This window comes from Pleuronectes platessa, chromosome 7, assembly GCF_947347685.1.
Source record: "Pleuronectes platessa chromosome 7, fPlePla1.1, whole genome shotgun sequence".
Taxonomy (NCBI): Eukaryota; Metazoa; Chordata; class Actinopteri; order Pleuronectiformes; family Pleuronectidae; genus Pleuronectes; species Pleuronectes platessa.
Genome location: NC_070632.1, coordinates 29,210,185 through 29,321,874, shown reverse-complemented (window position 1 = coordinate 29,321,874; position 111,690 = coordinate 29,210,185). Strand labels below are relative to the sequence as shown.

General features: G+C 42.3%; 1 protein-coding gene across 3 annotated transcripts; it reads right to left on the bottom strand.

Moving 5' to 3' along the window:
• Window positions 1-16,820: 16,820 nt before the first annotated feature.
• On the bottom strand, window positions 16,821-78,342 carry bcar1 (BCAR1 scaffold protein, Cas family member). Of its 3 annotated transcripts, XM_053426714.1 has the most exons (9): window positions 77,944-78,342; window positions 43,145-43,286; window positions 41,700-42,440; window positions 27,227-27,376; window positions 24,887-24,982; window positions 23,175-23,558; window positions 22,081-22,962; window positions 21,068-21,157; window positions 16,821-18,321 (listed from the first exon to the last, which is right to left on the bottom strand). In XM_053426714.1, the coding sequence occupies exons 2-9, from the start codon at window positions 43,265-43,267 to the stop codon at window positions 17,776-17,778; spliced, it is 3,012 nt and encodes a 1,003-aa protein (XP_053282689.1). In that variant the 5' UTR covers window positions 43,268-43,286; window positions 77,944-78,342; the 3' UTR covers window positions 16,821-17,775. The 3 variants fall into 3 exon arrangements, with proteins under 3 accessions (XP_053282689.1, XP_053282690.1, XP_053282691.1); XM_053426715.1 differs by lacking the exon at window positions 43,145-43,286 and having other exon boundaries at window positions 77,944-78,341; XM_053426716.1 differs by lacking the exons at window positions 41,700-42,440; window positions 43,145-43,286 and having other exon boundaries at window positions 77,944-78,341.
• Window positions 78,343-111,690: the final 33,348 nt, after the last annotated feature.

The window sequence follows — 111,690 nt, the reverse complement described above, 5'->3', positions numbered from 1 at the left end:
GCTGGAGAAATACTCAGGTGTTCAAAGAGGAGTTGGGGACTCCTAAGGACAATAAAACCTCAATAATAGTTAAATAGTTAGAGAAGAGGGACAAGTCAATCTGCCTTTGTGGAGATTATAAACTATTAGCAAATCAAGCAATGGAAACAGACACCTACCCCTTGCCACGTTTAGAAGAGCTGTTAGCAACCCTCAGTGGAAGTAGTCTTGACCTCCTGGATGACCTGCTCATTATGGGACGCTCGGAGGAGGAGCACCTTCAGAACCTACAGAACGTCCTGCAACGCCCCCAGGAAAATGGACTGCGAGTGAAACGCTCCAAGTGTGAGTTTGGTCAAACTCAAATAGAGTACCTGGGCCACGTATTGGATTAGCATGGGATACAATCTTCAAAGGACAAGGTCTGGGCCATTCAGCAGGCTCCTGCTCCTACCAATGTCAAGGAGCTCCAGGCTTTCTTGGGACTTATAAAATATTATGGAAGATTTTTACCACAACAGAGCATAGCATTGGTGCCAGTGTACAGACTGCTAAAGGGACAGGGAACATGTAAATGGACTGAGACTTAACAGTCCGCTTTTGATAAGTGTAAATAAATGTTGATTAGTGACCAGCTGTTAGCCTACTATGACCCAAGTCTACCGCTCACCTTAGCATGTGATGCCGCTTCATAGGGCATTGGTGCAGTCATCTAGCACACTATGCCTAATGGGGAGGATCGATGAGCTGCTTATGCTTCCTGAACTCCTTGGCAGAGAAAAAATATTCTCAAATAGAAAGGGAAGCCCTAAGACTGATATATGGTGTTATAGTGGTATGAAGTGTTTCACATGTCACGCATCACTTCTCAAGCTACCATTACTAGGCTGAAGAGTCTGTTCGCCTCTTATGGTCTACCAGAGCAAATTGTGACAGACAACTTCTTCCCGGTCTGCTACTCCATCTGGTTGTCTGTCCGATTCTAGGTCTAGCTCTTTTGCGTCCTCTTCGGGCTCAGAGGAGGGATCCTCGGAGAATAGCTGTTTCAATCATTCAAACGCGTCGACGTGATATATCGTGGCATGGTCAGGGAGGTTGGCACACAGTGAATGGGACACCGGCTTCTCTATATACCCCTCTAGATTACAATTGGAATCAGGTGTGTGTCTGACTGACCCCACATTGCAGCACCCCTTTAACAAGCACACAGACACTACCCCATATACAGCACTGACAGGTAAAAAGTGCGATCTAGCCATGATGCATAAATTCGGGTCAGTGTGCTATGCCTACTTAGCCTCGATGCCAGAGGAACTTAGCCCCGCCCACAACATTTGAGGTCGGGAAGTTCGGTCTGGCATTGCTCCGTTGGGGAGAAACTATGCCCGAACCGAAGCTGTTCGGACCAATCAAATTGTCAGAGCGGGCTTTATACGATGATGGATGATCAACAGAAATGTAATCAACCACGTTACCAAAGAGCGCTTGGGTAGAATTCGTTTTCAACAAACATGCCTGCCACTGAAGAGCTGAGATGTGTAGATGCTGCCATTGAGCCTGTTTTAGAAGACATCGACAGCGCATTCATTTTGAAAGAGGAACAGAGAAACGCGATCAAGGCATTTGTAGATGAATCAAATGTTGTAAACATAGTATCATAGGTGTCGATGTAAGTTCGCTAACTCAGACTTAGCACAACATAACGTTAGTCTCATTGTAGTGAAATAACTAACAGTTGAGTTCTGTTGACAACAACTATGCGTCCCTTAACATACGTCACATACTACGTTGCTCTGATTTTTTGTAGATTTATCCAATTGAGCGAAGAGGCAGGTAATGTGGGACATCGGGTAATGTGAGACACCCCCTGTATCTAGGCAACGGAACACATTTGTGGTCATTTGACCATTATGTTTTCAAGCCCCTCCCATTCCCCCCTTGCCATGAAGGAGAAGTTGGTTCTGGTGCTGTGGAAAGAATGTTTTTGCACAAAAATGTGTTTTTTGTATGTAAAAGTAGATTTTCTTGCTTTGAACTTAATCAACTGTTGTGTCAAAACAAATTGAATCGGGTAGAACTTATATCATACATGTTGGTGAACTTCCAACATATAAAACCATGTGATTGATGCTAGCTGAAGATTAGCCTGAATTACTAAGAGACGTTATTTTTTCTAAAACGGTGGCTGTGGGGTAAAGTGGGACAAATGCTGTGCGTCTCACTTTACCCCACCCTGAGGCACAAGTTAAGTTTAGGCTTAAACATATTCTAGTGTTATATTACATTATATATGTTTTATTTTTAATGTCATAAACATTGTAGAAAAGCCATCATGCCAAGAAACTATACACTAGTGTTGGGACATGGTTTTTGTGCAAACCACAGGCCTCCCTTCAGTCAAACTTGAAGCGAGCAAGCCGCATGTTCTGGAGTGAACTCAGTCTCCCAGAGTGCCACATGTTCCCTTTGTCTTAAGACAGTCAAGGAACTCAGTCTCCCAGAGGATGTAACAGGATGCTGCATGTCCTGGGATCTGGGCAATATCACACAAAGGTGTCAAGAACCTGGGGGGTCACTCCTATTGGTCACTCTGGTCCAAGACCTGTGAGGTCACCGGGGCCAATACAAGGAGAGGTCTGCCTAAAATCTCTCTCTCTCTACAATCCTTCGAAGGCCAGCAGGCTGTCCAGCCTCTCTTCTCCTACATCGCCAAGGGGGGGGCCTGGCTGATCCAGCTTCCTTCTCTATCCAACCCACAACCGGAGGTCAGAGGTGCAGCTCCCAGCTCACCCCTCTCAAGGAAATCTCCTCACCCTTCAAGCTCTACAAAACTCCTCGTAGCGACGCGATGTCCTGCAGGAAAACTTCAACCAGCATCTGAGCACACGGCTCGACAGAATCGCGAATGCAGAACTCTACGACCACAAAGCCAGGAGACGTCACAGAACTGCAAACTGAACAGCAACTTTCTTTTCCTCTTTACCTCGGACTGGTAACATAATCTGGGCTTAATCATTATACATGCTAAGCAAGACTGTTTACTCAATTCTGTGTGTTTACAAGTTTGATATATGCTGTGATGTTGTAGGTATAAGTTAAATGAAGGTTAATGGAGGTTAGGCTCACCACAGGCTTTGTCCCTGACTATCATTATCTGATTAACATACACACAGACACGCATAGCATCTCACCAAGTTAAACCTTCCCCCTCAGCCGTAAAGCAACGGCCATAAAGCAACCTTTTCAGTTTGATTGTTTAGTAATTTGGGTTTTTATACTTTATTATGTTCATAATAAATGTTCTTCTTTCACAAATGTTCTGTCATTAATATTGCATAAGTGAATCTTGCCAACTGTTACACTGTTAAGAACTCCATAAACCTTCATTGTTCATTATATAATCTTTAATGGTAAAATATTGAGATTTCTAATTGAACTAGATCTAAATGAGACTGATCTTAATCAATAAATTGGCTATCTTTTCCCTTCTATTAAGGGTGGTGCCCCGCGAGAACTTTAACCAATTAAAGTTATGATTTAATATTAATATTTTAAATATTAATGTTTTATATTTTATTTTGATAACCAAATTTATTGAGTGCATAAAGGCACGCCATTCTATGGTAACACTTTTTAAGCACTATTGCACAACACCAGGAAGACAACCTGGGGCCAAACACCCCTCGCAGAGATGGAGAGTGCAGCCGCTGAGGTCACGCAAGGAAAGAAGTCCTTAAGAAAAGCTGGAAGGGATAGAAATATTGACAAGACAACCCTCAAAAGATTCATAAAGAAAAAGAGAAAGGGAAAGTAAAATCCGTAGCCTGGGGTGCAGTAGCTTAGGTAAAGAGAATATTCATAGATTAGATGTAGGAGGAGCTTGCCAAACACTTGAAACAACTAGCTGACCAGTTCCATGGCCTTGCTCCAGTTAAGTGCCGTGAACTGGTATTTGAATACGCAGAGAAAAACAATATCCCGGTCCCTGCCTATTAGACAGAGAAACAATGTGCCAGTAAGCTAGGGTGTGCAAGAGATCAGATGAATCCTAATAATCATAAATGTGCTTAATTGACCAATCCCCGTGATTCTATTACTAGTCCGATATTAGTGGTTGTCAATCTAGCTGTCGGGATTTCAACTATTACAACATGTGTTGTTCTGTTAGTTTTAAAGTGGAAAAAGTAAGTGTATCACTTTACCCCGCAGCTGGAGTAAAGTGGGACACAAGACCACTTTTTTTAAAACAATCATATTTTCACTGCCCTTTGTCCTGACATTCTGATCATCTCCATTGCTAGAAAACATCCTGAACTAATGGGAAATGTGTACATTTTACTGATATATCATTTTAGCTCGACTAGAGGGGAGCAAATGTAAAAAATGTCCCACATTACCCCGCTCTCCCCTATCAGACTCATATTCTGACTAGAATTATGAGTATGACAACGTCAGGCTAATGCCTACCAGCAAGACAGAGGAAAACTAGATTCTAGGTGTGGGAGAGGACTCTTTGTAGGGCATGACAAAGGCAGTCCTGCCTATCTAGTTTACTACCCCAGTAAAGGAAAAGGGCAGTAGCACAGACTGGTAAAGTTTGTCACCAAGACAACCTGTGAAAACGAGACTCAGACACAGGAGCTAGGACTGGACCCCAAAGTAGATTGTGAGAAGAGATCATAGACTCCACAGCCTAGTGTACTGAGCACAGATGTACAGACTGACGGTCCACAGTCAGCACCAGAGGATGAGGGCGAGAAGCACCCTAGGGTGACTTAACATGCCTCAGACAGTGAGAGATATCCCACCAGAGAGCATAAACCCCCGGGTTATCTGAGAGATTATACTCTGGAAGATACTGAGGATGACAGTACACTCACTAGTGTAGATTAGTGCAACCGAGCAGTTTTTGGTGTACCTCTGACCTTTAAAGAGGCCATGACATTAACTGAGTCAGGAAAGTGGAAGAAAGCGATGGATGTGAAATCAGCCTATCTGCACGCCCCCATTGATCGAGATATCTACATGGAACAACCTGAAGGTTACGAAAAAGAGGAAGAGAAGCTAGTGTGTAAACTAGAGAAGTCAATTTACGGCCTGAAGCAGTCGGGGCGTAATTGGAATGAGATGCACCACACATGTCTAGTAGATGACAACTTCACTCAGAACCCAACAGACCAAATAAAAGAGTCTAAAGAGGCAGGGAAGGTAATAGTAATTATCAGGGTGGATGATCTTATCATCGCAGCCAGCAACAACGAGAGTCTAGAGAAAGTGAAAAACATGCTTTCTACCAGATTTAAGATGAAGGACCTTGGTAGGTTGAAGTATTTTCTCGACATGGACTTCAGCCAGTCTGACGGCTGTGTAAAAGTGTCACAAAAGAGGTATGTTGAAAAGATACTGGAAAGTTTTCGACATGCAGGAGTGTAGAATTAGAGAAATACCATGTTACCCAAAGTTAGACTACTCTGAATATGCGCCTAAAATGTCTGATGTGAAGAAGTACAGGTTGGCTGTCGGCAGTCTCATTTACTTGACAACCTGTACACGTCCTGACCTATGTTTCGTGGTGAGCAAGTTATCACAGCATTTTGCTGACCCTACAGATGAACATTGGGTTACTGTGAAGCATGTTTTGCATTATCTCAGGGGTACTGCAAACAAACAGCTCTGTTTCAGAAAGAGCAGAGAGTCTAGGGCAGGGGTGGGCAATTATTTTTTCCATGGGGTCACATGAGAAAACAGAAAATATTGTGAGGGGCCGAACTCAATTCTGCATAATATTAATTATATTTCTTTATAAAAGCAGTATATAGCATTGTTTTGACATGCTGGTAAGACTGGTAAGAGTACTGCATGTTATGATTAAGCAATGAAAAAGCGAGGTTGCCTTACAAAAAGTCATTTATTCAATAAAATTTCCCAAAACAATGGTAAACAAAAACAGTAATAGAAACATTTTCATCCCACTGCCAATGAATCAAAAAACATTATTTCGCCACCAGGGGTGTGACTTGGGCTTGAATTCAGCCCTGAAGGATTACCATTTCTGCAAAATAATCATCCAGAAACACCAAAACAAACTAAATGTGAACTTTTTACCATTTGTGACACATTAAATGTGTAATTTTCAGGCACATTCACCCCAAAACACATTTTGAGTTCCATATACTGTTGGAAAGAGGTTCATAGCTTTCTAAAGACACCACAATATTGTCTTTGTACTCCAAATAGCAAGCAAGATACAACATATTTTAACGATTGTCACTGAAAATGTTGAGAAAAAAGGCCTCCAAAGAAAGTGTCCCAGTTCAATGCTAGTTGGTACCTTTACATGCCAGCATTTCTAGTCTGATTTTTTTCAGTTCAGTGAGAGAAATCTAGTCTCTGTTGGGCTTTCACAAATGCATCAAAGTCAGGTTGAATGTCTGAGGTGGAGATGCGAAGCACTAGCCTGGATGCCAGACGAACTTAGCCCCGCCCACAACATTTTTGGTCTGGCAGTTCGGTCTGGAGTCGCTCCATTGGGAAAAAATTATGGCCCGACCGGGCCAATCAGATTGTCAGGGCGGGCTTTATACGATGATTGACAGATGATCAACGGTAACGTAATCAACCACGTCATCAAAGTGCCCTCGGGTTGAATTCGTTTTCAACAAACATGCCTGCCGCTGGCGAGCTGAGATGTGTAGATGCTGCCATTGAGTCTGTTTTAGAAGACATCGACAGCGCATTCATTTGGAAAGAGGAACACAGAACGTGGAGGCGACGCCAAAGCACAGCGCTAATCCCTATCGCCCCGGCGCTTAGCTGTTCACAACGGACGCTGAAGCGACGCTGAACCGCCGGGCAGCGCTAATAATATCACCCGTTGATCCAGTAGATCGCTGCACGGCTTTGTGCCGGTCACACCGGAGGCTGAAGCACCGCGCTGCGCAAAGGCTGTGTGACCGGCACAAAGTTTTAACATGGGAGTGGATGGGAGCCAGTTGTTATTTAAGGCTTGGCGCTGCGCTGAAGCGTCCGGTGTGAACCCGGCGTTAGTAAATAACTCACAATGCGTTGCTTAGCATACGTCACATACTACGTTGCTCTGATTGGTTGTAGGTCTATCCAATTGAGCGAAGAGGAATTTTACTTCCTGGTCAGTTGAAACACGCCCCATCATTTTTTCCCAATGGAGCGACTCCAGACCGAACTGCCCGACCAAAAATGTTGTGGGCGGGGCTAAGTTCGTCTGGCATCCAGGCTAGCGAAGCACAGCTGCCAGATGATCATCAGGGAGAAAGGATCTATACCTGGATTTTGCAAACTTCATCACTGAGAATGTTTGTTCACATATTTAGGTGGAGCCAAAGAGAACCAACATCTTCTGAGCATGTCTCCTTATGTTTGGAAAGTTCTCCTCCTTGAGCGAAGAGTACAAATCTAGCAGTGATCCTGATTTAAAATGCTCCGCCAGTACCGCATCAGACTGCAGTTCAATGAGTTCCAGCTGAACATCACTGGGTGCATTATCCACACTACAGGTAAAGGAAGAGGAAATCATATGCATTTCATCCTCGATCATTCTGAGATCTTCAAATCGCCTTGAAAACTCACCATGCAGTGCTCCTAGCATGGATGAGTACCTGCAAAGATGATCAGCTGATGGTGTGACTTCTTTCAGGGTTTGCATGTGAGTGAGATTGTTGCTCTCCAGTTGGCTTGAAAGAAACTGCATCTTTCTCATGAAAGCCTTCACCAGGCTGTGCATTTGATGAACAAATAGGCCCTTGCCTTGCAGTTTGGTGTTCAGTTCATTCATCAGTGCAGTCACATCAACAGCAAATGCAAAATCTGCCATCCAGTCCTCATCTGAGAGCTCTGGGATGCCCTTGCCTTTTTTTCCGTAGAACTCTTGAATCACTGCTTTCAGCTCCCATACTCTTTTTAGCATTTTGCCCAGGCTGAGCCATCTGACAGCTGTGTGGTAGCCTATGTCACCATGTTCAGTCTCATGCTCCTCCAAAAGTGAAACAAACTGTCTATAATTTAATGCGCATGCCCTACTGAAGTTAACTATTTTAGTGACAACATCAATAACATGGTTCATCTTTAGCACTGACTTGCACAACACATGCTGATGTATTATACAATGTAAAATACAATACAATTTCTGATCTGGGTCGATTTCAGTCATCTTGAACACGTTTCAAAAGTCCGACATTTTTCCCGGTCAGACTTGGACAGCCGTCCGTTGTGATACCTGCCAGTCTGTCCCATTTCAGACCCAGCGTGTTCATGCATGCATCTAACTCCGAGAATAAATCGCTCCCTGTTGTTGTCCCTTTCATTGGCCGCAGATCTGCCAGCTCCTCCGTAATCTCCGCGTGCTTCGTCTCGTAATGCCGTCTCAAGTTGAAATCCTTCAACACGGCGATCTGCTCTCCGCAAACTAAACACACGGCTTTACCTCCAACTTCAGTAAATAAATACTTAGCAGTCCAATTTTTGCATTCGGTGTCTACCTTTCTTTTTTTAGCGTGGGCAGACATTTTCGAGGGCTAGAGTCGTCTTGTGAGTTGTGACTGCTCGTAACTTGATTGGATTTACGTCCTGCTTCATTACCGGAATAAAACACTACAAAATAAAAGCACTGCAGCTTAAGTCCATGCATGAGGTAAAATTAGAAAAAAAAGTTTACTTTGTAATTTACAATCAACCTCGCGCGGGCCGGACACGGACAGCCAACGGGCCGGATGTGGCCCGGGGGCCGTACAATGCCCAGCCCTGGTCTAGGGCCTAGACTCTAGGCCTACAGGCATAAAGTGACGCAGACTGGGCTGCGGACGATAGTGACAGACGCAGTACCACAGGGTATTGTGTGAGTATGGGTAAAGACAGCTCCTTAGTCTCTTGGAAAGCCAAGAAGCAACCCACGATAGCACTATCCACATGCGAAGCCGAGTACATGGCTCTAGCTCTTACAATACAGGAGTGTATTCATTTGGAGCAACTACTGGAAGGTATAGATACCTATGTGTATGGGAAAACTGTTATTTATGAGGATAACGAGGGAACAATTGGCTTGTTAGGAGCCCTGTGTGTTAAGACAAAGATGTAAGCATGTGGACATCAAATATCACTTCATTAGGTCTACCATAAGGGAAGATAAGATGTAACTTGTTTACTCTCCCGCAGACGACATGGTGGCAGATGTTATGACAAAGCCCGCCTCCAGACTTCAGCTGAGGAAATTTGCAGGAGTCATGTTTGGTGTATAAAATGTTGACATTTGACTATGCTATGTTTTTGTTTAGCTTTATTGATTTGGTTATGTAAAATTTTTACAGTTTACACGTCATTCATAAGTGGGAGTATTGAGAGTGGATAAGTGTATGAATGCCTGTAACTGTATTTGTTCAGGAGGAGGCGTTGCTGCGCCAAATATGGCAGGGAGTCACGTGTGACTGATGACACCACTACCTTATACGGGGGATGTTACCACCCTTTTCTCTCTCTACCTGACTCCCACAGAGAGCAGCATGTTGTGCAAAGTTCTGCAGTAAACAATGCCACGAGATTGATGGCTGAAGAAACAAACGTCTGAACGTCTGTTCTAGGGGTGCAACGATTAATCGGCGTCGTCAACAAAAATCAATGACAAAAATAGTCGACGCCAAATTTATTCGTTGATGATTCATTGGTTATGTTATAGCGCTTGTTTTCCGTGCCTTGCAGCTGAACTAAACGTCCTTTTACAGGAGGTGCTGATGGAAGTAGCTGAGGAGTGAGCCATCTTGCTTCCTTCCTATCTCTGAAAGTCACGCATATGCAAAAGCGACATAACATGGACCAATGGCGAGGTCCGTTGCAACAGCATCGCGTACCAGGAAGTCAATAGCTCTGGAGAATTTCACCCTTAACATAGCCCTAAAAAAAAAATATGTGCAATATCTGTAGGGCGGACCTGCTCTCCATGGAAGCAGGGAACACACATTTGAGGAGGAGGCACGTTTGACATCGTAACGTAGATGATGCGGACTTGCCTCGGTAAGATAGCCTGTTAGCTAGTTTGCAATATAGACGTATAAACCTGCGCGCAGGATTCTAGAATCCATCACAAAAATACTGTTAAACTTTTTTTTTACAAGTTTAAAAGCGTAATGTTATCCTATTGCCTGACAAAGGTCTTTTTTAATTACCATTATGCAAGAACCATTATGAAGAAGACTGTAGTTTCGTTTGTTGATGTTTTTATTGCTGATTCTTTCCCTGTCCTTTTTGTTAACAGGAAAATTGCATACTTCACTTAAAATTTTTTTTTATTATTAGCACTTTGCCTGTCCTTGGTTTTAAATGGACAAAAACTAGATTTTTCTTTGCTTTTGTGTCAACAGTACCCTTATATGCAGGAAAGTTTATTATAATACATTTTTTTAATGAAGTATTGATCTTTATTGTCTTTATTTGCACATGCCTCGAACAACCTCAAGCTAAATTTAAAAGCTGCTGGCTAAATAAGAGCAACTGAGAATTTGTGTCATTCATAATCTGATTAGTCGATTAATCGTTTCAATAATCGATGACTCATCGACTATCAGAATAGTTGTTTGTTGCAGCCCTAGTCTGGCCCTTAGTTATTATTCTGACTGACTGCACCGTTGGTAATGCTTGACTTCGGCAAATCCTACTCGCTGGGTCTACTGAATCTTTACCTCTCCCACAGGTACTCCTTAGCAAAGCCCAGCAGATTGGTCCAGTCTTTGAAAACCGTCAGGGCTGGTGGTGCAATTGCACCTTGCAGAATCTGAGCACCGTCTTCCACAGGATAGTCATATAATAGACATGCCATGATGTGGATCACACTGATTATTCTCGGGTTCTATCAGCTTTCCAGATGCACTGCTTATGTAGCGCACTGTGTTAATTGATCGTTTAACTTTTAAAGTATTTATTTTTAATTAAGCAGTACGTGGAACTAACTTAAAACCATGTCTGAAAAAGTTACTCTGCTCATTGGGACATTTTAAACTATTTTCTTTTAAACAACATAGGCTGAAACTTCTGACAATTTGGAAGCAAAGCAACAAGGCCAGTTAAACTGTGATGGATAGTTTGGGTCATTATCTTATTATTTTCTAAATAAAGTAACTGACTGATGTGACGACCCTCATTCTACCTGCCTGTGTGCCTTGCTCAGTGCTGGTAGGTGGAGCTTCAGCCTCTTACCTGCCCACCTGGGTGGGCCGTCCCAGAGAGTATAAAGGACTGCTCTTCTGGGAGTGTCTCTCTCTCTCTCTCTCAGCAGGGCCTGCTGCACCAGCCTGATACGTGATCCTTTTGTCTCAGTAAAATAAATTCTATTTGATTTAAAGCTCTGTGTGTGTGGATCTCCCTTTTTGTTGCCAGCCTTGAGCCAGGTGGTAACAAATGGGGGCTCGACCGAGATTGGAACTGATTAGTATTGCTAAATGATAAATATAGCTTTTGTTAAAGGGAGTTTTGCCACACAAATGTTTGGTTGAATTGTATTTTCCTGAAACTGCTGGCAGAGGTAAGGGCTGTTAATTCATTTGGAACCCTTTTCCCTGTTAGGAATAAGCAATTGAAACTCTCATTGAAACTTTTTTTGTTTTAGTTTGTTATTTTTGTGCAGTATGTGGTTAGAGCAGCAGGGTTCATACACATTTTGACCAGTGGATTTCCATGACTTTTCCATGACTTTAAACCAAATTTCCATGACCGAACATTTTGTGAAATCTCGGTGTATTCGCGAAAAAGTGACAATGTAGTATTCAACTAACAATGAGAATTCCAAAGCATACAGTATACTTTAAATTACACAAACCCAAGTATGCCTGCTTATATTTTAGCGTATTTCTTTAAAAGCATATGAATTATTTAAAACTCAGCGTAAATGAACTAGGGATGGGCATTCAATTAAATGGTCTTAATCGATCGTTGGGAGAATTAACGATCGATTTTCGATTAATCATTAATATTTTCATATTAATATTCACTATTTATAGGCTATATTAAAATGCAGTGAAAATAGAAAAAACAAAGCGTGTTTCCTCATTGAGATCTTTATTCGAAGATGAACAACTCTTGTGGCAGTTAAACGGGATCTGTTCACTGGTAACACTTGAAAATATGCGCTGCTGTACTCTAAACTAAGCCCCGTTTGGAGCTAGCTGAAATTGACTGTTCTCGCCCTCTCAGTCAAGTTACTGTCACGCCCTAACTTCCGGAACCCCTGACACAGACCCGGGTCTGTCCGGGTTCCCCTCCAGGTGGACTGACGTTCCGTGTGCGGACATGAAGCTGAGCAGCGCAGGTTAGCTCCGGGCTGCTTTCTCCAAATGCTAACATCCTCGCTGTGCTGCGTTCAAGGCAACTCGGATATTCCGACGTCCTGCCACATAGCGAACATGCAATAGTTTTCATCCATGAAACTCATCGTCTATTAATTATGCCCATCCCTAAAATGAACAACATGAAAATATTAATATAACAAAATTCCATGACTTTTCCAAAACTTTTGGGAGATTATTTTTTCCATGACTTTTCCAGGCCTGGAAAAACACATTTTAAAATCCCATGACTTTTCCAGGTTTTCCATGACCGTACGAACCCTGGAGCAGTTGCTCGGGGGCACTTCCATGACTGTCTAGGTGACTTTAAGCGTGCTGATGGTTAACCGGGTTACTGGGTTTCGTGCTTAATTTATCCTGCCACTAAACTGCATGAAGACTAGGGATGAGTTACTTAGTTAAAACTGGTTAGGCAGTTAGTCAGAGGGGTGGGGTTCCTTGTTTAAAGCAGCCTGTCACCCTGTTAGTTAGTAATTAGGTTGTGGGAATTGTTTTTTTTGATAAGGGCCTCTAGGTTGCAGGTATACTGGGGAAATGGCTTCAATTGATGACTTTGTTAATTCTCCATGCGATGAGTTGCTTAACTCTTACAGAAAAGATCAGCTTGTGAAGGTGGCTGAACTCTACGGTGTTGAACTTCCAAAAAAGTTTAATAAAGATGAATTGTTGGCCACCTTAAAGCACCAATTGGTTGAGAAAGAAGTTTTGCCTGTCCCAGTGGGGAGTTTTAAAACACCTGTAGATGAGGATGGTGTTTTAGATGTAGACTCCACCAAGGTAACTGAGCCAGTAAAATTGCCCAAAATGGCTCCTGTTTTGACTGGACTTGGGTTTACATTTGAGCAGCAAAAAGAGCTTATGCAACAGGAACATCAAAATACTCTGGAGTTGCAAAAGTTAAAACAAGATGCCCATCTTCGGGAGGCTGAATTAGCCCATGTTCAGGCAAGACAACAATTAGAGTTAGAGCGATATAAGTTGGAGCTTATGAGTCAAGGAAAGCTTCAGACTAAGCCACAGAAGTTTGGAGAGTCAGAATTGTTTGTTCCTCCTATTCTGTCATTTGATGTTGCTGTTAACTGACGGTTAGTTCCTAAGTTTAATGAAAAGGACCCTGACATTTTCTTTGTGTTTGAGCGTTTAGCAGAGGCACGAAATTGGTCGGACGCGGCGCGAACCCTATTACTTCAATGTGTGCTCACTGGCATGTTTTATGGGGGATGAAACTTTACAAATTGTTCTGCCCTCTAGTGTAAGACTCTCTGTACTTCAGACTGCTCATGATGGCGTTGCATGTCATTTAGGGGTAAGAAAAACCTATGATCGAGTTAGGAGACATTTTTACTGGCCTCTTCTGAAAAGAGACATATCTGCTTACATAAAAACTTGCCATATATGTCAATTGATGGGAAAACCCAACCAGATAATTAAGCCTGCCCCTCTGTATCCCATACCAGTTGCTGAACAACCATTTGAGCATCTGATCATTGACTGTGTTGGTCCTTTGCCACGGTCCAAGGTTGGCAGTAACTTTTTGTTCACAGTGATGTGTCAGGCTACGCGCTATCCTGCGGCCTATCCCCTCAGAAACATTACCACCAAGTCTGTTTTGAAAGCTCTGACACAGTTTATGTCTATTTTTGGTATCCCAAAAAACTATTCAATCTGATCAGGGGTCTAACTTCACTTCAAAGCTGTTTGCAGAAGTGCTGAACCAGTTAAATGTCAAACATTCTCTGTCCAGCGCATACCATGCCCATAGCCAGGGAGCTCTAGAAAGGTTTCATCAAACGTTGAAGTCCCTCCTCCGTTCATATTGCTCTGAATTGGACCGTGATTGGGAGGAAGGATTACCTTGGCTGATGTTAGCTGCCAGGGAGGTATCCCAAGAGAGCTTGGGTTTTAGTCCCAATGACCTGGTCTTTGGTCACACAGTGCGAGGCCCTTTAGCCTCCCTGCACAGCGACTGGCAAGCCAAGGAGGCCCCCAAAAACTTAATAGATCACGTAAATGGTTTCAAACTCCGGCTGTATCAGGCAAATAAAATGGCGAGAGAAAACTTACAGGCAGTTCAAAATAAAATGAAGAGTCTTTATGATAGGCGTGCGGAACGACAGGAATTCAGTACGGGAGATCAAGTTCTGGCACTCCTGCCTTTAGTTGGCTCTCCTTTCCAGGCCAAGTTCTCTGGCCCTTATACAGTAACCTGAAAAGTATCGGACCTTAATTATTTAATCTCGACCCCTGACCGGAAGAAGTTGGTGCAGTTGTGTCACATTAATTTGTTAAAACCCTACTTTTCTCGCTCCCCTGTGATAGGTCCTGAGTTGTCGGTTTCATCTGTTGCTGCCGTGGTTGCAGTGGGTCCTTCAGCTCCACCTCTTGATCCAACAGGGGAATTGGAGGAAGAGTGTTATACACCAGATGATGGAATGTTGAAAGGGCGTCTTAAAAATTCAGAGTCACTTTCCAATTTTGATGTAATATTGAATAATTTACCTGAACCAAAGCAAACAGAGTTGGTGAATATTATTAAAGGTTATCCCTGCCTGTTCGCAGATACACCTTCTCGTACTCATCTTCTTGAGCATGATATTGACGTGGGAGAAGCCCAGCCAGTCAGACAACGCTTTTACCGTAGGTCTCCAGATAAAAGAGAGCATTTAGAAGGTGAGGTCAAATATATGCTGGAGAATAACATTGCTGGGCTATGTGCATCTAGTTGGTCTTCCCCATGCTTACTTGTAAAGAAGCCAGATGGTACGTTTAGACCATGTACGGATCTCCGAAAGGTGAATCAGGTGACCAAGCCAGACTCTTTTCCACTCCCACGTATGGAGGACTGTGTGGACCAGGTTGGCTCTGCTAAGTTTGTCAGTAAGTTTGACCTACTTAAAGGCTACTGGCAGGTTCCTTTAACTTCCAGAGCTAGGGAGATTGCCTCCTTCATTACATCCAGTGGTTTGTATTCATATACCGTCATGCCATTTGGGTTACGAAATGCCCCAGCCACCTTTCAGCGCCTAATGAACAAGGTGGTGTCAGGATTGGTTGGTTGCGCTGTGTATTTGGATGACGTGGTGATTTACAGTGACACCTGGGAGAATCATCTTCAGCGCATTCAGGCCCTGTTTGACCGTCTGACCTGGGCTCGTCTGACCATTAATCTGGCCAAATGTGAGTTTGCTAAGGCAACAGTAACATACCTGGGAAAAGTAGTTGGCCAAGGGCAGGTGCGCCCAGTAAGAGCAAAAGTATTGGCAGTTGATCAGTTTCCAGTTCCGGCAACAAAGAAAGAGCTCTCTCGTTTCTTGGGTATGATGGGGTACTATCGTGGGTTTTGTAGAGACTTTTCCACAGTGGTTGCCCCTCTCACTTCTCTGCTTAGCTTAGCCCAAAGGTTAAGTTTGAGTGGTCTCTCGCTTGTCAGGAAGCTTTCGAGTCTGCCAAGACGTTGTTGTGTTCTGCCCCTGTCCTTGCAGCCCCACAGTTGGACCAGCCATTCGTGCTGTATACTGATGCTAGTAAGGTGGGAGCTGGTGCTGTGCTGATGCAGACTAACGAAAGCGGTGTTGACTGCCCAGTGAGTTTCTTCTCTAAAAAGTTCAATTCACACCAGCTGAACTACTCTATTATTGAAAAAGAAGCACTGGCACTCATCTGGGCATTAAAACACTTTGAGGTTTATGTGGGGGGTGGAGTAAGACCTTTAGTGGTGTACACTGATCATAATCCCCTAACCTTTCTCCACTCGCTCCAAAACCCGAATCAAAGACTTATGCGTTGGTGTCTTTTCCTACAGCCGTATCATTTAAATATACAGCATGTAAAAGGGACTGAAAATGCGGTGGCCGATGCCATGTCCCGGGCTATGACTGCAAGTTAACATTAATATAGCTATTTGTGTTCAAATAAAATTTGAAGTATTATATGTTGCTTTAGTTTTTCAACAGGTATTTGTCGTAACATTTTTGGGGATCCAAAGGAGGACCCCCATCTTAAGGGAGGGGGTGTGACGACCCTCATTCTACCTGCCTGTGTGCCTTGCTCAGTGCTGGTAGGTGGAGCTTCAGCCTCTTACCTGCCCACTTGGGTCGGCCGTCCCAGAGAGTATAAAGGACTGCTCTTCTGGGAGTGTCTTTCTCTCTCTCTCTCAGCAGGGCCTGCTGCACCAGCCTGATACGTGAACCTTTTGTCTCAGTAAAATAAATTCTATTTGATTTAAAGCTCTGTGTGTGTGGATCTCCCTTTTTGTTGCCAGCCTTGAGCCAGGTGGTAACACTGACTAGATGGTTTGTTTGAAAAATTGCTGATTGTGTTTCTACTCCTCGAATTTTACATTCAAACATGAAACCCAATTTAGCTGCAGGTTTTCTGTGATCTTGAATCTATGTTTAATGTAAAACTTCTTCTGTAAATGGACCAAATATTTTTCACTGGTTTTCATTCCAGACAGAACATACATCAAAATAATCAGTGTCAGAGAAAAGAAGAAAACTGGTTTAATTTAATTTGTTCATCCTTAACCCTTTACACGCTTTTTCTCTGATACATGCCTCTTACAAAACAAACGACATATAGATTTACAAAAAAAGCATAGCACTGAGATAATCTTCAATAACTACAGTAATGGAACTGTACAATTATGTTGACATCTTTTGGCAGCAGGGTTGCCTGCACTGGTGGACTTAATGCGGACACCTTGGTCAAACTCTGAGGCAACATGTAGAGCTGTCAGATTTGCATCAGATGAACTTTAAAGATGGCTGTGTGCTCCAGTGTTTTCTTGAAAAGTGTGCCTTTGTCAGGGATGGAAGAGCATAAAGGTATTACAATATAGTTCCATAACATCTGGAAATAACATGTCAATAACCATAAAGATGCAAGGATCAAGAATCAGATCCATAATCAATGGTATAGTAATATTATTATATAATTATTATCGATAGTGTCAACTACATTTATGTATTCATCATATTGAAAAAAAGAGCCGAATATTTATATTTATACACTGGCAGTTCTGTATACTCCTATTGTTCTGGATTGCTGCCTAATTTTTTACCCTAATTACAATGATTATTTTACAACCATTAGCCCAGCCTACTGATGATAATTTTTTTTATTTTATTTTGTCTAGAATAAAATGCTTGCTGTAATGAAAGAGGAATGGTTAAAGTGTAAAACGAGATAGGGAGGGAGCAGAGGATGGATATGAGGTCAGCCTCCCAGTCCCAGACAGGGTCTCAGGGTTTCCCTTACTTCATGTAAGAAACAGAAGGAATGGAAATCCTCTTCCGGTCGAGGGTCTCCAACCTCACACTGAAAGGGTGTACACAGTGTCGTCCACGCCTTGTTACAGGGAACATTTATTACCCCATGTACCTGGGACATCTCATTTTGTGTTATTGTTTTTTTTCTTCTCCCCTGTCAAGCCCTACATAAGCAGCAGCTGTCCCAGCACCATCCTGAACTGCTGTGTATACCCAGCCAGCTCTCTCACCCTCTCAGTCATGTCTCTGGCTGCTCCAGGGGAAGGATACTCAAGTGCCGCTGTCTTCGTACTGATCACAATGTCTTTGAGTTTCTCGCAGAGGACGTTGCTACTCTCGGCCACTCTTGACCTAACCTCAGGAGAATTGGCCTGGCGTGACAGTGTGTCACCGATGAACACCAACTTGTGTGCACTAAGGATGACAAACTTGCTGTGTGCCACAAAAATCTTTGGCGGCTGGTTTGAGTTGACAGCGGTGAAGAAGGCGTCAATGGCATTGGTCACCGTTGTTACATTCTGCTCACACTGCTCCTGGTAGAACAGGAGGAGTTGGTGGTCGCCGTGGCAGAGCTTGGAGGAAGAGAGGCCTCCAGGGCCATTCTGGGCTAGCTGGTCGGCCAGAGGGTGGTGGGGGGGCGGGACCCAACCCGTCATGTCATTGTTGATAGGTCGGCTGACTTCCTGCTCTAACAGTTCAAACTGTTTAATCTGGAGAAAGAGGAGGGGACAGTGAATAATAAAGAGTAATATTATTAGATCAATTAGGATTAGCCAGTTGTTCAATTGTTTGACAAAAATCTACAATTTTGATTATATGCAATGTCTAAATATTGAAGATAATTCTTGATTTTCTGATTCTGCTTCTCAAATGCCAAGACTAGATGCCTATCTCTGCTCTGTATGTTTCTGAACTGAATCCATGAGTCTGGGAACTTTTGATGTGCATCCGCAACTAAATTGGACATTTTATAGTGTTATTTGATTAATCAAAAACAATGAGCCTCATTCACGAACCGCTATTAAGAAGAAAATTATTCTTAAAACCTACTTACGCAGTTTCACCGAGATTTTGACACTCACCAATGTTTTCTTATCTGGAACAGAATCTCTACATAATCAAGAATAAAAACTTGACTTGCACATGCTTGTGCAAAAATACTCTTCAACTATAAAGGTGCATGGTGGGATTTAAATTACCATATAATTAAATTTTTTATAATGTATAGCTTTTATGTGGCTTAATGTTTAGAATACATATTCAAGACTAAAACACATCATGCATTTTATTAATGTCTTTTTTGTCTAAAGATTTTAATCACATGGACATGTTGAGCACTAAATTACAAAAAAAGTCTCCCTTTAGCTGTGACACACTGGCGTTTACATGTTAAATGTGTCGCATGTTTAGAGCCTAAGAGAAAACTAACCAACCAAGACATGAGCCCATAAGGAATTCTGTTTTTTGTCCGAACCTGACCCAATCTTGATGCTCTGAGTTGGTTTTTCCCTGTCCCTTATACAGATAAATGCTTGTATTCCCAAATTACAGACATGAGAAGTGTATAAAAAATAAGCCCAGCCAGTTACTGACCTGAACCCAAACCGAATATCATTGACATTTTTTGTCAGAAACCCTGCCCTGTACCAGGTTCGGGTGGGTGCTCAACTGAGTGTTACCTTGCAGCACTGTGTTTCAAGTGATACGCTGTTCCAGCTCAGATAACTCTGTCAGTTTCTGTCATTTCTGTTTGCGTACATGGCCCTGTGGTCTCATGCCCTTTTAAGATAATATAATTTTGTTTTTTACAGTTCGAGAGTCAAGAGTCTCTCTTTGATATTTTTTCTGCAGTAGAGTGACTAGTTCTGGTCACTCTCAAACATCTCTTTGGAAACCTACAGCGGTTAACCATACTCTGTTTCCACACCTGCTGCCCGCAATGTAGCTTTTGTGGACAACTATAATCTCTTTTGGAAACATTTAGCATTCTACTGTCTTTAACCCTCCTTCACCCTGACTACCCGCTGCATGTCGAAACCCACCAACCTCTCTCCACTTGCACACAGATCTTACTCTCCCTTGTGGTTAAGACAGTTTCCACAATAACAGTATCCAGAGTGCCCAGACAAAAAGTCACTTTTGAAATGTCCACAAAACCACCTACTTATAATATACCTGTCTTCTGAAATAGCGTGTCTAAATATCTTTAACTAATAAATTGCATTAAATTGAACTCCAACTAGTAACTCAGAGACCTTATATTGAGCAGTTAAAATGTCACAATCAGTAAATTATCAAATTCTCCAGAAACAAACACATTTACATTATCATGATATCAGAAACCTTGCTTAATGATGAGGACTTTGGCTTGTTGACAGAAACCTCACTATGCAGTTTCTCATCTTCTTTATATGATCTGGTAGAGGGCCTCCCTCAGTTGTTTGTGTTCTTTACTTGGGTGACTTTTTATCCTTTGTAACTTTGGATTGACATTATTAGAGGGTATCTTAAAACACTGTGCATTTTGATCTACAGATTTAAATCTGTCAGGCTTTCTTGATCAGCTCTCTGAACCCCTTTCTATTGTAATGCCTGACTATTGATTATTGATTGCTTGTCATTTAAACAGTTTTAGTTGCTCATGATTATGTTTATTATTTTTTATAAACCCCTATTCGGTGAACTGTTATAGTTATTGTTGAGTCTTTGGAAGTTTCTTTCATATTCACACAGGATCTCTGGAGCTAAGTCAGAATGATTATCAGGTTCTTGGTCTCCTCTGTTTCTGAGGTGCATCGCTCTTTATTGCTCAGTTTGGCAGCCAACTATAGGAAGAATCCTGATTGTTACAGACTTCCTCCTTTGTTTCTTACCTTCCCCCGATCTGTGCTTTGACACAGTACTGTCTCTGAGCCCAGCAGGCAGCTCATTACATGTCAAGACGTTAGTCAAGACGTTAGACCTTAGTGTTTGTTTTGATTTGCAGCTTTGAGACAGATGTCTTTCTACATCATATGCATTAAGTATGCGAACTTACCACAGATAAACTCCATCTATAGTGTATAAACACCCTAAAGATGATCAAGAGAAATAGGAGACAACTGACCGAAACCTTATAAAATATCTGAATACCACTGTCGATGTGATATTAACATTTTTAACATTTAAGAAATGTAAATTCTTAAATGCTGTTTCCCCCTGTACATATGGTTCTAGCTTCATTATTTCCCTTAAATGTTAAACAACCAATTCACTTTCAAATAAATAGTACAAACTATGCATGTCACGACCGGTAGTTTTTTTTGTCTTTTTCAGGTATAGTTTTGGCCTCATAACAATTTTATAACAATTTCATAACATTATATTCACCTGTTATTTTATCGTGGACTTTGTTTGTTTCTGAGTGGCCAAGTAACAATTAAAGCAGCTTCTATGTTTACTCGCTCACACACATACCTGTGGCTGTTCCAGTTGTGTCTTGTTCTGGCGAATGATGTTGCCTTTCTCCAGCAGCTGTCTTTGGTTTTTCTCAAACTCTTCCTTTCCCTAACACATCAACACACACAAACACAGCAGTTACACCACTTGTGCTGCTTAATTTGAAACAAATCTTCGTTGATCAATAGGTGTGTCATGACTATATTGCCTCTGTCTCCCTCAAATGGTGTTAAGTGGAACTGCAACATCAGTCACTGGTACTATCTCCACACGAAGCACATGCATAGACATAGACTTGAAAAAACGTTGATACTCTTCACAGGCACATGTACTGATTCATCATGATAGGTGTGTTAGGGAGAGTGAGTTTGTCCCTCACACTTTGTAAAAAGCATGACTATATGAGTATATCTTTGTTATTCAGGCAGACGAAGATGTTACAACATGTTAAATTTGTCAACAAAACTAAAACTTAAGTTACTTTCATAATGAAAAGCGGGTGCTTGGGCCACACTGCCTGTGCTATTACAGTGCATCAGGCGCGTGAGCCACACTGCTCTTCTATAGAATTATACAGCAACAATTATCATTCATCATACTTTTAATGTCCATCTGTCAAATATGTCACAAACTTATATAGTTTGCAATACTTTCTGCACCTGTTTCAAAGCACTCTTGCCTTGCTGTTTTCCCAATACGTTTAACTAAGCTTTTAAATCGAAACTACAATTACAGCACTGCGGCTCTATGCCTATGTTAACCAGTTCAGGTTCCGCATATATAGTAAAACTAATAGGACCACCAAATTCTAATCAAGTCATCCATGAGTCCAAGCGAATTTAGCTGTATAAGAATTTCTTTACCTTTGACCTTTGACCAAAAATGAAATCAGTTAATCCTTGAGTCAGAGTGAATGTTTGTACCAAACTTGAAAACATTCCCTAAAGGCATTCCTGAAATATCACGTTCATGACTCATTCACTGTGTCAGTCATTTTCCTCATATGTTGCTGTGTGTGTGAATGTGTGTACCTGTAGATGCACATAGTCGTAATCCTCCATCCAGCCTTCTTCTGTGGTCTCATATGGTCTGTTCACACCTTCCTCTTCCTCTCCATTTGTAAACTTTGGTGGTGAGGGGAGGGGTCTTGACTGTATGTTCATCTTCTCTCCTCCCTGATAGCTCCCATTACCTGATCCTGTCGTTTGACTACCGATCTCCCCTGGGACTGGAGGAAGTGGCAGCTGCTGCTGCTGCCGGTTGGTCCGTTTGAAGAGAAGAGAAGCATTACCGTGGAGAAAGGAGGCAAGCTGCTTGGCATCATCTGGGATACCCCGTGCTGTCATGATTATTCGATCTAAATCATCTCCTCCCGGTGGCGGTGCTATGAGTGCCATGTGTGACCAGGAAATAGCGTCTAAGCTCTGACTGTGTTGAACCAAACTCTGGAAGACCTCCTCCATCTTCCCCACCTGACGGCCCAGTTTAGACTGCAGAGAGCGGTCTGTGGCCTGGGAGGCATTTGCCACAGCCCCCCTGGCAAATTCAAGGAAGTCTCGGACAGTGGCACGCACCCGGTCTGCGGCCTGATGAATGGCTGAAAGGTTCCCTTCCAGGAGAGCAGGGCTTCTCCAGTTACCTGTGATGAATGACATCATCAGGGAAACACTGGACTCAACGGCTTGCTGCAGGCGAGAGAGACGCTCCATGGCCTGCTCCAGGTCCAAGATGAGGGGTTTCCCTGAAATGCAGCCAGGAGCAGGAGGTGAGGAGGAAGATGAGGTGTCATGGAAAGAGACGATGTCTATGGATGAAGCAGAGTGATTGCTCCGTGTACTTCCAGTACTCGAGGCAGACAGCCGCTTGAAGGACATGTTAAGCTCCTCACTGGTAGACTGGGCTTCACGCACAACCTGGAAAACAGATAACCAGGCAGGATGCACAGAAGATTAGCGAGCAGTTTCTCCCAATTTCCTGCCTTTGCGCTAAGGTAGCAGTGTATATTTAATCAACAAAAGCCAGGATGTAAAATAAGAGACTGTTGTAAACTCAAAAACAGGTGAACAGTAACTTTTTTGCTAACATCTCTCCTGAAATGTGGGCCTGTCCCTTTATCTCTCCCTACCTGTGGTGGGACATCGTAGACATAGTGATCTCCCCTCTCTCCTCCTCTTTCCTCTCTTTCCCTGGGGAAGTCGTAGACATCCTGGATGGGGTGACTTCTAGTCCGCAGGCTGGCTGGGATGTTATAGATCTCCTGTGGGGCCTGGCTCACCCCGCTCCTTTCCCTGTGATAATGCTTTTCAGTCAGAATGGGGGGAGGGACATCATACACGTCCTCTGGAATGGGTGGCTCATGGTCATTCAGGTTTTTGTGCAGGTACTGGCTAGGAGGGGCGGGGACTTGGGGTTTGAGTTTGGCAAAGTGGGGAGGAATATCGTAGGTTTCCTCTCTGAATGGCTGGGCATCAGGGACATCTTTACTGACAGATGGGGGGAAGTCATAGACCTAAAGAAAAAATGGGACAGAAACATTCTGAATTACATTAAGTTTTTGATTTACTTTACAGCAAAGTCACTCACTTGTTTTTTAGGATGAATGGTTTTAGTTGCTAGAACTTCGCAGACAGATCAACCAGGATCTCATCATGTTTGGAATAAATTCAGGCTATTGATCACTGACAACTGTGTATTTGCTTGTATTTAAATCTGATCAGTTGTAATCACAATATTTGAATAATTCTGTTACACAGTTTGTAATCATATAATGAAATATGGTACGCATGAGTTGATTTGAAAACATTATTTTCACTATCTATATTTATACATATATATAAAATTGTATTACATCAGAAGCCAATAATGCTGCTGATAATATGCTTCTAGTAATATGCTGCCAAATGAGGCCGTAGATCACCCTAGTTTGCTGAGTCATCAACACAACTGTATTTTATAAAGGGAACATTTTGGCATCTTATAAAACTGAACACCTGTGATTTGTTATTATGGGCTAGAAATAAAATTTGATTTGATTTGATTTTCTAGTAACAGCATCATCATAATTACTTCAAAAAAGGCACCAGAAAAATGCATAAATTAATACTACAACTACTACTTAACCTACAACTGCTAATACCATTACTACTAATAATAAGAATAATGATTTATATGTTGCCTCTCAAGGACCACACGGCTGCTTTAAAGAGCTAACAGAGAATATATTTGAACATTGTGCTTTATTGTCTCACTTGCTTATATTGATGTGGAATGAATTTTGATTGTGATATCTGAAAGGTTTTTACTGATGCAACTGACCTGAATAAAATGTAAATGTACATACAAACTAATGCCTGCAAACATATATTTTGTGTTGAGAGTTGATACGCAAATGTTGGCATGCTAATCAAGGTGGTGACAATAAACCTACTAATCTCACCACGGAACTGCTGTAAACTGATCCAACCTGATTTTTGTGAAGGTATTCTTAGATAATTTGTTCATGTTTGAAGAGCAGCACCTTGCATTTGCTGTATGAGACTAGTCTGACTACACTGAGTTGTAAGGTTGCGTTTTAAACAATGATCTTTCATGATATGTTTTTTTTCTAGTATAACTTGTATCTTATATGCATCTTCAAGAATAAAAATCTGTATTTTGATACTGTTCTATTTTATAGCGATAAATGCAGGACTTTTTCATTCTATCTCTGATTCTGACATGTTGCAGTTTTCCAGTATATACTCTACAGGATACCACATCAGAAAGGTAACAATATTGCCATACTCCATAAGTGTGACATACATACATTCAGAAAAACTTTTCAGTGCAAAGACTCACTGTCTGTTGTGTGTTCTTTTCTGTACTTGCTAGGGTGTCATATATTTCTTGACCACCAGAGGTCCCCTTAACCACCATGGGAGGAGTGTCATACACCTAACAAAAAGGACAAGACAGACATTAATAACATGCTGTTATGCACAAATCATAGCAACAGGCAGCAATTCCATAAAGCCCTGGATTTAAGTGTTCAGCATTACACCTGACCACAGTTTAGATAACAGACAAGATGAGAGAGATAAATTACTCAGTGTAGCTGCCTGTGCCAGATGTGGTCATTATTTCAAACATCATCAGACATCATCACCCAGCTGATGACCTCCGATTTGGCCATTTGGAACTGAAGTGATAGAGGATTAGGGTTACACAAGCGTAATGAGAAATTAAAAACTCTAGGGTTTTTGTACAGGTACTAATGGAATGAGTGTATGGTGTGGAACAATCCTACCAATATTAACCCTTACATTCCCTCGCCGTATGGTCTGGGTAAATTTTGACCCAGGCCAAGAATTCCCTTATAATTAGTCTCTATACCAATTTTTTACTACAAAATCCATTAAGAATGTATAAATAGCCTATCTGAATGGAATATTAATCCTTAATTAAGGTTTCAGAGAGCAGGAAGAGTTGGTTTTTTAGGTCTCAAGGCATCTACTATTACGCATTATCATGTGCTGATTTCCAGTGTGAGGAGTAACTGATAGATTTGTTTTTCGAAATAAATGTCTTCCTTTCTGCCGGCTCCTCTCTCTCAGTGCCATCTTCATCAGAGGGGCTGCAATCAGAGTTTTCCTCCATGTTGACTTCCTGCTCCGACACATCCTCCTCCAAATCACTATCAGCTTCCTCAACTTTGAAGATTAGATCAAGGGCCTCTTACACAGTTTGTCTATAGCACCACAATGTCAGTCACTGAAATGGCAGCTCACTTATCTTTATAATTGTATGACCCCACAACCCCTCTTTTGGTCTATGTATTGATCTCAGTTAGCTCAGAATATGTGGATTCTAATTTGTTTATTTTTAGATTATTTTGTTAGATTGCTTATGCTTGCAGATCTCGTGTCTGTGTCAAGGCACCTCTGTATAACATAGGGTTGCCAACTCTCTGAAAAATAAATAAGGGACACCTCATTGGTAGGGCTGGCCGACCCGATTGCCTTCACCCTTCCTGGCGTGGTGAATTTTTTTAGCCCCTTTTTTTTGTCAGTGAAACGATTTTTGCATCCTTTTCTGCTTTTCTCAGAGGAGTACGAGTCGTATTGCTGCTCGAAGCTGTACCGTCCCGTAAAGCAGTGTCGGTGTCTGTGTCACTGTCACCCATGCTGTTTTGTTGTACTATGTACTTACTTATCTTCCACTATCTTCTCCGCGAGCAACAGTACCTCCTCGACCAATGGGATGAGCGTATTCTGTATTAGGTACTCGTGTGTGAATATGCTGTCAGCTCACTGATCCCAGAGCAGGACATTGCCTGGGAACAAGTTTACCGTAAATGTTCATATAAAGCGCCCTGTTATTAATTTTCAATTGGCCTTTTACTGACCATTTTATAAATCTCCCAGTAATACGGGACAAAGTGCATCCCTTTTCATCTCAATACGGGACGGGTACTTTTGTTTCTAAATACGGGACGATTCCGTTTTTCAAGGGATGGTTGGCAACCGTAGTATAACATCTGTTCCTCATGCGCAACATATATAATCACTCCTATGCTGTTCCATTCTTTCACAGTTTCGAGATTCCCCCATGAACCTTCAAAGACCAGCAGGTGCATGTCTCTCTGGAAACCTGGGCAAATATGGTGGCAACACAAACAGTTTTCGTGACAGTGTCAAGGTCCCCCTTCAACTCTGTTACCACTCTTCCACTCTTGTTGAAGGATGACCGCTCTGGCCCTTGACATGACCCATGAAAGAGCCCATTGTTTTTTGGAGCAGATACAGATAAAAAAGTAGATAGAGGAATTTTGTACATGACAGGATAGAGCGTTAACCTTGGCAGAAGAATACACTCTGAGTGGCCCTCCAGTTACTAATGTTGCAATGCCACAAACCATGTAAATCTATGCAATGTATGTTAATATAAGTTGGCTATGGTGGGGAGTGATGTTTTTAATGTTTTACACTCCTAATATTGGGTTTAAAAGATCAGAATTAGAAAAACATGCTTGTTTTCACAACAAAGTCCACATTAATCTAGTATTACTGTGTAAGCCAATCAAACTAAATCATACTTTTGTAATGTCATAGAATAGATATGTGATAACCCAAACACAGCCGTATCTATTCTGTGGTTGGATGGACACTCTCTCCTTGTCACACATACATACACACTGACCTGTGTCTTGGACTGCTGGCGGGTGGGTGGCACATCATATATGTCCTGCTGTATGGAAGGCAAATGTCTGGGTGGGATGTCATAGTCGTCCTGGTCTGGTTTCACAGTGTCATATACATACACCTGTCCAACCCGAGTAGGAACTACCACCTTGACACAGGAACACAATCAAGAGTCAAATCAAGAGTCACACAAGATATAGACTGATCAGAAACAACATAAACACATTAAGTTTGTATTTATGTTGTGTTTCATCATGCATTTTTGACTAAGTCAAGTCGAGAGTTCATGGAAAATGACTTAAATAACTAAATTAACTGTTTGGTGATATAACTGACAGTTCAGAATGTAGTACAGTATATACAACCATCAGTCACAACATTAAGACCAGTAAAGTCTTAAATATTTTGGCTGATCAGTTTTCAGTCACACTACAAACATCAGTCTAATGAAAAGGTAATAAAGATAAAGGTCCTGATCTATTAAGATACCAAATAAAGACTGCTAAATTGCAGGTGCATTATAACAGATTGCACGTTTGGTTGGCAGGTGATCTTCTAAAAATAATTGTGCAAATGATAACAGCTGCAAAGATGGTAAAGTCAGTAGTATTTAAATGACTGTTTTGCGTGTGTAACTGGTTTCCGCCATGGAGCGTTAAGGAGAACAGAGTGACTGTAAGCGCAAAGTGAAATTTAATGCCATGGAATTGGAGTTGTTAGTGGAAGAGGCCATCAGTGCCCTGGCAAGAGGGATCGAAGATGGGGTACAGGCAGCGGTGAGGTCTCTCAATACCTAGTGGTCCGACAACGGAGCAGCTAATGAATGGAGAGGGAAGAGTGCACCTCGAAGAGATGAATGCATGGGGACAAGAGCAACTTGTGAAAAAGAAAAACCCTAGTTAAAATTTTTAAAGTTGACAAAAAAGGGAAATAGGAAGACATAATGAATGTCAATGTTAATTTTTCTTAAGGCTTGAGGTAATTTTTCTGTTCTTTAGTGGCTGTGAATGTTCAGTTTTGTTTGGCTGCAGCCATCTGTGCCCAACACTGCACCTACCTTTCAAACGTATCAAATATAGACGCCGTCACAATCCCTGCATTTTTCAAGGTTTGTAAATCAGAAAGTGTGTAAATTAAAGTATTTGCATCTACCCCTTGCTATATTTTGCACATTTGGGTAGAAATGCCAGATTTAGCATATTCATTAATGCAAACGTACTAAATCAACAACGTATTTTAGATGGGGATATCAAGTTTGCACACGTTTTTACACACACAAACATTAGTTGATCAGGCCCAAAGTGGTTGGTATTGGTTTTGTATTTATATAGCGCTTTTCTAGTCTTGATGACCACTCAAAGCGCTCTACAGTACACTTCAACATTCACCCATTCACACACACATTCATACAGTGCATCTATTCCCAGCACTTTGTTATTCTATGGGGGGCCATTCAGGGTTCAGCATATTGCCCAAGAACACTTCGGCATGCAGATGGGTCAGACTGGGGATCGAACTGCCGACCTTCAGGTTGGAGGACGACCACTCTACCCCTCAGCCACAGCCGCCCCTAGTGCCTTGCTTATATCATAAAGTGCCTTCATCTAAAACAGTCAATGGGCCTTTGAAGGTCGTAATACACCACAAACACTCCCTTTATCAGACTGAAGTTTTCCGTGTTCGTCTCGTCTGTCTGCGTCGGATTACAAGTACAGTCAACAGGCTCTGTTAGACATTTGCAAGAGCAAGATTAACAACGGGTTGGATACTACAACAGAGAAAACCATCAAGGAGCTCGGATTACTCCGCCAGCCCGTGATTACACCGGACCCGACTGCGACCACAGCCCCGACAAAGAGACGTCAGAAGCGGTGTGCGAGGAAGCAGAAGAGGGGCAAGCGCGGAGGTATCCGAGCTAGGCTAGCGGCTAGCCCAACTCGCCTAGCCATACCATCCATCATGGTGTGGCACCCCTCCTGTCTCGTTAGCCATGGCTAACGTACGATCCTTGGACAATAAAATGGATCATATACGACTGCTGATGTCAGCAAATCGGACAGTGAGTAACTGCTGTGTGCTTGTTTTCACTGAAATATGGCTTAATGACAACATCCCCGACTCCGCTGTACATCTTGAGCAGCTAACGTCCTATCGAGTGGACAGAGCCCTCGTCAACGGAGGTAAACAACGCGGCGGAGGAGTTTGTGTTTACACACGTGATGCGTGGTGCCAGGACGCTGAGGTAGTATTCAGACACTGTTCACCACTGGCGGAGTTTATGATCTTAAAGTGCTGTCCTTTCTATCTGCCGAGGGAATTCACTGCGGTTTTAATAATCGCGGTATATATCCCTCCAACCTCCAGCTGCAGTGACAGGGATGCGGCACTTTGTGAACTTTATCAGGCTATCAGCGAATAACAGACAGCACACCCAGATGGATTTACTATCGTCGCTGGAGATTTTAATCATGCTGATCTTAAAAACTTCACCAAAACTTCATCAGCATGTCAATTTCCCAACAAGGGAGAAAAACACCTTGGACCTGGTTTATACCGCACAAAGGAGCATACAAGGCCTCCCCCCCTCCACCACATCGGACTTTCCGACCACATCACTGTTATGCTAATGCCAGCATATATGCCCAGAGGGGAAGTGGAAAGACCGGTCCGGAAAGAGATTACAGTGTGGCCGGATGGATCAAGGTGTGCTCTTCAGGACTGTCTTGCGACAACAGACTGGGATATGTTCAAGCAAGCAGCTACATACAACAACCACATAGACAATGAGGAGCTTACAGACACTGTTTTCTCTTACATCCGTAAATGCACAGATGAAGTGACCCACACAAATACCATCACCACTCGGGCTAGCAAGAAGCCATGGCTGATAGGAGCTGTCCATCAGCTGCTGAGGGCCAGAGACAAAGCCTTCAGAGACGGGGATAGAATTGGCCTGATAACAGCGAGAGCCAGCCTGTCCTGTGGCATCAGAAGAGCAAAACAGGACTACTCCAAAAAAATAATCAGCCACTTCAAGGACAGCAAAGACACGCGCAGCCTGTGGCAGGGCATCCAGACCATCACGGATTACAAACCTGCATCATAGACCTGCGACGACAACATCTCTCTGCTTAACGACCTCAACAGCTTCTTTGCACGGTTCGAAGCAACAAACAACACAAACCCACAGAAAACTCCACCCCCTCTGTTGTGCCTGTGCACTTTATATGTTTCACTGTGGGAGAGTGGGAAACGTCGTATCGATTCCTTGTATGTTTTGAACATGTTAAGAAATTGACAATAAAGCTACTTTATCCTTTATCCTGAAGTAAAATGTATAAATAAATAGAAAAATAAATAAAAATTATCTTCATCTTTGAACGATAATTAATTTATTCTCCACAGTAGATGAATAGAGTGCAAAGGTTGTCCAGGCTCATGAAAACACAGACACACATAGAGGCAATAATAGCAAAGCAGAGATCCTTTCATAGTTGTCGTGGGAACAAGGCTGCCCCATTGTGTGCCTGTTTAAACTCTGTATTATATGGTTGTAATGTGGAGTCAACTGGCAAGCCTATGAAACCACTACAGCTGTGCCTTACAACATATACAGTGGGTACGGAAAGTATTCAGACCCCTTTAAATGTTTCACTCTTTGTTTTAAATTGCAGCCATTTGCTAAAATCAAACAACTTAATTTTATTTCTCATTAATGTACACTCAGCACCCCATCTTGACAGAAAAAAACTGAAATGTAGAAATTTTTGCAAATTTATTAAAAAAGAAAAACTGAAATATCACATGGTCATAAGTATTCAGACCCTTTGCTGTGACACTGATATTTAACTCAAATGCTGTCAATTTCTTCTGATCCTCCTTGAGATGGTTCTACTCCTTCATTGGAGTCCAGCTGTGTTTAATTAAACTGATTGGACTTGATTAGGAAAGGCACACACCTGTCTATATAAGGCCTTAAAGCTCACAGTGCATGTCAGAGCAAATGAGAATCATCGGGTCGAAGGAACTGCCCAGGGAGCTCAGAGACAGAATTGTGGCAAGGCACAGATCTGGCCAAGGTTACAAAACAGTTTCTGCAGCACTCAAGGTTCCTAAGAGCACATTGGCCTCCATAATCCTTAAATGGAAGAAGTTTGGGATGACCAGAACTCTTCTAGACCTGGCCATCCAGCCAAACTGAGCAATCGTGGGAGAAGAGCCTTGGTGAGAGAGGTAAAGAAGAACCCAAAGATCACTGTGGCTGAGCTCCAGACATGCAGTAGGGAGATGGGAGAAAGTTCCACAAAGTCAACTATCACTGCAGCCCTCCACCAGTCGGGCTTTATGGCCCGACGGAAGCCTCTCCTCAGTGCAAGACATATGAAAGCCTGCATAGAGTTTGCCAAAAAACACATGAAGGACTCCCAGACTATGAGACATAAGATTCTCTGGTCTGATGAGACCAAGATTGAACTTTTTGGCGGTATGTTTGAGAAAACCAGGCACTGCTCATCACCTGCCCAATACAATCCCAACAGTGAAACATGGTGGTGGCAGCATCATGCTATGGGGGTGTTTTTCAGCTGCAGGGACAGGACGACTGGTTGCAATTGAAGGAAAGATGAATGCGGCCAAGTGCAGAGATATCCTGGAAGAAGACCTCTTCCAGAGTACTCTGGACCTCAGACTAGGCCGAAGGTTCACCTTCCAACAAGACAATGACCCTAAGCACTGTACCAACCTTCACAGTCAGGCGTCATACTCCCTGAATTTAAAGGAGAGCGCCTGCCCTCACTACCTGAGGAGGAGGAAGGCATATGCCTACAAACAGCCGGGCATTTTGGGAAAGTATAGGAGGAAGATGAAAAAAAGAGCAGGAAGAGGAAATTTGCTTTTCATGATACATTTTAGATTAATTGACTTAAGTAGAATTATTGTGCTTCAACCAGTTGTTGGGCCAGAGCCCAGCGGGGTGCCACCAGACACTGGAGCCGAGAGGAACAAAGGGTTGTTAAACTTTGGGCGGGAAAACATCCTCCTGCAGGCTCAAGAATCTCCCCCTGGTGGTGGAAAAATGTTCTGGGAATGCCTTGGAACCCCCGCTGATTTCCAAGCCCAGCCCACTCAGGTCCAGCTCTGACACTCAATTGGCTTAAAGCCAGCATCATCCTATGACCAACTCCTCAAGGAGGAGGACCTCTCAGGTAATTTAAAAGCCCATGAACCCCAAACATCGCTGCCATTTTTACCCTGCTCTGAAGACAACACCAGGCCCCTTTGGGGCCTCCCAGCTGATTTAGTTGCTAAAGGGGGCAACCAGAGTTATTTTCTTTCATTGTCTTTTATCTCAGTCGACGTTTTTATTTTCAAAAGGACTTTTGCTCTTTTAACTTGAAAAGACCAAACAGGAAATTGCACGCGGAACAATCTCAGACTGTTTCACTTTCCCCACGGACTTCTAACGATCTACAAACGGCTTCCACAGCCGTCCCCTGCAGAAGCGCGAGATTCATTCCGCTGAGGAGCACGAGCTCCACATCCCTGAAGAAGAAGGACGAAGTTCATCCCGTCGAGGCAGCACGAGAAAATCCGCTGTTTGTCCGGTCCAGCGGCCGAAGACCGCTTGAGAGACCACGTGATTCACTAGCCCTACGCGCACGCACACCGCGAGGATGGTACAGTAAGAGGCTTTATTGTCTGGGCAGATGTTAATCTAATACGTAGCGTATTGTTTTAATACTTGAATGTATTTTGTTTTGTATGAGACCGCCGAGTCTCTAGTGTTTTGCGGCGATTCGCCGGTTTCCGGTTACGGCCTTGTGCCACAGTTGTTAAGCGCCGTGAGCAGCGTCTCCAACTCATTGTGACCGTTTGAACAACTTTAAAGAGACTTTACCGGTCAAACCTCAGCACACAACGCCACTTGGGTGCTGAGTGGTAAAGTAAATGTAACTTGTCTCTGACGGTGCTTTTAAGAGCTTTGCTCTCTCCTTGTATGCTCTCTCTCTCTCTCTCTCTCCTTCTAAACCGACCTATACACACATCCGATCTGTATTTAGAATACAGTTCATGTAACATAGTTAAATCTATATTCAGAGAGGCTGGACACATCTGGAAGCCATGCGGCCCAACGCCAAGGCAGAGACAAAGAATTCTCTTTGTCTGAAAATCCCTTGGTGTAATTCATGTGACGACCACCAGTGTGAGCTCCGGCCACATGGTGTCATTAACATAGACTCCATTTTGAATAACGCAAGTTAAACCACCATTTTGAATCTATTATTGCCACGCGTCCTCTCTCCCTCTCCTCCCATTCTGGCTCTAAATTCATAACGGCTCCGCCATCTTGTTTTGTAGTCAATCCGCCATTTTGAGAGTTTTTAGGCCTTGATTCCACGAATCATGATCGGCCGCCATCTTAGATGTGACGTCACCACGTGACTGCGTCATCGCCACGCCCCCTTTCTCTTTCTCTCTCTCTCTCGCTCTCTCTCACACACACACACACCCACACAGACACAGAGACACATTGATAGACACAGACAGATACACACACACAGATACACATAGATGAATACATGTGTTTTTCTAAATTGTGATAAGCGGCTGCTGTTGTTATCTTTGAAATATGGGAGTTTGTTATAATGATGAATCATTAAATAACACTAACTTTATTTCACATGCATACACATAGACACACACACACAGAGAGACACTTTGACACAGACACACACACACACACCGAGACAGACCTACATAGGTAGACCGCCGGTTTTACATGTATTTTCTGAATTGTGATAAGTGCTGCTGCTGTGTTTATCTTTGAAATATCGGAGCTTGTTAAAATGATGAATCATTGAATAACATTATAACTTTATTTCCCCTTTTTAATAAATGCTTTTGTAATTAAAGTATCTGTAGTCTGTGATTATTTGTGCATATGTATGTGATTGCAGCTGGATTATGATTGCCTGTGCTCGAACTTAGAAGCCTTCACTGTTAATTAAATAATTATTAATATTAAATATTGAGATTATTGATTTGACATTTATCATTATGAGACTGATATTTATAGATTGACTCGTTGGTCCCTGTAACCAGGGTGGTGCCCCGCAACAATAAGCAATGATTACAGATTTGTATTATTCTTAATTGATAATTTTATTGTTTTCATTAATTATTTTAACTATTATTAATGGATAACCGTATCATTTCTAATTAAATGTGTTACATTTCTTAATTAATAGCTTTATCATTTTTGATTATTTTTAAGAAATAATTGTTATTTTAATAATCATATTTCATGATTATTAATAATTAGCCAACGTCAATTCTACTCCTACTATTGCACAACACAGTATTTGAGCTCCAAACCTTGGACAATGAAGTCAAGTCGTAATTTTGATGATCTTGATGAGCTACCTGCCAGGTGACCCAACTTCTGTCACGATGTCAACTAACAATATGACTTAAGGCAGTCTGCAGGGCAGCTGACTATTGCTACTGTAAATTATAATAATAGTAATCTAGATACAATTTTGATAATTTCTGTACTTCATCTAGAGAGTATAGAGATGCCTGTAATTTATTTTCACCAAGGTTGATTTATCCATGAGTGAGAAACTGGTGTTAAACGATGATGCATTTCCATGGACGCAATAGGTGACATGCGGATAGAGTTAAAAACATAAAAATAAAATGCTGTTATTGAGATAAATTTCTGAAATGGTTCACATTACATACACCGAATTGTCCCATTGATTTTCGTGAACATTGGGAATTTATTTAGTTTGAATTTACAGTACTGTGTACAGTCAGTACACCTACTATTAATTTGATATTATTTTTTTAAGTTTCAAATTCAGTCCGGTTGTTGTAGTGCCACCAACAAGACTATTGGCCCCACAAAGTCAGTTGATGACTGTTATTACGGTAAGCGTGCGGTAAGCTCATATCCTGTTTTCTTGCCGCTGGTGGTGGTCGCTCTCTGAACTAGCTCCTCTGCTAAACACAGCTGTTTCTCTGTATTACTACAGCTAAAATCACTGGTCTGTAGTTAAACTACCACACACTCCAACCCCTACTGTCTGGTGCTTAGTGATTCTGTGTTCTGTTTGAGCTCACCCTCGTAGCTATATAGCAGCGATGTCTTCTCTCTCTCCCTCTTGCTCAACTGCTCTCTCTTGCTCCGAGTGTCTAATGTTTACTTACTCCTCTGCCTCCCTTAACAGTAGAGGTACTTGTAATACATGTAGTGTGTTGGTAGCAACGGAGGCGAGGCTTAGTGACTTAGAAGCTCAGCTCCGCAGCTTAGAACCTCCATTAGCTGTAGTTAGCCAGCCCCCGCTAGCCACCGCGGAGCCACCTAGCTTAGCACGTAGCTTAGCCTTAACTAGCAGTCCCTCGACTTGAACCGTGCAGCAGGGCGGCTGGGTGACGGTCCGGAGGGGGCATAGTGCTAGTCTTAAAAAGCCCACGATTAAAGAGCCACCAGCTCACGTTTCAAATAGATTATCTCAACTCAGCGACGCACCCGCTGAGAAACCAACTCTGATTATTGGCGACTCGGTTCTGAGAAACGTCAGGTTAGCGACACCAGCGACCATAGTCAGCTGTATCCCAGGGGCCAGAGCCGGCGACATCAAATCTAAACTGAAGTTTCTGGCTAAAACTAAACATAAATACAGTAAAAGCGTAATTCACGTCGGCAGCAACGACTCCCGGCTTCGTCGGAGGTCACTAAAGTTAATGTTGAGTCGTGTGTGCTTTCGCAAAAACGATGTCGGACACAGTCATTTTCTCTGGCCCTCTCCCTAATACAACAGGTGATGACATGTTTAGCCGCATGTTGTATTTTAACCGCTGGCTGTCGAGGTGGTGTCCTGTAAATGGTGTGGGCTTTGTAGATAATTGTCATACTTTTTGGAGAAAACCTGGTCTTGTTAGGAGAGATGCCATTCATCCCTCTTTGGATCGGGATGGATCAGCTCTCTTATCTAGGACTATTACTCAGTCTATTACATGACAACCCAGAGTTGGGACCAGGAAGAAGAGCTGCAGTGCTAAACACTTCTCTGCACTACCTCGTGATCTGTCCACCGTCCGATTAAATTATTGAAATTTAACAATAACAGAGCGAGAACTCCACACAAAAATTGAATACAATTAAAACAACCTTTGAAACAACACAGGAGACTAAGACTTTAAATGTGGTCTTTTAAACATTAGATCACTGTCAACTAAGGCTATTTTAGTTAATGAACTAGTCTCCGATTACAACATAGATGTATTGTCCCTGACTGAGACGTGGCTGCATCCTGATGAATATGTCAGTCAGACGTGCTCCGGGGGCTTATACCGAATTTTTAACGGTATTCCCTGAGTTTTTATCAAACCTAGTCCTAAAGAGCAATACAATTATTATTGTTGGTGTATTTAATATTCATGTTTACAATAGTAAAGATAGCCTTAGCGTAGCATTTATTTCAATACTAGACTCAATTGGTTTCAGTCAGTGTGTACACCAACCTACTCATTGTTGCAACCACACACTTGACCTTGTATTATCGTACAGTGTCGGAATTGAACATTTAACAGTACTTCCGCGCAATCCAGTTCTATGGCTTTGTATTTATATAGCGCTTTTCTAGTCTTGATGACCACTCCAGTACAGTACACTTCAACATTCACCAATTCACACACACATTCATACAGTGCATCTATTCGCAGCACTTAGTTATTCTATGGGGGGGCATTCGGGGTTCAGCATCTTGCCCAAGGACACTTCGGCATGCAGATGGGTCAGACTGGGGATCGAACTGCCGACCTTCAGGTTGGAGGACGACCACTCTACCCCTCAGCCACAGCCGCCCACGACCATCAGACCATCATTTAATAACCTTTGATTTTCCAATAACTGAATATATGCCACTAATAACAAACTCATTTTCTAGATGTCTACCTGATACTGCTGTAGCTAAATTTAAGGAAATAATTCCATTTAAACCCGTATTATCCATCAATATAAACAACAAATTCTTTAAAAACCAGAGCTCCATTGAGATCGATCATCTCGTCGATAGCTCTGCAGACTCATTACGATTAACATTAGACTCAATAGCGCCTCTAAAAAAGAAAAATGTCAAACATAGTAAATTAGCTCCGTGGTATAATTCCCAGAAAAAATGAGTTAAAACAATTATCACGAAAACTAGAAAGGAAGTGGCGCTCCAGCAACCTTGTTGAAAATCTCATAGACGAAGAATAGTGTTAAAGAATATAAAAAGGCTCTCCACAAAGCAAGAGCTGCCTACTATTCAAAACTAATAGAAGAAAACAAAAGCAACCCCAGGTTTCTCTTCAGCACTGTAGCCATGCTGACATAGAGTCACACCTCCACCGAACACAGTATTCCTCCATCCCTAAATAGCAATATCTTTATGACCTCTTTCAATGATAAAATTCTAACTATTAGAAATAAAGTCAACCATCTCCTGCCCTCACTTGTCACTAATACCCTACCAACAACAGAAATCTCAGAAACGGCTGAGAATCCTACCCATCATTTAGACAGTTTCTCTCTGATCACCCGTGATCAGTTTACTAAAATAATCTCAGGTTCTAAACCAATAACCTGTATCTAAGATCCGATTCCGACAAAGTTACTTAAAGAAATTCTGCCCCTAAATGATAGTTCATTCCTTAATACAATCAATATGTCATTATCATCAGGTTATGTACCACAGTCTTTTAAAATAGCTGTAATCAAACCCCTTCTCAAAAAACCCACCCTAGACCCAGAGTTTTAGCCAATTACAGACCAATATCTATCTCCCCTTCATGTCTAAAATCTTAGAAAAAGTTGTAGCCAATCAGCTGTGTGAATTTCTCCAGGAAAATAATATATATGAAGACTTTCAGTCTGGGTTCAGAGCCAATCACAGCACAGAGACAGCCTTAGAAAAAGTCAGTAATGACCTTCTAATAGCTTCAGATCTGGGACTTGTGTCTGTCCTCGTTCTGTTAGATCTCAGTGCAGCATTCGACACAATTGACCATCAAATTTTATTACAAAGACTTAAACAGATAATTAACATTAATGGAACCGCCCTTAACTGGTTGAAATCTTATTTTTCTGATTGCTCCCAATTTGTGCAAATTAATGATGAGTCATCTGTGCGCACCAAAGTTCACCATGGTGTTCCACAGTGCTCTGTGCTCGGCCCAATTTTATTCTCATTATATATGCTTCCACTAGGAAAAATTATCAGGACACACTCGGTAAATTTCCAATGCTATGCGGATGACACCCAGTTTTACTTATTAAAACCTGAACAAATTAATCAATGAACTAAACTTCGAGCATATCTCATGGACATAACAACCTGGATGACTTGCAATTTTCTCTTATTAAACTCAGATAAAACAGAGGTTATAATACTTGGCCCTAAACACCTTAGAGATACATTATCTCATGATATAGCTGCGCTAGACGACATTGCCCTTGCTTCCAATGAAACAGTCAGGAACTTGGGAGTCATCTTTGATCCTGATTTGTCCTTTAATTCACACCTCACAAATTTCTAGGACAGCCTTTTTCCACACATAATATTTCATGTCCTTTCACAAAAAGATGCAGAAAAACGAGTCCACGCCTTTGTTACATCGAGACTGGACTATTGTAATTCATTACTAACAGGCTCCAGCGGTAAGTCATTAAAGACTCTACACTAGGGGTGGGCAAACTTTTTGACCTGCGGGCCACAATGGGTTCTACAATTTGACAAAGGGGCCGACCCAGGACCAGATGGATGGAGTATTTTTGTGAACTTATATAAATGACATGAAAAAATCATTACATGAAAGGATTTGACCTTTAACAAGTAGCAAAGCAATTATTTGCAAGGCAATTCAACAAAAACTCCGGTTCGGAGAAAGGCTTTCCTTGGTAGTTGACTCTTGAATCTCAGTTTGTCGGTGAAAAAAATGTTGCTGAGTCTGTAAATTATCCGCCAACCTCTGAGCCGTAGCCGCCCGTTCTTGCGTTGACTGCTTGCTAGCGTAGTTAGCATGCTTTGTAGCAAAGTGATGGCTGATGTTGTACTCCTTGAAAACTGCGACAGTTTCTCGGCATATCAGGCATACAGCCTTCGAATTAATTTCAGTGACAAAGTCTTTTGTTGTCCACTCTGTGTTAAACACTCGGCACTCATTGTCCACTTTTCGTTTCCTTGATCCGCTCATTGTAGAGAAGGGCTCACAGGGCAAAGCGAAAAAGTGAAGGGAGATCCTGTGCCCTTTCGAGCCCTATACACAACACTCACTCAAATTTAATTTAGCTGACGCTTTTATCCAGAGCGACTTACAATAAGTGCATTCAACCCCGAGGGTACAAACCCATAACCACAAGTAGCAAGAAAGTACAATTTCTTCAAAAATAAAGCAAAACTACAAAGTGCTATAAGTAAGTTTTTTTTTATATATATTTTTATATTTGTACCCCCAAGTTCGGCCTGTATCCAGGCAAAAAACCCTGATGACGCTAAGACGCAGAGGAAATTTATGACACACGGAGCTTATCTTTCCAGCTTCTCCTTCCTCTTCTCCATCCCTATCACATTGAAGTGAATATCTCATCAGTACATTTTATTGACTTGACCCCTTCCCTGAGTCCCTTTGCTTTATCGCCCGCAGATCCGGGCCCGCTGTGACTGCACCATGGATTATGATTTGTGGATGTGGATTGCTGGATCAGATGTTGCAATGGTCGATCCAGTACAGGGGATTCTATATCGTGTGGGCTGATCGTAGTGGTAATGGCGGATCCTGTGTCGCGTTGGCATCATATAAAGGTGGTGGACCACGACCGAGGTAGCGGCTGATGATGGATCCTATCCGATCTGGATGGCGGATCATGATCTTGCTGGCTGCTGTTCATAGACTATGATTGCAGCAGGACTGCTTGACATATAGTATTGAAGTTATCCTTCAAGATGTTTACCCTCATCAATGCTGCTAAAAACTTTAATCTTGATGATGTTTTCCTACACCTTACATCTATTGCACTTCTGTCCATCCTGGGAGAGGGATCGCTCATATGTGGCTCTCTTTGAGGTTTCTACATTCTTCCCCTGGTAACTAAGGTTTGTTAGTTTACTTTTGTTGAAGGTTAAGGACAGGCAGGGCCGGCCCTGGCAATGCTGGTGCCCACAGACACACAAACATACACAAATGCAAATTGCTACCTTCACTCCAGAGGTTAACAAAAAAATATTTTTAAATTAAATACTGGATGTAGAATTTAAAAAAACAACATAAATATTTAATAAAAAATATCACAAAGAGTCTGGCTGTTCACACAGGAAGCGCATTTCTCCGTGCCAGTCTACACAAGCCTATAGCCACCCCAACAGACTATGTGCTTGGTGTTTCTGTCTGTTTAGACACAACTGACAATTGTGTGGATTAAGTACACAATTAAAGATGGGGACATTTCATCATGTGGGGGCAAAAATCTGGGAAATTGAAAGTATGGTATGCTTATTTTATTGTTTATATAAAATATAACATATCACTTATATCGTTTAAAATTTATTTTCAGTGTGCTTTCTGACCCGATAGATAGAACGTACCCCGACACCATAGCTGTCGATCGCGAGCCATCCACAGGGCTTCACGGCGCTACCCAGAATCAGTGGCATACCATACACTATACTTTAGCTTTATCTCATACCTAACCTTTCTATATAAAAGCATATCTCCCTTAGCTTATTCAAACATCACACATACATGAATGCACTTTGTTTATAAACCTTAGAAATTAGCTGCCCCAGGTTCTGGAGGGAAAATAGAGTGGCATTGTTTTGTTTGGAGGATGCAAATGCTTACACAAACAGAACATACATCCGATAGAGCAATCAAATTATACCTACTGTTATAAAATATTACAACCCTCGTCATTGCAGCGCGACTCATGACTGCTCGGTTCTGCTAGAGGGCCGGGGCTGTGCATTGGGTGCCCATTGCTTTGCTGAACTTTTCATACCTTTTCATTGCTTCTTAATAAATACTTGTTGAACCAAAACGAGAACGGCTCTTCTCATATTTGGGATAAAAGAACACGCGACATCAGCAAATTGTTGCAAACACCGTGGTGTGCAGTGTGAAGACAAGATCTGCTCTGAGATTCTCTTACAAGGGAATCATTTTGTTTGTTTTATTTTGGAATAACCCCTTATGTTCAGTTCTTCCTGCCTACCAATGATAACATAAATTTCGGAGTGGCTGGTGAATATGGTAAATGGTCAGTATTTATAGTATTTTTCTTGAGGATCACTCAAAGCCCTTTAAAGTACAGTTTTGAAATTCACCCATTGACACACACATTCATACAGTGCATCTATAGGCAGCATTTTTCTCCATTTCACTTAATTTTGTTTCTTGCCTTTTTCCTATGTCTACCTATGACTTACCTTCCCTGATGGCTTGTTGCTGCTCTCCCAGTTCCTTTTTTCAAGGGATGATGGCACCTGGTACAAATCCTGCCCTGCTTCTGTACTGCCAGTCAGGGCTGCTCCCTGGCCGGGCCCTGGGCCAAGAGAAGGGGGCACCTGGTAGATGTCCTTTGCAGGCAGCTGGTACTTTCTCTGCGCTAAAGCTGGTGCCTTACTGGGGGGTCCTGGCATGGCCAGTGGCCTGGGTCCGCTTGGGCCAGAGGGGACCTGATAAAGACCATGGGTACTTGTGGAAGGTTTTGGGCTGTGAGAGGGGGGCATCATATAGACAGAGTCAAGGTTGGGCTGTGAAGGACTGGGGGTGCAGTAGGTTGGGTGAATGGACGTGTACTGAGTTGAGGGAAGGGGCTTGATGGCAAACCCGGAGGATGTAGCAATAGCCGCAGAAGAAAGAGCAAGGGTTTGTTGGGTGTAAGCACTCTGAGGTGGGAGGGGTCGCTGCACAACGGAGATGGAACAGGCGGCTGGATCTGGTGTAGAAGGCATGGACTGTTGCTGCTGCTTACTGTCATACATGCCGACCAGTATCTTGAGACGGTTGCCGGGGACGATGCCTTGGCGACCGTGGAGGGAGCAGAGCCACCAGCCATCCAGCCCCTGTGTGTCACGCTCTAACACAGTCATAATGTCTCCCTTCCGGAAGGACAGCTCATCCGGTGATTCGGCCACATTGTCATACAACGCCTTTGCCAACACATTCTGTAGATAGAGTAAAGATGGAAATATAAATATATTTACATACATTCTATTTAATCCAATGTACTGTTATCACAATCACAAAGAAACTAGAAGAGATCATATTACTCCTGTCATAGCTCTGCATTGGCTGCCAGTAAAATTCAGAAAGGAAATAAAAATCGAATTTAAACACATTCCCTGATTTTGAGAAGACAAACATACAAATGTGCTTTGTGAGGTTGCACTAACCTTGACCTTTGACCTTGTACCACCTTATTCTATTCAGGTCGACCTTGAGTCTAATAGAATGTTTCTGCCATATGTAATGAAATTCACTTTTGGCCTTTTGGCAAGCAATGTGGCTTTGACTTTATGTTCTATGCCCTACAAAATGCAATCAGTTCACCTTTGAGTCCAAGTGATGTTTGTACCAAATTTGAAGACATTTCCTTAAGCTGATCTTAAAACGTCATGTTGAAGTAAAATAATAATTTGCGAGGCCACCGGAACCTTGACCTTTTGCAGGCCGTCATACTGTTAAGTTTCAAACTTTGTTATTTACAAAACTGCTTCATATAGCTAGGTACTGATGCGACATATATTTGGAAAGCTAAGATTCTTGTGATTCGATCGATGCAAACCATTTCACCACAGCAGGTACAATCAACGCCACAGCCAGACCAGCAACAAAAACAAAACAAACAAACAAAATGGTGGTCACTCACCCAAGAAGCCTCATCGTATCCAGATATGGATAACATTCCAACAAAAAAGGTCTTATTATATTGCCAAAGGTCTGGACCAGGGGCATCCAAACTACGGCCCGCGGGCAACATGCGGCCCGCCATCCATTTTAAATTGGCCCGCCTAAAATAAAAAAAAATAATGATTCTTGTTGTTCTGGGTTTGTACCCTTGGGTACCCTTGAATGCACTGATTGTAAATCGCTTTGGATAAAAGCGTCAGCTAAATTAATTGTAATGTAATGGACTATGGCCCACTGTATTGTACTTCTCAGTTTAGACACTAGGTGGCGCCCAACTCACCCCTGACCTGCCAGCTGTCCCTCAGAACGCCGCCACGCCCCCCACCCTGAGCGACGCGATTGAGGCGCACTGTCAACAGTCCACTCCAGGGCAGGGGGGCGTGGACGTGAGTGGCTCAGACCTTAGAATTTGTTTCTGTATGTGGCCCTCGGGATAAAAAGTTGGGACACCCCTGGTCTAGACGTTCCATCCAGTAACATACTCAGTCCAAAACACATTATTACATCAAAGAATACCCACAGACTGCTGTTGCTTCATCTCAGAGAAGCTGGCAGCTATGTGTAACCTTTATTGTATTTTCCCTCGTAACTCCCGTTTGCATGTAAACAAAGCCGATCTTGATCACTTGACCCAATAGGAGCTGGCATGGGTTGTCCACAGCCTACAATAGCCAACGAGAGACCTCGTTGAAGGACAGTGCTTGCCCCTCTTCTGTCGTGTAAAGACTGAGCCAACTGCAACCGATTGTTCTGATCACTAGCGTTTTTCGTTTAGCCAATGAAATTTCCAACATGCACATGGGGTAAAGTTAAAGCCACAGCGGGGAAATCACTGCATAAAGACGAACAGCTGTGCGTAAAAGGCAAAAAGTGTTTTGGTTGATTTTGTGTATGGCCATCTGTTTCACAGTGTGTGTATCTTTAGGAGTTACTTCTGATCTGAAGTCTGATCTGGGGAGGTGTGTGTGAGTGCCCTTTTTCTTTCACTGTGAAAGTGTGTGACCATGGTTACCAAGGGTCCTTTGGAGTCTCCAAATGGAAACCGCCTCGTCATACCCTTAGAAAATGTGTAAAAATAGACTGTGTAAAATATTAATTTACTTTTTATAGTTATCAAATTTGAACTTGGGCTGTGGTTCCATTGTGTTTTCCAGCTCATCAGTCCCACACCAAAACCATGCATGTACTCCAAATGGTTCAATAACAGCTTTCAATTTACTTTGGGTATGCCTCAGATAGGCATTTTAGGCGAATTTCAACCGACTGTTGAGAGGTTAATATTGGGCTACCAAAGTTAATCCTTCAGTCCAAGTTAATTTCTGTGACAAATTCGAAAGGACATTTCAATTATCTCTTCAAGAAGTATTTCCTGATTAATATTATTCAAAAGGTTTTCAGAATATGTCTTTCCTAACAGAATTGACAGACTTATCAAAAGATGACAAAGAGAGAGATGGTGGCTCTGATTTCTATAACTTGTGATATTGATTAGTCTTTCCTCTGCTATTGTTATGTTAAATCTTGTGAACGTACTTCACTTCAATTTTGTCTCATATCTTTGTGTTCCGGCCGAACATAATGGGAAGACCGTTAAAGAAAGCATAATCTATTAATCGACAATATATTGATCAATAGTTATTGGAACATTGTTGTGTTTCAATATTTTTTACAAAGTTGAAATTATATTTGTGCTTATTATTAAAATTGCACAAATGTAAACGTCTCAATTAGATAAATTGCAGACCAAGAGGCATTCACAATTATATTGTGATGTAAGCAAGCAAGTGCAATGCCTTTAGTCACCTGCTTTATAAGGCAGGAGTATGCTTGTTGCTACTGATTCCTCAAAGTGCTTCACACTACAGCTTTGCCATCCCCCAATTCAGCCCTTTCTCTCTCACACATCACTGCATGTCTGAAAAAAGCTTTAGTAATGGAGTCCCACAAGGTTCTCTAGTTGGCACAATACTTCTGACTTTATATATGCTTTATGCAACATTATAAAAAAGCAGTAGGATTGCACAACATGCGATGTGCGATAACGTTGTTTAATATTGCGATGATGATATGATTTGCGATAAATAAACATTGGTAACTGCGATAAATAAACATTGGCTACCGACGACGACTGCCACACACAAAGAAGGCGTCTCTAAGGTCATCTTCGACAAAAAAAAAATTACTCCACTAGTGTTCTGGCGGTGAATTGCTTTGCAACACGCGCAACCCTTGGAGAACCATAAATTAAATTAAAAAAAATGTGTACAGTTTTTAGTGGCTCTGCCTGTAATCTACTGCTCCTCTGTGTCTCTATCATTCGTGCTGTACGCTGCATAGACTGCATCAAACTAACCGTAACGTACCATACTTTTACTAAGTTTATAGTCTTTTTTTTTACCCAGACTGAGTTTACATATGTGTCTGATCGTGTGTGGGTGAGAAACCAAAGAAGAGCGAGAGAGATAGAGAGAGACAGAGGGGAAAAGACTGAGCGAGCAGCTGATGAATGAGCTGCTCTGAATAAAGATTTAATTCATTAATAAAAGTATCGATCCTTATATGAAGATCAGTATTGATATAAACAGTAGAGAGTCTATCGCACACATTGATATCGTGATGAAGCTAGATTTTCAATATATTATGCAGCCCTATAAAGTACTGTGTACGGGTTGGAGAGAGTTTGATACGGCATCAATTTTTTTTAAGGAGGATACATTATTATTATTGAGAGACGTCTAAGGTAAGGATTGACATCACGTGTGGGGGGGAGGGGGGGACGGGTCGACCCATTGATAAAGGAAATATTGAATAATATCAATGATTGTCAGGTCTGAGAGACATCTGTGTTTGCTGGTAAGTGAGAGATGGCAAATCAATATAAAAATGGGAACAATTTAAAGCAAACCTTTGACTGACAAGTCTGATCTTATGGGATGTGCAAAAGCGATGTGTGAGAATCATGGTGATGACTCCTGTAAACAGGTTCCGTCGTGGCTGGAGAACTTTTGATTTCCTGAGTGAATTTCCAAATCCTCCAAAATTGAATGGTAGATATATCCACACTATTAGGGCATCAGGCACCACAATACCAGAATCATATACCACATCTGCTGTAGATCCCCATCTACAGCAGATGGGGATCTAAAAAATAAAATAAAACTTGTTAGCATGAGACCTAATGTATGCTTTAGGCTTGATTTTCCATTGTACAGAGGAATGCATGAAAGTCACAAGATCAGATATCCCAGGTCAATATGTACAACTAGAACATGGTAAGCCACTGTACATATACCAATGGGACCTGTTATCCTCAGAGCCCAAGTCCTTAACCTCAGATCTGCTTGAAATAGTGCACACACATATGACGTCACAGCAAATGTTCATGCAAGCATCTGATATTAAATGCACAGCCACAATTAGTGAAGGAGTTTAAAAAAAACAACAAAAAAACGAATGCAACTTACCAATGCCCATTTCCGAGCACTTCAGAGAAGAACTGGGCAGCTAGCACAAACTGCTAAATTTAAATAAAAGGGTTAAGGAAATTTTTCTCAGTTAATCCTTGACTCATCAGAGTTACAAGAAGTGCCATAAAAGCTGTGGACTAAAGATAAGAATGATGTAGGATTAGTTAAAGGGACTGAACCTCTCCATGTGAAGCCTAGAAGCCCATAGCTCCCATGTCGAGCACAATATCAAGAGGCAGTAGAAGGGATAACACCAGTATTTAAAAACCTTTGAAAAACTGGAGTCTTCGTTCATCAGTACTCACCAGTAAGAACGGCTATTTTTCTGACATACTTTCACAAGTTCCACCAGAAAGCATGTGGTTCTCAGTTGTTGATTTGGGTAGTCCAGACTCTCAGTATTGGTTTCCTTTCCCATCCCAGGGCAAATAATATAAATTCACATGTATGTCCCAAGGTTTTGTATAATGCCATGCAATCTTGAGGACTTGCAGTTACCAGCTGAAAGCACCATATGTTGATGATTTAAAGAATTTACCAACAAACAGGCCTGTAAAGTTGACACAGTAGCAATGCTAAAATATCGCAGCCCATGTGAACAGCACAATTGTGTAACGGGGGCGGAAAGGAGGCGCCCGTTTTTTGTTGGGGCTGCGCGCCGCCTCCGTGTCCAGTGTAAACCCAGCGTTAGTGCCACATTCTGTTTCTTCTATTCTCCTAGAGCAAAAACAGCTCATTTGACTCCAGCACGCTGGCTGAGATAAAATAATAATATTTTATTTCTGCCTAATATCCAAGTCCAACACTGTACAGCACTAAATCCGGCTACTTTACTCTTCACGATCTATTAACAGCCATTTTACTCCCTACAGTAATATTTGTCTGTAATATTTTCCTGTTTTCTTGCTGCTGGCGGTGGTCGCTCTCTGTATTAGCTCCTCCGCTAAACACAGCAGTTTCTCTGTAGCACTACGGCTAAAATCACCGGTCTGTAGTTAAACACCCACACATAACGACCCATACTCTATCTTGCGTAGTGATTCTGTGTTCTGTTTGAGCTCACCCTCGTAGCTCTATAGCAGCGATGTCTTCTCTCTCTCCCTGTTGCTCCACTGCTCTCTCTTGCTCCGAGTGTCTTATGTTTACTTACTCCTCTGCCTCCCTTAACAGTAGAGGTACTTGTAATAAATGTAGTATGTTGGTAGCGATGGAGGCGAGGCTTAGCAACTTAGAAGCTCTGCTCCGCAGCTTAGAAACTCCGTTAGCTGTAGTTAGCCGGCTACCGCTAGCCGCGGAGCCACCTAGCTTAGCACGTAGCATAGTCATAACTAGCAGCCCCCTGACTAGTCCCATGCAGCAGGGACCCCAGGGCAGCTGGGTGACGGTCCGGAGGGGGCATAGTGCCACCAGCTCACGTTTCAAATAGATTCTCTACACTCAGCGAGGCACCCGCTGATAAACAAACTCTGATTATTGGCGACTCGGTTCTGAGAAACGTCAGGTTAGCGACACCAGCGACCATAGTCAGCTGTATCCCAGGGGCCAGAGCCGGCGACATCACATCTAAACTAAAGCTGCTGGCTAAAACTAAACGTAGATAAAATAAAATCGTAATTCACAACGGCAGCAATGACTCCCGGCTTCGCATGTCAGAGGTCACTAAAGTGAATGTAGAGTCGTTGTGTGCTTTCGCAAAAATGTCACACAAAGGTAGTTTTCTCTGGCCCGCTCCCTAATACAACAGGTGATGACAAGTTTAACCGCATGTTGTCTTTTAACCGCTGGCTGTCTAGTTGGTGTCCTGTAAGCGGCGTGGGCTTTGTAGATAATTGGCTAACTTTTTTGAGAAAACCTGGTCTTGTTATGAGAGACGGCGTTCATCCCACTTGGGATGGAGCAGCTCTCTTATCTAGGAATATTACTTATTAATATAAGTCTATAACATGACAACCCATAGTTGGGACCAGGAAGCAGAGCTACAGTGCTAAACACTTCTCTGCGCTCCCTCTGGATCAGTCACAAAATCCCATAGAGATAGTGTCTGTCCACCATCCGATTAAATTATTGAAATTAAACAATAACAGAGCGAGAACTCCACACAATAATCTAATACAAATTTAAACAACCTCTGAAACAACACAGGGAACTAAAACTTTTAAATGTGGTCTTTTAAACATTAGATCACTGTCATCAAAAGCTATTTTAGTTAATGAAATAGTCTCCGATTACAACATAGATTTATTGTCCCTCACTGAGACGTGGCTGCATCCTGATGAATATGTCAGTCTAAATGAATCTACTCCCCCCAGTCATATAAATTCACAGGTTCCCAGAGAATTTGGACGAGGAGGTGGAGTTGCTGCTATTTTTAACTCCAGTCTATCAATTAATCCTAAGCCTAAAGTCAGCTACAAATCATTTGAATGTCTGGTTCTTAGTCTTCCACGCCAATCCAGGAAACACCAAAAGCCAATCATATTTGCTGTAGTTTACCGAGCTCCCAGGGCTTATACTGATTTTTTAACGGAATTCCCTGAGTTTTTATCAAACTTAGTCCTAAAGACCGATCAAATTATTATTGTTGGTGACTTTAATATACATGTTGACAATAAGAAAGATTGCCGTAGCGTAGCATTTAGTTCAATACTAGACTCAATTGGTTTCAGTCAGTGTGTACACCAACCTACTCATTGTTGTAACCACACACTTGACCTTATATTATCCTACGGTGTCGGAATTGAACATTTAACAGTACTTCCTGGCAATCCAGCTCTATCAGACCATAATTTAATAACATTCGTTTTTTCAATAACTGAATATATGCCACTAATAAAAAACTAATTTTCGAGATGTCTACCTGATAGTGCTGTAGCTAAATTTCAGGAAATAATTTCAATTACATTTAAACCCGTATTATCCGTAGATATGAAGAACAAATTCTTTAAAAACCCGAGCTCCATTGAGATCGACCACCTTGTCGATAGCTCTGCAGACTCATTACGATTAACATTAGATTCAATAGTTAGTATAGTTAAAACAATTATCAAGGAAACTAGAAAGGAAGTGGCGCTCCAGCAACCATGTTGAAAATCTCAGACTGGAAGAATAGTGTTAAGGAATATAAATAGGCTCTCCACAAAGCAAGAGCTGCCTACTATTCAAAACTAATAGAAGAGAATAGAAACAACCCCAGGTTTCTCTTCAGCACTGTAGCCAGGCTGACAGAGAGTCACACCTCCACCGAACCCAGTATTCCTCGATCCCTAAATAGCAATATCTTTATGACCTCTTTCAATGATAAAACTATTAGAAATAAAATCAACCATCTCCTGCCCTCAATTGGCACTAATACCCTCCCAACAACAGAGATCTCAGAAACGGCTGAGAATCCTACCCATTACTTAGACAGCTTCTCTCTGATCACCCGTGATCAGTTTACCAAAATAATCTCAGGTTCTAAACCAACAACCTGTATCTTAGATCCCATTCCTACAAAATTACTTAAAGAAATTCTGCCCCTAATTGATAGTTCGTTACTTAATACAATCAATCTGTCATTATCATCAGGTTATGTACCACAGTCTTTTAAAATAGTAGTAATCAAACCCCTTCTCAAAAAACCCACTCTAGAGCCAGAGGTTTTAGCCAATTACAGACCAATATCTAATCTCCGTTTCATGTCTAAAATCTTAGAAAAAGTGGTAGCCAATCAGCTGTGTGAGTTTCTCCAGGAAAATAATATATATGAAAACTTTCAGTCGGGGTTAAGAGCCAATCACAGTACAGAGACAGCCTTGGCAAAAGTCACTAATGACATTTTAATAGCCTCAGATCAGGGACTTGTGTCTGTCCTCGTTCTGTTAGATCTCAGTGCAGCATTCGACACAATTGACCATCAAATTCTATTACAAAGACTCAAACAGTTAATTGACATTAATGGAACCGCCCTAAACTGGTTTAAATCATACTTTTCTGATCGCTCCCAATTCGTGCAAATTAATGATGAGTCATCTGGGCGCACCAAAGTTAACCATGGTGTTCCCCAGGGCTCTGTGCTCGGCCCAATTTTATTCTCATTATATATGCTTCCACTAGGACACATTATCAGGACACACTCTGTAAATTTCCACTGCTATGCGGATGACACCCAGTTATACTTATCAATAAAACCTGAACAAAGTAATCAATTAACTAAACTTTGAGCATGTCTCAAGGACATAAAAACCTGGTGGCGGACCCTGTGTCGCGTTGGCATCGGGTACGGGCATTGGACCAGGACCGCGGCAGCGGCTCTTGGTGGGTGGCGGTGGACGGTGACTGAGGACCGGAGTGGCGTTCTGGTCTTGATGGTGGATCATGGTCCTGCTGGTTGCTGACCATGGACTGTGATTGCAGCGGGACTGCTTGGCATGTCATGTTGGGGTTGTCCTTCGGGATGTTTACCCTCATCAAATGCTGCTAGAGACTTTAATCTTTAATCTTGATGATGTTTTCCTAAACGGGGCATCTATTGCACTTCTGTCCGTCCTGGGAGAGGGATCCCTCACATGTGGCTCTCTCTGAGGTTTCTACGTATTTTTACCCTGTTAAAAGGGTTTTTAGTAGTTTTTCCTTACTCTTGCTGAGGGTTAAGGACAGAGGATGTCACACCCTGTTAAAGCCCTATGAGACGAATTGTAATTTGTGAATATGGGCTATACAAATAAAATTTGATTGATTGATTGATTGATTAATGACTACAGACCAGTCGCCCTGACCTCTGTAGTAATGAAGACCTTTGAGCGCCTCATGCTGACCCACCTCAAGGCCACAACAAACCACCTCCTCGACCCACTGCAGTTTGCCTACAGAGCCAACAGATCCGTAGACGACGCAGTCAACATGGGACTCCACTTCATCCTCCAGCACCTCGACTCCCCCGGCACCTACGCCAGGATCCTGTTTGTGGACTTCAGCTCTGCATTCAACAACATCTCCCCAGCTCTTCTCCGGGACAAGCTGACACAGCTGAGCGTGCCTGAGCCCACCTGCAGGTGGATCACTAACTTCCTGACCGACAGGAAGCAGCGTGTGAGGCTGGGCAAGCTTGTCTCTGAGACCTGGACCATCAGCACTGGAGCCCCACAAGGTTGCGTGCTCTCCCCTCTACTCTTCTCTCTCTACACCAACAACTGCGTCTCCAGCCATCCCTCTGTCAAACTCCTGAAGTTTGCTGACGACACAACCCTTATTGGATTAATCTCCAATGGGGACGAGGCCGCCTACAGAGAGGAAGTTAACAGCCTGGCTTCCTGGTGCAGCCAGAACCACCTGGAGCTGAACACTTTGAAAACTGTAGAGATGGTAGCAGACTTCAGGAGGAGCCCAGTCCAAACAGCCCCCCTCCCCATGTGCGACTCCCCAGTTAAAACAGTGAGATCTTTCAGATTCCTGGGGACTATAATTGCACAGGACCTTAGGTGGATGGAGAACATCACCTCCACCATCAACAAGGCCCAGCAGAGGATGTTCTTCCTGCAGCAACTGAAGAAATTCAACATGCCACGGAAAGTGATGGTTGAGTTCTACACAGCCATCATTGAGTCCATCCTCAGCTCATCAATCGCTGTCTGGTTTGCTGCCTCCACTGCCAAGGACAAGGGCAGACTGCAGCGGATCATTCGGTCAGCTGAGAAGGTCATCGGCTGTGACCTGCCGGCTCTCCTAGACCTGTTCCACTCCAGGACCAGTAGGAGAGCACGCAAGATCACCACCTATTCCTGAGACTCCCGTCTGGAAAAAGGTTCCGGGCAATCAGGACTTAAACCTCGCGCCATCTGAACAGTTTTTTCCCCATGGCAGTGGGGCTCACAAACAAGCCCCCTGCATCACACTGACTCTGCATCACACTGAATCTGCCCCCCCCCCTGCACATAATTTATATTTGATATATTATTGGCACTATCACCAATCTCTGCACCTTAGCACCGCACGTGCCCATAACTCTGTTACTGTATATATTTAGTTCTATATTGTTGTCTTTATATTGTTGTTTTATGTTGAGTGCACCAACGAACGACACCAAAGCAATTTCCTGTATGTGCAAACATACTTTGCAAATAAAAAATTCTGATTCTGAATGTCGGGGGACACATGACACACGGAGCTTCTCTTTCCAGTTTCTTCCTCCTCTTCTCAATCGTTATCACATCAAAGAAAATCATATCTCATCAATACATGATACTGACTTGACCTCTTCCCAGGAGTCCCTTTGCCTTATTGTCCGCAGATCCAGAGCAGCAGCTGTGGCCACATCATGGATTACGATCTGTGGATCGTGTATCAGAGATCGTAATGGTGGATCCAGTATGGCGGATTCTGTATCGTGCTGGCTGATCGTGATAATAATAGCGGATCCTTTATCGTGTTGGCATCGTGTGGCCTAGTGGTTAGAGTGGTGGTTCTCCAACAAGAAGGTTGCTGGTTCAAACCCCACTCTCTCCCATCTGCATGCCGAAGTGTCCTTGGCAAGATACTGAACCCCTAAATGGCCCCTCATGAATGTTGAGTGTAATAATTGTAAGTCGCTTTGGACAAAAGCGTCAGCCAAATGACATGTAATGTAATGGTGGTGGTGGACCACAATCGAGGTGGCAGCTGATGGTGGAGCTTGATACAGTGCCTTGCATAAGTATTCACCCCCTTTGGACTTTTCTACATTTTGTCATGGTATAACCACAGATTAACATTTATTTCATCGTGAGTTTATGTAATGGACGAACACAAAATAGTGCATCATTTGGAAGTGGGGGGAAATATTACATGGATTTCACAATTATTTACAAATAAAAATGTGTTGAGTGCGTATGTATTCACCCCCTTTACTGTGAAACCCCTAACAAAGATCTGGTGCGACCAATTGCATTTACAAGTCACATTTGCAAGTCACATAATTAGTAAATAGGGTCCACCTGTCTGCAATTTAATCTCAGTATAAATACACCTGTTCTGTGACGGACTCAGAGTTTGTTGGAGATCATTACTGAACAAACAGCATCATGAAGACCAAGGAGCTCACCAAACAGGTCAGGGATAAAGTTGTGGAGAAATATGAAGCAGGGTTAGGTTATAAAAAAATATCCAGAGCTTTGAACATCTCTCTGAGCACCATAAAATCCATCATAAGAAAATGGAAAGAATATGGCACAACCGCAAACCTACCAAGAGGAGGCCGTCCACCCAAACTGAAGAGTCGGACAAGGAGAAAATTAATCAGAGAAGCAACCAGGAGGCCCATGGTTACTCTGGAGGAGTTGCAGAGATCCACAGCTGAGGTGGGAGAATCTGTCCACAGGACAACTATTAGTCGTCTACTCCACAAATCTGGCCTTTATGGAAGAGTGGCAAGAGGAAAGCCATTGTTGAAAGGGATCCATAAAAAATCCCGTTTGGAGTTTGCCAGAAGCCATGTGGGAGACACAGCAAACATGTGGAAGAAGGTGCTCTGGTCAGATGAGACCAAAATTGAACTTTTTGGCCTCAATGCAAAACGCTATGTGTGGCGAAAACCCAACACTGCCCATCACCCTGAGCACACCATCCCAACAGTGAAACATGGTGGTAGCATCATGCTGTGGGGATGCTTCTCTTCAGCAGGTACAGGGAAACTGGTCAGAATAGAGGGAAAGATGGATGGAGCCAAATACAGGGAAATCCTTGAAGAAAATCTGATGCAGTCTGCAAAAGACTTGAAACTGGGGCGGAGGTTCTTCCAGCAGGACAATGACCCTAAACATACAGCCAGAGCTACAAAGGAATGGTTTGGATTAAAGAATGTTAATGTCTTAAAATGGCCCAGTCAAAGCCCAGACCTCAATCCAATAGAGAATCTATGGCAAGACTTGAAGATTGCGGTTCACAGACGGTCTCCATCCAATCTGACTGAGCTTCATCTTTTTTGCCAAGAAGAATGGACAAACCTTTCCATCTCTAGATGTGCAAAGCTGGTAGAGACATACCCCAAAAGACTTGCAGCTGTAATTGCAGCGAAAGGAGGTTCTACCAAGTATTGACACAGGGGGGTGAATACTTATGCACCCAACAGATGTCAACTTTTTTGTTCTCATTATTGTTTGTGTCACAATAAAATTTATTTTGCACCTCCAAAGTACTATGCATGTTTTGTTGATCAAACGGGAAAAAGTTTATTTAAGTCTATTTGAATTCCAGTTAGTAACAGTACATAATGGGAAAAAGTCCAAGGGGGGTGAATACTTATGCAAGGCACTGTATATAGTATTTCTCCTCAGATACTTACTGACAATAATCCATCAATTCATTGACCTTCAGTTATGCTTCAAAATGTTTACACTCATCAATGCTGCTAAAACCTTTATCTTGATGATGTTCTCCTTTACATTTCTGTACGTCCTGGGAGAGAGATCCCTCACATGTACAGTGCCTTGCATAAGTATTCACCCCCCTTGGACTTTTTCCCATTATGTACTGTTACTAACTGGAATTCAAATAGACTTAAATAAACTTTTTCCCGTTTGATCAACAAAACATGCATAGTACTTTGGAGGTGCAAAATAAATTTTATTGTGACACAAACTATAATGACAACAAAAAAGTTGACATCTGTTGGGTGCATAAGTATTCACCCCCCTGTGTCAATACTTGGTAGAACCCCCTTTCGCTGCAATTACAGCTGCAAGTCTTTTGGGGTATGTCTCTACCAGCTTTGCACATCTAGAGATGGAAAGGTTTGTCCATTCTTCTTGGCAAAAAAGATGAAGCTCAGTCAGATTGGATGGAGACCGTCTGTGAACCGCAATCTTCAAGTCTTGCCATAGATTCTCTATTGGATTGAGGTCTGGGCTTTGACTGGGCCATTTTAAGACATTAACATTCTTTAATCCAAACCATTCCTTTGTAGCTCTGGCTGTATGTTTAGGGTCATTGTCCTGCTGGAAGATGAACCTCCGCCCCAGTCTCAAGTCTTTTGCAGACTGCATCAGATTTTCTTCAAGGATTTCCCTGTATTTGGCTCCATCCATCTTTCCCTCTATTCTGACCAGTTTCCCTGTACCTGCTGAAGAGAAGCATCCCCACAGCATGATGCTACCACCACCATGTTTCACTGTTGGGATGGTGTGCTCAGGGTGATGGGCAGTGTTGGGTTTTCGCCACACATAGCGTTTTGCATTGAGGCCAAAAAGTTCAATTTTGGTCTCATCTGACCAGAGCACCTTCTTCCACATGTTTGCTGTGTCTCCCACATGGCTTCTGGCAAACTCCAAACGGGATTTTTTATGGATCCCTTTCAACAATGGCTTTCCTCTTGCCACTCTTCCATAAAGGCCAGATTTGTGGAGTAGACGACTAATAGTTGTCCTGTGGACAGATTCTCCCACCTCAGCTGTGGATCTCTGCAACTCCTCCAGAGTAACCATGGGCCTCCTGGTTGCTTCTCTGATTAATTTTCTCCTTGTCCGACTCTTCAGTTTGGGTGGACGGCCTCCTCTTGGTAGGTTTGCGGTTGTGCCATATTCTTTCCATTTTCTTATGATGGATTTTATGGTGCTCAGAGAGATGTTCAAAGCTCTGGATATTTTTTTATAACCTAACCCTGCTTCATACTTCTCCACAACTTTATCCCTGACCTGTTTGGTGAGCTCCTTGGTCTTCATGATGCTGTTTGTTCAGTAATGATCTCCAACAAACTCTGAGTCCGTCACAGAACAGGTGTATTTATACTGAGATTAAATTGCAGACAGGTGGACCCTATTTACTAATTATGTGACTTGCAAATGTGACTTGTGAATGCAATTGGTCGCACCAGATCTTTGTTAGGGGTTTCACAGTAAAGGGGGTGAATACATATGCACTCAACACTTTTCAGATTTTTATTTGTAAATAATCGTGAAATCCATGTAATATTCCCCCCACTTCCAAATGATGCACTATTTTGTGTTGGTCCATTACATAAACTCACGATGAAATAAATTTTAATCTGTGGTTATACCATGACAAAATGTAGAAAAGTCCAAAGGGGGTGAATACTTATGCAAGGCACTGTAGCTCTCTCTGAGGTTTCTACATTCTTTTTACCCTGTTAAAAGTTTGTTTTGGTCATTTTTCCTTACTCTTGTTGAGGGTTAAGGGCAGAGGATGTCACACCTTGTCCTATGAGACAAATGTGATTTGTTAATATGGGCTAATCAAATACAATTTAATTGAATGATTGAAAAAAAAACTGTGCTTCACTTGCAACTCAGGAAACGTTCTAGATCTAATGTTGATGAAAACCAATGTCTTTTCTAAATTAACATAACACTTGTGATAGAGATAACTGTAGTTTGGCTATCAACCCCATGGTTTTGTCCTAGTCACCCAAACAAAGTGTATTGGTCATGGATAAACAACAATCTCATCAAATTAAAACATGCAGAACAGAAGACTGCACCCTGGCCATAAATAAATCACATCGCAGCTAGATGTCTGTAACAATCTGTAAACTGGTGTCAGAAACAAAAGAAACAACGTATATGCCATGTAGGTTGGCTACTGCACATAACATTACTGATTCATTGATCTGCCAACATTTACCTGCATCATCACACACACCTATTGTGCCATTAGGCATTAGCCTATGCCGTTATCAGTAGCAGACATTAAAGTATTTAGAGTTGCAAATTTAACAGACATTTTCCCAGACTGCTATATTCCTGGGCCAACCCATCATAGCCGACCCCACAGTGAAATGGACATACTTTATTTGAACTTATCAGAATCTAAAAGAGCATAAAGACCAAGTGATTTAAAAACTGCAGTACTGTGGAACATATCCAAGTGTTCCAAGACTATTGCGCATGCAAATCCGCCGTCATGGCCACTGGTTCTCAATTAAACAGATTTGGGCCTTGCAACTGATCATTTAAATATAGTCAGTAGAAGACCAACGATTCATGTAAGCAGTTACAGGACTGCAGCCAAAAGGGTCTCTTGAAAGACACTAAAAATTCAAGCTATGATAATTGTTTTTGGTTTCTGGTTTAAGTTTACTAATGATATACGGTCACTGAAGATGTGGCTGTGAGGGTTGTCTTTGTTCAATATTCCATCAACAAGCCATCCAAGTTAGGTTTCAACTGCGTAAGGCCAATTTCCTTTGCTGTTGATCCCTTTCCAGGACTCCATCAAATTTGGAGCATAATTTCCTATAAAAAATATGGACTAATTTCACTTCTTTCAGGTAGTCCCATTTGCTTATAGCCTCATGTGTAGGAAATTCATCTTGGATGTACAACTAAGAAAGTTTCATGAAGTAATTTACATCAATACTTTAGATTTCAAGACCGTATATCATGTTGATATTGGTGACTTTCTCTTGAAAGTACTAGTGGACTAATGGCAGAAAGTTGGACTATGGGCAGAAAATCCGACAGTGGTCTCTGGTTCGACTCCACGGAGTGACAAAAAAAAAACATACCTGGATGGACAACACCTGGATCTGTTCCCCACTGTCTAAGTGCCTACCCCACCCCACCCCACTGTCTAAGTGCCCCTGAGCAAGGCACCTTACTCCCCCAACACCTGCTCCCCGGGCGCGGTGCATGAATGCCCACTGCTCTGTGTGTTCACCAGATGGGTCAAAGGCAGAGAACAAATTTCGCGCCGTTTGCATGTTGCATGTGTGTGCATGTATGTGTGTGCATGTGTGTGTGGGACCAATAAATGTATCTTCTTCTTCTAAGGTTCTCAACTGGATTCTTGTCTTTCTTCTCCTTGCATGAAATAGTTTCCTGAGATATTCGGTACAAAAGCTTGCAGTGATTCCTGGGTCCAGGAAGATGTAGGATGACACACAGATAATACTGATTGACAGCTTTACTTGGAAAGGAACGATGGAAAGTGTCTGGTTGCACTTGACCAAGTTGGCTAGTCCAAAGACAAAGACATTGCTCACAGTGTTTACATTGTCTTTCTTAATAACCTCCGTTTGCTTCTTCACAGTATCCCAATAGTGTGGGAGGTTTCAACATGCATATTGTACAGCTTAAGCGTTTTCTACAATTTTGATGACCTTTATCCACACATCCAAAACAAATACCATTTATTTATCAAGCTGCTCACAAGCATCAGTATTGTGATGCCATTTGCAGAATAGACACACTTTGTCACCAGGTGGTTCTGTGTTTCTGTGCCTCTGACACCTTGAGCTTGATTCCTGTGTTATTGTCATTAAACTGCTTTCTTGGGATGTAAGATGGTTTAGAAAATCTATCGCCGATTTTGATGCTTACATTTCTGTCCTTCCTTGGTGCAGCATTTTGTATGTCTCCAAACAATGGGTCACAGGCGATATTTGCTTGACTTTCCACAAATCCACACATTGCTTAAACTTGGCTCTTTTTCTTGCATGTTCGTAATAATCATAAGCAACAATGCGCCATCTTTCTATAAGTTTGTATGGCAGTTCTGCAATAACCGTCTTCATGTGTGTTGGGCTGTTCATATCTTGCACGATATCAACATCAGTCATCGCATTACAACAGCTTCATAAGAACAACAAATTATCTTGAAGTCCCTTTCTATCCTCTGCTTTGAGTGCACTCCAATTCAGGGCTTTCTCTTGATAAGCTGAAGTGATCAATATCTCATTTCAGAATGCCTTTTTGAATAGTTTTCACTTCTTTAAATCCCCTTTTGGGCTCCATATAAATGCAACTTCTGACAAACACTTAGTCATCCACTTGTGAACTGCTCCAGGAAAAACAATCTATCACAATCATTCTCAGTTTTGCTTCCAATGCAGTTTACGATGTACGCATGATGGACTAGTAATCCAGTGGATTTCCATGAAAAACTGGAACTTCTCTTGTTGGAAGAAGTGAGACTTTGCTCTCATCATTTTGTCCTTTGTCCGTTTTCAGCATGTCTACATTTTGATCATCCTTGTTAGGACCTTTTCTGAGAGGAGGCTGGACAATGCACATACACTTTGGGAATGCTGGGTGCAGTTGAAATATCATCATCATGAACATGCCTTTGTGTTGAGTCATATCCTTGAACATACTTTTGAAAATCTTCTCTCTCTTTGGAAGTTTCAAGTGGTCAATTTCTGCATTTGCTTGAGCAATTTCAATTTCCAAAGCTAAAGCCTCTTTTTTAGCTTGAGATTCAGCTTTCAACGTAGCTTCTTCTTTGTCAAGTCGATGCCCTTTTTTCGCTTCTCTGCTCGTCTCAGGGCAGATACAACTGAGGAGGCTTTACTACTGGAACTGCTTGTGTTCTCAACACTCTTCTCTTAACTATTTTTCACAATGTCCTGAAAATCTTTAACTTTCCAGCCAAAAATAAATATAAGCCATTATTATTATTATTATTATTATTAATAGGAAAAAATTCCTCGACTAGTGCTTGACGGAGCTCTGTGTAGTTACTTGTGACACTGGAAGGAAGTGACTGTATACCCTTGTGAACAGCTGTAGAGCTTGTTTTTAACCTTCTCTCTTTCTGTTGCATTTGGCACATCACTGAGATCTAGTTCTCTAAAGTAATTATCAATGTTGTGATAACAGTTGTTTGGATCAAATTGCTCAATAGCTTTAGCTAGAAACTCTAGCAGCTCAAAGCGCGGACAGTGTCCTGCTACAGGTCTCTCTGGTTGAGAGGGAGGTACTAAAACATTTTTGAATGTTGAAGTCCCCCCTTTCGAGAGCTGTGTCATGCATCAGTGGATGAGACGTGTTTGAGGCACGATGTGTTCTTGAAGATAAACTACATATGTCATCAATGTCAGTCTCAGAGTCAGAAGGATGGGTGGTTAGGAAGCTGTTACCTCTTCCTGTCAGTTGAGGGTCAAAAGGTGACTTAATTCCCAAAGACTTCGGGTTGGATGGGATTCTGTCCCATTTTGGGAGTGAAGAGGGAGTTAACCGTACACTGTTGGAGGAGTTTGAATCGGAATAACCAGAATCACATTGGTTCAAAAACTGATGTGAGGCCGCGCCTTCTAATCTGAGTTTAACAATTCCTCCTTGTGTGAAAATAGATCTGACTCTGCTGAGTGCAGGTCTTCCAAATAGTGCAGAGATTTCTTACTAGCAGTCTGAACCTCCTTGAGGAGAAGAGCATTTTGTGCTCTAAGGGCATTTACCTCCTCTTCCATGGCTGCTTTGCTCTGACAGGCAAGGTTGATTTGCCTGTGACAATTTAGAATCATCTTTCTCAATGATCAATCAATCAATCAATCCATCAAATTTTATTTGTATAGCCCATATTCACAAATTACAATTCGTCTCCTAGGGCTTTGACCCTTTGATGCTGGTTGTGCATCACACCTGTCATTAAGAAGAGAATCTATTTCTTTATTACACTCATTGAAGTGCAACTTGTTAATGAATTCAGGATAGCCAGGGGTCAGGCTCGGTGCTAGGGAAGAAAGAAATTGTTCTACACAGGGGTTCTCCATTGTTGGATCTGAATTTTAAGGATTACATCTAAGTTTATAAATCAAAAGCATTGTGGTTGGCTTTGGTGTTGCGATGGCAGACACCTAGTAGTCTGGATTCTATGGTACACTAGCCTAACCAACTATGGTGTTTAAAACAGTTAACCAAACTTTTAAAGGGGACATATTATGCCCATTTCACCACAGTTAATATGGCTCCTTGGGGTCTTAATGTAATGTCTGTAACATTTTTTGGTCAAAATACCACAAGGATCATTTAAAACAGCACCCTTTTTACCCTGTCTGAAACAGCCTTCCTCAGATTGACCTGTTTTGAGTGCCCCCCCCTCCCCCCTCACCGCCCCGCCCCCCTTCTTACTAACAACCCACCCCCCCTTTCACCGCCCCGCCCCCGACACACACACACACACACACAGACACACACAAACACAGACAGACGCGCACACATATCTTAAATCCCTTAGCATATTTAATGTTGTTAAAATAATTTTAAGTCACTGTCCTACACATATATTTCTGTATCCGTTTGTTGTGTTTCTTCATTGAAGCTACAATTTTCAAAGTACTACATCTTCTGATAAAGATGTAAATTATTTAAATACATGCATTAGATATGTGTGTATACACACATATTTACCCTTAAAATATGCGCTGCTGTACTCTCAAGCTCTGATGAGAGACCAGCTAGCCGCTGAGAACTAGTTCGATTTGACGGTTCTTGACGTCTCAGTCCGGTTGTTGTCACGCCCTCACTCCCGGAACCCCTCACCCAGACCCGGGTCTGTCCGGGTTCCCCTCCGCGTGGACTGACGGTCCGTGTGCGGACATGAAGCCGAGCAAATAGCGGAGGCTTAGCTCTGGGCTGCTAACAACATCGCTGTGCTGCGTTCAGGGTAACTCGGATATCCCGACCTCCTGCAACATAGCGAACATGAAATAGTTTTCATCGATGAACATACACACAGACACACACACACACACACAGACAAAGGGATCGTGGAGGGGCTACAGCTTTGAAGGCTAACACTGCTGCAACTTTTGCCGCGAAATGCACTTAAAACCCCGGGTATGAGTCTATTTTAAAGCGAGCGACAAAGGCGGCAACGAGCTGCTGGTGACCGGCACCGGTTCGTGCAACGAGCTGCTGGTGACCGGCACCGGTTCGTGCAGCTCGGGGTGCGTGGAGCAAATCTGTACGGGCCACAAAAGTTGCTCGCAGTGAGCCGCCCGGGTACAGCCGGGATCCAACCCGCCACAGAGCAGCCGGCTGCCACTGCAGCTGGCCAGCAAGCCGGGCACTGATTACTATGAGGCTAACGCCACCTAGCTTACATGTCACCGTCAATTATCAAAACAAAACAACAGCTTTTCTAGTTGAAGACACTCACTGCGACACGAGACACGCACTGTCAACGCTCCCCTGTCCGTGGGGAGATCAGTCAGGCGGCTGCTGCTAACCGTAAACAAACAGCAATAGGTCCACCAGAAGCGAGCCGCAGACATGGGTCCAGCAGCCCAACATCACCTAACGAGCCCGAGCTGAGGAGGGGGCTTTGGCATGTGACTTACCCCGACCGCAGGCTCTGCTTCTCGGCCAGATCTCTGCTTCCCGGGTGGGCTGCCACATGCAATACTGCTGTAAAAACGTGCACAAGCAGCCATTTGAAGCAACTTTAAACACAAACTAACAGCAAGCTAGCATTAGCTCCCAACAAATCGCGGGAGTTGTTTTTTTCCAGAGTTTTTGGGACGGTAGACATGCCAGATACCCACATTAACGTGTAGAAGCACTACAAAAGTGGATTTTTCATAATATGTCCCCTTTAATCACACTAACGCCGGGTTCACACCTGACGCGGAAGCGACGCCGAAGCGAGGCGTAAGCGCAGCGCCAATCCTCTGGCTCCCATCCACTCCCATGTTAAACCGCAGCGCTGAACACACCGGAGGCTGAAGCGTAGCGTTGTGCCGCGGCTGCCTAGCGCCGTGAAGCGATTGTTTCGGCGTCAAGTCTATTTTTTCCGCTTGACGCGAGCCTATCGCGACAGGAAACACACTGAAAAATTATTTTAAACGATATAGATGACATATTTTATAGAGATGAGCCGGATACTCGGCTGAAACGAGTATCCGGTACGGATAAAGCACTTTTGCCGAGCACGAGTATTACACGAGTAATACGAGTCAATATCTGTGCTCGGACTGAATGAAAATCCTCACAGAGCGTCACAGCGCTCCTCCCCTTCACACACCGCTCTGCTCACTCACTCACAGAACAGCTCTCTGTCTCTCAGTCACTCAGGTTCGCGGGTCTTTTCCGTTAACGTTTAGGGTTTCTTAAGCTTGAAGTTTGTTTTTATTTCAGTTTGTACTTACTTATTAACCAGTAGAGTTCTGTTAAACGTGGGTTCGTTCAGACGTGGTGCTGGTAGAAAGCGACTCGCGTTGCGTCTCTGCCTGTCGGAGTTTTTTTTTTTTTTTTTTTTAACTTCACGGATTGAGTGTCTGACTACTCTCTAGCGTCTGGCTACTCTCTCTCTCTCTCTCTCTCTCCCTCTCTCTGCCGGTCGTTGGAGTTTTTTTTTTTTTTTTTAAACCGTCAGTTGGCTCTAACCAGTTTTATTTTACTTCACGCACTGAGTGTCTGACACTTTCTCGGTAGTAGTGGTATAAAAAATATTACAAATTAAGCTACACACACACATTATATATTATATATATTATATTATATTATATTACATTTCACTTCATAATTGCAACAGCATGTGTTGTATTCATTGTTGCAAAACTTTTTCTGTAAATAGTTTGTTTGCTATTGTGATCAAAATCATTGATCTGAAGCTCAATGCTGATGCTGTCCTGTAATAGTTTTCTAATCAGCAATAAATATAACAATTTCTGATCAACCCCTATCAATTGCATGCTTTCAAGACAACCCGGCCTACTTCCGGGTTAAATCACACCCACTTCCGGGTTAGGCCACGCCCACTCCGAGTACGGATACGGATACAGATAATTCATATGGTTAACAGATACAGATACAGATACAGATAATGCTGTACTCGCTCATCCCTAATATTTTATATGATATAAATGATCAAATATGCATCCCATACTTTGTATTCACGTTCTGTTGTCTTGGAGTTTTAATTTTACCACTTTTACCAACCACATTATTTAATGTCCCCCTCTGCCCATCCACTACAGCCACACAAGCAGTCATAAAGATAAAAAAGAGAGGGGGGGGGGGGGGGCTACGTATTCTCCACATAGGCTTGAGTGGAGAATACGTAATTTACCCTCGACACCCGACATTTACCGGAGCTAACAGCGGAGAAGTTCTTCAACATGGATGACATTAAATGAATCATTGAAGTGGAGAAGTAACTTGAGTTGTTGATTCTCAGCATATGTTGTATAAAGACAACACCACAAAAGACACATGTTGGGACGCTGTTGCAGTTAATGTTGGAGCAACAAGTAAGTATATGCTTGAAAAAAATGATTAAATGCCGTTTTTACTGCAGGCTGATAACAGCAGAAGTATGTGATATTATTAGTAATGCGCGGCGCTTCGGCGTCGCTACCGCGTCCGGTGTGACCAGCCAAGCGCCGGCGCGCCAGGGATTAGCGCTTACGCCACGCTTCGGCGTCGCTTCCGCGTCCGGTGTGAACCCGGCGTAACTGATATGCAGGCCAGTAGCAGTTAGGGGTTCTATAAATTCACAGGGATTCAAACCTTTGGCTTGACTGAAAATTCCAAATTCACATATTTCTGGCGTTTGCCAAAAATGAAAAACACATTAACATTGCATAAGTATGAATTTCTGCAAACTGTACTCTGCCTCACACGGGCTGCACCATTTATGTTGTGCAATAGTGCTTAAAAAGTGTTACCATCGAATGGTGTGCCTTCAGGAATTCAATAAATTTGGTTATCAAAATAGAATATAAAACATTAATATTTAGAATATGAATATTAGATCATAACTTTGGTTGGTTAAAGTTCTCGCAGGGCACCACCCTTCAAAGAAGGGAAAAGAGCCAATTTATTGAATAAGATCAGTCTCATTTAGATCTAGTCCAATTAGAAATCTCAATATTTTACTATTAAAGATTATATAATGGACAGTGAAGGTTATGGAGTTCTTAACAGTGTAACGGTTGGCAAAGTTCACTTATGCAACATTAATGTCAGAACATTTGTGAAAGAAGAACATTTATTATGAACATAATAAAGTATAAAAAACACAAATTACTGTATATATCAATCGAGCTAACTAACAAGGTGTAAATGTGTGTATGCAAATTAGGGGCTCTCAAACTGGTGGTTGACCAAAAGATTAACGCCTTAAGATAGCATCCCCCCCCCCCCCCCTCTGAAATCGTTTACGACTGCTGGTGGGGGTAGGTTTAAAGGTTTAACTAGGTGGAATGCTATGCGTGTCTGTGTGTATGTTAATCAGATAATGAGAGTCAGAGAGAAAGTCTGTGAAGAGCATATCTAACACTTAACTTTCAAATAACTAGTTGCCACAATATCACACGACATATCAAAATTATAAACACTCACAGAATCAAATAAACAGTCTTGCTTAGCAGTCCGAGGGAAAAGGAAAAGAAGCTGCTGTTCAGTTTGCAGTTCTGTGACGTCTCCGGTGGGTCGAATGGTCTCTGTCTTAGCGTTAATGTGGAGCCGTGTGCTCAGATGCTGGTTCGAAGTCCTTACCTGCAGGACATTGAGTCACTGCTAGGAGTGTTGTAGAGCTTGAAGGGCGAGGAGATTTCCTTGAGAAGGTGGGCTGGAAGCTAGACCTTTGACCTCCGGTTTTTGGTGGGAAGAGAAGAGTGCTGGGGCAGCCAGGCCCTCTCCTCAGCGATGCAGGACAAGCAGCTGGCCGTCCTCGGTGGGTGGATGGAAAGAGCGCTGGGGCAGCCTTCCGCCCTCAGGGGGATTGGAGAAAGCGAGTGATTCTGGAGGAGACCTCTCCTTATATTGGGCTGATGACCCACAGGTCATGTGGCCGGAGTGACCAATAGGAGTTGACTTTTGTGGCTTCTCACACCTATGCGTGACATTGTCCAGACCACAGGACATGCAGCATCCTGTTACATCCTGGGGGACTGAGTTCGGGAGGCTTTGACTACACATACAGGCCGAAGAGGAGACCTGTGGTTTGCACAAAACCATATCCCAACAGTTACTTTATCAAAGAATCGCCTGTATCTCAGCATATCCAGTGATTCATATTTTTCGCCCCCATACAGTGATACTAGAGCTTTTTCATCTGCTGCAATGATGATGCCTTTACCGACATTTTCATGTGACTGGCTGAACACCTTAGCTTGTTCGAGAAAGCTAGTGTCATTCTTTACTTTTTTCAGTGCCATTCCTTTTCTCAATGCCAAATAGACGAGACGTAGAATCACAGCCTAAAATGGCATGCATAAAGAGGATATTGTCACACACCTTGGGACCAAGTAACTCCTTCGTCTGCTTTATGCCCCATATCCGTCTTGTTTTTGTTGCTTTCTTTGGTTCTGGTGCCAGAAACAGCTCCTGTGCATTCAGATCAACATGATGCAACAAGAGTACTAACATGTCTGTGTCATCACCTACTAAGACTGTGTCTTTTGTTCTGGCAGAGGCAATGGCAGTTTGGACAATGATCACATCTGCATCGTGCTTTGCATGGTCTGTGATACACCAAGCCCTCTCAAGTTTATCACCGAGATAAACCAATAACCGTTGTTTGTTTTCCTTATTGTTTAGGAAGTGGTCCTTTTTGGATTGGATGATAATGTCACCAGAGAAGTGTACAGTCACACTGGGAGTAACACTTGTTCGACGCAGTTGAGTGGCGTCTTTTATTGTTGGTTCTTCTTTATAGCCATCAAAGACTATGACAGTAGCCGTACCATATTTCTGTGTGACATATCTGACATACATTTCACACAGACTGTCATAAGTGGACCCTTGTGGCCATGGTAGACGATGTAGTAATGCACCCCCATCAAGGACATGCTGGACATCACTGCTGGGTTGTCTTTGTTGCTGCTCAATAGATTTCCAGAGGACATCGACAAGAATTGCCTTGTTGGAAGGATGATTCAAACAAAGCAGGCGGGTGACTGCAGAGTTCATACTTGAACAGTGATGACAAATCTCCACAACGGTCTCTCACTGCTACAAGCAGCTGGAATAACCACTGTCTCTCCTTTGATCTTGACAGTTGATCTAGATGCAAGTGTCACTGCTTGTTCAGCTTTCCTGAAGGTGAATTCCTCCACTGGTTTCCCTACCATAGACTCCAAAATCTTGCATCCAATTTCCCTTGATTTATCAACATTGACTCCCTGCTGGGCTGTCATACCATTAGCAATGTTTTGCATGGAAGGGTTCTCATGGAAGCACCTGCTCAATAATGAGATCAGTGTACAGAGATCAGTGGACAGTCCAGCCCAAAGTTCTTTAATCTGCATATTAAAGGACAAGACTTGGTCATATAGCTCACTTGCAATACTCAAGTCAGTTGTGACTGTTTCTTGGGTATCGGGAACTTCCTCATCTGGCTCAGTATCAGCGGCCGGCGTCATCTCAACTGGAGGTTGTTCTACTGGTTGGTAGTGGCACATTGTAAGCATCAGCCAGCAACATGGTGTTAAGTGCGGCATTCACAAGCATGTGACCACAAACTGCCCTGGACACAGCCTTGCCAGACATCATGTGGCACACTGTATTTCCAACATACACCACATCTAGTAGCTCCTCCATTCCAGACCCTGCTGTTAAATGTCCAATGCTACCCAAGAAGCTCATTTGCATGTGAAATCCCCCAAGCCTGAGGACTATTTGCTTGAGTTCATAGTTACTTGGCCGAGAGTGGATAATGGTCAAGGCTTTCCAGAAAAGGGGTTGGTCGAACGCCAGAACAGGGGTCACATCATATTGCAGAGCTTGAGTTGCCACAAACCTCAATGTTGAGTATATGCAGGATCCATCACTGGGATCAAGATCAATCATTGGAAGGAATGTTACTGAAGCTCTCCCAGGGTGTTCACCTAGATGCAGCATCTGCATCATACCAGACCATGATGGCCTTTGAGAGTAAAGGTGTAGGGATGTCTTCCACAAAACATCCAGCTGTGATGTTTTGTTAGCTGCTGGCAACAGAGTCAGTGGCTGATACACAATAGATTCACGTACAGGAGGAATCTTAAAGTACTGAATGTTTATGCGACAAACCGCAGCAATATCTGCAGTAGGTACTTGGACCTTTGGAACAGGTTTGTTTTGTTGCATTCCTGGTGTAATACAAGCTATTATACCCATTCCATGGAACATCCCAGTACCATCAATGTGGTCGACGTTGTCTGCAATATATTGTATATGATGCTCTTCTGTGAATCCAGGGATCTCAGTCCCTTGTGCCACTGCTGCACATTTTTCATACTTCATCACATCTGCATAGGAACAGGCAAAACCATGCTCATGGAGTGTGTTTAACAAAAAGCGTGATGCAAAATGGTGATGCATCTGGACCCCTAGGCCAAGCTGAAGAGGTGCAATCATTGTCCTAGGTCTTATTGCTTGCATGATGGACTGTCCGATTGATGCAACCTTTGTATCAATGTTTTTACCAGCAAACTGGTAGTGACTCTGGAACATAGCTTGCAGCAGCTGCAATGTCTCTTGAGTCTGGGTAAGAATCATTTAGGACATCCATGAATGTGACATCACTTCCAATTAGCGGTTTTAATTATATTCAGCTTCTCGTCTTCTGGATTCTTGGATTTTGGTTGCTTGTGAAATTCACGAGGAATTGACTTGGCTGTGTCTCGCAAAGTGACCACACATTGATTTTCCAGGCCAGTCGTTATTACTCTATCTCCAAAGTGTTCCTTTATTTAAATTTTCATCCACTTTGCACAATATGGTTCACAACCTGTGTCTTGCAAGTACTCTTTACCAGAAGGTCTTGAATAGTAATTTGTTCATCATCATATTCTTCTAAAAAGTTTGCAACCTTTAGGTATGCTGTTGTTTTCTCATAATCTTCAGGTCTTCCAACTTTGAATCATTTGTGTTTGTTGCCAGGGTTTGCAGAGAATTTACTCGGAATATTCTTCATATTTCGAAAGTTAGTGTTGCATATGTTGTGGTACATTGCATCGGCTGCATGAAGGTCATGGACAGATGATATTCTCCCCAAAACTGTATCAGACCATTCATCGTTCCTTAAGTGGCAAACCTGCACAATCCTTTCCTGGAAGTTTCCTGTTCTATTTTCTCTCTCTGCTTATTTTCATTCTATTTCAGTTGGTTGTCCACAGAACAAGCAATGCTCTTGAAAATGTAAGTTCTGTTCTTAGCGGAGATTATGTTTGATTTGTGGTTGTTGCAAAGATGGTATTGCATTATCACGTACAATATTTTCTGCTTTACAATAATTGCGGCGGCATTCGATGTGTACTCTGTCTCCAGGAATTGTCACTAAGCTACTGGCACGGCTCACACCCTTTTGCTCGTAGAACAACCGATGTGTTTTTATCACTGAATGACTCAGTACATATTTGACACTTCTACATTTCTCCCTGTTTACATACATTACACACTGCATAAACAAAAAAGAAAAAAAAACAGTGTTGTCTAGCAATGAAATTAGGCCCAATAGAATTTGCTAGTGCTAGCAAGCTAACGTTAGTTTGTTCCAGTAGGCTAGGCGATGTTACTTCAAGATGAAAAGTAGTTTTGGCCTTAAGCAAAATGTGTCTTCATTTAAATGTCTAGCTAGAAAGGAGTTGGTAATTTAAAATGTTCAGATTGGGCTACTACACATTTTGGATTGATGAGAATTAAACATTTTTCCTCAACTAGAATTTCGTAGGACTTGCAGTATGTTGTTCATTCCATGCGTTCGTTCAATGTATCATTTCAAAAGAAACTTGTATTACCAAAAAAGTCACTGTTCATGCATACTTTTACCATGTACATTTTTATTGTGGTAGGAGTAAAGGAAAAAATCAAGCCTATTTGGGTGTATTTTGGGAATATTCAGAATCAGAATCAGAATTATTTTTATTGCCATGTATATTTGCACATACAGGAAATTGCCTTGCTGTGGTTGGTGCACTGTACAAACAACAATATACAAACAACAATTTAAAAACAACAATATAAAAACAACAACAATATATACAGTAAGAGAGTTTCGTGCAGTTCTAAGGTGCAGCGATTAGTGTATAGCTCATTTGCATATTAAAATTAATTTTCAAAGAAACTGGTAATACAAAAGATGTTACTCTTCATGGGTACTTTCATTGTGTAAAGTTTCATTTTGATAGGAGTAAAGGAAAAAAATAGCCCCCTTGGGTGTATTGTTGCCTCGCCTTATTGGCACACATCTCGGATTGATGAGAATTTAACATATTTCCTCAACTAGGATTTCTCAGGACTTTTAGTATGTTGTTCTGGACACCTCATAGAAATGATTTATGTTGAAAAAAATTATTTTACAATTACTACTATTTTTTGGCTCCAAAATGGGTTACTTTGCCTGGACTATAAGTTTATTTAGGTTATTTCAGAAGTCAGCTCTACACATAAGCTGTGTTTATTCTTTAGCGGGCTAACACATTGTCTTTAAGTGTTGTTGTTTTCAAATTGTGTCCTTACACCCAGTAGGTTATCTTGCCATACATTATTACGTTTACATGGGAAGTTTTGCCTTGCGGCTACGCTAAGCTAATGTGTATCGCCTTGTCTTTAAAAGTAAGATGCCGTTTGATGTTTATTATTGAAGTAGCTCTGTGAGCCAGATGGTAATTTGTCATGTCTTTATTGTTTATACATTTTCACCAACTCATTAAACTTCGTGAAAGTTGACATCTCTGCTGTGGAGTTTTTCCAAGAGCGTGTAGCTGGTTGGATAGCTTGTGTCAGAGCTAGCGAGACCTTTACAATGTCAATCAAGGCTATTACATTTGTTTGAGAAAAATACAACACGAAAAACCTTTAGTGTGCCGAAAAATAAGTGGCTCACCAAGATCCCCGTCCTCAGGTTGTGTTACCTCACATATGAAGCAGTAATAATGTGTGCTTGTAACCTAAGGTAACTAAGTTTATAAAGCCAATTATCGCCATATAAGCTTTTTTTAAATGGTTAATTCTTTGTTTATTAACTTAGTTTGACTCCTGAAATCAGATATTCTTCCCATATATTATTTTTTTAATTCTTGACTGGTTGCACATCCTTAATATTACAAAATATCATGGTCTGATATACATGTGGGGCCATTTTTTAAAGAATAAGAGCATAAAAAACTCATTAATAATTGTAATTAGAACATAGATTCATAAAGGTGATAGAAAACATTCGGGAAAGTTGTGGTTGCGCTAACATGATGAATTAAGGACATGAGTCTTAATAAACATTTGTGTGTATCGCTGTAAAGCCCGGGTGTGTTGCTGAAGCAAGCCCAGCCTTGTAGTCTAACTTACTACGGCATTCCTATGCTTCCACGCAGCAAACACACAACTCTCCTACCACTTCACATTCCAGAGGTGTCACAACACACACACACACACACACACAGATTCTTGCATTTCCTCACAAAGATGAGCCACCCTCTACTTCTTCCCTACCTCTCCTTCTCCTTCAGTCTGTCCTTCCCTTCCCCCTCCTTATTTTCCTGTTTTGGCTTGTACGACTGTTCTTGAGAAATAGTTGTGGGTGCACAGCTAAATGGTTAAATGGTTTTGTATTTATATAGCGCTTTTCTAGTCTTGATGACCACTCAAAGCGCTTTACAGTACAGTTTTACATTCACCCATTCACACACACATTCATACAGTGCATCTATTCGCAGCACTTTGTTATTCTATGGGGGGCCATTCGGGGTTCAGCATCTTGCCCAAGGACACTTCGGCATGCAGATGGGTCACACTGGGAGTCGAACTGCCGACCTTCAGGTTGGAGGACGACCACTCTTCCCCTCAGCCACAGCTGCTTTATACAGAATTCTGCTTTACAATAATTGCGGCGGCATTCGTTGTGTACTCTGTCTCCAGGAATTGTCACTAAGCTACTTCCACGTTGAGCACTGGCACGAATAATATTGAATTCAATTCAATATTATTTGCATAGCACCAAATCACAACACACATACTGGTATATCCCAACATATTTAAAATAGTGAGGTTGAGATCTTACAAAATTACCAAGAAACCCAACAATTATGAAAACACTTAGGGAAGGGATCCTGCACCTAAGGGAACATCTATAGTACGGTACTGGCATTCAACATCTTAAGGCCCAGAGTAGGTGGAGGCCATTTAGTACATATTAGTAATCTATCTAAAAGTAATTAGACTAATTATAGTCTAATGATGCTTTGAGGGTTTAGTTTTGAAACAATAATACAGTTCTGAGTTAATCCATGGGGATTTTGAATTCATCCTTTTGAACATAAAAGGAGTACACTAATAAAATATGGAAAAACCATTTACCTTACCAAAATCATATTGTTTGGTATTTTTAAACTGAATAGATAGATGTATTTTATTGATCCCAATTTGGGAAATAATTGTGTCACATCAGCATGACAAGGGCATTATACATGGAGCAAAGAACAAAAGAATAATTACAAAAAAGACAAGCTTGCAAAATTGTTCTGCGAGCTGAGCTTTTTAAGCCTTTTTAGCCCGCTGGTGCTGAGAAATAAAACTTTTTCTTGGTTTTACAAACAGCCCAACCATTATGTGTCCGGCTAAATACAGGTTAAGGCTCCTGCTTTAGCAAGTAATGATCCTAGCTGAAGAATGCCTGCCCTCAAGCTATGAGTAACAGCAGGAACAACAGCAGGGATTGTGTAGCCCTAAGCACAGGGTAGGCTCAAGCAAGCGTAGCTTGAGAGTTGCTTAATGTGTTGACAGACAACCCTGGTTGGCTGGTTCCTCTCTTTCACTCTGAGGGAGTGGAACATTCACAGTTCATTTAACTCTGTTGGGATATATTAATTTTTAAATGCTTCAAGATCCAATCATCACCAAGGCGTGATTCAGCAAGAGAGCCAACAAGATACAAATTGAATGGACACATTTATTCAATCATTGTGTAAGGTTTATGGATTGATTTATAATATCAGCTCATACATTGAGAAACACATTCCACCTAGAAGCTAGAGATAGTAATCCTGTAAAAGCTAGCAAGAAAAGGCAACACTTTGAAAATATGCAACTGATACATCCCACCCCCTCCAATCGGCCCTCTCAGGAAAGCTACTTCTCCAAAACACGTGGGCACTGTCCACTTATCATGATTTACTCACTAATTTCTAACTATCACCTCTGCTTTAGCTGTGTATGTCTAGAGTTCATGTATATTATCAACCCTACCTTGGAATGATGTATTTCCAAAGAAATATTAGACAGACTGCTAAGAAATATGGCTATCTTAGCGAAATGTTTACAGTGTAGCCTATGAAATGAGCTGGACCTCTGCTTATTTCCAATGAAATCAGTCAAATCACAACCCAATTGTGTTAATACACTTTTGCTTGATGTCAAAATACCTCCAACCTACTAAACCCACACACAGGTTAATTTCATTCGCAGTCAGCCACACCCTAACATAACAGTTTGCTATATTGATCATTTGTTTCTTTGTCTTTGAGTTACTGTGGTTGTTGGGGGAAGTCCCTTCCTGGTTGCAAAAGGTGTGGCTAAGGACTGAGGACTCCTTAATCCTGGAGCCAGCTCATCAGGCTGAACCACGTGCTGCTATATCAGGGGGGTGTGCTGAGTTAGTTTGCTTTGTATTTAGTTGCAGTTTTTGTCCATCTTGTTTATCCCGTCTTTCTTATTTAGTAAGAGGAATTTCTTATTTCCTCGGAAAGCAAATGGCAGTGTTGATGATGTTTCTAACACACGACAGACGTAAAAAAAAAATTTAAAAAAAATAGCTTTATGAGTTTACCCAGAGTTTGGCTTTCACAAATGCTCAACACAGCGGGATGCTCTCTGCATTGACACGTTCCCAACAGCAATAATGCTCCGCATTCTCCAGGCGATAGATGAGGCAGCCAGATGAAGCAGGCAGAGACAGGAAGTGAACAAAGTGGACTTAATAGTTTCAGTTTATAATTTGATACTGACTTGTAGTGTTGGACTGTAGACACACACATGAACAAGAGAAAATAGGTCAGTGAGATTTGTTGCTGTGACCTGACCAGGCCATACTGTTGTTGAAATTTTGCAGCACCCATGATAATTTTGATAGATAATTCTGCATACAGCACAGTCAATCTTTCTAGGGAAGCACTCTGACATGTTTATGAGTGAAGAAGATGTTCTGCGAGATGAAAGTAGTTGAATAATGTTGATTTGCATGGGACCGTTATCATTATGTGAATTCCATGCCAAGTGTGGTGTGAGTCAGTCCCCAGCAGGACTAAGCCTTGTCTCTCTGCACTAGTCCAACCCTCAAGGTGGCTCACTATCTGCTTTCAGACATGCACTGACATTGACATTTCAGGAGAATATCTGAATGAGCTAATGTGAGAATACAGCAATATTTTCCTGAGAATTAAATGGGTTTGTTGAGGAGGTGTTAATGATGTTTCTAATACATAACAGATGCACAACTAAATACAAAACAAAAGAATACAAATACTACTGTTGTTCAAATGTGAAAGACAAAGTCCTGATGACGTCCCGTCCCCTGGTGCTTATATTACATTTAATATTTAATTATTTCCCCTATTTTTTGAATTTCTATATTTATACTTGAACAAATACACCACAACATGTTGTATGTGTAAACCTGCAATAAAACCGGATTCCGATGTTGCGCAAATCAATCATCAACTGTTCTTGGTCTCCCCCTGCCCCCTCTCTTCTCTCCTGTCCCACCTCTCCTCTTTTCCTCTTGTCTCAACTCACCCCAACTGCAAACTGGTTCTGTTAGAGTTTTCTTCTAGTTTTCCAGGGAGTTTTCTCATTTATGTTATGATTTGGCTCTATACAAAATAAATTGAATTGAATATATGGATGTTGCAGCTCCTTAAGAGGGACATTTTATGAAAAACTCACTTTTCAATGGTTTTGAATATCATTTGGGCCTCTTCCCTGGCTATTAATATCACTGCAGCTCAATAATTGATTCACTGCCAATATAAACAAGCCATTCAGATTAGGGAATTCATTGAATTAGATCGCTCTTCTCTCTGAATCTGCACCCAATCTCCACCCATAAATTCAGAAGTATGCCAACTGTAGAAATCTAGGGAGTCTAACACTCAAAATAGTGGGCTACACTGCTGTGGCTAAGGGGTCGAGCGGTCCTCCTCCAACCAGAAGGTCGGCGGCTCGATCCCAGTCTTCCCCATCTGCATGCCAAAGTGTCCTTGGGCGAGATGCATAATTTTTTCATTTCCAATCCAATTACGATACCTGGATTAAGTCGGTTGTGCTTTACACACATTACAACTGGCAGTCTTTGATGTCTGTGTTTCAAGTTTGAAATATCTCCAAACAAACGACATGTTGAGTAAGGTAACCGCTTTCTCAGTTGCAGCCCTTGTTATTACGTTATGGTTCCGGTCCAGCTCCGCCTTTAAAAATATGAGGACCAATGAATATTTTCGAAAGAACTTTGTAATTAACTCGTGAATTTGTGCCCAAACATTTGGGATATGGCCATAAAATGTAATTATTACAAATTCATAAAGACGACTATAAAATCTGGATCAAAACGTTCGAGGAAGCCGGTCTCATGTCTGATAATTGACTTGTGTAAGGAGCGGAACCCGATGACAATATTGGATCGAACCCATCTCTAGTGACCATCTGTCACAGAATCCTGCCTGTTGCAATAAAGTGTTACCATCTTACGCAGGTGTAAGGGAATCTACAGAGCTCCCCAAGGAAACATAGGGAATTTTTTTTAAGGATTTAGTTTTACCTCAGAATTTGTTTTGTGCTCTCTCTCAATACATGTTTTCAAAATAGTTCTGTGCTGCCTCACAATACTTAAGTGTTATCTCGTACTAGTTTATATCGTTCCCAATAATGCAACATTGTCATTTAACTTCAACAGGTGTCAAGTCACCTGAATCAATGAAATTATCCTGAGTAGATCCGACAGCGTCCTGCAGTTGACCATACTGCATTCTTCTGGGGAGTCATCTTTTTCTAATAATTTAATTTTTATAAGCTTATTAACCTACATACGTTTCCATACTTCATGCCCAGTTCAAAGTAAAATTCATGATAATTCTACAGTGAGCTTGTTCTGGGAGAAGATGAGTGTAAATCGGCTACATATTAAGTGTGGATACTTGACCTGATTTGAACATTGCACATGTCTTTAATCAGGGAAAACAAGCAATAACCATGTATCACAGGGACAGATTAACACAAACTCAGTCCAAATGTTGTTGAGTGTCAGAGCCTTGATGCTAAAAAGACATATTTTCCAGAAAAAAGTTAAAAATGTACTTTACATGAGAGTAAGCTGACACAACATGGTGGTGTTATTTAGTCAGTGTTAAGCTCTGACACAGCCATCTCTGAGTTCCACAAGAGTTTAATGTTGTTTTATTGCACACTAATTACGGGCATGTAGTTACTCGTATACACAGCAATCTGCTCCACAGTATTTCACTGTCTGCCACATTCCTGACTGTAGTTACCCCAAACACGCACACACAGTGTGGTATAACATGTGCAGTGAGCCAACACTGATGTAGAGGCCTTTCACACAATAACAGGGAAGGACTGTTTCTGCCTGTTTCTTTGTCTTTCTATCATTACTCCTCTCCTTCCATCTATTATTTTCTCCCCCTTCTCACACAAAAAATGTTTCTCTTCCTAAAGTGTCCCCCCTCCAACCCTCTTTGACTTACTAAATCACTTTACTACTCATCCAGCCTCTCTTTCTGCTTGTCTTCTAATGTAGCATTTTTCTCTCTCAGCCAACCAATCTGTCCCCTGGCCATAAAACCTACATTTCTTTCCACTTTCCTCTGAGTCAGCACAAAGACAAACCAAGCCACTGCCTCCCTCTTTCTTTCTTTCCTTCCGTCTTCACTCCCTCCTCCCAACAAGCAGATAGCAGACCCAAACCCGAACAGTTAACTGTGATGAGGGCTAAGGCAATCTGTTGTGTTATCTCATCTGTACTGCAGCGATGTATTCAGATAGCAAAGTTTAAGAGAAAACATGCACTGTATATCATTTGGATTCAGTAAGGAAAGCTCTCAAAAGGATTACAAGCAGCAAGTGAAAAACTTTAACTCAATTTGTATGTGTTTCAGAATACCAAACAAGGAAGGTAACATTTTTGCTTCAAGTATTCAAATGTTATTTTGGATGTTTTATCTTCTAACATTTTTAAATTCATTGGCCTCAAAGTCTTCTTTTTCATGGCACATTCCATGAGAGGGCAGTGAGGTCTCCTGTGTGAACTGACCTTAAACCTTTAGCCCCGAACACACACACACACACACACACACACAATCCCCACAAAAGGTAGGAATCCACAGAGGATAATGTTGACTCGTTTCCCTCTCCTCCCACCTTCACGTTTTTCTTTTCTTCATTCTCACCCCCCTACTCAATTCGTGCACAGCTGGGTATAGCAGGTCCTGCTTTAACTCTCTCTCTCTCTCTCACAAACACACAGTACACAGATTGAACCCCAGAGGATGAACGAAAAGACAAACACCAAAAGAGCCACAGAATTAAAAAAGAGAAAGTGCCAAAGGCAGTGTTATACATGCACACACTGAAATATCTCTCATTCTCACACACAAACACACACACTCACTCACCAGATAGTTCATTTTTCTCCCTGCTGCAGCAAGACGGCTGTGTGTACTCCAAGGAAGGGCTGTATCTCAGCCCCTGTGACACACTTTTCCGACTAGATTCCGACTGGTGCTTAGAGTAGATCCAAAAAAAGTCCCCTCTTCCACCCGCCAGCCTTCCTTCCTATATCCTCCTGTCCTCCCTCCTTTTTCTTCTGTGTCTCTTCTATTGTCTCGTTCAGTCTTGTTTTTTGTAGAGAAGCAGATCAAAGCACATTATGCCTCCCCGTGATCTCACACAGCAAGAATGAGACTGCCACTTGGCCCATTTACTTCAGCCCTGCTCTTCCCTTCTTTCTCACTGGGTGTCTTTATCCCCCTCCCTCTCTCTTTGCAGCGGAAATGAGGGAGGAGTGTGTAACCTAACACATCACTTCCTTTGAATCTTGTAGTCTCCCTATCAAGTCTAGCCATTGGCCTTAGGATCTCATGCAAATCAGCTTTGCCCTTCCAGTGCGACCGCCCCCACCCCCTCAATCTCTCTCTGAGTCCCCCTGGCTGTGAGAGGCTGTCAGTGCATCAAGAGCCTTTAAGGACACACTCACACAGTGTGCACACATGATTATAAAGCATTATTACCTTTCTCACTGCCTTTAAACTCAGATTGGTGTTTCTTTTTTACACTGCCTGTAGACATTATAACTCATCTTGAAGCGACAGTCTTGCTTTTGTTGGGTGTTTGGAGCATGCCAGCGCTTTTTATGAAGTTTACAATGATCTTGCTTTCGCTTCTGTCTTAAACTGTACTTTGCAATAGTTGAGGCTGAGCAGTTTTTCTCGCTTACTGCCATCATCATATTATAACTTCTATAGGTTTATTAACATGGTCCCTTTTGTTTAATGTATCAATTGTAAATCCATAGGAATTTAGGAACGGGTTCATTACAACATACGGGTTCATTACAACATACCGAAATGTCCGCTGTGATCCATGCACAAATGCAGCTCCGGAGGCGAATCACAGAGTGTTATGTGCAATGCATGAGCAATATTTTCGTTGAGTGCAATGGGATTATGTGCAATGTTGTGACCTGATGTTGTTCTAATTAAATTGTTGTTTTTACTGTTACTGTGGAGTAGGGTTGCAAAATTCCGGAAATATTCAACGCTGGAAACCTTCCATGGGAATTAACGGGAATAAACTGGAAAAAACTGAACATTGTGTGGGTAATTTATACTAACTGTATTTACCTTGTCATATACAGACATGAATATAAACATTTTGTTTTTTCATAGGCTGATTTGAGCCCTGAGGAAACTTTGGGCACTTGACTATATGCTTCTGCATCTTTGTGTCATTCTTAACCTAGGTCTTTGCACAGTATTTGCAAATGTACACAGCCTTTCCTTCTACATTGGATGGGGTGAAATGTCTCAACACATGAGAGCACTATCTCATTTGTGGCATTGTTCTGTGGAATGGGATGAGAAAAAAGCTTGTAAAAAAACACTAATGCAATGCCAGAGATATAAATAGTTAGCCAAACAATTGGAATTGCCTTTAAAATATTTTACAATTGATGAAGAAATGAATAGAATTAGGCTAGATGAACTGATGAACAATCCTCAATCAGCATGCTAATATACTTTCCCCAGTAATATCATCAAAACTTACCTGACTAGTCCTGCACACTACAGCAGGCCTCAATAGCCCTGCTGTAGTGTGCAGCTTGCTGGGAACTATCTGCGCATGTGATGGCGAAATGCACAGTGCAGGGTTAAAATTGTACGTGCAGCGTGTGCTGCATTATATACATCTTTAAAATAGAGTTTTGAATAATGTTTTTTTTGCTCAGCGTCTAATTTGCGTATTTTTGTTTCTTCAAAAATTCCCCAAATTCCCGAGCTTAACTTCCCATGGAAAGTTTCCGGAAATTTACCGGACAACTCTACTGTGGAGGCATCTATCTGTGCAGCGCGAGTCTAAGATACATTTCAATTCAGGAATATAAAATATATCTTATCGTACTGACACAATACTATCAATCAATCAATCAAATTTTATTTGTATAGCCCGTATTCACAAATTACAATTCATCTCATAGGGCTTTAACAGGGTGTGACATCCTCTGTCCTTAACCCTCAGCAAGAGTAAGGAAAAACTACTAAAAACTCTTTTAACTGGGCAAAAATACGTAGAAACCTCAGAGAGAGCCACATGTGAGGGATCCCTCTCCCAGGACGGACAGAAGAGCAATAGATGCCACGTTCAGGAAAACATCATCAAGATTAAAGACTTCAAGATTAAAGATTAAAGTCTCTAGCAGCATTTGATGAAGGTAGACATCCCGAAGGACAACCCCAACATGACATGCCAAGCAGTCCCACTGCAATCACAGTCCATGGTCAGCAACCATCCAGACCACGATCCACCATCCAGACCAGACGCCACTCCAGTCCTCAGTCACCGTCCACCGCCGCCCACCAGGACCCATCACGAGCCACCATCGCGGTCCTGGTCCACCGCCCGTGCCCAATGCCAACGCGACACAGGGTCCGCCACCAGCACCACGATCAGCCCACATAACTCAGAATCCGCCACACTGGATCCAACACTGCGACCCCCGGTGCGCGATCCACAAACCGCAATCCATGGTGCGGCCACAGAGGCCCTGGATATGCGGGTGATAAAGCAAAGGGATTCCGGGGAAGGGGGATAGGGATGGAGAAGAGGAAGGAGAAGCTGTAAAGAGAAGCTCCGTGTGTCATGTGTCATAAAATAGAAAAAGTTACGTTCTTCCGCACTAATTAGCTCTAACTATAAGCTTTATCAAAAAGGAAGGTTTTGAGCCTACTCTTAAATGAAAAGATGGTATCTGCCTCCCGAACTGAAAGTGGTAGATGATTCCACAGCCGAGGGGCTTGATGGCTGAAAGCTCTGGCTCCTACTCTACTTTTAGAGACTTTAGGGACGACAAGTAGGCTTGAATTCTTGGAGCGGAGTGCTCTAGTGGGTTTATAAGGTACTAACAGCTCTTTAAGGTAAAAAGGCGCTATATTATTAAGGGCCTTGAAGGTGAGGAGAAGAATTTTAAATTCTATTCTAGATATAACTGGAAGCCAGTGTAGCGATGCTAATACTGGAGAAATGTGCTCTCTTCTCTTTGTTCTCGTCAGGACACGTGCTGCGGCATTTTGGACAAGCTGTAGAGTCTTTAACGACTTACTGCTGGATCCTGATAATAATGAATTACAATAGTCCAGTCTCGATGTAACAAAGGCGTGGACTAGTTTTTCTGCATCTTTTTGTGAAAGGACATGTCTAATTTTTGAAATATTACGCAAGTGGAAAAAAGCGGTCCTAGAAATTGGTTTTAAGTGACTATTAAAGGATAAATCAGGATCGAAGATCAATCCCAAGTTCCTGACTGTTTCATTGGAAGCAAGGGCAATGTCGTCTAGCGCAGCTATATCATTAGATAATGTATCTCTAAGGTGTTTAGGGCCAAGTATTATAACCTCTGTTTTGTCTGAGTTTAATAAGAGAAAATTGCGGGTCATCCAGGTTTTTATGTCCTTGAGACATGTTCGAAGTTTAGTTAATTGATTACTTTGTTCAGGTTTTACTGACAAATATAACTGGGTGTCATCCGCATAGCAGTGGAAATTTACCGAGTGTGTCCTGATAATGTTTCCTAGTGGAAGCATATATAATGAGAATAAAATTGGGCCGAGCACAGAGCCCTGTGGAACACCATGGTTAACTTTGGTGCGCACAGATGACTCATCATTAATTTGCACGAATTGGGAGCGATCAGAAAAATACGATTTAAACCAGTTAAGGGCGGTTCCATTAATGTTAATTAACTGTTTGAGTCTTTGTAATAAAATTTGATGGTCAATTGTGTCGAATGCTGCACTGAGATCTAACAGAACGAGGACAGACACAAGTCCCTGATCTGAGGCTATTAAAAGGTCATTAGTGACTTTTGCCAAGGCTGTCTCTGTACTATGATTGGCTCTAAACCCCGACTGAAAGTCCTCATATATATTATTTTCCTGGAGAAACTCACACAGCTGATTGGCTACAACTTTTTCTAAGATTTTAGACATGAAGGGGAGATTAGATATTGGCCTGTAATTGGCTAAAACCTCTGGGTCTAGAGTGTTTTTTTTTGAGTAGGGGTTTGATGACAGCTATTTTAAAAGACTGTGGTACATAACCTGATGATAATGACAGATTGATAATGTTAAGTAACGAACTATCAATTAGGGGCAGAATTTCTTTAAGTAATTTTGTAGGAATGGGATCTAAGATACAGGTTGTTGGTTTAGAACCTGAGATTATTTTGGTAAACTGATCACGGGTGATCAGAGAGAAGCTGTCTAAGTAATGGGTAGGATTCTCAGCCGTTTCTGAGATCTCTGTTGTTGGGAGGGTATTAGTGCCAATTGAGGGCAGGAGATGGTTGATTTTATTTCTCATAGTTAGAATTTTATCATTAAAAAAGGTCATAAAGATATTGCTATTTAGGGATCCAGGAATACTGGGTTCGGTGGAGGTGTGACTCACTGTCAGCCTGGCTACAGTGCTGAAGAGAAACCTGGGGTTGTTTCTATTCTCTTCTATTAGTTTTGAATAGTAGGCGGCTCTTGCTTTGTGGAGAGCCTTTTTATATTCTTTAACACTATTCTTGCAGTCTATTAGATTTTCAACATGGTTGCTGGAGCGCCACTTCCTTTCTAGTTTTCTTGATAATTGTTTTAACTCATTTGTCTGGGAATTATACCACAGAGCTAATTTACTATGTTTGACATTTTTCTTTTTTTGAGGCGCTATTGAGTCTAATGTTAATCGTAATGAGTCTGCAGAGCTATCAACGAGGTGGTCGATCTCAATGGAGCTCAGGTTTTTAAAGAATTTGTTGTTTATATCTACTGCTAATACGGGTTTAAATGTAATTGGAATTATTTCCTTAAATTTAGCTACAGCACTATCAGGTAGACATCTAGAAAATGAATTTTTTATTAGTGGCTTATATTCAGTTGTTGAAAAATCAAAGGTTATTAAATTATGGTCTGATAGAACTGGATTGCGTGGAAGTACTGTTAAATTTTCAATTCCGACACCGTACGATAATACCAAGTCAAGTGTGTGGTTACAACAATGAGTAGGTTTGTGCACACACTGACTGAAACCAATAGAGTCTAGTATTGAAATTAATGCTACGCTAAGGCAATCTTTATTATTGTCAACATGAATATTAAAGTCACCAACAATAATAATTTTATCGGTCTTTAGGACTAAGTTTGATAAAAACTCAGGGAATTCCTTTAAAAATTCAGAATAAGCCACCAGAGCACGGTAAACTACAGCAAATATGATTGGCTGTTGGTGGTTCCTAGATTGGCGTGGAAGACTAAGAACCAGACATTCAAATGATTTGTAGCTGAGTTTAGGTTTAGGATTAATTGATAGACTGGAGTTAAAAATGGCAGCAACTCCAGCTCCTCGCCCAATTTCTCTGGGAACCTGTGAATTTATATGACTGGGGGGAGTAGATTCATTTAGACTGACATATTCATCAGGATGCAGCCACGTCTCAGTAAGGGACAATAAATCTATGTTGTAATCGGAGACTATTTCATTAACTAAAAGAGCCTTTTTTGACAGTGATCTAATGTTTAAAAGACCACATTTAAAAGTCTGGGTTTCCTGTGTTGTTTCAGAGGTTGTTTTAATTTGTATAAGATTTTTGTGTGGAGTTCTCGCTCTGTTTTTGTTTAATTTCAATAATTTAATCGGACGGTGAACAGACACAATCTCTATGGGGTTGTGTGACTGATCCAGAGGGAGCGCAGAGAAGTGTTTAGCACTGCAGCTCTGCTTCCTGGTCCCAGCTATAGGTTGTCATGTTATAGACTGAGTAATATTCCTAGATATGAGAGCTGCTCCATCCCAAGTGGGATGAACGCCGTCTCTCCTAACAAGACCAGGTTTTCTCAAAAAAGTTTACTAACACTAGTTCTTCTTTATCTTCATAGAAGACCTGCAGCTCCTTGTTTCATCAGCCCCCGTTTCGATCTCTCACACGCTTGCGCTGACACACACAAAAACACACAAACAATGTCATCAGACACATGTTCAAACTCAGATTAGGTTGAAAAAAGATCACTCTTCCTTTGCACACACATGGATACATGATTATTTGCATATGGAACAGGTAATTCAGATCCAAACACAAGTGGTCACAAGACATACATTCAGAGCAGATGTTAATACCAGGTCTGAACACGGCCACACACAGGCCGTGAAGAGGCTGTGCAAAGCAGGGTCGCACATATTGAATATTTCTTTATCGATTAATCTAGCGATTATTTTCTCGATTAATCTGACTAATTTTTATCACTCGATTAATATAGTTGTTGAAGTAGCCTTGTAGTTCTATCAATGTCTGTATGATGTGAAAAACTGACAAATAAAATAAGGTATAATTCAATAGTATTTCAACTGTTTATTGTTAATTTTCACACTGAACCGAAATGTACTCTAATAATAGAACTCTAATGTAGAATTGTTTTCTCATTTCAACTAAAATAAAAAACAAAGGGCTTTAAAAAAAGGCATCTTAAAATATAGTGCTTAATTATAGAAAAAATTACTAAAAAGATTGTAGTGGCTGTGACTCTCTGCGTTGATCCTTTCTGCAGAAAACCCCTATTAAAATACACAAAGACAAATGTGGTGTTCGTGCCTCTTGTGCTTCCAGATTTCCATTACAAGATTTAGACTGAGTTTGCCCATTTCCTCTTTTTTCTTAATACATACAACATTTTACATATAAACAATTTCCGTAAATGTGGAAAATATGTGCATGATTAAATAATAACGGACCGTCAAAATCTAATTATAGCGTCTGGGTCCGTAAAGAGTGGCCTTTGGGTTCACTTATTCACACACACATTCCAGAGTTTACCTTTCACATATGAAGAAGCAGCAGACGCGTTCACAACAGAAAATCCTATGCAGCATTCCCGCACAAATATTTATTCCTACTTTGGCCCTCCATATAAGACAGTGTTTTTCTAGTGTTTATGATGAAAATACATGGCTTATATTCTTTCCCTTTGGTGTTCCAATTAATAAATGTGCACAGATGATCTGCAACAGGAAGATTGTAAAAGCTACACTACATAAAGACCTCTGTCCATTAACATATACATGTTTGGGTCTAAATGACCCAAATGTTATCACACAGAACAACACACTGGTAGACATTGATTAGGGCTGTGTCATTAAGCAACTACCAAACCCCATGAGAACAGAATGAGCCACCAATAACCAATTAGTCCACTGTATAATTAATATTTAAACAGACAAATTCAACTAAGAGAAGAAAAAGTGATGGGTGGGATCATTATTCTAGTTGGAAGGTGCACCACATTCATCAAGGAAAATAAGGCATTCAGATTTGTCCGAAAGGGAAAGAGGAATGAAATATTGTAGCAGGGATATGGACAAATGAAGGACAGTTTAACACCATAAATTACAATAACCCATGCAGAAAGCTAGAAATCAACAAACTCAAACAAATACAAGGACAGACTAGGAATCATATCTTTCGGTGTGGGGATTTTTAATCAAATAGCACATTGTGGAGTTGGAGACTGACAGCCACAAATGGGGAGATAATAGAAACACTATTTGAGGATTGTAATTTGGTAAGTATTAATGATGGGAGAGGGAGAAGGATAGATGAACACCCTTCAGCACTAGATTTGACACTGCATATCCAATTTCTGGAGTCAAGTAATCTGGAGTTAGAGAAAAAAGTGTGAAAGGGTAAACGTTAAGGGTATATTTCAACTACAGCTTGTGTTCAGGAATATTCTTTCGCGCTGTAATATTTCCGTGTTCATTCACTGGGTGTTGACCAGAGTGACTCAACACTTCTCCAGTTGTTGATTCATATTTGGTTTTGTTCCCCCACTTCGCAGTCTTCATTTTGACTTCGTTGTGAGGCATGTAAAAGGACCATTTTATTTCTCAAACTATACCTTTATGTAACGCGATGAGTAATTATTTGAGTATATTTATCCTAAATTAATGTTTGAGAGCATGGAGTGTATTTTTGAGGTTTTCCACCTATCGTTTTTGGAGAAAAACATCTATCATCACACAATATCATGTCCTTTTTTACCTAAGACATGAAAACATAACAGCAATAACAATTTGGAAAAATTATTTTAAGTAATCATTTTCCTCCTCACCTTAATCACTATCTGCTTCCTCATCTTGGAAGATCAGATGAAGGGCATCTTACGCAGTATGTCTATAGTTTCCTTTAACTCAGTCACTGATATGGCAGCTCACTTACCTTTAATATATTATGACACCACAACTCCTTTGATATATTTATTGATCTCAGTTAGCTCAGAATAAGTATCTTGTAATTTGGTTATTTTAGGATTATTTTGATAGATTGATTATACTTGCAGGTGCAGATCTTGTGTCTGTGTCAAGGCACCCTCTGACCTCTGTATAACATCTGTTCCTTATGTGCACCCTATATAAAAGGTGCATCTCAATAAATTAGAATATCATGGAAAAGTTTGTTTATTTCGATAAATTCAAAAAGTTAAACTCACATATCATATAGATTCATTGCACACAGAGTGAAATATTACAAGCGTTAATTAATTTTAATTTTGACACAAATAGCTCGCTGGTGATAAGGAGAATATTTTTTTCTTTTCTTTTTTTATGTAATTATTTTATTTTTGTAATTTTCGGTGGAATCAGTCAGTTGGTCTGTTGCTGCTGACTGCCTCAGCTGCAGCAGCGCCGGTAGTGCTGATCGAGATGTGGTTACTATCTAAGTACACTGTGTTGAATAAGTACTGAGATGTCCTGAGGGTCAGTGAACAGGTCGGGGTGGCACATGTGACAGTTCTTGACCAATGGCTGTGGGGTTGTGTGGGATGACAGGCTCTCATTGGCTGGTTTGTTAGCGGGTCAGGGATGAATGAGGAAGTGGAGGGAGAAGACGAGTGTTGATGTTAGGAGTGAAGAGACGACGCACAGACATCTGAATGATGTTATGAAAATAGCCACTGCCCAGAAACTGTCCCCCGATATGGACAAGCTGGTGAAGGTTAAAAGGTGTCTGGCTTCGACAAGCAGCTGAAGTAGGCTGGTCTCCCCATTTATCATAATCCAGTATGATATTGGTGGGAGGGAATAAAAGGGGTTGGGGTTGACTGATAGCCAGGCTAGTGGCGTATAGGCATATGGGTGTGTGGAAAAATGGGTTGGGGTTGACTGGTGATGACTGGCAAAGTTAAGGTGCCTGATCTGTTGTTGAGCCAATTTAATGTTTTTAGACTATTTTTTCAAGAACCTTTTTGTTTTACTAATTCCTACTGGATATTCAATCACATGGCCTATTGTTGGACTACTTTATTCTGGCGCTTACTTTCTGTGACTCGTTTAGGCCTACTTGGCCTGGACTTCTTTTAATTGGCCTAACTATGCATTGACGTGTTTTCATGTGCAAGCCTTCAATAAATATAATAATGTAATTTACAGTTTACACTTGTGTTATTTATAGGAAATGTGTTTTGTTGGCACTTAGTCTATTTGGTGGCATTTCTAATTTATAAATATAGGCTACTTGCATGGATAGGAAAATGTTACGTTTTTAGAGTGTAACTGTCTCCTACTTTAGACTATGTAATAGTAAGCCTCATTGTGAGGCTATTTTGGTGCCAATGCAATTTCACCCTGGCATCCCTGGCTTAGAGCTAATGAAAACCCAAAATTCTGTATTTCAGAAAATGTGAATATTGTGCAAAATATATATTTTGTAGACTCACGATGTCCCCCTCTAATCAGCTAATTAACTCAAAACACCTGCAAAGGTTTCCTGAGCCTTTAAATGGTCAATAAGGCTGGTTCAGTAGGTTACACAATCATGGGGAAGTATGCTGACTTGACAGTAGTCCAGAAGTTCTCCACAAGGAGGGTAAGCCACAAAAGGTTATTGCTAAAGACGCTGGCTGTTCATAGAGTAATGTATCCAAGCATATTCATAGAAAGTTGAGTAGAAGGAAAAAGTGTGGTAGAAAAAGGTAGACTGTTGCTCAGTGGTCCAAAGTCTTCTTTTCAGATGAAAGTACATTTTGCATTTCATTTAGAAATAAAGGTCCCAGAGTCTGGGGGGAAGAATGGAGAAGCACAGAATCCAAGTTGCTTGAAGCCCAGTCTGAAGTTTCCACAGTCAGTGATGATTTGGGGAGCCATGTTATCTGCTGGTGTTGGTTCACTGTGTTTTATCAGGTCCAAAGTCAAAGCAGCCGTCTACCAGGACATTTTAGAGCACTTCACGCTTCCCTCCGCTGACATGGTTTATGGAAATGCTGATTTCATTTTTCAGCAGGACTTGGCACCTGCCTACCCTGCCGAAAGTAACAATACCTTTTTTAATGACCACTGTGCTTGATTGGCCAGCAACTTGCCTGACCTGAACCCCATAAAGAATCTATTGGGTATTGTCAAGAAGAAGATGAGACACCAAACCCAACAATGCAGACGAGCTGAAGGCCACTATCAAAGCAACCTGGGCTTCCATAACACCTCAGCAGTGCCACAGGCTGATCGCCCCCATGCCACGCCGCATTGATGCATTAATTCATGAAAAAGAGCCCAGACCAAGTACTGAGTGCATACACTCACTGCCCACTTTATTAGGCAAACCTATTCAATTGCTTTTTAACACAAAGAGCTAATCAGCCAATCACATGGCAGCAACTCAATGTATTTAGGCATCTAGACGTGGTGAAGACGACTTGCTGAAGTTCAAACCGAGCATCAGAATGGGGAAGAAAAGGGATTTAAGTGACTTTGAACGTGGCATTGTTGTTGGTGCCTGACGACCGGTTTCAGTATTTCAAAAACTGCTGATCTACTGGGATATTCACGCACAACCATCCCTAGGGTTTAGAGAGAATGGTTCGAAAAAGAGAAAATATCTAGTGAGCGGCAGTTGTGTGGACGAAAATGCCTTGTTGATGTCAGAGGTCAGAGGAGAATGGGCAGAGTGGTTCGAGATGATAGAAAGGCAACAGTAACTCAAATAACCACTCGTTACAACCAAGGTTTGCAGAATACCATCTCTGAATGCATAACACATCGAACCTTGAAGCAGATGGGCTATGGCAGCAGAAGACCACACCGTGTGCCACTCCTATCAGCTAAGAACATGAAACTGAGGGTACAATTCACACAGGCTTGTTTGGAAAAGATTGGAAAAACGTTGCCTGGTCTGATGAGTCTCGACTTCAACTGCGACATTCAGATGGTAGGGTCAGAATTTGGCGTAAAACAATATGAAAGCATTGATCCATCCTGCCTTCTGTCTTGTATCAACGGTTCAGGCTGGTGGTGGTGGTGTAATGGTGTGGGGGATATTTTCTTGGTATACTTTGGGCCCCTTAGTACAAACTGAGCACGTTTAAAGGCCAAGCCTTGTTGAATCTATGCTACGAAGAATTAAGGCAGTTCTGAAGGCAAAAATGGGTCAAACCCATTACTAGCAAGGTGTACCTAATAAAGTGGCTGGGTTTTCATCAGCTTTAAGCCATAATTATCAAAATTAAAAGAAATAAATTTCACTCTGTGTGTAATTAATCTATATAATATATGAGTTTCACTTTTTGAATTGAGTTATTGAAATACATGAACTTTTCTATGATATTCTAATTTATTGAGATGCACCTGTAATCAATCCTATGCTGTTTTAGTCTTTCACTGTTTCAGGATTCCCCCATGACCATTCAAAAACCAGCAGGTGCCTGTCTCTATGGGAACCTGGGAAAATGTGGTTGGAACACAGACAGTTCTCATCCCAGTGTGAAGGTCCCCCTCGATGTCTGTCACCACTCTTCCATAAAAAATACACACAGAAATAGCATAAATAGTTTCACAGTTTCAAGATTCCCTAAATCCACCACTTTCCTTGATTTGACCCACACTGGATGATCTACAGTGCCTTGCATAAGTATTCACCCCCCTTGGACTTTTTCCCATTATGTACTGTTACTAACTGGAATTCAAATAGACTTAAATAAACTTTTTCCCGTTTGATCAACAAAACATGCATAGTACTTTGGAGGTGCAAAATAAATTTTATTGTGACACAAACAATAATGAGAACAAAAAAGTTGACATCTGTTGGGTGCGTAAGTATTCACCCCCCTGTGTCAATACTTGGTAGAACCCCCTTTCGCTGCAATTACAGCTGCAAGTCTTTTGGGGTATGTCTCTACCAGCTTTGCACATCTAGAGATGGAAAGGTTTGTCCATTCTTCTTGGCAAAAAAGATGAAGCTCAGTCAGATTGGATGGAGACCGTCTGTGCCACAGCATGATGCTACCACCACCATGTTTCACTGTTGGGATGGTGTGCTCAGGGTGATGGGCAGTGTTGGATTTTCGCCACACATAGCGTTTTGCATTGAGGCCAAAAAGTTCAATTTTGGTCTCATCTGACCAGAGCACCTTCTTCCACATGTTTGCTTTGTCTCCCACATGGCTTCTGGCAAACTCCAAACGGGATTTTTTATGGATCCCTTTCAACAATGGCTTTCTTCTTGCCACTCTTCCATAAAGGCCAGATTTGTGGAGTAGACGACTAATAGTTGTCCTGTGGACAGATTCTCCCACCTCAGCTGTGGATCTCTGCAACTCCTCCAGAGTAACCATGGGCCTCCTGGTTGCTTCTCTGATAAATTTTCTCCTTGTCCGACTCTTCAGTTTGGGTGGACGGCCTCCTCTTGGTAGGTTTGCGGTTGTGCCATATTCTTTCCATTTTCTTATGATGGATTTTATGGTGCTCAGAGAGATGTTCAAAGCTCTTGATATTTTTTTATAACCTAACCCTGCTTCATATTTCTCCACAACTTTATCCCTGACCTGTTTGGTGAGCTCCTTGGTCTTCATGATGCTGTTTGTTCAGTAATGATCTCCAACAATCTCTGAGTCTGTCACAGAACAGGTGTATTTATACTGAGATTAAATTGCAGACAGGTGGACCCTATTTACTAATTATGTGACTTGCAAATGTGACTTGTGAATGCAATTGGTCGCACCAGATCTTTGTTAGGGGTTTCACAGTAAAGGGGGTGAATACATATGCACTCAACTCTTTTCAGATTTTTATTTGTAAATAATTGTGAAATCCATGTAATATTTCCCCCCACTTCCAAATGATGCACTATTTTGGGTTGGTCCATTACATAAACTCACGATGAAATCAATTTTAATCTGTGGTTATACCATGACAAAATGTAGAAAAGTCCAAAGGGGGTGAATACTTATGCAAGGCACTGTATATCCATTTCAATATAAACGGATCAAATTTGACCCGAAACAGCCTCAATGTACAAAAACTTTTAGCACATGTACAAAAGAATATAAAACTATTTTTCTTTTTTGAAAATGTAGGTTCACTTTGAACAAAAATAATGATATTTAGGGTATTTTACTGCTGTCAAATCAAATGTCAAAACAGGTCAAATTTGACCCGAACAGCATGATGTGAGACATCTTATGTTAAAGTATCACATTTCTATTTTTCATTTGTCAGTTTTAATACCATAATAAATTATTTTAAAGCTTTCCTGGTGTTTAGTTTTTTATCAGTGGTAATTCTGCTGATATTAATTAGAATTGTACACTTTGTGTGACAAAGGTGTCATGATTCTGCCCTGATCCCAAATGTGTTTCACCTGTGTTCATCAATCCTGCCTCCATTGTTTAAATAAGTCTCTGTGCTTCCCTTTGTGTGTGTCAGTTAGTCGTCTTTCGCTCTTCATCGTCTTTACCTGGAACATGTAGTTTCCTAGCTTATTCTTGTTCGCCACACCACCTCTCTCCAAGTTTTTCTCCTATTTAGGTTATTCTGATTTAAATTTTTCTGTTTTTCGAATTTGTTTTCTTAAGGCTGAAAAATGCTACTCCGACTACGTTACGGACGGACGGATACAGTGGACTCTTTTTCATTTATGGTTCTCCGAAGGCTGTGGGTGCTGAAAACAATTCACCGCCAGAACAGTAGATGGGTTAACAGAAGAAAAGCTTAGAGAAGCCTACCTCATGACGTCTTTGTATGTAGAAGAAGTCGTTACTTATTTATTTACCTCCTCCGGGCTTTCCTCACACACAGTGAACGATGGCAACTAACAGACAAAGGCTGTTGATGGAGCTGCTTGACATGGAAGAGGACTTGCCTGTAACGTATTTTATGAGACAAGAACAACAGTAGAATCGTAGTTGTGTTTGGATTTTAAAGTGGCGGTATTCTGATATAGGGAATGAAAAAGGAAGTGTGAGGTCCGGAAATGACGTTGTTAAAAAATGATGTCGTTAGCGGACCAATCACAGCCAAGGGGGTATCCCTAGGCTCTTTGACATGCCGAAGTATAGTTAGAAAAATCAGAGGTGCATGAAAAGCTCTCCGAGGTGCTTGGAGGCAGCATTCCACGTCGGCGAAGGCGTTCCCATATGTCTGTCTCCGTCAAAATGGAGTAGCATATATCAGCTTTTACCCTGCTTTTCTGCAAAACCCTTTGTTTGAATTAAAATACCTTTTTGTTTTGTTACCTGAACTTTGCTTCTGCATTTTGGGTCCACCTGCACACCTCACTCTGGAAAAAGGATTACAGTTGAAGTAATCAGCTCTCTTTATTAAAGCTCAATTGTTTTACAAAAATGTTTGAAAACAAAAGAAATAGCTGTACACTGCAGTTGAAAGTGTATTCATAGCACCTAAAATGCTAGTTTTAGAGTAATTTAACAGACTTTACAAGCTTTAAAGAGACATTTGATCAAAGCCTTGTTTCGACCACTGGAACTGGGGATTTTCGAAAAATGCTTTTTCACCCAATATACATATAAATTGAGTTTGTGGGAAATCAATTTCCCTGCTCACGGTTTAGTACGAAAGTAGAGTAGTCTTTGGGTGGGGTATGCAGCATTACTGCGTGCTTGCCATTTATTTCAGCCGGTCAGTTTCTGCATGAGCTTTTAAAGACTTTGCTTACTTTAAATCTAGCATTTTAGGTGTTATGAATACACTTTTTCAACTGCAATGTAGAGCAATTTTTTAGTTTTTAACATGTTTGTAAAACAATGGAACTCTAATACACAGAGCTGATTTGATCCATGTTGATCAAATCAGTTATGGTACATAAATCATGAATAGCCCTGCTTGATAAGCATGCCTCCTTCAGAAGATATAAGGTTAAGGGGAGGGATAATACCTGGTTCACGCCCGATTTAGCCGATCTACTGCATAATAGAAATCTTGCCTGGGCTAAGGCCAGAAAGACACAGTCTGAGGCAGATAAACTTATATTTAGGTGACTCAGAAATTGTTTTACCTTTCTTATTAAAAAAGCAAAGTCTAGCTTTTATCTCTCTGCAATAACGAAACATTTAAACGACCCTAACATTTTTTGGAAAGTGATCAAATCTATCTCAGCCACTGATAATCATAGCGAACTCCCACCCTGTATTGTTAATGATGCTACCACTGTAACTGACAGGGCTACTATACTTGATTGTTTTAATATTCATTTTTCTGCCTCTGGTTCCTTATTCTCTCGGTCTTCTTCCACGATTGCTATGCCTGCCCTCAATATTGCGTCTTTGAGGGCCCCAGATGCTGGAAACATGTCTCTAGGCCTTATCTCTGCTGGTCAACCTTCCTTTGTTTTTAGGTTGTTTTCAGTGGAAGAGGTCCGTAGAGCTCTTTGCTCTCTTGATATCAGTAAATCTGCAGGCCCAGATCACTTGGAACCATATTTCATGAAGTTAGCAGCTGATTTTATTGCCAAACCGCTCCAATATCTTTTTAACCTCACTATCACCACAAATTGTATTCCTGAAATTTGGAAAGTCGCTTACGTCCTTCCCCTTTTGAAGGGGGGGACCCTACTTGCTTGAATAATTATCGACCCATCTCCAAGTTGTCCATCCTGTCAAAGGTCCTTTAAGGTCTAGTAAACGATCAGTTGAAAGATTTTCTCCATACTAACAACATTCTCTCCCCATACCAATACGGCTTTAGGAAACAACACAGCACAACTACAGCCTCACTTAAACTCACTAATGATATAATAGACTGGCTGGATCAAAAGAAAGTGTGCACAGCTCTCTTTGTTGACCTTTCTAAGGCCTTTGACACAGTGGATCATTCCATTCTGAAGCAACGCCTGCTTGATATAGGTTTATCTGAGCAGGCTGTTGGCTGGTTTAATAATTATCTGTCTAATAGAAAACAATGTGTTTGTTTTGAAGGCAGCTCATCCACACTGCTAAATGTCTCTACTGGTGTGCCACAGGGCTCAGTTCTGGGCCCGATTCTGTTTGTTATTTATGTAACTACATTGGGCAGTAATGTCCCAAATGCCAAATTTCATTTTTATGCTGATGACACAGTTATATACTGTTGTGGCACCACTCTTGCCGAAGCCCTTGGCAACTTAGAAATTGCTCTTAACCTTGTGGAAAATCAGCTCATTGAACTAAGACTTGTCTTGAATGCCGCCAAAACCAAACTGTTGATATTTTCCAATGGCAGGAAAGTGCCTGTGTCTCCACCCAGCATTTTGTCATTGCAAGGGTATGAAATTGAACTTGTGAACTGTTACAAGTATCTCGGCATTTTAATTGATGATCGACTTTATTTTAAACCCCATGTAGAAAATCTGGTAAAAAAATTAAGAGTGAAACTGGGATTCTTCTTCCGTCACAAATCTTGTTTTTCTTTTTTTACCAGAAAAAAGTTGATTGCTACCACTTTCCTCCCTGTACTTGATTACAGTGATCTCTTATATATGAATGCCCCAGCAAACTGTCTGCATTCTCTAGACACTGTATATCATGGTGCGTTAAGGTTTGTCACTGATTGTAAAGCCCTCACTCACCGCTCCATCTTATATGCTCGAGTTGAGTGGCCATCTCTGGCAGCACGCCGCCTTATACATTGGCATATTTTTATATATAAAGCTATATTGGGTCTGCTCCCCCACTACTTATGTAATTACATCTTTAAATCCCAGAGCAAGTACTGCTTACGTTCAAATGAGTTTTATTTATTAATTATGCCCAAAGTTCACTCTGAATTTGGTAAGCACTGTTTTAAGTTTGCTGCACCTGCTGCTTGGAATGCACTGCAAAAAACTCTAAAGTTAAAGGAGCTCATAAACCTTGAAACTTTGAAGACTCGTGTGAGAGAAATTGGAGCGGCTTCATACCGCACTTGTTCTTGTTTTGGTGTGAATCCGGAGCTTTAGTCCTGTTGCCTTATCTTTTTTTCTTTTTTCAAATGTATTTTATCTGTGTTATGTGATTTCTGTGTGTCTTGTGTCATTGTATCTCAACGGGACCGACCTGGTTAAATAAAGGCAAACAAGAGGTAATGTGTGTCTGCTATTATGTGTGATATAAAAAATTGGCCCAAGGTTAGAAATATGTATTTCAGGCCTTATTTTGCCTATGTCACCTTACAACACCTTCTCTATATTCACTGCATTTCTGCTCCTTTTAAATTAACTTTTATTATTAATTAATTAATTTCTTGTTCACATGTCAGTAACATGTATGGCAAATGATTGATATATTTCTAGTTAAAGCTTGGCTTATATCATATGTAGGATGTCCAACTATGACCATGTTCGGTAACATTGTGTGTGATGCAGAGCAACACTTGTCCAACAATCCAAAAGAGCATTCCACACACCTACGCACGTACACTTTACCCTCCATGACCTGGGCACTGTCCTCTCTGACCACCACACTCGACAACTACTGCCTCTGTCTCAATGACCTACACACAGCAAGAGCAGAAAGCAGTCATTGATGATTAAGAAATTTTGGTTAATGTGGATCTGAATAGGATAATGGTCTCTGCTGGGGAAGTGGCTTCATGAACACTGTCTCTGTGTCTTCAGTCACAACTGCCACAAGTGTCTATTATCTTCAACGACTCTTGTTGGTCCCTTTGTAGTCACTGCTAGAAAACAGACAGCCAAGAAATTATGTCTGGCAGGCAGTCCTTTAACCAACATTTTTAACCTGGCTCAGCTCTTGCTAAAATACAGTCTGATGTCACCTGACAACAAACTGACCAATCAAATTTACATTCCTGGTGGATCGGCACGGTTAGGGTTAGGGTTATGCTGTTTACCTTAACTCTAACCCAAGCGGTCAGACCACCGATCTCCAGAAGAAAACCAGCAATCAGGAAAGTAACAGTGTGGTCTAAAGAGGCCACACCAATGCTGCAAAACTGTTTTTATACCACAGACTGTGATTTGTTCACACAAGGAGCAGACCTTGAGGAATATGCCAGGTCAGTCCTTGAAATTATAACCTTATGCACAGAAAATGTGGTATCACGAAAAAGCAATGAAGGTGTTTCCCAACCAAAAACCATGGATTAACAGCACTGTGAGGATGCTTTCAGGTCGAATGACAAACAGGCCTACAGCAAAGCACAGGGGAAACTCAAGAGGGGCATCAGGGATACTAAGCCCAGACACAAACAGCGGATTAAGGAACAATTTGACAATAACAACCTTCGTAGCATTTGAAAAGGCATCACTCTCACATTAGAATCATAATCCTACCAGACCTGGATAAACACCAACTTGTCTATTGGGTAAACCGCTCCACAGAGGATGTCACTCCACCTGCTCTCCACATCGCCCTGACACACTTGGAGGAACCAAACAGTTATGTGAGAATGCTATTTGTGGACTTTAGCTCAGCATGTAACAGACTGCTCAACAAACTTGACACCCTGGGCCTTGGTTCCTCATGAGGTGAACAATCTGGATTACTCTGAAAATTAAAGAAAAACTATTCACTTTCAAACTTCTTTTTCCAAATAATATCCGAGAGTGGAGTTTAAGATCCCATTTGATGTGTGAAGTAATTTGTCCGATTGCTTTGAATATATAAATACTGCTGTCACATGCGTAATGCTGCGTGATGCATGCACTTGAACTGATAAGAGTCAATATTTACCTTTCTATGTAAATCCTCTTTCATTCATTTTAAATACATATTTCTGACAATTTTATAGATTTTAGGCACTTTTCTATCGTTCTCACGATAGAAAAGTGCAGCTGTCCCATAAAATTGCTCTTAATCTCAACCTTACTAACAAACACCTTGATTTTTCAGTTCTTCTTTTGAAAAAGTGAAAAATCACACAAGCTTGCTTAGTCAACATCCTAGACTACTGCTTTTTTGTTAGCATTTAAAAGCAATTGCTTTTCCAAGTTGGCATCTCCAAACCTGTTTCTCCTGGGACTAAAGATTTGGCCACCAATGCTGAATAGCCTCTCTACTGGAGTGCTCGTAGGGAGTGCTGTGTTGTATTGACAAACAGCTTTGTCAGTTTTGGTAAGACTATGTACTCCGTGAAGTTATCATTGGTCTGTGCATCCAGGTAAATGTCCACCTCACACTTGTTGACATTTGATGGGCGGTTAAATTTGAAAAAGGATGACATTTTGCTCATTATCTATGTCAACAGATTGAAATTCTTGCTTCAACATCACGCAATATTGTAAGCCCTTAATCTCATCCTCCAACCAGTCCATCTTGAATGCTGGTAGTAGTATAGCTGCCAGTATGTTTTCTCTCTGTTCGGGCATGCCTTACACTCTTGTAGAGAGTGACTGTATCATGTTTTGGATGAGGGGACGACATGCAATTAAACATTGCGTAGCCGTAAGCTCAAACCTCTCATCCAATAGGCCATTCAAATCAATCTTCAGCTGGACAATAGTGGGACCAGGAACCCAAGGAATGTGTTTTTCTACCCCTGAAGGATGTTCAGGGCAGAGGCTAGGGGCTCATCACATTCATAGAGTTCCAACGTGTATCAATTGGTGTTAGAAAAAAGCCAATCCCAAGCTTATCCTCAACAAAATCGGAGGCTTTTGGACTTCTTTTCACTCTGTTCCATAGAGCAGATGCCTTTGAAAAGACGGGCCTCGCTCGCGTTTTGTACTGCATATCAGATACCTTTTCTGGTAACCAGATTCAATGTGTGAGCCACGCACCTTCTATGAGGTGGAAGGCAAGGATCCTCTAAATCTGAGAGAGGTGCAGGCTCAATCCCATCATCCTCATCTGAGCTAGCAGGGCCAGATTTGTCTGATGCGTCATCTTCAGTTGCTTCATCAGCTGCATCAGTAATGGCAACACTCGCTCCAAAACAGTTGAATGCTTTAACAAAATTTGATGCGTTGTCCGTGACAGTGCACACAATTTTAAATTCCTTATACACATCTGCCAACACTTTTGCCAGCACTTCATATGTGTGTGCTCCTCTGACACAGCGGCATGCAAGGACTGCTGACCTTCTCTGTGATATATCATTTTTGTCCAGCCAATGAATGGTAATGCCCATCAATCCTTTGTTGACAGCTGACCAACAATCTGCTGTTGTGCAAACAGTCAATATCAGCACGTTCAGCTTTAAGGTTACTGATAACATCACTGTTTCTTTATTTAACAGTCTCTTTGTTAGGGTTTGTGGTGGTGTTCGGACCCCAAAGCAGACACGGAGGAGCAGGTAGTGAAAAAGGTACAGTTTATTGACTGTGTAGGCAGGTACAGGCTGGAGCGGCAGGGTGCAGGCTGGCTGGAGGATCCACGGAGAGGCGAGGATGACAGCAGAGCAAAGAGGCACACGGAGGTTCTGCGTGAAGCAAGCAAGAAGCAGGTCTTTAGTCCACAAAACAAAACGAGACGTGAAGGTCGAGAGCAACAGCGAAACAACTACCATGATATATGGAATAATCTGGCGCCGGCCTGTTGAGCGGACCAGATCTTTATAGAGGGGATGATTGGGATGGAATGCAGGTGCGCCTCGTCCGCTGCAGGGAACCAGCCACGCCCCTAGCGCTCACAGCCTGCCAAGGGAAACAGAGAAAGGGAGGAGGAGAGACGAAAACAACAAACAACTACACAAATCCTCACAGTACCCCCCCCTCAAGGGACGCCTCCTGGCGGCCTACCCGGTCTATCCGGGAACTGGGCGTAAAAGTCTCGGAGGATGGAGGGATCAAGGACCAACGACCGGGAAATCCACTGTCTCTCCTCCGGCCCATACCCCTCCCAATCTACCAGATATTGGAATCCTCGGCCTCGCCGACGTACATCCAAAATCTTATTAACCGTGTAAGCCGGGTGGTCGTCAATGTTCAGGGTGGGAGGAGGAGGCTCGGCTGGAGGGCACAGAGGACTTGAGGACACTGGCTTGAGGAGGGAAACGTGAAATGTAGGGTGAATTTTTAGAGAAGGGGGAAGCTTAAGTTTAACTGCACAAGGATTAATGATCTGATCTATAACAAACGGTCCAATGAATCTGGGGGTCAATTTACGGGACTCTGTCTGTAGAGGCAGATCACGAGAGGACAACCAAACCTTCTGCCCTGGCCGATAATCCGGAGCCGGTGTGCGATGGCGGTCGGCGATACGTTGATTGCGGGCAGAGGTCCGGATGAGGGCTGCCCGGGCTTCGCGCCAAACCCGGCGAGCGCGTCGAAGATGTTCCTTGACGGAAGGCACTGCCACGTCAGTCTCCTGGGAGGGAAAGAGCGGAGGCTGATACCCATTAATAGCCATAAACGGGGACATACCTGTGGCGGAGCAGATCAGGGAGTTGTGTGCATATTCGATCCAGGGAAGGTGTGTGGACCACGAAGCCGGGTGTTTCGCTGTCACACAGCGTAGGGCTGCCCCCAGATCCTGGTTAGCCCGTTCTGTCTGGCCATTAGTCTGAGGGTGGTACCCAGAGGAAAGGCTGGCCGACGCCCCCAAAGCCTGGCAGAACGCCTTCCAAGTCCTGGCGGCGAACTGCGGACCCCTGTCAGAGACAATGTCAACTGGGATTCCATGAAGGCGAAAAACGTGAACAACAAGAAGGTTGGCGGTCTCAAGGGCGGATGGCAACTTCACAAGGGGAATGAAATGAGCCGCCTTCGAGAACCGGTCCACGATGGTAAGCACCACTGTCTTTCCTTCGGAGGGAGGAAGGCCCGTGATGAAGTCCACAGCAATGTGCGACCACGGTCGGTGCGGGATGGGTAGGGGGCGCAGCAACCCTGCAGGAGCCTGGTGCGAAGCCTTGCTTCTGGCGCAGACAGAACAGGCTGCGACGAAATCCCTAGTATCAGCAGCCATGGAGGGCCACCAAAAACGCTGTTGGAGGAGGCCCAGGGTCCGACGACAACCAGGATGGCAGGCGATCCAGGAAGAGTGTCCCCACTGAAGGACTGGGGACCTGACCGCCTGGGGAACAAACAGCCGATTTGGTGGAACTCCTGGCGGGGCTGGCTGATCCCTCAGGGCCCCCTGGACCACACCTTCGATCTCCCATCCTGCTGCTCCCACCACACAGGCGGATGGCAAAATGGTGCTCCCGGATGTGTCCTCCACAGGAGATGCAAACTGACGTGACAGCGCATCCGGCTTAATGTTTTTCGACCCCGGTCGGTAAGTGAGCGTAAAGTTGAAACGCCCCAGGAACAACGCCCATCGAGCCTGGCGCGAGTTAAGCCTGCGGGCAGAACGGAGGTAAGACAAATTTTTGTGATCAGACCAAACTATGAATGGGTGAGTGGAACCCTCAAGCCAGTGTCTCCATTCCTGTAGCGCCAGCACGACCGCCAGCAGCTCCCGATTACCCACATCATAATTCCTCTCCGCAGGGGAGAGTTGGCGGGAGAAGAAGGCACAAGGGTGTTGCTTCTGGTCAGAGACGGTGCGTTGAGAGAGCACAGCTCCCACCCCGGAGTCAGAGGCATCCACCTCCACCACGAACGGAACACTAGGGTCAGGATGAATTAACACAGGAGCAGAGGAAAATAATAATTTAAGACGATCAAAAGCCCCCTCAGCAGCCGGTGACCAAATAAACGGCATCTTAACCGAAGTCAGCTGGGTAAGCGGTGTGGCAACTCGGCTATAGTCCCGGATAAACCTGCGGTAAAAATTGGCAAACCCGAGAAATCGCTGAAGTTGCTTTCTTGATGTCGGAGTGGGCCATTCGGCCACTGCCTTAACCTTGGCAGGGTCGGCTTTGATCTGCCCCTTCTCCACAATAAACCCCAGAAAACTAACCGAGGAGACGTGAAAATCAAATTTTTCCGCCTTAACATAGAGTCTATTCTCCAGGAGCCTCTTTAACACAATATTTACATGTTGTTCGTGCTCCTGGAGGTCACGGGAAAAAATCAAAATGTCATCCAGATAAACGAATACAAAACAATTTAACATATCCCTTAACACATCATTTATAAGTGTTTGGAACACAGCTGGGGCATTTGTGAGGCCAAAGGGCATGACCATGTATTCAAAATGACCCAGGGGAGGGTTAAACCCTGTCTTCCACTCGTCCCCCTCCCTAATCCTCACCAAATGATATGCGTTGCGTTCTCGGAGTGAGTCTTGTCCTCCCCAGCTGCATGGGCTCCTCCGTGCTTAGGGGGGGAAGATCGATCCGCGGGGGAATCCTGCTGGGGCCTGCCTGAGGCACTCGTGAAGACGATTATCTAATCTTATAGATAAAGAAATAAGATCGTCCAGCGAGGTGGTCTCATCACGAGCGGCCAGTTCATCCCTTACTTCATCTCTGAGCCCCCTGAGAAAAACCCCCTGCAGTGCCTTCTCGTCCCACCCGCTCTCTATAGCGAGAATGCGGAAGTCTACGGAGTGCGCCGCCACGGAGTTATTCCCCTGGCGAAGAGACAGGAGCCGGCTACTGGCCTCCCTGCTGCGCAGCGGGTTGTCAAAAATCTTAAGGAATTCCTCAGAGAAGGAGGAAAAAGAAAGACAGGCTGGAGAATTACTGTGGGCGATGGCAACGGCCCAAGCCGCGGCTTTCTCTGACAGGAGACTCATTACAAAAGCAATCCGCGACTTGTCCGTGGAGTAGGTGAACGGCTGTTGATCAAAAACAAGATTGCACTGATAAATAAATTCCCTGCCAGAACCTAACTGTCCCGAAAACCTGGCGGGCGTGGGGATGAATGGCTCCCGGGACTGTGTGGAAAGAGCGCCCGCGGACGCAGCAGGTGGAGGTGTTGGAGCGGGATCCGGGGCTGGAGCAGGAGGGGGAGCTGGGACCGTCAGCGTGGTGAGGTGAGTAGTCAGCTGTTCCATGCGACCCCCGATCTGCGCCACGTTGGAGGTGAGGGTTTGGAGAGTTTCCATCACCTCGTGCAAAGCCTTCTCGTGTATTCCCACACGGGTTCCTTGGGAAGTGAGAGCTTGTCGGAACTTCTCCGCGTCTGCGAGGTCCATTTTCTTGGCCAGATTATTCTGTTAGGGTTTGTGGTGGTGTTCGGACCCCAAAGCAGACACGGAGGAGCAGGTAGTGAAAAAGGTACAGTTTATTGACTGTGTAGGCAGGTACAGGCTGGAGCGGCAGGGTGCAGGCTGGCTGGAGGATCCACGGAGAGGCGAGGATGACAGCAGAGCAAAGAGGCACACGGAGGTTCTGCGTGAAGCAAGCAAGAAGCAGGTCTTTAGTCCACAAAACAAAACGAGACGTGAAGGTCGAGAGCAACAGCGAAACAACTACCATGATATATGGAATAATCTGGCGCCGGCCTGTTGAGCGGACCAGATCTTTATAGAGGGGATGATTGGGATGGAATGCAGGTGCGCCTCGTCCGCTGCAGGGAACCAGCCACGCCCCTAGCGCTCACAGCCTGCCAAGGGAAACAGAGAAGGGGAGGAGGAGAGACGAAAACAACAAACAACTACACAAATCCTCACACTCTTAACCTGCCTTCTTGAAGGCACACGTCTGCCTGGTTGCAAACCATTCACTAGTCTGATGAAGGAGGGCTTTTCCACTTTACTTAAAGGCTATAAATCTCCAACAATGTAGTCAATTGCGAGTTTGTCTACCTGTTGCTGGGAAATCATACCCTTGAAGGCTGCAGACAATGTGGTTTGGGTCATTTGGGGCTGTTGGCAGGGTCTTGGTCTTTTTTTTAGCTTCAATTACTTGGAGATAACTTTTTAGGCTAACTGGATGCTTCAGCTCCACATGCCATTTTAAATAACATGCGGATGAGGCTGCCGTCGGACTAGCTTTTTTAGCGCAGGACACAATTTGCACAGAAAGTTGGAATTTTTACTGTCGGAATCTTTATCAGACAGGGTGTAAAAATCCCTCCGATTATAATAAGGTGCATCGGATGTAGTCGCTGAGTCTGCGTCTCTGCTTTCACTTGCCATTTTTATATCAGATCGAGAGCTGTTGTCGTGTGTTGCAGGTATGGCCTGCCCCTTTAAGGAAAGTTTGTAGTGTGTGACGTAGTGCACCTGGATATTGTGGGAAAATGCGCTAAAAGTGTGTGTATAACGAGAAGTGAACGACCACTCCTCCTCCTCCTTATTCACTGAGTGGTCCGGGCGGTTCTGAGCTGAGACACTGGCCAGAGAAGAAAACACTTGGAATACGTTGCTTGTTTGGTCTACATTTGTGTGCGATGAATCATGGGTAACATAGTGCAAAGTTGAGTTAGTTGGTTTAGGTTAGGCTGCATCGCAGACATTTTACGGGCACTGAGCAAGCATTCGATTTAGGCAGCGTCTCTCCTCAGGAGAAGGAAAACATTCGGCGTTCTATTGAACTCGTTCATGCACAACACAACACATCAGTACCTCTTCGTGAATTTTAACCAAAAATGCAAAAAGATAAATTCACAACCAGTAAAAAAGGTAAATTAATCAAACTAGCCTCCAGTAACGGATGGAGACCAGTTAAAAACATCACAAAAACGTATATGGTGGCTGGTCAAGCCACTCAAAATCAAACACAGGGATAGACTTACACATACTAACATTGAAAAAAAAATACAGCCACAACATAACACCCCAGTATAAGACCATATAATAATCCCCAGGAACTGGTAACTCAAAGAAAACTTGATTAATTATCACAGAAAAAAAGATTTAACAAATACAAATATGTTGTATGAAATCAAAATGTGTCCAGTTAATTAATAAATGAAGTAGGTGCGTGTGCAAAAATAAATAACTAGGCAAGTTAGAATTTAAGAGAGGTGACCACCATTTTACCGAATTTCAGTGTGTGTGGTTGCTGGTTTGGCCATCACAAGCTTGCTGCTCAGTTGCCAGTACGGTGTGTATCAGGCACTGACACAGAGCAGGTTCCAGTGCCCTCTGTCATGCCCTGTTGAACTTCAGGTTCTGCCTTCTCATGGCACCTAGCTGTAGTAACTGCACAGGCCGTGAACAGTTACGCCCTGTAGTGACAGAAGGAGAGGATGTCCCACCAGAGATGGCGGACAGCTAGCCCATACACGGCTACCACACAGATCATTCCCCAGAATGATATCCATGCCTGGGATTGGTAATGCAGGGCGCACCCCCATGGCTACTTCCCTCTGTACCAAGCCAAAGTCCAGTTCTAACTTGTGCACTGGAACAGGCAACACAGTCAAACCTATTCGGCAGCACAGAGCTCAGAATATATGAATCAAAAGCTTCAGTATCTCCAAGGATTTTCATTGGCTCCTTTACACTACTGCCCACTTAGGACACTTGACCATCAGACACAAATGCAGAAAAATCTGATTTCTCTCGGGTAAGCTCTACTGAAGGCTTCACCTTTTCACATTGAGCACCAACACAGCAAGGAATAGCACAGTGAGAGTTAACACCAGTGGTGTAGGGGAGGGGCCCGCAACTGACGCACTTGGGGGGGAGAGATTGCGTCTTGGGGGCCCCTAACGATGCGAAAGGGCCCCCCACCTCCTTGCGCGATTTTGCCCTACGCCAATGGTTGATACATGGTAAAAACCTTGGACTTAGTGTTCTGACAGGAGCAGTCAGTGCAACGGCCCTTACATGTCCGCGACTAGAACCACCTTTAGCCCCTGATTTAATAGGACATTTGGCTTTCCAATGTCCTCTTCCTTTATAATAATTACACACTTCATGTGCAGCTGAGAACTCGCGGACCTCTCTGGTTTATAAGTACGCGGGTTGCTTGCCTCTTGCCAACGTTTACCTGCCGTGCAGAATTTACGCTCGTCCCTTTGGGAGCCGGTATCATCTGGAGCCATGTACCCGCAGTGCGTCAGTACGTACTCATCAGCAAGAGCAGCGGCCTCCGTCACAGTTTTTACTTTATGCTCATTTAAATACATAGCTATCTGAGGGGATACAGTATTTTTAAATTGCTCCAGAACGATTAAATTACACAAATCGCCATAATTGTCCATGCTCAGTGAATTACACCAACGATTGAAATGAATATTTAGCTCTCTGGCGAACTCCATGTGGGTCTGTTTACCTGATTACTCCCATGATCTGAATCTCTGGTGATATGCTTCAGGCACAAGCTTGTATGCTTTTAGCACTGCAGCTTTAACCATTTCATAGATCTTACTATCAGCAATACTTAGTATGACTCCTGAGCCTTACCTCATAACAAGCACTGCAACAATAACGTTCGTTGGAATCCGTCCAGTCTCTACTGTCGGCGACTTGTTCAAAGAGAGAGAAGAACGTGTCTACATCCAGTTCACCAAACTGTGGAATGAGACGCAGACAACTTGTCACATCAAAAGAGTGTGACAGCGCAGGGGAAACAGGGACCTGGCGTCCAACATGAGACAAACTCAGTCTGCGAACCTCCAGCTCCATTCATTTAATTTCCCCATGAGTCGCAGCCCGCAGTTACAGCAGCTCTTTACGTTGTTCAAACGTTAACGCAGCCTCAGAGACTGAGCAGCAGAACCAGGCTTTGGAGAAACAGCAGCCCCGAATTTAGTGTCAATGACTCTCATTTCCAACCGATTATCACGCAGGATACTCCTCATACTCCACATTCTCCTTTAAATGTTTATCCCCAACATCTATCTTGAAATGATCAGCAATTTGAATTAATTGATCCCACGAACAGCGGTATAATAACTCCCCTGACGGAGCACTCAGAAACTCATCCACAGTAACCATGACTGAAAAACATAGCTAACCTGCCTGAATATTAACAATTTAACTCTGTGTACCGGCGGTCGCACTCCTACAGCCGTACATAGCAACACGTCACTGCAGCGCTGTCCTGCTGATTGCCAAACTAGCAACTGGCTTAAGCTCCCCCCTAGTCTTGAGATGCTAGTTGTGGTGGGTATTTACGCAATGAATCCTGCAAACCCGGCGAAGCAACCAAACTGGTGACTCCATATACAGCCTCGGACGTGCTCCAGAGACAACTGCTCCAACCACTTTCACACCACACTGCATAGCAACACAGAGACAAGCCAACTCAGAACAGCGTCAGTTCACTTACCAGAACATCTCCCTCACAACCAAACTACGCCGCTCATTCACAAAAACACAAGGTGCACAGCTGACTTTGTGTGTGACTTCACACTACACTCATACATTACCTGATCACAGGTCTCATTCACAAAAATAGCAGACTCCGCCCATCAAGCCATTTATAAACGCGGAAAAATGTTTGCAAAGTACGAGCCCCCATTCGTCACAGATGGGCTCAAAGATTGTGACAAGGAGGGAGATGACACAAGTGGAGTGTGGCTCTTTCAGATATGTATTAACAAAAAAAATTATAATCAACCACACAATGTGTGTCCATGAACAAAAGCAGAAAAGGATGCTGCTGTCAGGAGTCAGGGAGAGCCAACCTCGTCCCACAGATATCGCAAGAGAGAGATTAATGTTGCAAGGCCTTTTAAAGGGCACAGCACACCTGGCCGAGGTATGTAATGATTAACGCTGATGTCACCTCCACCTAAGGCTCAGGGGAAAAGAGAACAGGGACACCTAGCGTCCAGGTGAGGGTGGAAGGGGTCGTCACATTATGTTTCTACACTTGTATATAGTAATATATTGGAGAGAGAAGACTCTTACAATTACATTGTACCCGTAGCCTGGATGCCAGACGAACTTAGCCCCGCCCACAACATTTTTGGTCGGGCAGTTCGGTCTGGAGTCGCTCCGTTGGGAAAAAATTATGCCCGACCGGGCCAATCAGATTGTCAGGGCGGGCTTTATACGATGATTGACATATGATCAACGGTAACGTAATCAACCACGTCATCAAAGTGCCCTTGGGTTGAATTTGTTTTCAACAAACATGCCTGCCGCTGGCGAGCTGAGATGTGTAGATGCTGCCATTGAGTCTGTTTTAGAAGACATCGACAGAGCATTCATTTTGAAAGAGGAACACAGAACGTGGAGGCGACGCCAAAGCACCGCGCTAATCCCTATCGCCCCGGCGCTTGGCTGTTTACAACGGACACTGAAGCGACGCTGAACCGCCGGGCAGCGCTAATAATATCACCCGTTGATCCAGTAGATCGCTGCACGGCTTTGTGCCAGTCACACCGGAGGCTGAAGCACCGCGCTGCGCCAAGGCTGCCTCGCGGTGCTTCAGCCTCCGGTGTGACCGGCACAAAGTTTTAACATGGGAGTGGATGGGAGCCAGCTGTTATTTAAGGCTTGGCGCTGCGCTGAAGCGTCCGGTGTGAACCCGGCGTTAGTAAATAACTCACAATGCGTTGCTTAGCATACGTCACATACTACGTTGCTCTGATTGGTTGTAGGTCTATCCAATTGAGCGAAGAGGAATTTTACTTCCTGGTCAGTTGAAACACGCCCCATAATCGCAGCCCAATGGAGCGGTCTCAGACTCACATTCTGACTAGAATTGTGAGTCTGACAACGTCAGGCTATTGTACCCGAGTATGGTGACAATAAATTCCTTTAATCCTTGAGTTTTTTTCTCTCCATAGTTGTGTTTTCTCGTTGTGGGAACTGTCGGGTTTCTCTATTATTTTTTAAGGTCTTGACCTTCTATGTTAAGTGCCTTGAAATAATGTATATTATGATTTTGCACTATACAAATAAGACTGAATTGATTTGAGAATTACTGCTTCACCTGCCTCAACTGCCTTGCACTTCATGGTTCCCTCTTTTCAATGTCTCACTGGCACTTTAAAGCAATAGAGTTTTCAGTCTGTATACACATTTTTCACTGATCACAAGCAGAATTTGGTTGAACTTATCCATTTCAACTGAAAAAGGATGAAGTCTTAAAATATAAATACTTATGGGAAAAATTAAGAAAATAATTTGTAGGTGAATGTAAGAATGAAGAGAACACAAACACTCATACGTCACAACATAGTATTCTAAAATATTAATGTTTGGGAAAAACATTCAGTAATATACTGCATCAATTGATTAATCTCCATCACTTAAGAAGTTGTATTTCAACCATGTTGAATCATCATTTCGATTTATTATGAATATCGTATCATGTTCTCCCTTTTATTTACATTTTTGGTTGTTTAAGCTTGAATTTCAACTGAAAGAGCTGTGAGCTTGTTGATTTCTGTGAGACCCCATTACATGAAATTGTCAGATGTTACACTTGAATGGCGGTAAGCAACTTTTCTGATTACAATAAATTAATTTCCTCTTATGCGTTGATAAAAATCTCATCTTGAAAAAGAGTAGAGACAGATGAATGACAATATGTGTGAGTGAGCATGTGATCTCCTCTGCTCAACCATCATCATTCACTTCACACTGCCCCTATTTCCTCTTTACACACATGGTTAATAATTTTATTAACCCCTATTAGTTGAAATTGTGTGCTCTAAATTTAGGCTGCTTAAAACAACAGCACTAGATGATCTGTCTCTGCCTGCTCTTAGATCAGGGCTCACTAAAAGGCGGACCGCAGTCCGGGTCCGGACCCAGAAGTCGTCCCATACAGACCCAAACTTACAGCCAAAACAAAAGGTTATGATTTAAACCTGACGGGGTGCTTTTATTTTTTTTAAACTTTTATTAGAATAAGTACCTTGACAGTGAGTCTCACACAGCATGTCATACAATATTACAAGTGAAGACGAAATAAAATGAAAACACAAATGGCAAAAGAGTTATCCCAATGGGTTCACATAGTTTCACATTCAGTCCAGCTTGTCCAGTCAAATGTCAACAGAATGTTAATTTTGACAGATACATTATCACAGGTGTCCACTTTGTTAAGTAAATGTCCATCCGGAGTCGTAGGCTTGCAGTTAAACTTTCCATGCAATTCGCAGCCTGGAGCCTCTGGGCCCACTGGTCCACGGTAGGTAGGTGGGGCCTGAGCGAGTTTACTGTGATAATTTTGTGGGCAATTAACATCATTACTCATCATATATAATTCGTTTTTTTTCCCTTAGCCCCCTTGAAGGCGTAGTTCCCAAAATCAGCTATTGTGGGTCAATCAAACTGTCCAAATACAAGTCTCACGTATCTCCCTCTTCACCTCCTCCCAGAACTTCTGCAATTAAGGGCAATCCCAGAAAATGTGAGAAAATCCCCTATTAGACCACAACCTCTCCAGCAGAGAAGGGAATACTTCTTAGCTATTACTATGGGTGTTTTAAAATATCTCATTCTTAGCTTCCAACTAAATTCTCTCCAGGTTGGACTATTTAAACATTTGTGCCAGAACACCCGAGACCTTTCCCATTCATCATCTGTAATAATGGTGTTAGCCTCCAATTCCCATTAACCTTTTATATCCAATGTGTCAATAGCTGTATCCCTATGAATTCTAATGTATAAACAGGATATTATATGTTTTGTTTGAATTCGAGACTCAGCTATCTCCACCCAGTACTGTTCAAAATTGCCTGGTGTTTCCCAAATTTTGTCCCATTCATTGTTTGTGGTCAAATAGTGCCGAAGCTGGAAATATCGGAATAGATCCTTAGCTTCAATACCATACTTTGCCTGAAGTTGTGCGAAAGCCCTGAGAGTCGTTCCTTCAAATAATTGATTTTTTGTGGTAAAACCCTTTGTTGGGCAAGAGTCCCTGCTGAACTGGCCATGTGGTGGGACCCACACAATGAGTCGTAAAAGTAAGGCCTGTGAGCCAAGATGAAACCAGCTCTAAAGTTTCCAGCTAAGATCAAGCATGGAGATAGCATCTCCTCTGGTAGTAACTTCATCCCTGGGGTTTCCCCAGAAACCCCTGCTCTGCTCCTGGCCGTTCCCACTCTGATCTGACCTCTGACACTCAATTGGCTTAAAGCCAGCATCATCTCAGAACCACACCTCAAGGAGGCTGGGCCTCCACAGGTTAATAAGAGGAGCTACTCATCAATAATCGTGGCCCATTCCCGATTCCCTGAAGATAGAGCTGACCTTTCCAGTTAGTTGATCCAGAGGTAATTTTAGGGAGCATTTACAGACGTTTGTTTTAATTCCATTTTCTTTTATTTCTTTAATTCAGTCGACGTTTTATTTTGATAGGACTTTTTGTTATTTTAACTTGAAGGAGATCGCCAAAGGAAGTCCACTCGCCGGCCGAGATCACAGACTTTATTTTTCACGATCCCCACAACAGCGCTGATCATCCCTGCAGAAGAGACGAGGCCGAATTCCGTTCCAAGAGCAAGAGAAGTTCGCTCTATTCGGCCCAGCGCTGACCTCCGTTGCAACCACGAGACCCAGCGGAGCCCCGCTTAAGAGGCCAGGACTTCACTCACCTAATTCCGAGGATCCGCTGACCGCATGTACCCCGAGGAACACAACACGAGATTCACTGGACTTCCCGAAAATCCGCGCGACACGCGCAAGCAACACCGCGAAGGTCACAGTAAGAGGCTTTATTGTCTGGGCAGAGACTAGTTTAATTACTTAGCGTGTCATGTTTATTTGAGTGTTTGTTTGTAGATCGCTGATCTGTTTTTAGCCGTGTAACGCGTGGCGAACTGGAGACGTCACATCCGATTCCTTTGTTTACTATGTTCTGAGAAGCGCGCGTAATAAGCCGGCACTTCCCTTTTTAAAGTGTTACCGTCAGAGATATTGTGCGGAGATTTACATCTGTTAAAAGATACATCTCACGTAACTGGACTGCCCGCTTCGCCGGAAGTTTGTCTCTGACGATGTTTTGAGAGCTTTCCTGATCTCTCTATCTCTCCCTCTCTCTCTCTTTTCTCCTAAACCTGTTTTTGCACACGTCCCGACCTACACTTACATATTTCATGTGGCATAGAAAATTCTAGATTTAAGGAGCCTTGATACATCTCGACGCCATTCGGCGCCAGAACCAGGAGATAAGAAATCCCTTTGTCTAAAGATCCCCTTTGTTAAGTTCAGTGACCGGCAGCCATTTTGCTTTTCGCAACGTGGCTTCATTCATAAACCTCCATCTTGAAAGTACGTGAACGTAACATCCTGATCCTGGCCAGACTTCGTCACCACGTGATCTCGTCATTACGCCATAGCCACTCCCTTTTTTCTTTAGACACACACACCCACACACACACATAGAGACACAGACAGGCAGACACACACGACCACGCACACACACACCAGTAGATACCCAGTATTACCTGTGTGACCATTGTGATAAGTGCTGCTGTTGCCATCTTTGAAATATTGGTTTTGTTAAATGAAGAATCATTGAAATAACATTAACTTTATTTCCCCTTTTTAATAAATACTTTTTTAATTAAAGTATTTGTATTTCTGTGATTATTTGTACATGTGTATGTGAATACAGCTGGATTACTATAGCCTGTGCTCGAACTTAAAACCCTTCATTGTTTATTATATTATCATTAATATTAACTATTGAGATTATTAATTTAACTTTTATCACTTGAG

What these genes read in the sequence shown, in the direction of transcription:
- bcar1 (XM_053426714.1), bottom strand. Translation starts at nt 43,267, where the DNA reads ATGGCGGGCCGCATGTTGCCCGCGGGCCGTAGTTTGGATGCCCCTGGT. An exon ending in GATACGATGAGGCTTCTTGG is followed by an intron (nt 42,441 to 43,144) that starts GTGAGTGACCAC and finishes CTCTATCTACAG; the next exon opens with AATGTGTTGGCAAAGGCGTT. An exon ending in AAAAGAACACACAACAGACA is followed by an intron (nt 23,559 to 24,886) that starts GTGAGTCTTTGC and finishes TTTTTTCTTTAG; the next exon opens with GTCTATGACTTCCCCCCATC.